We start from the raw sequence: 144179 nt of genomic DNA, 5'->3' as shown, positions 1-144179 counted from the left end.
TTATTGAATGGCAGGGCAGGCTCGATGGGCCAGATGGCCGACTCTTGCTCCTATTTCTTACATTATGTATAGATAGGGTATTCCATAAGAAGATTGTTCCCATATCAGAGGCAGATAAAACTGGAGGACATAGATTTACAGTAAGGGGGCTGCGAGGGAAGACATAAAGGGGACCTTCTTCACCAGAGTGATGAGTGCCTGGAACACACTGCCTGGAAGAGCCTTCCCAGTATCAAAGAAGATACTAAAAGCTTTTTAAAGTATATAAAGGGTAAAAGAGAGTCAAGGGTAGATATAGGACCAATACAAAATGATGTTGGAGATATTGTAATGAGAGATGGAGAGATGGCAGAGGAACTGAATGCTTATTTTACATCAGTCTTCACAGTGGAAGACGTCTGCAGTATACCGGACATTCAAGAGTGTCAGGGAAGTGAAGTATGTGTAGTGAAAATTATGACTGAGAAGGTGCTCAGGAAGCTTAATGGTCTGAAGGTAGATAAGTCTCCTGGACCTGATGGAATGCACCCTTGGGTTCTGAAGGAAGTAGCTGGAGAGATTGTGGAGGCATTATCGATGATCTTTCAAGAATCGATAGATTCTGGCATTGTACCGGATGACTGGAAAATTGCAAACGCTACTCCACTATTTAAGAAGGGTGGGAGGCAGCAGAAAGGAAGCCATAGACTTGTTAGCCTGACATCAGTGGTTGGGAAGTTGTTGGAATCGATTGTTAGGGATGAGATTACGGAGTACCTGGAGGCACATGACAAGAGAGGCCAAAGCCAGCATGGTTTCCTGAAAGGAAAATCCTGCCTGAGTAACCTACTGCAAATTTTTGAGGAAATTACAAGCAGGGTAGACAAAGGAGATGTAGTGGATGTGGTGTACTTGGATTTTCAGAAAGCCTTTGATAAGGTGCCTCACATGAAGCTGCTTAGCAAGATAAGAGCCCATGGAATTACAGGGGAGTTACTAGCATGGGTGGAGCTTAGGCTGATTGGCAGAAAGCAGGGAGAGGGAATAAAGGGATCCTATTCTGGCTGGCTGCCGGTTACCAGTGGAGTTCCACATGGGTCGGTGTTGGGACTGCTGCTTTTTACAATGGATGTCAATGATTTGGACATACGGTATTAATGGATTTGTGGCTAAATTTGCCGTTGATACAAAGATAGGTTGAGGAGCGGGTAGTGTTGAGGAAACAGAGAGCCTGCAGAGACTTAGATAGTTTAGGGTAATGGGCAAAGAAGTGACAAATGAAATACAATGTTCAAAAGTGTATGGTCATGCACTTTGGTGGAAGAAATGAACAGGCAGATGGTTATTTAGATGAGGAGAGAATTCAAATTGCAGAGATGCAAAGGGACTTGGGAGTCCTTGTGCAGGATACCCTAAAGATTAACCTGCAGGTTGAGTCAGTTTTGAAGAAAGTGAATGCAATGTTGGCATTCGTTGCTAGAGGTATAAAATATAAGAGCAGGGATGTGATGTTGAGGCTCTATAAGGCACTCGTGAGACCACACTTGGAGTATTGTGTGCAGTTTTGGGCTCCTTATTTTAGAAAGGATATACAGACATTGGAGAGGGTTCAGAGAAGATTCACGAGAATGATTCTAAGAATGAAAGAATTGCCGTGTGAGGAACGTCTGGCAGCTCTCGGGCTGTATTCCCTGGAGTTCAGGAGAATGAGGGGGGAAACATTCATAGAAACATTCTGAATGTTAAAAGGCCTGAACCAATTAGATAAGGCAAAGTTATTTCCCATAGTAGGGGATTCTAGGACAAGAGGGCACAACTTCATGATTGGAGGATGTCCTTTTAGAACTGAGATGCGAAGAAATTACTTTAGTCGGAGGGTGATAAATCTGTGGAATTTGTTGTCACGTGCAGCTGTGGAGGCCAAGTCATTGGGTGTATTTAAGGCCGAGATCGATAGGTTCTTGATTAGCCAGGGCATCAAAGGGTATGGGGTGAAACCAGGGGAGTGAGGATGACAGGAAGAATTGGATCATCCCATGATTGAATGGTGGAGCAGACTTGATGGGCCAAATGGCCTACTTCTGCTCCTATATCTTATGGTCTTATGGTCTAAGCCAGGTCATAAGATGCATTATACCATGGACACCTACCATTAACCAAGGGGTCCGTGGACCCCAATCTGGGAACCCCTGATCTATGTGAATACTTGAACTCTTGATCAACATCTTGAAGGACCTATTCTAGACCCAACATAATAATGCAATTGGTGCCCTGGAAAAAGCACTAGCTACCCACTCGATCTATGCTTCTCATAATCTTATAAACTCTCTCAGGTTATTTCTCATCCTTCGTTGTGCCAAAGAGAAAAGCCCCAGCTCACCTAACCTTTGCTCATGCTCTCATGCTCTCCAATCCAGGCAGCATCCTAGTAAATCTCCTCTGAACCCTCTCTAAAGCTTCCACATCGTTCCTATAATGTGGTGATCAGAACTGAACACAATCCTCAATACTGTTCTTTTTTTCTCCTCCAAAACTATTCTATATCTTGAACAAAAACAAAATGCTGAGTCAAGCAGCATCTCTGGAGGCAAGAGGCAAGTTGAGCTGAGATGTTACCCTCCACTTTTGCTCTAGAAATCCTTTCTGTCTTCTGCATCTGGTCTAGATTCTGGCATTCGTAGTCGCTTTTGACTCAATGTACATCCTCATCACCTGAAAAATCTCTCGATTGTAATGATTTTCCAATACAGGCCAGTATTCCTAATTACATCCCACACTTACTTGGTGAGAACCTTTGTTCCATGTCTAACTTCTCTCTAGAAGCAGAACAGCTTGGTCTAACAATCACTCTGTACATGATTGAAAGAAACTGTAGAACTGTAGAACAAACCAGCCTCCGCTCCATGGCCTCTGTCTGTACTTCTCACCGCCTCAGCAAGACAGCCAGCATAACCAAAGACTCCACCCACCATGATCATTCTCTCTTCTCCCCTCTCCCATCGGGCAGAAGATACAAAAGCCCGTTAATACACACAACCAGGCACATTCATGGCTCCTCTGTGAAGAGACAGTTAGAGCACCATGCTCTTGTGAGAGCACATAGATGATCAGATGATTTCACCTGATCCCTCAGCAGCACCTCTTTGGTCAAGAAAGCAGAGAAGTGGTTCTTTGCAGAAATGGGGCCCGCCTTCGGGGTCTCATGATCGGCCGCTTTTTGATATGCCAAGGACGCGGCCGGAAGACTTGTGTGCCTTCAGGGTGCCGGATGTTTGTGCTCTGGAGGCAGCAGACTCGAGGCCAGTGGGGCATTGAGGGAGACGGAAGATTGTTCGCAGCTAGCTGGCTGAGGCTGTGTGCCCAGAGACCAGAATTCTTTGGCACAGAGCTTGGAAAAAACACAACAGACTTTTAATGCCATAAATCGGCAAGTTGTTTTGTTTTGTGTCCCCTCTCTCTGTGAAATGGGGAAACCCCTTTTTCCCTTATTAGGGAGAGAGAGAGCCTGTGGTATGTTGAACTACCGGGTGAACAAATGGTCTTTGAGGTACTGCAAGTCTGTGTCTTTATTGATGCTTTGCTGCACACTTGGGTGCTCGGTGGGGGGTGCCGATGCTTTTTGCTGGTGGGGGAGGGGGGATCATTGCTTTGCTGCTGCGTATGTGTGGGTAGGGGGAGCTGGGGGGGGAGCTTTAGGGTTTGAACATTTAACCGTCATTAATTTTTTGGGGAGCTCCTCTGTTTTTGTGGATGTCTGTGAAGAAAAAGAATTTCAGGATGTATATTGTGTACATTTCTCTGACATTAAATGTATCTTTGAAACTTCTTGAGGAGAATGAGACAAGGGGGTCTCCCCCACCCCATTCTAATCATTTATACAGTAGTACCATGGTCCTGAGCAGCTCCATCACCGTCTGGTATGGGAATTGCAAAGATTCTGACTGCACGTCCCTAGATAGGGTTATGGGGACTACTAGGAGGATCACTGGGGTCTCTCTTCAGATATACTTACCAGTAGCACTGTGTATGCAAGGCCCTGCCATTGTCAATGCTCCTTCACATCCATCCAACAATCTCTTTGACCTGCTACCATCAGGCAGGAGGTACTGTAGCATTAGGACAAGGACCGTTAGGATGGGAAACAGCTTCTTCCCCAAGACTGTGAGACTACTGAACTCCCTGGCACCACCCAGACCTCATCACATATGAAGCACAAGCAGTGTAATGCTGTTTACTTTTTAACTTGTATCACAAATGCACCCTAAAGCATTCTACAAGTATGTGAAGAGCAAGAGGATAAGATGTGAGAGAACAGGACCAATCAAGTGTGACAGTGGAAAAGTGTGTATGGAACCGGAGGAGATGGCAGAGGTACTTAATGAATACTTTGCTTCAGTATTCATGACAGAAAAGGATCTTGGCAATTGTAGGGATGACTTGCAGCGGACTGAAAAGCTTGAGCAAATAGAAAGAGGATGTGCTGGAGCTTTTGGAAAGCATCAAGTTGGATAAGTCACTGGGACCGGACAAGATGTACCCCAGGCCACTGTGGGAGGCGAGGTAGGAGATTGCTGAGCCTCTGGTGATGATCTCTGAATCATCAGTGAGGACGGGAGAGGTTCTGGAGGATTGGAGGTTGTGGATGTTGTTCCCTTATTCAAGAAAGGAAGTAGAGATAGCCCAGGAAATTATAGACCAGTGAGTCTCACTGCAGTGGTTGGTAAATTGATGGAGAAGATCCTGAGAGGCAGGATTTATGAGCATTTGGAGAAGCATAATATGATTAGGAATAGTCAGCATGGCTTTGTCAAAGGCAGGTCGTGCCTTACGAGCCTGAGTGAATTTCTTGAGATGTGACTAAACACATTGATGAAGGTAGAGCTGTATATGTAGTGTATATGGATTTTAGAAAAGCATTTGATAAGGTACCCCATGCAAGGCTTATTGAGAAAGTAAGGAGGCATGGGATCCAAGAGGACATTGCATTGTGGATCCAGAACTGGCTTGCCCACAGAAGGCAAAGACTGGTTGTCGACGGGTCATATTCTGCATGGAGGTCAGTCACCAGTGGTGTGCCTCAGGGATCTGTTCTGGGATCCCTACATTTCATGATTTTTATAAATGACCTGGATGAGAAAGTGGAGGGATGGGTTAGTAAATTTGCTGATGACACAAAAGTTGGGGGTGTTGTGGATGGTTGGAGGGCTGTCAGAGGTTACAGCGGGACATTGATAGGATGCAAAACTGGGCTGAGAAGTGGCAGATGGAGTTCAACCCAGATTACTGTGAGGTGGTTCATTTTGGTAGGTCAAATATGATGGCAGAATATAGTATTAATGGTAAGAATCTTGGCAGTGTGGAGGATCAGAGGGATTTTGGAGTCCGAGTCCATAGGACACTCAAAGCTGCTGCGCAGGTTGACTGTGTGGTTAAGAAGGCATACGGTGCATTGGCCTTACATGGGATTGAGTTTAAGAGCTGAGAGAGGTAATGCTACAGTTATATAGCACCCTGGTCAGACCCCAGATGAAGTACTGTGCTCAGTTCTGGTCACCTCACTACAGGAAGGACGTGGAAATCATAGAAAGGGTGCAGAGGAGATTTACAAGGATGTTGCCTGGATTGGGGAGCATGCCTTATGAGAATAGGTTGAGTGAATTCAGCCTTTTCTCCTTGGAGTGACAGAGGATGAGAGGTGACCTGGTAGAGGTGTATAAGATGATGAGAGGTATTGATCGTGTGGATAGTCAGAGGCTTTTTCCTAGGGCTGAAATGGCTAGCACGAGAAGGTACAGTTTTAAGGTGCTTGGAAGTAGGTACAGAGGAGATGTCAGGGGTAAATTTTTTATGCAGAGAGTGGTGAGTGCGTGGAATGGGCTGCCGGCAACTGTGGTGGAGGCAGATATGATAGGGTCTTTTCAGAGACTCCTGGATAGGTACATGGAGCTATGGGTAAGCCTAGGTAGTTCTAAGGTAAGGGCATGTTTGGCACAGGTTTGTGGGCTTAAGGGCCTGTATTGTGCTGTAATTTTTCTATATTTCTCTGTTTCTATTATTGGTTAACTTATTTGTGGTAATATTACTTTATGTGTTGTGTTTGTAAGTCCAGAGGAACATGGTTTAATTTGGCGATATATATCTGTATGGTTGAATAATAATAATTGAACTTGAAGTTAATTTTTCTGAGAAGGATTAGCTTACAATTCATTACATTATTCTCTATGTAAATTGTTTCATTGGTTTATAATTGTCACAGGTTACAAAGTACAGTGAAATGCCTGTCTTGCATTCCATTCATACAGATCAATTCGTTACACCAGTGAGTGCTTTGAGGTAGTACAACATAAAACAATTAACAGAATGCCGAGTAAATTGTTAGTTACTGAGAAGGTTCCGTGCAGGTTGACAGTAAGGTGCAAGGTTACAACAAGATAGACTGTGAGGTCAAGAGTGCAACTTACTGTCCTAAGGTACCATTTAATATTCTCACAATAGTGAGGTAGAAGCTTGGTGGGACGTGCTTTCAGGCACTTGTGTCTTCTGCCCGATGGGAAAGGGGAGAAGGGAGAATGTCTGGGGCGAATGAGATCTTTGATTATGTTGGTGGCTTTACTGACGCAGTGAGAAGTGTAGACAGAATCGATAGAGGGGAGGTTGATTAGTTTTTCCCACTTACAAACTCTTTATATCCTTTCGTAGACTTTTTTATATCCTTCAGAAGTTGCTCAGCCACTTACATTGGTATTATGCTGCAGTACTCAGCCACTTCGTCGGAGAAGGTAATGCAGATTACAAGGCCATAGCACTGATCCCCATGGCATTCTCTCTTACAGACTGCCAACTTAAAAATGACCTATTTTTCCATTCAGGACAGGGAAAAACAGGCTGGCAAATCTTCAGAATTCTCTGAATAGCAGGACTGTTACGATCAGTCCCTGAGTGTATTCAACTGAGAAATGTAGATTTTCAGCAAGCTCAAGATGCCAAGTTTGCGGATGATGCAAATATAGGTGGAGGGCAGGTAGTGTTGAGGAAGCAGGAGGTCTCAGAAGGACTGAGACAGATTGGGGGGATGGGCAAAGAAGCAACAAACAGAATACAGTGCAGGGAAACGTATGGTCATGCAAACAGGCAGCAAGTATAAAGGCAGAGACTATTTTCTAAAGGGCACCTCATTCAAAAATCAGAAATGCAAAGGGACTTGGGAGTCCTCGTGCAGGATTTCCTAAAGGTTAACTCGCAGGTTGAGTTGGTAGTAAAGAAGGCAAATATTTACATACATTTTGAGACAATTCAAACATAAAAGCAAGGATGTAACGCTAAGGCTTTATAAGGCATTGGTTGTACCAGATTTGGAATATTTTGAGCAGTTTGGAGCCCCATATCAAGAATGATCCCAGGAATGAAAGGGTTAACATTTGATGGGTGTTTGATGGCTCTGGGCCTGAACTCTCTGGAGTTTAGAAGAATGGTGGGGGAGATCATTAAAACCTATCGAATATTAAAAGCCCTGTATAGAGTGGAGTTGGAGAGATTGTTTCCAATGGTGGAAGAATCTAGGATGAGAGAGCAGACCTCAGAGTAGGACAAGCCTTTAGAACAGATATAAGGAGAAATTTCTTTAGTCAGAGGGTGGTGAATATGTGGACTTCTTTGTCACAGGCAGAGGTTGATAGCTTCATGATTAGCCAGGGCAACAAAAGTTATGGGGACAAGGCAGGAAAATGGGGTTGAGAGGGAAAATAAATCAGCCATGTCTTGAGAAGACGATGAACTGAATGGCCTAATTTAGCTCATATATCTCATGGTTTTATATGATGAGGATTATGGAGCATGCTCCCGAGGAAACCATGTGTGGGAACAGAACATACAAAGGTCTTCAATATTTAAAAAGCATCAGGAAAAAGGAAAAGGGGTATTGCTGGTTAAAGAGATCAATCTAATCGTGAGGTGGAATGATGTGGAATCTGCCAAGTTGGATCCATGGAATCTATTAGAGCAGCTTGTGGTTGAACCCGTTGGGGGAAAGCAATTTAGGATTGGGTGTTGTGTTATGAAACAGATTTGATTAGGGGGCTTAAGGTAAAGGAACCCTTAGGAGACAATCTTCACAATATGTATCCAAGTCACCTCAAAGAGCGGTGCCTCAGGAGGGTGGCCTCCACCACCCAGAGCTGCTCTCTTCTCACCGTTACTATCAGGAAGGGTGCACACACTCAATGATTCAGGAACAGCTCGTCCCCTCTGCCTTTTGATTTCTAAATGGTCATTTTCCCGGGAACACCAGATCAATACTTTATTTTTAATTTCTGTTTTTGCACTACTTATTTTAACTTAACCGTTTAAGACACACACACAATCAGTGTAATTCAGTTCTTTCCCTATATTTATCATGTTTCACATTGTCTGGTGGTTGTGTCTCGGGGTGCGACGAAGACGAAACATTGTGCAGTTATCTGTGGATACGCGTGTCTTTGGAGCCTGAAGGCTGAAGCACACATGCAGTTGCAGGTTGGACATGGAATGGCGGTTGTTAGAACAGATGCATACACAGCTTGGTGGCGTTGGTCTCGTGCTGCTGCAAGGCGCTGATTTCGGTCATCCTCAAAGTCAGACGCAGCTTTTCTGGTCAGGGCACACCACGCAGCCCTGTTGGCTGTGGACTCCTCAAGCTGTTGAGGCTGGAGGTCTGCCCATTTGATGTACGATTTCAGATTTTCTTTGAATCTTTTTCTGGGGCGGCCCTGATTGTGACTGCCATGCTCAAGCTCACCATAGAGCAGCTGCCTGGGGATTCTTGTTTCACCCATGCGGATTACATGGCCAGTCCAGCATAGCTGGGCCTGGAGGGTCCTTGCCTCAGTGCTTGTGTTGTTGGCTCTGTCAGGACTTCCTGGTTGGTGATTCGGTCCTGCCATCGAATCCTCATGATCGACCGCAGAGAGCACATGTGAAACTGCTCCAGCTGTTTGATGTGCTGCGGTACAGGGTCCAGGTTTCGCAGCCGTACAGGAGAGAGGTGAGGACCACAGCCTTGTACACCTTGAGCTTGGTTCAAAGCTGAATGTCCTTGTGCTCCAGAACTTTGACACGGAGTTTCCCGAGTGCCTGGCTGGCTTTCTGGATCCTTGCTATGATCTCTTTGTCAAGGGATCCGTCACTGGAGATGGTGCTTCCGAGATACCTGAAGCTCTCCACATTCTTCAGGACAGTGCCATCGATGGTGATGCATGGCTGAGGAGGGTGACTGTTTGGTGCAGGTTGTAGGAGAACTTCTGTTTAACCAAGGCTGATTGTCAGGCCGACAGCTTTGAGGCTGCTGAGAACTTGTCGACAATCGTCTGCAGGTGGTTCTCCTGGTGGGCCATGAGGGCACAGTCATCAGCAAGCAGGGCTTCAGTGATGAACCTCCTGAACAGTTTGGTCTTTGCAGCAAGGCGTCTCAGGTCAAACATCGATCCGTCTAGGCGATATCTTACGTAAATACCCAGGTCTAGGTCCTTAACAGCATGCTTCAGCGTTTGGGTGAAGAAGAGGTTGAAGAGCACTGTGCTAGAACGCACCCTTGCTTCACGCCATTTGAGATGTTGAAAGTCTCAGATGGGGAACCATCTGAGAACACTTCTCCTGTCATGACATCGTGGAGCAGGTGGATGTGTGTAGGGAATTTCTGCGGCCAGCCAAGCTTTCTAAGGATGATCCTCAGTGCGTTTCTGTTGACTGGGTCAAATGCCTTTGTCAGATCAATGAAGTCAGAGTATAATGTCATGTCCTGTTCCAGGCACTTCTCCTGTATCTGTCTCACTGTGAAGATCATGCCGACAGTGCTGCGTTCGGGATGAAAGCCGCATTGCAACTCGGGAAGGTTCTCTCTGACACTGTTGGAATCAATCTGTTGAGGATGATGTGGGGGAGGATTTTTCCAGCAATGGAGAGCAGTGAGATGCCTCTGTAGTTCCCGCAGTCGGTTCTTGAATCTTTATTTTTGTAGAGGGCGATTATTGTTGCATCTCTGAGGTCAGGGGGCATCTCTTCTTCTTCCCACATGTTTGTCAGGGTGCTGTGGAAAGCCTCAAGTGACTCCTTGCTGAGTGCCTTGTACAGTTCAGCAGGCATTCCATCCTTGCCGGGTGCCTTGCCACTGCTCATCTGCATGATAGCCTTCTTGACTTCGTCTATCGAGGCAGGATCATCTAGTTCCTCGTGAATAGGCTGTTGGGGGATTTGGTCTAGAGCAGTCTGGTCGATCGGTGAAGGGCGGTTCAGGAGCTGGCTGAAATGCTCTTTCCATCTGTGTTGGCTGCTCTCCTTGTCCTTTAGCAGTGTGGATCCATCAGTGGACAACAGTGGAGATGAGACAGATCTTGAGGGGCCACAGATCATCTTGATGGAGCTGAACAGTAGCTTCGAGTTGTTGATGTCGGCGAAGCGTTGCACCTCTTCAGCTTTCCTATCCCACCACAGGTCGTGCATCTTGTGAATTTCCCATTGGCCATGGTTCTGAAGAGACTTGAATTACTCTTTTTTGGGAATGGAGCTTGGGTCGTTTTGCCACTCCATGAATGCTTTGTTCTTCCTGGCCAGGAGATCTTTGATGGCACTGTCATTCTCGTCGAACCAATCTTGGTGGTTCCAGTCCTTGGGGCCGAGGACTGATTTTGCTGTCTCCGTCACCATCTCTCTAATCTGATTCCACTTCTGGGTTGGCCCACCCACCAGTTAGTGGTCCGTTGGCAGACCGCTTCTCATCAAGGGTGGTCTGGAACTTGCGAAGATACAGCAGCTCTTGGAGTCTGGTGGTGTTAAAAGCTGTTCTGATGAACTTAGGGCACTTGGGATGGTGGGGAGCAATATGAAGCTTCAATGTGGTGCGGACAAGCCTGTGGTCAGTCCAGCACTCCGCTCCTCGCATGGCTCTGGTGATGAGGACATCCTGGTTGTCTCGGCAACGTACCATAACATAGTTGATCATGTGCCAATGTTTGGATCTTGGGTGCATCCATGTTGTCTTGTACTTGTTCGCCAGCCTGAACACTGTGTTTGTGATGAGGAGGTCGTATTCTGCACACTTGCTAAGGAGAAAGAGGCCGTTGCTGTTCATATTGCCAATACCATGTTTGCCTAGAATCCCTTCCTAGCGACTGTGATCGCAGCCTGCTCGGTCATTGAAGTCACCGAGCAGGATTAGTTTGTCGTTGGCAGGGACTGAGCACTGAACAGAGCTAAGGTCGGCGTAGAACTGTTCAATAGTCTCGTATTTGCTGGTCACGTTGGGGGCAGAAGCGCTGATGACTGTTGCGTGATGTTTGTGGCTGAAGGGCAGAAGTAGCCACATAAGCCTTTCGTTGATTCCCACAGGCAGGTTGGAGAGTTGTTTCAGGAAGCTGGACTTGACTGCAAATCCAACTCCATGAATCCTCTCTTCATTGTGCGCCTTTCCTTTCCAAAAGAAAGTGTAGCCGCTGGAGGTTTCAGTCAGGGATCCTTCCTCCGCAAGCCGGTTTCACTTAGGGCTGCGATGTCGATGTAGCATGGAAGTTCCTTGGCAACAAGGGCTGTTCTTCTTTGGGGTCTCTCTGTCCATGAGTGTGTGGACATTCCATGATCCTAACAGAAGTTTCTTTCTTCTCCTTTGAGTGTAACCGCATTGGCGGATGAACTGCCAGCCGCGGCAAGCTGGCCAGTTATCTGTCTGTAGGGCAGGCAATGTTTAGGCCACCTTCTCTAGGCCCCTCCCTATCAAAGGGTGAGCAGTGCTGTCCTGAAAAGGGCTGCTCAGTCGCCGTTGGTGCTGCCGGACTCCTCTGCTGCCCTGGGTACAGAGAAGAACGACCACTTGTCCAAAGACCGCCTACATGTGGGTTTGTGACTACAACTCCCAGTGGTCACCACCACCTGTTGCTTCACCACTCCCCCATCGCCATAGGACTTGTAGAAGACTAGTAGGAATTGAAAGTTGGGAGATGAATGTTGCACAATGTAACCAGTGTGTGAAAGATATTAAAGCGGAAAAGCCTTGCACAGAGACAATCCCACTCTCGGCCTCAGAAATCAGGATCCAATGGCACGAAGAACTGTTACGTCTGACAACTTCCTTGGCTGCATTGGATGGCCGCGTCTTCCTAAGTGCTCTGCCGCGCCCTACGCACTCCACAATGCGCTGCTGCAATGCCTTCTGAGCCATTGGACCCCCGGGGTTTCCTCCCCCTGATCCACCGAAGCAGCCATCGCATGCTGGGATGAGCAAATTCCTATCTCACTCAGGGTTTCAGACCCGCTGGCTACCGTCACCTGGTTTAGCCGGCCTGTCAAAGCCGTTGCCTGGGGTGTGGCTGCTGTCGCATGCAAACAGCTACGAGGAGCCACAGGTGAGAGCTAGGTGTTGGTGGGGACCAATAGATGATGAGCCACTCCAAGGAGTGCGACAAGACCCCATCTAGAGGTGCTACCCCTCCCATGCACCCTATGCACCCCTTTTGCATTGTACTGCTACAGCCAAGTTAACAAATTTCATGACATATCATCATCATCATTGTCAGGTGCCATGCCCAGTTTGAGCGTTGACTGCCATGGCCCACACACTCCTGTTTTGGGTCAAGTGGATCAATTCATTGGTATTCATTTCCAGTTCTCTGGCTGCTGTCTCCATCATCATTTGTCTTTGTCTTCCTCTTGCTTTCTTCCCTTCAATCTTTCCCATAATTACCATGCATTCTAACTCCTCTTTCCTAAACACATGTCCAATGAAGTTACGTTGCCTTTTCATGATCTCATACATTATTTCTCTTTTTGTGTTTGCTCTGTTCATGACATTTTCATTAGATATTCATTTCATCCATGATATTCTTTGCATCCTCCTCAAAAACCACACCTCTGCTGCTACAATTCGTTTCCTCATGTTACTAGATATTGTCCAACATTCTGAGCCATATAACATAACTGGATAAACGTAACATTTCAGTACTTTGAGGCGGGTTGTCATGCCTAGTTTAGTATTGGTCAGTATACTCTTCATTCTCGTAAAGGTGTCTTTTGCCATCCCTATTCTTCTTTTGATGTCCATGTCGCATCTGCCATCTGATGTCACCCAGCTTCCTAAGTAGCAAAAGTTCTGTACTTGTTTTATGTCTTCCCCGTCTATTCTCAGTCTGCAGATAGGATTCTCCTTCTTTTTGGATATCACCATGGATTCTGTCTTTTTGCAATTGATAGATAGACCCATTTTTGCACTTTCTTCAACAATTATATCAATTAAGTTTTGTAGTTCTTCCTCCATACTTGCAATTAACCCAGTGTCATCTGCATATCTGAAATTATTGACGTTTTCACCGCCAACTTTGATTCCCAAGATATCTCTTATTTTTTGTAATATTGTTTCACTGTACACATTAAATAAACCAGGGGAGAAAACACACTCTTGTCTAACGCCTCTCTTGATTTTCGTAAACTGACTCACTTCTCCATCTATTCTTACAGCGGCAGTTTGTTCCCAGTACAGATTTCTGATTAGGCAGAGGTCTTTCGAATCTAGATCTAGAGTTTCCTGTAATATTTCAAATAACTTATTGTGCTTCACTTTATCAAATGCTTTTGTGTAGTTGATGAAACAAACAAACAAATCTTTTTGCATTTGAATAGCTCGTTCTGATAGTATCCTTAACATCAATATTGCCTTTCTTGTACCTTTGTCTTTCACAAAACCACATTGTTCTTTGCCTATTTCAGCTTGTATCTTACTTTTAGCTCTTGTCATCAAAATTCTTAGAAGTATCTTGGTGATATGACTCATTAAACTTATGGTCCTATGTAATTCATATTCTATTGCTCCAGCTTTCTTAGGAAGAGTGATAAATACTGATTTTTTCATCTCTTCTGGTATTATTCCAGTCTCATAAATGTCATTGATTAAATCAGTAAGTTTTTCAATTCCATAATCTTCAAGGGCAATAATTTGTTCTATTACTAATTCATCAGGACCTGCTGCCTTTCCTTCCTTCATCTTATTTATTGCATTACAAACTTCAGATTTTAAAATACTTGGACCTTCAATGTTTTTCTTAATTTCTGTGTTTTTGCCTCGATCATCTTCAAACAATTCCTGAATATACTCAGTCCATCTGTTCATAATCTCATCTTTTTCCATGATAATGGTACTGTCCTTTGCTTTCAAACATCCACCTGAAGAACAGAGGAGCTTTTTACCAGTGATATTCTTGATTTGTTGATGTAACCTTTTTGGATCAGTAATAGGGATTCTTTCTATTTGCTCACATTCCTGGTTTATACTTTATACTTCATTGTCGCCAAACAATTGGTACTAGAACATACAATCATCACAGCGATATTTGATTCTGCGCATCCCACTCCCTGGAATACAAATATTAAATATTAAAAATATTAAAAATTTAAATTATAAATCATAAATAGAAAATAGAAAAATGGGAAGTAAGGTAGTGCAAAAAAACCGAGAGGCAGGTCCGGATATTTGAAGGGTACGGCCCAGATCCGGGTCAGGATCCGTTCAGCAGTCTTATCACAGTTGGAAAGAAGCTGTTCCCAAATCTGGCCGTACTTCTTAAGCATTCTTCTTTGGCTTTTTGACATAAGCTTTAAACTTTTTTATCTAAGGACTTATATTCTATAGGATTCACTTTCTTCCATCCCCTTTCTTCCATTAGATTTTTGATTTCATCTGTCATCCATTTATTCCTTGTGCTTGTTTCTTTTTTAGGAATCACTTTGCTGATTCTACCAAGGCATCCTTTAGAGAGTTAAATTTCATTTCTACATGATTGCTATCATCTTCAACAGATTCTATTTCTAGACTTTAAAATCTATTCCTTACTTCAATTGTAAATTTTTGTCTTAAGTTTTCTTCTTTAATTAATTGTAAGTAGTCAAGGGATTGTTCAGGTTTTTGCTTCTTTAGTCTTTTAAGTTTTACTTTTACATGACATACTACTGGGTTATGGTCACTATTACAGTCTGCACCTGGATATGTTTTACATTGAGTCACTGAGTTTCTAAATCTTTGGTTTATAGTAATAAAGTCAATTTGATTTCTAGTGTTATCAGCTGGACTTTTCCAGGTCCACAAGCATCTTGGGTGGTTTTTAAAGTTGGTATTCATAATGACCTGATTATTCATCTTGTAACATTCTACCCATTTCTCACCCCTTTCATTTCTTTCCCCAGTCCAAATTTTCCTATGGTATTTCCATCAGCGCCTTGTCCTACTTTAGCATTTAGATCTCCCATGACAATAACAATATCTTGAGATTTGCATCCATTCTTTGCTTGTTCAAACTCCTCATAGAATTTATCTATATCCTCATTTGTTCCATATGTTGTTGGTGCATATACCTGTATAATTACTAAATCAAATGGTTGTCCTCTGAATCTAACAAGGAGCAATCTTTCTGATATTGCCCAATGTCCTAAAACACTTTTTGTCATGTTTTCATCCATAAGAATTCCTACTTCATTAGTATGGGATGTTCCACAAGAATAAACTAGTGTTTTATTTCTAATCTGACATGTTCCAGCACCTATCCAATGAACTTCACTAATTCCCATGATGTTAATCTTTAGTCTTTTCATTTCATTTATCACATTGTCCAATCTTCCTGCTTGATATAGGGCTCTTATATTCCAAGTGGCAATAATTTTCTTTTGTGTTACTTGAATTTTATGAGCAGTAGCTTGATGACGGTCGGGGATCCCCTGCTGCCCAGAATCAACCCTACCGAGCGAAGCATCTTCAGAGTTGTCGTGAAGATCCTCTCGATGCTGTTGTTGTGTGATACATTTTGTGAGTTTGACCACGGTTTTCTTAGCAAATTGCAACGGTGGCTTGCTATTGCCTTCTGTTGGGTGAACTAAAGAAATTGCTTTTTCTCTTCCCAAATGTTTATCCACCTGTACTCTGGCCGTCGACATTTGAGGTCCTAGCTCATCCGCTTTCTCCGTCATAAGTTCAGTTACTGAACCTGCCGGATCTGCCATTGGCCTTCGCTCGTATCCTGAGCAGGAACCCTTGCAGGTGCTACCGTTCCGGGTCAGAGCGGCCCTGGGAGTAATGAATGACTAAGGGGTAATTCCACTTTCCCCAAAGCTCTGAAAGTCCCCAGTCAGAGCCTCATCACCAGTTGCAGTTTATAGTCATACCCAGGACTGTCATGAGATATGCCAGTGATATTAATCTTGATTCTGATAGAATTCACCCTGTAATTTGAGAGGAGAAGCTAAAATCAGATGTATTGGTATTACAGTGGAGTCAAGGGAATTAAAAAGTTATGAGAGAGGAGAGAGCCAAAGCTGTTTGTAAGGCAACACCAGCAGGGATGATGGCAGAATACCAGTTGCTGGGTTTTCTGGGATAATTTGGAAGGCACAGGTAGGTACATCCCAAAGATTAAGAAGTATTCTAAAGGGAGGATATTGGAACCATGGCTGACAAGGGAAGTCAAATACAGTATAAAAGCAACAAAGAGGGCATGTGATTTAGCAAAAATGAGTGGGCAGCTAGAGGATTGGGAAGCTTTTAAAAACCAATAGAAGGCAACTAAAAAAGCCATAGGGAGAAAATAGATGAAATATAAAGGTAACCATCAACTATCCGGCTCCTGAACCAGTTGGGATAACTTCACTCGCCCCGTCATTGAACTGATCCTGCAAATTATGGTCTGACTATCAAGGACTCTTCATCTCATGTTCAATATTTATTGCTTATTTATTTATTATTATTTTTCCTTTTGTATTTACATAGTCTGTTGTCTTTTGTACATTGGTTGTTTGTCCATCCTGTTGGGTGTGGTCTTTCATTGGTTTTATTATGTTTCGTAGACTTACTGAGTATGACTGCAGGAAGACAAACCTCAGGGTTGTATATGGTGACATATATGTACTTAATAACACATTTTATTTGAACTGAGCTAGTCAATAATATAAAATAGGATACCAGAAGTTTTTCAGATATATAAAGATTAATAGAGAAGCAAGAATGGATATTGGACTCGCGCAAATGACGCTGGAGAGGTGGTGGTAATGGGGATAAAGAAATGGCGGATTGCATCAGTCTTCACTCTAGAAGTAACTAGCAGTATGCAAAAATTCGGGTGTCAGGGGCACAAGTAAGCGTAGTTGCTATCACTAAGTAAGATACTTGAGAAGTTGAAAAAGTTTTGAAGGCCGATAAGTCAGCTGCATCAAAAGGACTACACTCCAGGGTAGTGGTAGCTGAAGAGATTGAGGGACATGAGTAATGACCTTTCCATAATCACGAGACCCTGCAACGGTTCTGGAGACTGGAAAATAGCAAATGTCACTCCACTCTTTAAGAAGGGAGGGAGGCAGAGAACTGAATTGACTTTATTTCTTACATCCTTCATATACATTAGGAGTAAAAATCTTTATGTTATGTCAACACTCACCACACGCTGGAGGAACTCAGCAGGTCGGGCAGCATCCGTGGAAATGATCAGTCAACGTTTCGGGCCAGAACCCTTTGTCAGGCCCGAAACGTTGACTGATCATTTCCATGGATGCTGCCCAACCTGCTGAGTTCCTCCAGCATGTGGTGAGTGTTCCTTTGACCCCAGCATCTGCAGAGTATTTTGTGTTTATGTTATGTCTCTGTCTAAATGTGCAATTTACAGTAATTTATAATAAATAGTACGTACAACAGGACAGTCAATATAACATAGAGATACAGCTGTGTCAGCATCAATTAATCAGTCTGATGGCCTGGTGGGAGAAGCTGTCTTGGAGCCTGTTGGTCCTGGTTTTTATGCTGTGGTATCATTTCCCAGATGGTAGCAGCTGGAACAGTTTGCAGTTGGGTGACTTGGGTCCCCAATGATCCTTCGGGCCCTTTTTACACACCTGTCACTGTAAATGTCCTGAATAGCTGGAAGTTCACATCTGCAGAATGCGCTGGGCTGTCCGCACCACTCTCTGCAGAGTCCTGTGATTGAGGGAAGTACAGTTCCCATGCCAGGCAGTGATGCAGCCAGTCAGGATGCTCTCAGTTGTGCCCCTGTAGAAAGTTCTTAGGATTTGGGGGCCCATACCAAACTTCTTCAACTGTCTGAGGTGAAAGAGGCGAAGTTGTGCCTTTTTCACCACCAAACGTGTATGTACAGACCACGTGAGGTCCTTGGTGATGTTTATGCTGAGGAACTTAAGGCTGTTCACCCTCTCAACCCCAGATCCATTTTGATGTCAACAGAGTTTAGTCTGTCTCCATTTCTACTGTAGTCTTTGTTTTTGCGACATTGAGGGAGAGGTTGTTTCATGTCAGGGTGATGACTTCTTCTCTGTAGGCTGGCTCATTATTATTTGAGATTAGGCCAATCAATGTAGTATCGTCAGCAAATTTAATTAGCAGATTGGAGCTGTGGGTGGTGGGTGGTGACACAGTCATGGGTATACAGAGAGTAAAGGAGGGGACTCAGTACACAGCCCTGAGGGGCTCCTGCATTGAGAGTCAGAGGGGTGGGGGTGAGGAAGTCCACACTTACCACCTGCCGGCGATCTGACAGGAGGTCCAGGATCCAGCTGCACAAAGCAGGGTGAGGGCTGAGGTCTCTGAGCTTCTTGTCAAGCCTGGAGGGAATTATGATGTTGAATGCTGAACTGTAGACCAAGAACAGCATTTTCATATAAGCATCCCTCTTCTCCAGTTGTGTAAGGATGGTGTGTAGAGCTGTGGCTATTGCATCATCTGTGATCGGTTGTGTCAGTAGGTGAATTGTAAGGGGTCCAGTGTGGTTGGTAGCAAATGTAGTCCTTGACCAGCCTCTCAAAGCATTTGCTTATTATTGAGGTGAGTGTGACAGGATGCCAGTTGTTCAGACATGTTACTTTGGTCTTTTTACGAACAGGGACAATGGTGGGTGTTTTGAAGCAGGAGGGTACTCTACACTGGGAGAGGAGGAGATTAAAAATGTCTGTAAACACACCTGCCAGGTGTGCCGCGCACACTCTGAGTACTCGCCCTGAGATGCCGTTCGGTCCCGCAGCCTTGCGACTGTCCACTCATTGGAAACACCTGCGTACTTCGGCCTCGGAGATGACCAAGCTGCCGGTCGCATCAGCACCTCTTCTCAGGGTCTCAGTGGTGTTGGCGACATCGAATCAAGTGTAAAAAAGATTTAGCTCCTCTGTTAGAGAGGCAGCAATGTTGGTAACTCCATTGTGCTTAGCTTTGAAGTCTGCGATGGTACACAGACCCTGCCTTAAGCTGTGTGTGTTGTTGGTGGAGAGTTGAGTGTGGAAATTATAGGCCAGTTGGCCTAGCAGTGGTTGGAGTCTGTTATTAAAGGATGAGGTTTCAGGGCACTTGGATGGAAATGATAAAATAGGCCAAAGTCAGCAAGGGGAAATCTTGCCTGACAAATCTGTTGAAATTCCCTGAGGAAATAACAAGCAGCATTGACAAAGGTGAGTCAGTGAATGTAGTTTTTAGATTATGAAGACACGCAGTCCTCTTTCATTGTCATTTAGTAATGCATGCATTAAGAAATGATACAATATTTCCTCCGGTGTGATATCACAAAACACAGGACAGACCAAGACTGAAAAAACTAACAAAACCACATAATTATAACATATAGTTACAACAGTGCAACAATACCATAACTTGATGAAGAAGTCCATGAGCACAGTAAAAAGTTCAAAGTCTCTCAAATGTCCCACATCTCAGGCAGACGGGAGAGGGAAGAAAAACTCTCCCTGCCATACCTGACCACAGTCTGACTCTGAGTCATCCGAAAACTTCGAGCTCTGATCAGCTCTCCGACACCCAGTACTGAGCGCCACCTCTGTCCGAATGATTCGACCTCAATCTCGGTCGCCAACAGCAGGCAAAGCCGGGGATTTTGAGGCCTTCCCTCTGGAAGATACCCGACCACGCAGTAACAACAGTAGCGAACTGGCGTTTCAGAAATTTCTCCAGATGTTCCTCTGTGCTTTCACGTCCATTCTCCATCAAATCAGAATTGTCCACGGCCCCTATTTAACAGATACGATATCATTTTTCACCGGATGCGCACATGCGGCGCACTGCTCTCTCTCCTTTCACTTGGATTACTTGGATTTTCAGAAGGCCTTTGACAAGGTGCCATACATGCGAATGCTTAACAAGATACGAATCAGAATCAGAATCAGGTTTAATATCACCAGCACACACAACACTGGAGAATTTAGCCCAGGTCGGGCAGCATCTGTGGAAAAGAGTCGACATTTCTGGCTGAGACCCTTCCTCAGGACTGGAGCAAAAAAAGATGATGAGTCAGAGTAAGAGGTACAGGGAGGGGAGGAAGAAACTCAGGGAGATAGGTGAAACCAGGAAGGGAGGAGGGGTGAAGTGAAGAGCTGGGGAGTCAATTGGTGAAAGAGATAAAGGGCTGGAAAGGGGGGAATCTGATATGAGAGGACAGAAGGCCATGGAAGAAAGAAAGGGGGGGAGGAGCACCAGAGGGAGGTGATGAGCAGGCGAGGAGATAAGGCGAGAGAGGGAAATGGCAATGGGGAATGGTGAAGGAGGGGAGCATTACTGTAAGTTCAAGAAATTGATGTTCATGCTATCAGGTTGAAGGCTACCCAACTGGAATATGAGGTTCCTCCAACCTGAATGTGGCCTCATCATGACAGTAGAGGAGGCCATGGACTGACATGTTGGAATAGAAACGGGAAGTGGAATTAAAATGGGTGACCACTGGGAGATCCCGCTCTTTCTGGTGGACGGAGTGTAGGTGCTTGGTGAAGTAGTCTCTGAATCTATGTCAGGTCTCACTGATATACAGGAGGCCATACCAGGAGCACAATAGATGACCCCAACAGACTCACTGCTGAAGTGTCACCTCACTTGGAAGGACTGAATGGTAGTGAGGGAGGAGGTGTAGCACTTGTTCTGCTTGCAAGTATAGGTGTCAGGAGGGAGATCAGTGGGGAGGGATGAACGGATAAGGGATTTGCCTAGGGAGTGATCTCTGGGGAAAGGAGAAAGTGTGGGGGAGGGAAAGATGTGCTTGGTGGTGGGATCCCATTGGACATGGCAAAATTTATGGAGAATTATATGCTGGACATGGAGGCTGGTGGGGTGGTAGGTAAGGACGAGGGGAACCCTACCCCTAGTGGGGTGGCAGGATGATGAAGTGAGGGAAGATGCGCAAAATGGAAGAGATGCGGTTGAGGGTAGTGCTGATGGTGGAGGCAGGGAAGCCCCTTTCTTTGAAGAAGGAGGACAGCTCCTTCGTCCTGGAATGGAAAACCTCATCCTGAGAGTAGATGCGGCGGAGATGGAGGAATTGAGAGAAGGGGTTGGCATTTTTCAAGTCACAGGGTAGGAAGAGATATAGTCCAGTTAGCTGTGAGAGTCAGTGGGCTTATAATAGATATCAGTATATAAGCTCTCTCCAGATATAGAGGCAGAGAGATCAAGAAAGGGGAGGAAGAAGTTGGAAATGGACACGATAAATTTGAGGACAGGGTGGAAATTGGAGGCAAAGATAATGGTTAACGAGCTCTGCATGGGTGCAGAAAGCAGCACCAATGCAGTCAATGTAGTGTAGGAAAAGTTTGCAAGCAGAACAAGTGCTACACCTGCCTCTACACCACCTCACTCACTACTATTCAAGGCCCCAAACAGTCCTTCCGGGTGAGGTGACATTTCACCTGTGCATATGTTGGGGTCAACTACTATATCCAGTGCTCCCGGTGTGGCCTCCTGTACACCAGTGAGACCCAATGTAGATTGGGAGACCACTTTGCTGAGCACCTGTGCTCTGTCCACCTGAAAAAGTGGGATCTCCCAGTGGCTACCCATTTTAATTCCATTTCCCATTCCTATTTCGACATGTCAGTCCATGATCTCCTCTTGTCACAATGAGACAACATTCAGGTTGGAGGAGCCACACCTTATATTCCAGCTGGGTAGCCTCCAACCTAAACATCGATTTCTTGAATTTCCAGTAATGTCCCCCCACCTCTCCTTTATCATTGCCCACTCCCATTTCCCTCTCTCACCTTATCTCCTTACTGGCCTGTCACTTCTCTCTGGTGCAACTCCCCCTTTTCTTTCTTCCATGGACTTCTGTCCTCTCCTATCAGATTGCCCCTTCTCCAGCCCTGTATCGCTTTCATCAATTGAGGAGTAGGAATTGGAGATCTAAGCACAGGAAACTGACGGACACCACGGTTGGCATGGACTGGTTGGGGTGAAGGGCCTGTTTTCATGCTGTAATGATCTCTGAACCCAGAAGCCCAAATAAACCACTCCTTTGTGCACAAAGGCACTACTATAGATCACGATACACAGAAATTTGGTTGAGGGAAGGGCAGGACTGGCAGCTGAATGTTCCAGGGTACAGAAAGTTCGGGCTTGACAGAGGTAGGCAGAAAAGAGGAGTGAGTGCAGCTCTTCTGATCAGGGAGAGCACGATGACAACACTCAGGGAGGGTGTCCTGGAGGAATTGGTTCATGAGGATGTACGGATAGAACTTAAGGAATGACAAAGGGCTAACATACACAAAATACCGGAGGAACTCAGCAGGTCAGGCAGCATCTATGGAGGAAAATCAACAGTTGACATTTTGGGCTGAGACCCTTCATCAGGACTAGAAAGGAAGGGGGCAGAAACCAAGATAAGAATGTGTAGGGAGCAAGGGGAGGAGAAGAAGAAGCTGTACAAGCTGGCAGGTGAACCTCCATCATCAAACCTGCAGACGAGGGTGGAGCTGTTGTTGTCTATTTTGCTGACACCAGACGGCATCTTCAAGAAACCTCCTCTCACTTACCCTGCAAACATAACTCCCCCCCATAAGAAACATCAGGCCATTGTCTCCTGCACCATCACCAATCAGATTGACTTTGGAGATCTCCCATCCACTACCACCAAAACCTCATACTGCCCTTACCCCACACTGCTTGAATCTACCTCTTACCCAAGATCCACAACCTAAATGTCTGAATAGGCCCATTGTCTTTGCCTGCTCCTGCCCCATTGAACTTGTATCCACATACCATAAGACCAAAAGACCATAAGATAAAGGAGCAGAATTAGTCCATTTGACCTTTTGAGTGTGCTTCACCATTTCATCACGGCTGATCCAATTTTCCTCACAGCCCCAGTATCCTGCCTTCTCCCTGTACCCCTTCATGCCCTAACCAATAAAAATCTATCAACCTCTGCCTTAAATATACATAAAGACTTGGTCTCCACAGCTGCCTGTGGCAAAGAATTCCACAGATTCACCACTCTCTGGCTAAAGAAATTCCTCCTCATCTCCATTCTAAAAGGATACCTCTCTATTCTGAGGCTCTCCCACCATAGGAAACATCCTGTTCACATCCACTCTATCAAGGCCTTTCACCATTCAATAGGTCTCAATGAGATCACCCTTCATTCTTCTGAATTCTAGTGAATACAGGCCCAGCGCCATCAAAAGCTCTTCATACAGTGCCTATAAAAAGTATTCTCCCCCCCCCCCCGGAAGTTTTCATGTTTTATGTTTTATTGTTTTACAAAATTGAATCACAGTGGATTTAATTTGGCTTTTTGACACTGATCAACAGAAAAAGTCTCTTTCATGTCAAAGTGAAAACAGATCTCTATAAAGTGATTTAAATTAATTACATATATAAAACACAAAATGATTAATTGCATAAGTATTCACCCCCTTCAAGTCAGTATTTAGTAGATGCACCTTTGGCAGCAATTAAAGCCTTCAGTCTGTGTGGATAGGTCTCCATCAGCTTTGCACATCTGGACACTGCAATTTTTCCCCATTCTTCTTCACAAAACTGCTCAAGCTTGGTCAGATTGCATGGGGATTGTGAATGAACAGCCCTTTTCAAGCAACACACACAAAATGTTGGAGGATCTCGGCAGGCCAGGCAGCATCCATGGAGTCCAGCCACAAATTCTTAATTGGATTGAGGTCTGCACTGACTTGGCCACTCCAGGACATTAACTTTGTTGTTTTTAAGCCATTCCTGTATAGCTTTGGCTTTATGCTTGGGGTCATTGTCTTGCTGGAAAACAAATCTTCTGCCAAATCGCAGTTCTCTTGCAGACTGCATCAGAGTTTCCTCTAGATTCCCCTGTAGTTTGCTGCATTCATTTTACCCCCTACCTTCACAAGCCTTCCAGGGCCTACTGCTATGAAGCATCCCCACAACATGATGAAGCCACCACCATGCTTCAGGGTAGGGACGGCATGTTTTTGATGATGAGCAGTGTTTGGCTTATGCCAAACATTGCGTTCAGTCTGATGGCTGAACAGCTCAAGTTTGGTTTCATCAGACTATAGAACCTTCTTCAGCAGACTTCAGAGTCTCCCACATGCCATCTAGCAAACTCTAGCTGAGATTTCATGTGAATTTTTTTCAACAGTGGCTTTCTCTTTGCCACTCTCCAGTAAAGTTATGATTATTGAAGCACCTAGGCAACAGTTGTTGTCTTTACAGTCTCTCCTATCTCAGCTACTGAAGCTTGTAACTCTTCCAGAGTTGTCATAGGTCTCTTGGTGGCCTCCCTCACTAGTACAGTCACTCAGTTTTTGAGGATGGCCTGCTCTAGGCAGATTTACAGCTGTGCCATATTCTTTTCATTTCTTGATGATTGAATTAACTGTACTCCAAGGGATATTCAGTGACATGGAAATTTTCTTGTATCCATCTCCTGACTTGTACTTTTCAATAACCTTTTCACAGAGTTGCTTGGAGTGTTTTTTGTCTTCATGGTGTAGTTTTTGCCAGGATACTGACTCACCAGCAGTTGGACCTTCTAGATTCAGGTGTATTTTTACTACAATCAGTTGAAACACTTTAACTGCACACAGGTCTCCAAAAACAGATCTCCATTTAATTAATTATGTAACTTCTAAAACCAATTGGCTGCACAAGTGATGATTTGGTGTGTCATATTAAAGGAGGTGAATATTTATGCGATCAATTATTTTGTGTGTTATATTTGTAATTAATTTTGATCACTTTGTGGAGATCTGTTTTCACTTTGACACAAAGGAGATTTTTTCTGTTGGTCAGTGTCAAAAAGCCAATTTAAATGCACCATGATTCAATGTTGTCAAACAATAAAACATGAAACATGAAAACTTCAAAAGGGCGGGGGTGGTGAATACTTTTTATAGACACTGTATGACAAGCCATTCAATCCTGGAATTGTTTTCCTTTGAACTCCTTTGAATCCTCTCCAGTTTCAGCACATTCTTTGAAAGATAAGGGTCCCAAAGCTGCTCACAATACTCTGTGAGGCCTTGCCAGAGCTTTATAAAGTCTCAATATTACATCTTTGCTTTTATATTCTGTCCTCTTGAAATGAATGCTAACATCACAATTGCCTTCCCACAACCCGCACATTAACCTTTAGGGAATTCTACACAAGGGCTCTCAAGTCCCTTTACACTTCAGTTTTTAAAATTTTTCTCTCCATTTAATAAATAGTCAACTCTTTCATCTCTTCTACCGTATGACCATATACTTCCCAACATTGTACAGTATTCCATTTGTCACTTCTTTGCCCTTTCTCTTAATCTGTCTAAGTCCTTTCATAGCCTCTCTGCTTCCTGAAAACTCCCTGCCATCCATCAATCTTCAATTCATCTGCAAGCTTTACAACAAAGCCATCAATTCCATTATCCAAATCATTGACATGTAATGTAAAAAGAATCAATCCCAATAGAGTCCCCTGTGGAACACCACTAGTCTCCAGCAGCCAACTAGAAAAAGGCTCCCTTTATTCCCTCTCTTTGCTTTCTGCCAATCAGTAATACTGACTCCATTTTGACCCCTTGGTTCAATGTCTTCTCACCTACATCTGTGACACTTCGCATGCTCGCCATCACTTTAAGCTCCCTGGCCCTGATCACCTTATTTTCACTGTGCACATCCATTCCTCTATTATGGCTCTCTTTTTCTTTACGGACAACAGACCTAACCAGTTCCTCTCCATCACCACCCTCCTGCAGCTGGTGGAACTGGTTCTCACCCTAAACAATTTCGCTTTCAGCTCTTTCTCCCAATCCAAGGTGTATCCATGGGTACTCACCCGGCCTCAAGCTATGCTGACTCTTCATCAACTTCATGGATGTTCCAAGCCTACACTGGCAACTGTCCCCAACTCTTTCTGCGCTACATTGATGACTGCATTGGTGCTGCTTGTCAATTTCATCAACTTTGCCTCCAACTTCCAGTCTGCCCTCAAAGTCACTTGGTCCACATCTGACACCTCTCTCCTATTTCTTGATCTCTCCATTTCTATCCTGGAGACAGACTATCCACTGTCATCTTTTACAAGCCTACTGACTCTCACTGCTATCTTAACTAGATCTCTTTCCACTGGAAAAATTGTATTCCCTCCTCTCATTTCCTCCATCTCTGCCACATCTGTTCTCAGGATTAGGATTTCCATTCCAGAACATCTGAGAATGTGTGTTATGTGTAATACTGTACTTTATACTCTAGTTTGGAGAAACATTGTCTTGTTTCTATATACATTTTATGTTTATAATATAAATATATTTAGTTAAATTACAATAAATTTTACTTGACTTGACTTGATATCCTTTTTTAAAAAAACTGTTTTTTCCTTTCACCACCATTTATGCTATCCTTATCAGTATCTCCCCCATTTCCCCCACATCTGTCTTCACCCCATCCCCCCACCATCGCAACAAGGATAGAGTTCCCCTTGCCTTCACTTGAAGCCTCCATATCCAGCATACCATTCTTGATAACTTCCACCATTTCCAACAGGACTCTACATCTTTCACTCCCCACTCCACCTCACTGCTTTCCGCACGGGTTGTTCTCTAAGTGACTCCCTTGTTTGTTTATCCCTTACCAATGATCTCCCTCCTGGCTCCTATCCCTGCAAGTGTGACAAACACTACACCTGACCATATGCCTCCTCCCTCACCACCATTCAGGGTCTCAAATAGATCTCCCAGCTGAGAAAACCCTTCACCTGAGTGAGTGTCAGGGTCATCTACTCTACCTGGTGCTCCCAGTGCAGCCTTCTCTACATTTGAGAGATCCTATGTAGACTGGGGAACCATCTTGTCGAGCACCTTCACTCTGTTTGCCACAAAAGACATGATCTCCCATCTCAAATCAACTTCCCATTCCAACAACAACATGTCTGTCCTTAGTCTCTACTACTGCCATGATGAGGCCAAATTCAGGTTGGAGGAGCAACACCTCATATTCCATCTGGGTAGCTTCCAACCTGGTGACATAAATATCGATTTCTCCAAGTTCTGGTAATCACACCCCTCTATTTCCATTCTCCCTTCTTTCAACTCTTTTCTCAATTTTCATTCCCCATTTTGGATACCCTTTCACCCCAAATGGAATTTAATCCTAATGTGAGGAAATGCAATTTGGAACAGCAAATACTAACAGTATGAATAGTGGAACCTCAGTGGTATTGATATGCAGAGGGATCTTGGGGTGCAAATTCACAGTTCCCATTAATGGCGACGTAGGTGGATAGGGTACAGAGGAAGTTAATCAGGCTGCTTATTTCCAGAAGCATCATGTATAAGGGTTGGGATGTCATGTTGTAGTTGTACAAAACATCTTTCAAGCTACATTTGGAGTATTGTGTCTAGTTCTGGTCACTGTGCCATATAAAGAGGGTAGAAGAAATTCACCAGAATGTTGCCTGGAATAGAGATTATAAACAGAGATTGGATAGGATTGGTTTATTCTCAATTTAAGAGGCTGAGGAGTGACCTTATAGAGATTTCCAAAACTATGAGATGCATAGATAGAATAGTCTTTGTCTTAGTGTCAGGAATTTCAAAACTGGAGGGCACATGTTTAAGTGTGAAGAATTTTAGAAGATCTGAGAAGAAAGTTTTTGCACACAGAGGATGGTGGGTATATGGAATGGGTGACCAGAGGAAGTGGTGGAGGAGGGGATAATTTCAATGTTTAAAAGGTATTTGGAAAGGACAAGAATACAGGAGAGAAATACCAGCTTAAATGCAGACAAACAAGAAGAGAATTGAGAAGTATCGAGGTCAGTATGGAAAAGTTGGGCTGAAAGATCCCATTTCCCTGCTGTACAATTCCATGATTCTGTGAACTTACCAACCTTCAAATGATTTGGTCATTCTGATAAATGAAAAGTCACTAGAACATAAAACAGAACAACCCTTGTGTCAGACAAATAAAACCAGGAATTATTCACCCAACTAATGTAATCCCTTCAGCCTGCACAATGTCCATATCTCTCCATTCTCTGCACATCCATGTGTCTATGTAAAAACCTCCTCAAAATGCCCCCCCACCATCTTGGCAGCGCATTCCAGGCACCTACACCACAACACCTGAAAAACTTGCCACACATATCTCCACAAGACCATCAGACATAGGAGCAGAATGAGACCATTTGGCCCATTGAGTCTGTTCCACCATTCCACTATTCTCCTGCCTGCTCCCTGTAACCTTTGATAGTCTCACTAATCAGCCTCTGCTTTAAATATACCAAATGACTTGACCTCCACAGTTGTCTGTGGCAATGAATTCTACTGATTCACCATTCCCTGGCTGAAGAAATTCCTCTTCATCTCTGTTCCACTCTGATTTGGAAAAGCAGGGTAGCACTGTGAGGATCATGCTTTTTGATTTCTCAAGTGCCTTCAATACCATACAGCCCCCATTGCTGGGGGTAAAGCTCTGTTCAATGCAGATTGGCACTTCCATTGTATCCAGGATAATGGACAACCTGACTGGAAGACTACAGTATGAGCAATTTCAGTGCTGTGTGTCAGACATGGCTATAAGGAGCACTGAGGTCCCACAGGGGACTGTATTGGCTCCTTCACTGTTTACCCTGTATACCTCAGACCTTAGATACAACACTGAGCCATGTCATCTGCAGAAATTCTCTGATAACTCAGCAATAGTTGGGTGTCTAAAGGGAGAATGGGAGGGTGAATACGGGGACCTGGTTGATGACTTTGTCAAACGGTGCAAGCTGAATCATCTGTACTTGAGCAAGACCAAGTCTGCACTGCTCCCTGTTACTATTGATGATGAGGACATGGATGTGGTGAGGACTTTCAAGTACTTCGGGGTGCATCTGGGTGACAGACTCGAGTGGAGCACCAACACAGAGGCTGTGTACAAGAACAGCCAGAGTTGCCTCTACTTCCGGAGGAGACTGAGGTCCTTTGGAATGTGCAGGCCTCTCCTTCACATGTTCTGCCAGTCTGTTGTTGCCAGTACAATCTCCTATGTGGTGGTGTGCTGGGGCAATGGCATCAACATGGGTGATACCAACAGGCTCAATAAACTGATTAGAAAAGCTGGCTCTGTTATAGGAGTTAAACTGGACACACTGGAGGCTGTGGCAGCGCAAAGGACCCTACGGAAAATCCTGGCAATTCTGGACAATGTTTCTCACCCTCTGCATGTCATCTTGGCTGAACAGAGGAGCACTTTCAGTAACAGACTGAGACAGCTGCACTGCTCCCAGTAGCGCAATATGAGGTCATTCTTACCCTCGGCTATCAGACTCTATAATGAGTCAACCTGTAGCTGGGGAAATGACGACACCATCCTGTTAGACTGTTTGAGGTAACTTATTTTGTATTCTTTCTTACTTCTCTTCTAATACTAATATCTGTGCATGTGTAATATGACAGTGACACTGTCATTTCCTTTGGGTCAATAGAGTATCGAGCTATCTAAAGGGATATCCTTCCATTCTGGGGCTGTGCCCTCTAGTTCCAGACTCCCCCACTATAGGAAACATCCTTTCCAGAATCACTCCATCTTGACCTTTCAATATTTGAAAGATTTGAAAGAGATCCCCCCCCCATTATTCGAAACTCCAGTGAGTATAGGCCAGAGCCATCAAACCTCCTCATACATTAACCCTTTGATTCCCAGGATCATTCTCGTGAAACTCCTCTGGATATCCTCTCCAATGCAAGCACTAATTTTCTTAGAAAGGGGCCCAAAGTTGCACACAATACTCCTAGTGCGGACTGATCAATGCCTTATAAATCCTCAGCATCACATGCTTGCTCTTATATTCTAGTCTTCTTGAAATGAATGCTAACATCGCAAATGCCTTCCTTACCACAGTCTCAACGTGCAAGTTAACCGTTAGGGAATCCTGCACGAGAACTCCCAAGTCCCTTTGCATCTCTGATTTCCGAAATTCCTTCCCACTTAGAAAACAGTCTGTGACTTTATTCATTCTACCAAAACTGTACTGCATCTGTCACTTTTTTGCCTATTCTCTCAATCTGTCTCAGTCCTCCAGCAGATTCCCTGCTTCCTCAACACTACCTACCCCTCCATTTACCTTTGTATCATTCACAAACTTGGCTACAAAGCCATCAATTCTATCATCCAAATTAGTGACATATAACCACCCACATTTTCATCCAAGTCATTACGTATCATCAGAAACAGCAGCAGTCCTGAAGAGCACAACTGGTCATAGACTTCCAGCGGGAATAAGTCCCTTCAGCCAATACCTTCTGTCTATTCTGGGCAAGTCAATTCTGAATCCAAACGACAAAGTCACTGTGGATTCCATGTATTTTAATCTTTTGGATGAGCCTCCCATGAAGGAGTTTGTCAAATGCCTCACTAAAGTCCACAATCATTGACCTGAAACATTACCGCTCTCAGAGATTCTTCCATCACTTCTATTTATACTTTACACACATTTGCCCAATAACTATTACTCAGCCAGATGCAAGGCAGCAGTTCAGACCTGGTTTGGCTATATTGGCAGCCTTGGCATTTCTGATAAATTGCATGAGTCTTAGTTCTTGGGTAGAACAGATGGAGGTTTCCTTCAGGGCAACTAATAACTTTGAAGTTGAGGTCAAAAATCTGCCCTCTCAAAACAAGAGCATATACTTTATACTTTATACTTTATTGTTGCCAAACAATTGATACTAGAATGGACAATCTAGCGAATATTTGATTCTGCGCTTCCCGCTCCCTGGATTACAAATTGATAGTAAATATTAAAATATGAAAAATTTAAATTATAAATCATAAATAGAAAATAGAAAAATGGAAAGTAAGGTAGTGCAAAAAAACCGAGAGGCAGGTCTGGATATTTGGAGGGTACGGCCCAGATCCGGGTCAGGATCTGTTCAGCAGTCTTATCACAGTTGGAAAGAAGCTGTTCCCAAATCTTGCCGTACCAGTCTTCAAGCTCCTGAGCCTTCTCCCACAGGGAAGAGGGACAAAAAGTGTGTTGGCTGGGTGTGTCGTGTCCTTTGATTATCCTGGCAGCACTGCTCCGACAGCGTGCGGTGTAAAGTGAGTCCACGAACGGAAGATTGGTTTGTGTGATGTGCTGCGCCGTGTTCACGATCTTCTGCAGCTTCTTTCGGTCTTGGACAGGACAACTTCCATACCAGGTTGTGATGCACCCTAGAAGAATGCTTTCTACGGTGCATCTATAAAAATTAATGAGGGTTTTAGGGGACAGGCCAAATTTCTTCAGTTTTCTCAGGAAGTAAAGGCACTGGTGGGCCTTCTTGGCAGTGGACTCTGCTTGGTTGGACCAAGCCAGGTCATTTGTGATATTGACCCCAAGGAACTTAAAGCTTTTGACCTGTTCCACTTGCGCACCACCGATGTAAATTGGGTCATTCGGTCCGCTACTCCTTCTGAAGTCAACAACCGATTCCTTCGTCTTGCTGACATTGAGGGGTAGGTTATTGTCTTCGCACCATGCCACCAGGTTCTTAATTTCCTCTCTGTACTCAAACTCATCATTACCTGAGATAAGGCCTACAATTGTTGTGTCATCAGCAAACTTGTATATTGAGTTTGCTGGAAACTTGGCTACACAATCATGGGTGTACAGTGAGTACAGCAGGGGGCTGAGTACACAGCCTTGTGGGGCACCGGTGCTCAGAGTGATTGTAGAGGAGAGCTTGTCCCCTATTTTTACAGCCTGGGTCCTGTCTGTGAGGAAGTTGAAGATCCAGCTGCAGATCTGAGTGCTAAGGCCCAGGTTCCGGAGCTTAGGAATCAGTTTATTTGGAATGATGGTATTAAAGACAGAGCTGTAGTCAATGAAAAGGAGCCTTACGTATGCATCTTTATTCTCCAGGTGTTCTAAGGAGGAATGTAGGGCCAGAGAGATGGCATCTGCCGTTGACCTGTTGCTCCGGTAGGTGAATTGCAAAGCGTCGAGGTTGACCGGTAGGCTGTGGTTGATGTGTGCCGTAACCAATCTCTCAAAGCACTTCATAGCAATTGACGTCAGAGCCACAGGTTGATAGTCATTCAGGCAGGCCACCTTGCTCTTCTTCGTCACTGGGATAATCGTTGCCTTCTTAAAACACGAGGGGATCTTAGACTGAAGCAAGGAGCAGTTGAAGATGTCAGCGAACACTCCAGCTAGCTCGCTTGCACAGGCCTGGAGAACCCGTCCTGGGACGCCACCTGGGCCCGTCGCCTTCCTTGGATTTATCTTCAGGAAGGCCCTTCTAATGTCCTCCTCGGTGACGATGAATCTCGATGCCACCAGGTCCCGTTCATCCGGAGGGAGCGGGACGCTCCTCTTCTGTTCGAATCTTGCATAGAATACGTTAAGTTCGTCAGGAAGAGAAGCACCACAGTTTATTGATATTCCCAGCCTTTTCTTTGCGCTCAGTGATCTCATTTAGACCCTGGCATAGTCTACTGGCAGCCCTCTGGTTAGCCTGGGCTTCCAACTTGGCTTGATATTGCCTCTTGGTGCCCTTAATGGCTTTCCGGAGCTCATGCCTTGATTCTGTGTAGCGACTGGTATCCCTGGACCTAAAAGCCGCAGCTCTAGCCTTCAAAAGGGACTTGACCTTATAATTCATCCAAGGTTTCCAGTTAGGGAATACCCGGATCGTCTTGCGAGACACACAGTCCTCCATGCATTTCCAAATAAAGTCCATGACAGCTGAGGCATACTCATCGAGGTTAGCTGCCGAGTCCTTGAATACTAACTAGTCCACCAATTAAAGCAGTCACGGAGGACCTCATCCGTTTCCTCCGTCCAACGCAACACTACTTTATATATACAAATAAATAAGAATAATCTTATTTAAAGAGACGGGTCTGGATTACACTTGGCACTTTGGGAGATTTTATAACAAGAAAAGAATGAATAGGTTAGGACTTTATTCCTTGGAGTGTAGAAGATTGAGAGGAGATTTGACAGAGGTATACAAAAGCAGAAAGGATAGCAAATACGATGCTCAAGGTGTTGTATCTGAATGTGCGTAGTATAAGAAATAAGGTGGATGATCCTGTTGCACTATTACAGATTGCCAGGTATGATGTTGTGGCCATCACTGAATCGTGCCTGAGGGATGGTTGTAGTTGGGAGTTGAATGTCCAAGGTTACACGTTGTATCGGAGGGATAGGAAGGTAGGCAGAGGGGGTGGTGTGGCTCTACTGGTAAAGAATGGCATCAAATCAGTAGAAAGATGTGACACAGTATCAGAAGATGTTGAATCCTTGTGGGTTGAGTTAAGAAACTGCCAGGGTAAAAGGTCATTGATGACAGTTATATATAGGCCTCCCAACAGTGGCTGGGAAGTGGACCATAGATTACAACAGGAAATAGAGAAGGCGAGTCAAAAGGGCAATGTTGTGGTAGTCATGAGAGATTTTAAAATGCAGGTCGATTGGGAAAATCATGTTGGTAATGGATCTCAAGAGAGTGAGTTTGTTGAATGCCTAAGAGATGGCTTTTTAGAGCAGTTTGTCGTTGAGCCTATGAGGAGATCAACTATACAGGATTGGGTGTTATGTAATGAACCAGAGGCGATTAGGGAGCTTAAGGTAAAAGAACCCTTAATATGATTGAGTTCAACTTGAAATTTGGTAGGGAGAAAGCAAAGTCTGATGTAGCAGTATTTCAGTGGAGTAAAGGAAATTACATTGGTATGAGAGAGGAGTTGGCCAAAGTAAATTGGAAGGAGCTGCTGGCAGGGATGACAGCAGAGCAGCAATGGCGCGCGTTTCTGGGAAAAATGAGGAAGGTACAGGACCAAAGAATTGATCCACTTGACCCGAAACAGGAGTGTGTGGGCCATGGCAGTCAAAGCTCAAACTGGGCACGGCACCTGATGATGATGATGATGATGACAGGACATATGAAAACCAAAAATGAAGAAATACTCAGATGGTAAAATAGTACAACCATGACTGACAAGGGGAGTAAACGTTATTGTAAAAGCAAAAGAAAGGGCATACAACAAAGCAAAAATTAGTGGGCAGATAGATTGGGAAACTTTTAAAAAACTACAGAGAGCAATTAAAAAATCATTAGAAGGGAAAAGATAAAATAAGAAAGCAAACTAGCAAATAATATCAAAGCAGATAATAAAAGTTTTTTCAAGTATTTTAAAAATAAAAGAGAAATGAGAATGGACATAGGACCGCTAGAAAATGGGACAGGAGAAATAATGACGGGGGACAAGGAGGTGGCTGATGAGCTAAATAAGCACTTTGCATCAGTCTTCACTGTAGAAGACACTAGCATTATCCCTGATGTTATAGTGTGTGAAGGAAGAGAAATGGGCACAGTTACTATCACAAAAGAGAAGGTGCTCAAAAAGCTAAAGGATCTAAAGGTACATAAGTCACACGGACCAGATGAACTGCGCCCTAGGGTTCTGAAAGAGGTAGCGTTAGAGATTGTGGAGGCATTAGAAATGATCTTTCAAAAATCATTGGACTCTGGCATGGTGCCAGAGGACTGAAAAAATGCAAATGTCACTCCATGCTTTAAGAAAGGGAGAAGGCAGCAGAAAGGAAATTATAGACCAGTTAGCCTGACCTCAGTGGTTGGGAAGATGTTGGAGTCAATTGTTAAGGATGAGGTGATGGAGTACTTGGTGACACAGGACAAGATAATACAAAGTCAGCATGGTTTCCTTTAGGATAGATAAAGGGGATGCAGTGGATGTTGTATATTTGGACTTTCAGAAGGCCTTTGACATGTGCCACACATGAAGCTGCTTAGCAAGTTAAGAGCTCATGGTATTACAGGAAAGTTACTAACATGGCCTTTTCTCCTTGGAGCAACGTAGAATGAGAGGTGTACAAGAGAGGCATTGAGCGTGTGGATAGTCAGAGGCTTTTTCCCAGGGCTGAAGTGGCTAACACGAGAGGGCACAGATTTAAGGTGCTTGGAAGTAGGCACAGAGGAGATGTCAGGGGTAAGTTTTTTACGCAGAGAGTGGTGGGTGTGTGGAATGGGCTGCCGGCGACGGTGGTGGAGGCAGATATAATAGAGTCTTTTAAGCGGCTCCTGGATAGGTACATGGAACTTAGAAAAATAGAGGGCTATGGGAAACCCTAGGTAATTTCTAAAGTAAGTACATTTGGCACAGTATTGTGGGCTGAAGGGCCTGTATTGTGCTGTAGTTTTTCTATGTTTCTATTTCTATCATTCGCTAATTGGTAGGAGGCAGTGAGTGGGTATAAAAGAACATAAGACCATAAGAAATAGGAGCAGAAGTAGACCATTCCTCTGGGGAAGTTGGAGAATAAATGTGGAAAGGATGTTTCCCATGGTGGGAGAGTCTAGGACAAGAGGGCACAGCCTCAGGATAGAGGGGCACCCTTTCAAAACAGAGATGCAGAGAAATTTCTTTAGCCAAAGGGTAGTGAATCTGTGGAATTTGTTGCCACGTGCAGCTGTGGAGGCCAGATCATTGGGTGTATTTAAGGCGAGATTGATCGATTCTTGATTAGACATGGCATCAAAGGTTATAGGGAGAAGGCTGGGAACTGGGGTTGAGGAGGAGAACAAAAAGGTATCAACCATGATTGAATGACGGAGCAGACTCCATGGGCCAGATGGCCTAATTGGGCTCCTATGTCTTATGGTCTAAAATTATAAGGGGTATAGATAGGGTAAATGCAAGCAGGCTTTTTCCACCAAGGTTGGGTGGGACTAGAGGTCATGGCTTAAGGTGAAAGGTGAAACGTTTAAGGGGAAGATGAGGGGAAACTTCTTCACTTAGAGGGTTGTGAGTGTGTGGAACGAGCTCCCAGCACAAGTGGTGCATGAAAGCTTGACTTCAATATTTAAGAGAAGCTTGGATAGGTACATGGATGGTAGGGGTATGGAGGGCTGTGGTCCCAGTGCAGGTCAATGGGAGCAGGCAGTTTAAATGGCTCAGCATAGATAGTTGGGGCAAAAGGCCTGTTTTTGTGCTGTACTCTTCTATGGCTCCATAATGTACAGTCGAGCACAGGAAGAAGCCCTTCGAACTATGATGCTGTGGAAAGTGGTCCCAATGGAAGGTAGAAAGCAGTGGGAGGGGAGATAATGGGAAGATTTTGCAGCTGGCAGAAAAGGTGAAAAGCAGCACTGGGGTAAAGGGTGAAAGTCAGGGAACTATCTGTCTGTTCTGCCTGGGAAAGGGACGGTGACTGCAGACATATGGGAAATGATGTTTGGGTTAAAACCTTGCACTATTCCCGATGCAGTTTCGATCCAAAATGTCAAATATCCCTCCACTTCACTATTCCTAGCACCTCCAGTCTCTTGCATCTCCTCTGGCTGTGGTATCGAGACTTGTGTAAGGGCATGTGGGGGGAAAGAAACCAAGTTAATAATTCAGATGGATAAACTTACACTAGAACTAGCTGGTAAAAAATAAATGTAGAGAGTGAGCTTGTCGAAGGCTGCAAAAATACAAAGAAAATAAGCAGATTTGAGTTAAAAGGAAAAATGTTTAATTTTTTTGATATTTGGGCATCACTGGTAAACTCAGCCTTTACCATTTGTCCCTACAGGTGACACAGGCGGACAAGAAGGTGCAGTAGGCATTTGGTACATTTGCCTTCATTGGCCAGGATACTGAGAGCAGGATTTGGGACATTATGATGTACATTTAGAGTACTGCATTCAGTTCTGAGTGTCCTGCTGCAGTAAGGACGTCATTAACCTAAAAAGGATGCAAGAAAGATTCACAAGGATGTTACTGGGACTGGAGCTTTGAATATAAGGGGAGTGTGGACAGAGAGTGGGACTACTTTTCCTAGGAATATAGAAAGCTAAGGGGAGATCTAATGAACATTTATAAAAACACAAATGGTGTTGTTAAGGCGAATGTCAAAGATGCCTTTGACAAAGTACCGCATGAAAGCTTGTCCAGGAGGGTCAAGTGCTGGCATTCAGGATGAAGTAGAGCATTGGATTCAATGCTAGCTTAGCGTGAGGAATCAAAGAGTGAAAGTAGGTGGTTGCCTCTCTGACTGTAGTGGTGTACTGCAGGCATTGGTGTTGGGTCTGTTATTGTTTGTTATCTATACTAGTAATTGAGGTGATAATGTGGTAAACTGGATCAACAAAATTGTGGATGACACCAAGACTGGGGGAGTAGTGGACAGTGAGGAAGGCTATTAAAGCTTGCAAAACCATCCGCACCAGCTGGAAAAGTGGGCTGAAAAATAATAGATGGAATTTAATGCAGAGAAGTGTGAGGTGTTATACTGGGAGAACAAACCAGGGCAGGACTTACATGGTAGGGTGTAGGACATGGGGAGTGTGTTTTTCTCCCTGTTTAGATGATAATCTGCCTTTGTTCCGGTTACCAAAATGCATTATAAGACCATAAGATATAGGAGCAGAAGCAGGCTATTCGGCCCATTGGGTCCTCTCCACCATTCAATCATGGGCTGATTCAATTCTTCCAGTCATCCCCACTCCCCTGCCTTCACCCCATACCTTTGATGCTCTGACTAATCAAGAACCTATCTATCTCTGTCTTAAATACACCCAATAACTTGGCCTCCACAGCCGCCCATGGCAACAAATTCCACAGAGCTACCACCCTCTGACTAAAGTCACTTCTCTGCATCTCTGTTCTAAATGGTCGTCCTGCATTCCAGAAGTTGTGCGCTCTTGTCCTAGACTCCCATACCAGGTCCCTTTGTCCAACCACACTCTCCAGTGCCCTAACCCTCATCACGTAAGCCCGACCCTGGTTTGTTCCCCCAAACTATAACACCTCAACTTCTCTGCATGATAAATGCATTATCATACATTTCCCAACACTCTATTCCAACTAATTTGCAAGGGGGATGGGACCCGGAGCGATAGGGCAGTGAAAGAAGTGCATGGAGTAAAGCCAGATCTAACATACAGAGAGGCTTTGAGGAAAGAGAAGCAGAATAAACGGTGTAAAGACAGTAAGGTAGAAGGGCTGAAATGTGTGTACCTCAATGCAAGAAGCATCAGGAACAAAGGTGATGAACTGAGAGCTTGGATACATACATGGAATTATGATGTAGTGGCCATTACAGAGACTTGGCTGGCACCAGGGCAGGAATGGATTCTCGATATTCCTGGATTTCAGTGCTTTAAAAGGGATAGAGCGGGGAAAAGGGAGGAGGGGTGGCATTACTGGTCAGGGATACTATTACAGCTACAGAAAGGGTGGGTAATGTAGCAGGATCCTCTTTTGAGTCAGTATGGGTGGAAGTCAGGAACAGGAAGGGAGCAGTTACTCTATTGGGAGTATTCTATAGGCCCCTGGGTAGCAGCAGAGATACAGAGGAGCAGATTGGGAGGCAGATTTTGGAAAGGTGCAAAAATAACAGGGTTGTTATCATGGGTGACTTTAACTTCCCTAATATTGATTGGCACCTGATTAGTTCCAAGGGCTTAGATGGGGCAGAGTTTGTTAAGTGTGTCCAGGACGGATTCCTGTCACAGTATGTGGACAGGCCGACTAGGGGGAATGCCGTACTAGATCTAGTACTAGGTAATGAACTGCTACTCTGCCCTCATATTTCATCTTTTCCCTTCTTATAGCTTTTTTAGTTGCCTTTTATTGGATTTCAAAAGCTTCCCAATCATCCAACTTCTCAATCATTTTTGCTACCTTATATGCCCTTTCAATAGCTTTTATGCAGTCCTTAACTTCCCCCTTGTCAGCCACGGTTGCCATTTGAGAACTTCTTCCTCTGGGAGACATTCCTATCCTATCCTTTGTGAACTATTCCTAGAAACTCCAGCTGTCTCAGCTCTGCCATCATTCCCACCAGTATCTTCCTGCAATTCACCTGGGGAAGCTCCTCTCTCATGCCTCTGTAATTCCCTTTAGTTCATTGTGATGCTGATACATGTGATATGCTGCTCCCTATCAAACTGCAGTCTGAATACAATCATATCATGATCACTGCCTCATAAGGATTCCTTTACATTAAGCTCCCTAATAAGATCTGGGTTATTACACAACACCCAATCCAAGGTGGCCTTTCCCCAAGTAGGATTAAGCACAACATTCTCTGACCCTGCATCACCTCTTTCTGGAGATGTAATTCCGTCTCTTACCAATAGAGCCACACCACTGCCTATGCCTTCCTGCCTGTCCTTTCAATACAAAGCATATCCTTTCATATTAAGCCCCCAACTATGGCCTCCTTTCAGCCATGACTCAGTGATGCCCACAATGTCATACCAACCAATCTCTAATTGCGCCACGAGATTGTCCACGTTATTCCGAATGCTGTGCTCATTTAAATACAGCACCTTCAGTCTTGCATTCTTTGCCCTTTCGAGTTTTGTCTCTGTGGTACAATTTAACTCTTTGCTCTGTCTGCATTTGTACCCAATCATTGGCTTGTCCTTCCTAACGTTCATGTTACACCCATCATCTACTTGTAAACCTGCTGCCTCATCCTCTGCCCTATCATACTAGTTTCCATTCCCTGTCATATTAGCTCCAGTAAACCTGCCTGCAAGGATATTTGACCCCTTGGACTCAAGTGCAACCCGTCCCTTTTGTACAGGTCAAACCAGCCCCAGAAGAGTTCCAGAAATCTGAATCCCTGCTCCCTGCTGCAATTGTTCAGCCTCACAATTATCTGCCCCCTCATTCTATTTTTATCCTCACTGTCACATGGCACAGCAGCAATTACTACCCTTGAGCTCCTTCTTCTCAGCTTCCTTCCTAACTCCCTGTATTCTTTTTCAGGACCTCCTCCCTTTCTATACCCACGTCATTGGTACCAATATGTACCATGACTTCTGGCTGCTCACCCTCCCTTTACAAGAGATGATGGACACATTCAGAAACATCATGGACCCTGGTACTCGGGAGGCAAACTACCATCCATGTTTCTTTATGTAGATGTTACGTAGAAGGTTGTATAAGACAGTGGTGAGGCCCATTGTATTCAGTTCTGGTCACCTATCAACAGGAAAGATATTTTCAACTTTGAATAAGTTTGAAAGATTGCTGAGAAAATTTACAAGGATATTGCTGGGACTTGAGGACTTCAGTAATAGGGAATGGTTGAATAGGTTAGGACCTTATTTCCTGGAATACAAGAGAATGAGAGGAGATTTGATAGAGGTATACAAAATATGGGTGGCAGAGTGGAGGTAAGGCGGTCCTTCCCTGCACTAGCCTTCAGGTCACTCTGGGGCAAGGTGTAGCACCTGCTTGGCCATCCAGTCAGGGTCATGTGAAGCCATGGGGGCAGGTGGTGGATGGTCGTCTCAGCAGCTGGTGCATATCACAAGTCCTGGTTATGTGACCACTGACGCCAGGCAGCCACTCTCTGAAGAGTATTGATAATGGCTTGTACCACCTATCTCGTAAAGATGGTGCCCAGAAGAAACTAATGGCAAATCACTTCTGTCGCAGAATTTGCCAAGAACAGTTATGGTCATGGAAAGATTTCACTCAGAGGATGACGTTAGAGTGGAACTAGCTACTAGCGGAGGTGACAGATGCAGGTTCATTGTAACACTGAGGAGAATCCTGGATAAGTACATGCATGTGCGGGGTGTGGAGGGCTATGGTATAGGTGCGGACAGATAGCAGTAGGCAGAAGGTCAGGCTCGCACAAACTAGGTGGGGCTAAGGTCCTGTTTCTGTGCTATAGTGCTCTACATTTCTATGAATGGTCACTGTGGTAAAGGAGTCTCAAGCTAAAGGGCATAGATTTAAGATGAAAGAGGAAAGATTTTACAGGGACTGGAGGTTGGTATGTGTGTGCAATGCCAGAGGCAAGTACTATATAATTACAACATTTAAAAGGCAGGAGGACAGTGTCGTGGTTAGGAAAGGCTTAGAGGGATTAGAGCCAAATGAGACCATCTGCTATCAGCATTAACAGTTTGGGCTGAGGGCTGTATAACTCTATGTGTTCCACGGTAGTGAGCTTTGACCACATGGATTAACTATTCAGGTAATTGCAATGGCAACACTCATCTTTAGTAGATCACAAGTCTGAAGCTCTCAACCTGACTGTTTCGAGGGAAAAAGATGGATCCTGTTTGTGCCTCTAAATCTATTTTACTTTACTTTATTTTATTTTATTTTATTTAGCAATACAGCTGGACTAGGCCCTTCTGGCCCTTTGAGCCATGCTGAGCAACTTCCAACAAACTTGATTAACTCTAATCTAATTACTGAATTACAATGACCAATTAACCTGCCCAGTAAATCTTTGGATTGTGGGAGGAAACCTGAGCACCTGGGAAAACCCATGCATTCCACAGGGAGGATGAACAGACTCCTTACAGAACTCCAAACTCCAAAATGCCCTGAGCTGTAATAGCGTCACATTGACCACTACGTTGCTGTGGTGCCTATATGCGAAAACTGACCCCAATATTTCTAAAAATAGGGTGATAGCTTGAACAAGGTCAGTCTGAGATGAAGAATGATTTCTCTTTTTACTAAACGAGAATGTTCTGACATTCATAATGTTTTTTACTGCCGTTTAGCTTGCTCATTCTGACAGTTCTGTGTCCTTCTCCTCTGCCTCCTTCTCTGGGACGGCCCACACTCTGGAGAGCAAACCTACATTCTGAAAAAGAGCAGCCATTTGTCAGCTCAGTCTTGACAGAACAGGAACACTTCCTGTACACAAATACTCTACAGTGCTCACAACCAATAACCTTTGCAAAACTTCATGGTTTCTTTGCTTTGTTTAGACTTTACACAAAATAATGTTTATCTTCCCACTTAACTTTCCTTGTCCCAGTGATTTTCCTTGATGGTTTGAAAGAGTCTCACAGCATAGAAACAGGCCCTTCAGCCCAACAGGTCCATGATAACCAAGACTCCCATCTATTTGCCTGCGTTTGGCTCATATTCCTCAAAGCCTTTCTTATCCATGTACCTGCCCCAACCACTTCCTCTAGCAGCTCATTCCACCTACTGGCCACACTCTGGTTGAAAACAATTGCCCTTCTGGTTTCAATTAAATCTCTCACCTCCCAACCTTAAACCTGTGCCCTCTAGTTCTTGAATCAACAACACCAGGAAAAAGGATTGCATATTCACTCTATCTCAGCCCCTCATGATTTTATACACCCTTGTTCGATCACACCTCATTCTCCTATGTTCTAATGAACAAAGTCACCTGCTCAACCTTTCTCCGTAACTTAGTCCTCAATTCCTAGCAACAACCTAATAAATATCAACTGCACTCTTCCCAGTTTAATGGTGTCTTTCCTATAACAGGACCAAAACTCAACACAATATTCCAAATTATGCCTCACCAACATCTTGTATGAATGCAGAATAACATCCCAACTTCCATACTCAACGCCTTGACTGATGAAGGCCAGCATTCCAAAACTCTCTTCACCATCTTGTGTACTGGTGATGCCATTTTCAGGGAACATTATACAGTACTTGTACTCCTAGGTTCTACAACATTCCGCAGAGGCCTACCGTTCACTGTGAAACTCCTATCCTCTGTTTGACAACACTCCCCAGAGCCCTGCCATTCAGTGTGAAACTCCTACCCTCTGTTTGACAACACTCCCCAGAGCCCTGCCATTCAACTGTGAAACTCCTATCCTCTGTTTGACAACACTCCCCAGAGCCCTGCCATTCAACTGTGAAACTCCTATCCTCTGTTTGACAACACTCCCCAGAGCCCTGCCATTCAGTGTGAAACTCCTATCCTCTGTTTGACAACACTCCCCAGAGCCCTGCCATTGATTGTGAAACTCCTACCCTCTGTTTGACAACACTCCCCAGAGCCCTGCCATTCAGTGTGAAACTCCTACCCTCTGTTTGACAACACTCCCCAGAGCCCTGCCATTGATTGTGAAACTCCTATCCTCTGTTTGACAACACTCCCCAGAGCCTTACCATTCAGTGTGAAACTCCTATCCTCTGTTTGACAACACTCCCCAGAGCCCTGCCATTCAACTGTGAAACTCCTATCCTCTGTTTGACAACACTCCCCAGAGCCCTGCCATTCACTGTGAAACTCCTATCCTCTGTTTGACAACACTCCCCAGAGCCCTGCCATTCACTGTGAAACTCCTACCCTCATTTCTTTTTCCAAAGTGCAACACCTCATGCTTATCTGAATTAAACTCCATTTGCCATTCCTTAGCACAGTAAACCAGTTGATCAAAATCCTTCTGTAAATCCTAATAACCATTTTCAATGTCTTGGCTACCACCTATTTTAGTGTCATCTGCAAACTTACCTACAATGCCCTGTACATGAGGAATTCTGCAGATGCTGGAAATTCAAGCAACACACATCAAAGTTGTTGGTGAACGCAGCAGGCCAGGCAGCATCTCTAGGAAGAGGTACTGTTGACGTTTCAGGCCGAGACCCTTTGTCAGGTCCAAAGCCATATTTAAGTTTTCTGATGACACCACTGGTGTTGGTTGAAGTAAAGGTGGTGATGAATCAGTATACAGGAGGGAGATTGAAAATCTAGTTGAATGGTGCCACAACAACAGCTTCTAACTCAACATCAGTAAAACCAAAGAGCTGATTACTGACTACAGGAGGAAGAAGCTGGAGGTCCAGGAGCCAGTCCCTGTTAGGGGATCAGAAGTGGGGAGGGTCAGTAACTTTAAATTCCTTGGAGTAAGATAACAGAGGATCTGTCCTGGTATCAATCAATCTACTTTCTAAGAAGTTTTTGTATATTTGGCATGTCATCAAAAACTTTGCAAACTTTTTATAGGTGCACAATGGTGAGTATCTAACTGGTCGCATCACGGCCTGGTATGCAAATATCAGCGCTCATATCAGTGCTCATATCAGTGCTCAGGAATAGAAAAGACGACAGAAAATGGTGGACACAGCCCAACCCATCACAGCCAAATTCCTCACAAAGAAGAGAAAATCTGCAAATGCTGGAAAAACGTGCAACACACACGAAATAGTGGGACTGTACTCTTTTTCTAGATGCTGCCTGGCCTGCTGAGTTCCTCCAGCATTTTGTGTGTGTTGCACAGCATGATCTTGGGGTCCATGTCCATAGGATACTTGAAGCTACTGTGCAGGTTGACAGTGTTGTTAAGAAGGCATATGGTGTGTTGGCCTTCATCAACCGTGGGATTGAGTTACAGCTATATAAGACCTTAGTTAGACCCCACTTGGAGTACTGTGTTCAGTTATGAGAGGCATTAATTGTGTGAATAGCCAGGGGCGTTTTCTCAGGGCTGAAATGGCTAACAAGATGCTTGGAAGTAGGTACAAGGGGGATGTCAGAGATAAGTTATTCACACAGAGAGTGGTGGGTATGTGGAATGCACTGCCAATGAAGGTGGTTCAGGTGGATACAATAGGGTATTTTAAGAGACTCTTAGATAGATACATGGAGCTTAGAAGAATAGAGGGCTATGCGGTAGGGAGATTCCAGGCAGCTTCTTTTTTTTTGGCGTGTGCCTGCGTGCGTGCGTATCTGTGCGTGTGTGTCTGCGTGTCCGTGCGTGCAAGTCTGTGCGTGTGCGTCTGCGTGTCCGTGCGTGTGTCCGTGATGATGTCTTTTTCATGGATTTTACAAGGTGCAGAGCGAGAGAGAGACTGTGTGGTGCGCCACTCCTCACACAGACATTTTCGCAGTATTTTCCCTTTCTATTTTACGAGGTCGAGTTGTGATGTCGACACTCAACCTGGCACGGATGGAAAGCGTACTCGGGAGTGGACCTGACTAGTTTTGAACCCGGGAACCTCTGCTCCCGGGTCCGGCGCCAATGTCGTTGCGTCACCAGCCGGCCCGATTCCAGGCAGCTTCTAGAGTAGGTTACATGGTCAGTACAACATTGTGGACCAAAGTGCCTGTAATGTGCTGTAAATTTTTCTATGTTGCTATGTTTCTTTCTATGATAGGACAAGATTGCAGTCAGTGCATGAGTGACATTCATGCACATTCAGATTGGAGGATTGTGACTAGTGGTGTCCCACAAGGATCTGTTCTGGGACCTCTACTTTTCGTGATTTTTATTAACAACCTGGATGTGGGGGTAGAAGGGTGGGTTGGCAAATTTGCAGACGACACAAAGGTTGGTGGTGTTGTAGATAGTGTAGAGGATTTTCAAAGATTGCAGAGAGACATTGATAGGATGCAGAAGTGGGCTGAGAAGTGGCAGATGGAGTTCAACCCGGAGAAGTGTGAGGTGGTACACTTTGGAAGGACAAACTCCTTTACTTTGTACTCTGCCTTGAAGTAAATGGCAGGATACTTGGTAGTGTGGAGGAGCAGAGGGATCTCGGGGTACATGTCCACAGATCCCTGAAAGTTGCCTCACAGGTGGATAGGGTAGTTAAGAAAGCTTATGGAGTGTTAGCTTTCATAAGTCGAGGGATAGAGTTTAAGAGTCGCGATGTAATGATGCAGCTCTAAAAAACTCTGGTTAGACCACACTTGGAGTATTGTGTCCATTTCTGGTCACCTCACTACAGGAAGGATGTGGAAGCATTGGAAAGGGTACAGAGGAGATTTACCAGGATGCTGCCTGGTTTAGAAAGTATGCATTATGATCAGAGATTAAGGGAGCTAGGGCTTTACTCTTTGGAGAGAAGGAGGATGAGAGGAGACATGATAGAGGTGTACAAGATAATAAGAGGAATAGATAGAGTGGATAGCCAGCGCCTCTTCCCCAGGGCACCACTGCTCAATACAAGAGGACATGGCTTTAAGGTAAGGGATGGGAAGTTCAAGGGGGATATTAGAGGAAGGTTTTTTACTCAGAGAGTGGTTGGTGCGTGGAATGCACTGCCTGAGTCAGTGGTGGAGGCAGATACACTAGCGAAGTTTAAGAGACTACTAGACAGGTATATGGAGGAATCTAAGGTGGGGGCTTATATGGGAGGCAGGGTTTGAGGGTCGGCACAACATTGTAGGCCGAAGGGCCTGTACTGTGCTGTACTATTCTATGTTCTATGTTCTATGATTAAGCAGTCATTACGAATTTGGTACCAGTTTCGTAATTTTTTTAATCTCAAAAAATTTAACCTTCTTAGATTAATTTATCAAAATTATTTATTTAAACCTTCATTAAGTAATCCTACCTTTTTTCTTTGGAGGAATAAAAGAGTCTATTCCTTCATGAATCTGTTCCAAGAAGGCCGATTGATGTCTTTTGAGAAATTAGTAACTAAATACTCTCTCTCATACTCACATTTCTTGCAATATCTTCAGGTCAGACATTTCTTACAAGAATATTTAAGTAATTTTCCATAAATACAAGGTTCTGACCTGTTAGACATTATTTTAAAAATGAATCCTTTAGTGAAAGGTTTTATTGGGAAAATTTATAATTTACTGTTACAACAGTACAATTACCCTTCACTTAAGATTAAGCAAGATTGAGAAAGAGAGCTTAACATGACCTTGATAACAGAGGATTGGTTGCGAATTCTGAAGTTGGTTAACTCTTCTCCGATTTGTGCCAGTCACTCTTTAATTCAATTTAAAATTGTACATCGTTACTATTTGACAAAGGAGAGACTGTCTAAAATGTTTCCTAATGTTGACAGTCATTGTGATAGATGTAAAACGGAGACAGCTACATTGACACATATGTTTTGGTCGTGTTCTGTATTGAAACAGTTTTCGAAATCTACTTTCTCTACAATTTCTAAAGCTATAAAAATTAATTTACAACCTAATAAATTGACAGTATTGTTCGGTATAATCCCTCAATATATTCATGGTATTTCTATATCAGACCAACATGTAATTGCATTTGTTACCTTATTGGCCAGAAGGGCTATTTTATTGAAATGGAAAGATGCCTCTACTCCCACTTTGATACAACGATTCTCTCAGGTGATGTTATGTTTTAGTTTGGAGAAAATCAGAAGTCGAACCTTTGATCCTCGATTTGACTTTGAGAAAAGGTGGGGTTCTTTTGCCCGCTACTATCATCTGATTTGAGTTCATTAAGATGGTCCCCTTCTGATTCTTGTTTAAATGGATTTGAGTTGGCAGATTGATGTTTTTCTTTTATGGAAGCTTGTATGGTGTATAGCTCTGGGATTGTGCTCCCAATGGTTTTTTTTTTTCTCTTTTCGTTTTTTTTTGTTAGCAGGGATTTTTTTTTGTTTTAGTTAGTAGGAGTTCTTTTTTTCTTTCTTTCTTTTTTGCAAAAAGATATCCTTAACACTTTATTTTTTCTTATTATTATTGATATATTGTTTAGCTTTGTTAATCAGTTATTTGGTAATTTAATTCCTCATTGTACATATTGACATGTTGACTTGATTACTTTAATGTATTTTTGTTGATCTCAACAGTAATTAATAAAAAGGATTTAAAAATGAAAAATGAAAAAATAAAAAAGATATGAGAGTGGATATAGGATGCTAGAAAATGAGGCCAGAGAAATAATAATAGGGAACAAGGACATGCCAGATGAACTAAATGAGTATTTTGCATCAGACTTCACTGTGAAAGGCACTAGCAGTGTGCGAGGTGTTGAGAGGTGTAATGAAAGACAAATGAGTGCAATTACTATTACAAGGGAGAAGGTGCTCAAAAAGCTGAAAGACCAAAGGGCACAAAAGTCACCTGAACCAGATGGACTGCACCCTTGAGTTCTGAAAGAGGTAGTGGTAGAGATTGTGGAGGCATTAGTAATAATCTTTCAAAAATCATTGGTCTCTGTCATGGTGCCAGAGGTCTGGAAAATTGCAAATGTCACTCCCCTCTTTAAGAAAGGAGGGAGACAGCAGAAAGAAAATTATGGACCAGTTAGCCTGGCCTCAGTGATTGGGATGATGTTGGAGTCAATTGTTAAGGATGAGGTTATGGAGTATTTAGTGGGACAGGACAAGATAGGACAAAGTCAGCATAGTTTCCTTAAGAGAAAATCTTGCCTGATGAACTTTTTGGAATTCTTTGAAGAGATTACAGGTAGGATAGATAAAAGGGATGCAGTGGATGTTGTATATTTGGATTTTCAGAAGGCCTTTGACAAGGTGCCACACATGAAGCTGCTCACCAAGTTAAGAGCCCGTGATATTACAGTAAAGTTACTGGCATGATTAGCGTATTGGATGATTGGTAGGAGTCAGCGAGTGGGAATAAAAGGATCCTTTTCTAGTCACTAGTGGTTCCACAGGTTTTGATGTTGGGACCACTTCTTTTTATGCTGTATATCAATGATTCAGATGATGGAATAGATGGCTTTGTTGCCAAGTTTGCAGATGATACGAAGATTGGTGGAGGGGCAGGTAGTGTTGAGAAAACAGGTAGGATGCAAGAAGGACTTAGACAGATTAGGAGAATGGGCAAGAAAGTGGCAAATATTGGAAAATGCATGGTATGCACTTCGGTAGTAGAAATAAATGTGTAGACTATTGTCTAAACAGGGAGACAATCCAGGAATCTGAGATTCAAAGGGACTTGGGAGTCCTTGTGTAGAACACCCTAAAGGTTAACTTGCAGGTTGAGTCAATGGTGAGGAAGGCAAATGCAATGTTAGCATTCATTTCAAGAGGTCTTGAATACAAGAGCAAGGATGTGCTGCTGAGGCTTTATAAGGCACTGGTGAGGCCTCAACTTGAGCATTGTGAACAATTTTGGGCTCCTTATCTTAGAGAAGATGTGCTGGCATTGGAGAGGGTTCAGAGGAGGTTCACTAGGATGATTCCAGAAAGGAAAGGGTTATCAAATGAGGAACATTTGATAGCTCTGGGTCTATACTCATGGAATTTAGAAGGATGAGGGGGCTCTCATTGAAACCTTTTGAATGTTGAAAGCTCCAGACAGAGTAGATGTTAAAAGGATGTTTCCCATGATGGGAGAGCCTAACACAAGAGGCCACAGTCTCAGGATAGAGGGGTGTCCTCTTAAAACAGGTGCAGAGGAATTTCTTTAGGCAAAGGGTGGTGAATTTGTGGAATTTATTACCACAGGCAGCTGTGGAGGCTATGTCACGGGGACTATTTAAAGTAGAGCTTGATAGCTTTTTGATTGGACAGTGTATCAAAGGTTAGGTGGAGAAGGCCGGTGAGTGGGGCTAAGGAGAGAGAAACAAGGATCAGCCATGATTGAATGGCAGAACAGAATCGATGGGCCAAATGACCTAATTCTGCTCCTACGTTTTATGGTCTTAAGGATATCTTAAGGCGGACATGTCGTTTATTGATTGGTATACATACTGTGAGATTTTCTGAGTTGAGGAGCGGTCAATTAGCAAGAGGCAGCGCGCAAAAAGAACTACCTTTCAGTCAGGTCCGTGTTCAAGATTTAAAAGCAAAGCTTTGCACCAGTTTTCTCTGAGTTGGACAATCCATGACAGGGCTGAGGTGCACATTTCGGACAGGGAGGGCTGGTGTTTTGAAAGGGAGGCTAAAGAAGCCATCCTTGTCAAACTGGAAAACCCATCCCTGAACAGAAGGGGTGGGAAACTACTTACAATGCAGTCCTATCATCTCTACCCCAGTGTCTCCACAACAGTTCACATCTCCATTCATGCAAAGATAAGACTATTGACCCTCTCATTACTTCTATGACTCTTAACAATGCTCATGTGATTGCTATATCTTTAAACAACTCAGAGTTTATAAACTGGAAAACTGCCCACCATGGATCAGAAATGAAGAAGCCTCTAATGAGTGGTGAAATATCTTCCAGACAACACAGCAAGTCCAGTTGCCTCGATTTACTACTGCTTGATATACAATGACCTGGATGACTGAGAACCTTCAGAGACGTAAAGTCCAGTTAGCCTGACCGCAGTGGTTGGGAAGCTGTTGGAGTTGATTGTTAAGGATGTTGTTTCAGGGTACTTGGGGGCATATGATAAAATAAGCTGTAGTCTGCTTAGTTTCCTTAAGAGAAAATCTTCCCTGCCAAATCTGTTGGAATTCTTTGAAGAAATAACAAGCAGAATAGACAAAGGAGAATCAGTTGATGCCGTGTATTTGGATTTTCAGAAGGCCTTTGACAAGGTGCCACACATGAGGCTGCTTAACAAGCTGTGAGCTCATGGTATTACAGGGAGGATACTAGTATAGAAACTGTGAACACATTACAGGCCCTTCAGCCCACAATGTTGAGCTGACTATGTAACCTACTGTAGAAACTTCCTTGAATTTCTCTACTGCATAGTCCTCTATTTTTCTAAGCTCCATGTATCTATCTAAGAGAGTCTTAAAAGACCCTATTGTATCTGCCTCTACCACCGTCACTGGCAAGGCATTCTACGCACCCACTCTCTGTGGTAAAAGCTTACCTCAGACATCCCCCTTATACCTACTTCCAAGCACCTTAAAACTATGCCCCCTTGTGTTTGCCAATTCAGCCATGGGAAAAAGTCTCTGGCTATCCACAAGATCAGTGCCTTTTATCATCTTTTACACCTCTTTCAGGTCACCTCTTGTCCTCTGTCACTCCAAGGAGAAAAGGCCAAGTTCACTCAACCTATTCTCTCAAGACATGCTCTCCAATCCAGGTAACATCCTTGTAAACCTCCTCTGCACTTTCTCTTTAGCAACCACGTCCTTCCTGCAGTGAGGTGACCAGAACTGAACGCACTACTCCAAATGGGGTCTAACTAAGGTCTTATATAGCTGTAACATTACCTCACAGCTCTTGAACTCAATCCCACAGTTGGTAAAGGCAATCACACCATACACCTTCTTTTGCTTTGAGTGTCCTATGGACGCAGACCCCAAGGTCTCACTGATCCTCCACATTGCCAGGAGCCTTACCACTAATATTATATTCTACCTTCAAATTTGACCTACCAAACTGAACCACTTCACACTTATCTGGGTTGAACTCCATCTGCCACTTCGCAGCCCAGTTCTGCATCCTATCAATGTTATGCTGTAACCGCTAACAACCCTCCAGGCTATCCACAACACCTCCAAATTTTTTGTGTCATCAGCAAACTTACTAACCCACCTTTCTACTTCCTCATCCAGGTCATTTATAAAAATAACAAAGAGGAAGGGTCCCAGAACAGATCCCTGTGGAACACTATTGGTCACCATCGTCCATGCAGAATACAAACTATCCATAACCACCCTTTGCCTTCTGTGGGTAAGCCAATTCTGGATCCACAGGCAAGGTCTCCTTGGATCCCATACCTCATTGTTCTCTGAATGCGCCTCGCATGGGGAACCTTATCAAATGCCTTACTGAAATCCATATACACTACTGCCGCTGCTCTACCTCCATCAATGTGTTTTGTTTCATCCTCAAAGAATTCAATCAGGTTTTTAAAGCATGACCTGCCCATGACAAAGCTATGCTGACTATCCCTAATCAGATTATTTTTCTCCAAATGCTCATAAATCCTGCCCCTCAGGATCTTCTTCAACAACTTGCCCTCCACTGAAATAAGACTCACTGGTCTATAATTCCCTGGGTTGTCTCTACTCCTTTTCTTGAACGAGGGAACAATGTTTGAAACCCTCCAATCCTCTGGTACTTCTCCTGTCCCCATTGATGATGCAAAGATCATCACCAGAGGCTCAGCAATCTCCTCCCTCGCGTCGCACAGTAGCCTGGGGTACATCTCGTCCGGTCCCAGTGACTTAACTAACTTAATACCTTTCTAAAGCTTCAGCACATCCTCTTCCTTAATATCTACACACTCAGGTGTTTCAGTCTGCTGTAAGTCATCCCTACAATGGCCAAGGTCTTTTGCACTCATGAATACTGAAACAAAGTATTCATTAAGTACCTCCACTACCTCCTCCGGCTCCATGCACACGTTTCCACTCTCACTCCTGATTGGTCCTATTCTCACATGGCTCATCCTCTTGCTCTTCACATACTTGTAGAATGCCTTCCTAGCATGGATAAAGAGGAGGCTCACTGGCAGGAGGAAAAGAGTAGGAATAAAGGGAGCCTTTTGTGGTTGGCTGCCAGTGACTAGTGGTGTTCCACAGGGGTCTGTGTTGGGACCATTTTACATTATATGTCAATGGTTCGGATTATGGAATTGACGGCTTTGTTGCAAAGTCTGCAGACAATACAAAGATAGGTGGAGGGGCAGGTAGTTTTGAAGAAATAGTGAGGCTACAGAAGGACTTAGATTAGGAGAATGGGTGAAGAAGTGGCAGATGGAATACAGTTTTTGGGAAGAGTATGGTCATGCAATAAATAGAAGGGTTGGCTATTTTCTAAATGGGGAGAAAATACAAAAAAACTGAGCTGCAAAGGGACTTCGGAGTGCTTGTGCAGGTTTCCCTAAAGGTGAATTTGCAGATTCAGTCTGGTGAGGAAAGCAATTGTGATTTTAGCATTCAAGAGGGCTAGAATATAAAAGCAAGGATGTAATGTTGAGACTTTATAAAGCACTGGTGAGGCCTCAGTTGGAGTATTGTGAGCAGTTTTGGGGCCCATTATCTGAGAAAGGATGTGATGCAACTGGAGAAGGTTCAAAGGAGGTTCCTGAAAATGATTCCAGGTTTGAACGGCTTGTCATATGAAGAGCGTTTGATGGCTCTGGGCCTCTGTTCACTGGAATTCTGAAGAATGAGGGGTGACCTCATTGAAACCTATCGAATGGTGAAAGGCCTTGATAAAGTGGATGTGGAGAGGATGTTTCCTATGGTGGGAGATTCTAAAACCAGAGGACACAGCCTCAGAGTATAGAGGTATCCTTTTAGAACTGAGATGAGGAGGAATTTCTTTAGCCAGAGAGTGGTGAATCTGTGGGATTCTTTGCCACAGACAGGTGTGGACTCAGAGGTTGACAGATTCTTGATTGGTCAGGGCATGAAGGGATACAGGGAAAAATCAGGAGATTGGGGCTGAGAGGAAAATTGGATCAGCTATGATGAAATGGCCTCATTCTGTTCCTATGTCTTATGATCAACTACTATCAAGTCTTCAGATTTGTGCCACACAGGTTCAGAAATTCTGCATAAAAGGGAGAAATAAATTACTGAAATTTGTAGAAATATTTTTTGCATTGCTGTGTACATTCTGTGCTGCTCCCAGGTTTTTAAATAACTAAGCATGTGTTTGCCACGGTAACCATCTGTTGGACCTGCCTACTATCTTTTTCTGACTGGTGCACTAGAACTTCATTAGTTTGGAGTCTCTCCATTTAGACAATAATCCACCTTTTGATTCCCCTTACTGACTTGCATGACCTTGCACTTCACATTTAACAGCACTTGTCAAGTTTTCACCCATCCAATCAAACTATGTCCCATTACAGAATCACAATGTCCTTGCCACATCATGTCCCTCCACCCAGTTTTGTACCATCAGAAAATGTTGCTAGAAACAGTTAAGAGTACAGCAGATTACCAGTTTTAAATCTTCAGATTACCAGTTTTAAGTCTTCCCTCCTCCAGATCATATGTGTAATTAGTAAACAACTGATGTCCAAGAGTTGACCACTGGGTTCCTCCACTAGTTCCTCCTCTCTAGACTGAATGTACCATTGATCCCAATAATAAGACAGCCAGCAGTCATCCATGCTAACACGCTCCCTCCAATATCTTGAGTTTTTACATAATCGATCAATGTTTTATGTGGCACCTTGTCAACGTCTCCGGGGAATCTCAATGAACTACATCTACAGGTTCTTTCCCATCGTCCCTTCCAGCCCTGCACCACCACCACCACCACTTCCTGTCACACTCTCAAAGAATTTGAGAACATTTGTGAGATATAATCTACCCTTTATAAAAACCATGTGACTACATTTGATTATATTCGATTTACCTAAATGATTAGCTAGTTCCTCTTTGATTATCAGCTCTGGAATCTTGCCAACAATAGACTAACTGTTAAACTAACTGGCTTATATTCCCCGTTTTCCACCTTCCTCCTTTTTGCAACAAGGGAGTCATGTTGGCCATTTTCCAATCTTTTGGTGCCATTCCAGAATTGACTGAATTGTGATGTCTGAGTCAATGGTTCACACTCTCAATAGCCAATTCATTTAACCCTTGGGTGCAGTAGGCTGATTTGCAATGGGCAGTGAGGTGGAAGATGACACTTAGAACTGAGAGATATGAAGTGCTACTTTCTCACAGGAAGAATAAGGCAAGAAGAAGAGCATGTTTTAAACAAAATGGAGTTATCTATGTGTATGTACATAGCTCATTGAAAGGCAGGTTGAGAAAGTGATTAAAAAGTACCTGGGATCCAGAGCTTTATAAACAGAGGTGTAGAATAGAAGAGAATGGAAGTCATGGTGATTTTTTTAAAAAACTCTGGTTTACGCTCAACTGGAGTATTGGGTAGCATACTGAAGGAAAGATGTGAAGGTTTTGGAAAGGATGCACCAAAAGGTTTACTGAAATTATCCCAGGAATGAGGGACTTTGGTTCAGTGGAGAGAATAAAGAAGCTGACAAGAAAAGAAGTCAAGGCCTAAGCAGTCAGCCATGATCTGACTGAATAGTCAGGCTTCAGGATCCAGTTCTTGTTCTTTTTTTGGTGCTTTTTTGGAATGGTGGAGATTGTGAGGGGATGATTGGAATCGGAGTAGATCACTTGGCCTCTCAGGCCTGCCCTGAAACACAATATGATCACAGCTGCTCTTCCCCAGGCCTCATCTCTTCTTACGTGCAAATTCCCCATTGTCCTCAACTTCCTGACCTTTCCAAAATTGATCTAGATTCTCCTTAAGTACTTTCAATGTATCACATTCAAAAACAACACAGATGATACCAGAGATTCTGTATCCTCTGTAAGAAGATTATGTGTGCCTCAGTATTACCAAACCCTGACCTTGTAATTACATCTCCTTGTCTGAACTTCTCCTACTTGTAGAAACATCTCAACAACTTCCCTTTCATACTCCCTTCAGATATGTTTCAATGAGATCTCCCCATTCTTTATACACACTCTATGATCTCTTTCTTTATATTAATTCACCGATCTCCCACTTTTTTTACGCACATCGAATGACTTCCACACTTTATAATCCCTCAATGATATACTGCTTTTCAAAGTTCTAAGTAAAATTTATTATCAGAGCACATACATGTCACCACATACAACCGTAAGGTTCTTTTTCTGCGGGCATACTTAGCAAATCTATAGAACAGTAGCTGTAAACTGTAAATATCAGGAACTGTCAACTGTGAACAAACTGCAAATGCAGATATAAATAAATGGCAATAAATAACCAGCATGAAATAACAATATAACAGAGTCCTTAAATGAGAGTAGCTATCCCCTTTTGTTTAAGAGCTTGATGATTGAGGAGTAGTAACTGTTCTTGAACCTGGTGGTGTGAGTCCTGAGGCAACCGTACTTTCTACCTGATGGTAGCAGTGAGAAAAGAGCATGGCCTGGGTTGTGAGGATCTTTGATGATGGATGCTGCTTTTCTGCAGCAACATTTCACGTAGATGTGCTCAATAGTTGAAAGGGTTTTACCCGTGATGTACTGGGCTGAATCCATCACCTTTTGTAGGATTTTCCACTCAAAGGCATTGGCGTTCCCATACCAGGCCATAATGCAGCAAGTCAGCACACTTTCCACTACATATCTTTAGAAGTTTGACAAGGTTTTTGATGACATTCCGAAACCCCGTAGACTCCTAAGGAAGTAGAGATGCTGCTGTGCTTTCTTCACAATAACATTTATATGATGGGTGCAGGACAGGTCTTCCAAGATAGTGACATCCAAGAATTTAAAGTTACTGACCCTCTACACCGCTGATCCTCCAATGATTACTGGCTCACGGACCTCTGGTTTCCCTCTCCTGAAGTCTACAATATTTCCTTGTTCTGACATTGAGTGAGAGGTTGTTGTTATTACGCCACTCAGTCAAGTTTTCAATCTCCCTACTGTATGCTGATTCATCACCACTAGATACAGCCCACAACAGTGGAGTCATCAGCAAAATTGTATATGGTGTTGGAGCTATACTTAGCCACACAGTCATAGTTGTAAAGCAAGTAGAGCAGGTGTCTAAGTACACATTCCTGCGGTGGTCCTGTGTTGATGGAGATTGTGGAGGGGATGCTTTTGTCACTTTGAACTGACTGGGATCTACAAGTGAGGAAATCCAGGATCCAATTGTACAATGGAGTATTGAGGCCCAGGTCTCGGAGCTTACTGACGATGGTATTAAATACCAAGCTGTAATCACTGAAGAGCATCCTGATGTCCAGATGACTAGGGTTGTGTGAAGAGCCAATGAGATAGCATCTGCTGAAGACCTGATGCTTCAGTAGGCAAATTGCAGTGGATCCAAGTAACTATTCAGACACTATATTTTATACACAATCTGTGACTTCCTGCCCTTTGCAAGACATCTCTCTTATTCTAGCAACTAGCCAACTGAATCTGAGGGAATGAGAGAATTAAATGGAAACAGTTGCTTTTGGCATGGGGAGGGTGTTTAAAGATCATAAGACATGGGAGCTGTATTAGGTCATTCAGCACATTGAGTCTGCATCGTCATTCCATTATGGCTGATCCTAGATCCCACTCAACCCTTTCTCCCCATATCCTTTGATGCTGTGACTGATCAGGAAATGAATATCTTCTGCCTTAAGTATATCCACGGACTTGGCCTCCACCACAGTCTCAGGCAGAACATTCCACAGATTCACTACTCTCTGGCTAAAAAAATTCTGCCTTGCCTCTGTTCTAAAAGGTCTCCCCTCAATTTTGAAGTTGTGCCTTCTAGTTCTGGATACCCCCACCACAGGAAACATCCTCTCCACAGCCACCCTATAGAACCATAGAAACTACAGCACAGAAACAGGCCCTTTGGCCCTTCTTGGCTGTGCCGAACCATTTTCTGCCTAGTCCCACTGACCTGCACACGGACCATATCCCTCCATACACCTCCCATCCATGTATCTGTCCAATTTATTTTTAAATGTTAAAAAAGAACCTGCATTTACCACCTCGTCTGGCAGCTCAGTCCATACTCCCACCACTCTCTGTGTGAAGAAGCCCCCCCTAATGTTCCCTTTAAACTTTTCCCCCCTCACCCTTAACCCATGTCCTCTGGTTTTTTTCTCCCCTTGCCTCAGTGGAAAAAGCCTGCTTGCATTCACTCTATCTATAGATACCGCTCTCAGTGCACTTCCGGTCAGCCCAAACGGTCTGGAAGCCATCCATGGAGAAGTTTTGATCGGGTATGTCCTCATGCAGCCCCGTTCCAGTGAAACACATAACACTGCACTCCCAAAATGTTCTCTGACTCCTGGCTAGCGCCATCAACATGTCCATTTTATTACCCACCGAATTCCTCTTCTCCATACGTCTCTATTGTCTCGACCCGGTCCTCTTTCCTCACCTTTGTGATCCCCCTCTGCATCCTCTGTGTGTTTTCCTCCAGATTTCAGCAAGGGTATCTGCCACTCTGCTCGCTAAACCGGCCGGTATAAGCTCAATCAGCTGGTCCCTGGAATACACAATGCGACCATGCTTCTGCCCCACTAATGAGACGTGTTGGAATGTAACTATTTCCAGTGCTAAAAATCCAAATAAAACTCTCCCTACCAGCATGTTAGAGAAGGTGCAGCTTCAACGTGTTACTGTGAAAAAAAAACAAAAAAAAGTAACGTAAGTTAAAAAAGTAAGAAGAAAAAAGTAAGAATACTCGTCGGAACGGCTGTAACAAGCTGCATGCATGACTGGCGCATGCGCACTCAGCCTCATCTCCCTTGCTGATGCATCCAACTATGGCAGAGTCATCAGAAAACTTCTGAAGATGACAAGACTCTGTGCAGTAGTTGAAGTCCGAGGTGTAAATGGTGAAGAGAAAGGGAGACAAGACAGTCCCCTGTGGAGCCCCAGTGCTGCTGATCACTGTCGGACACACAGTGTTGCAAGCACACGTACTGTGGTCTGCCAGTCAGGTAATCGAGAATCCATGATACCAGGGAAGCATCTACCTGCATCGCTGTCAGCTTCTCCCCCAGCAGAGCAGGGCGGATGGTGTTGAACGCACTGGAGAAGTCAAAAAACATGACCCTCACAGTGCTTGCTGGCTTGTCCAGGTGGGTGTAGACACAGTTCAGCAGGTAGACGATGCTCTGTTTTCTTATTATTTCAATAAGAAAACAAAGCAAGGGAAACATGGGTTGCAGGATTGTAGAAGAGGTAGTGAATTTAGTCAAGAAAAGGAAAGGGATGTGATTTTGAGGCTCTATAAGGCACTCGTGAGACCACACTTGGAGTATTGTGTGCAGTTTTGGGCTCCTTATTTTAGAAAGGACATACTGACATTGGAGAGGGTTCAGAAAAGATTCACAAGAATGATTCTAGGAATGAAGGGGTAAGGAACATCTGGCAGCTCTTGGGCTGTATTCCCTGGAGTCAGGAGAATGAGGGGAGATCTCATAGAATCATTCAGAATGTTAAAAGGCCTGAACAGGTTAGATATGGCAAAGTTATTTTCCATGGTAGGGGATTCTAAGACAAGAGGGTACAACTTCAAGATTGAAGGACGTCCTTTTAGAACTGAGGTGCGGAGAAATTACTTTAGTCAGGGGGTGGTAAATCTGTGGAATTTGTTGCCACGAGTGGCTGTGGAGGCCAAATCACTGGGTGCATTTAAGGCAGAGACAGATAGGTTCTTGATTAGCCAGGGCATCAAAGGGTATGGGGAGAAGGCAGGGGAGTGGGGATGACTGGAGGAATTGGATCAGCCCATGATTGAATGGCCTACTGTTCCTATATCTTAAGTTTTGCATTGAATTCAAACAGAGCCCTTGAGGATTATAAAGAAACCGAAAAAGAACCAGACTTAGAAGAGGCAACAGTCCTTGGCATTTTTTACATATATCAAGAGTAAGATGATAACTTGGGAGAGGGCAAGACTACTCAAGGAAGAAGGAGGGAACATGATCTTGGAGGCAGAAGATGTGGTCCTAAATGAGTACTTTGCAACAGCGTTTACCGAGAAGGATGTGGAAGATAGTGAGAACAGCACTGAGCATGCTAATATGCTAGAGTATTTTGAGATAAAGCGGTGGCGTCACGCCCTTTGAAAAACATTACTGTGGATAAGTTCCCAGTGCTTGATGGAGTATACCACAGGTTATTGAGCGAGGTAGGAGATAAGATTGCAGGGGCCTTGACCAAGTTCTTTGTGTCTTTCAGGAACGAGGATCTTGGAGGCCTGGGAAGTAACTAATGAAGTTTCTTCATTTAAGAAGAAAAATAGGAATAATCTTGGACACTATAGACTGGTGAGTCTCACAACACTGGTAGGGAAACTAATGGAGAGTATTTTTATGAGTATTTGGGAAACCAGGGCCTAATTAGGCTCAGTCAGCATGGCTTTGTGCAGGGCTGGTCATGTCTTACTAACTTTATTAGTTGATGAAGGTGATCATGAAGGTAAAGCTATGGATGTTGTCTACACGGACTTTAATAAGGTATTTGACAAGGTCCCTCATGATAGAAGATTAGGTGCATAAGATCCAGGGTGAATTGGCTGTTTGGATTCAAAATTGGCTTGCCAATGGAAGACAGAGGCCAATGAGTTTTATTCTGGCTGGAAGTCTGTGACTAGTGGTGTTTCACAGGGATCCGTATTGGAACCTCTGCTATTTGAGATATACACAAATGACTAAGCCAAAAACATGGCTAGGTTAGCAAGTCTGCAGAAGACGCAAAGATTTGTGGAGTTGTGGTCAGTGTAGAAAATTACCAAAGGATACAGCAGTATATAGAGTAGTTCAGTTGTAATAATAACAGGGTTGTTGTGGTGGGAGATTTTAATTTCCCAAATATCCATTAGCATATCCCTGGAGCGAGGGGTTTAGATGGGGTGGAGTTTGTTAGGTGTGTTCAGGAAGGTTTCCTGACACAATATGAGATAAGCCTACAAGAGGGGAGGCTGTACTTGATCTAGTATTGGGAAATGAACCTGGTCAGGAGTCGCATCTCTCAGTGGGAGAGCATTTTGGAGATAGTGATCACAATTCTATCTCCTTTACCATGGCATTGGAGATGGATAGGAATTGGAGTAAGGGGAAATATGAAGCTATCAGGCGGGAACTTGGAAGCATAAATTGGGAACAGATGTTCTCAGGGAAATGTACGGCAGAAATGTGGCAAATGTTCACGGCATATTTGCATAGTGTGCTGCATAGGTATGGTCCAATGAGACAGGGAAAGGATGGTAGGGTACACGAACCGTGGTGTACAAAGGCTGTTATAAATCTAGTCAAGAAGAAGAGTTTATGAAAGGTTCAAAAAACTAGGTAATGATAGAGATCTAGAAGATTATAAGGCTAGCAGGAAGGAGCTTAAGAAAGAAATTACGAGAGCCAGAAGGGGCCATGAGAAGGCCTTGGCGGACAGGATTAAGGAAAACCCCAAGGCATTCTACAAGTATGTGAAGAGCAAGAGGATAAGGCATGAGAGAATAGGACCAATCAAGTGTGACAGTGGAAAAGTGTGTATGGAACTGGAGGAGATGGCAGAGGTATTTAATGAATTCTTTGCTTCAGTATTCAGTATGGAAAAGGATCTTGGTGATTGTAGGGATGACTTACAGTGGACTGAAAAGCTTGAGCATGTAGATATTAAGGAAGAGGATGTGCTGGAGCTTTTGGAAAGCATCAAGTTGGATAAGTCTCCAGGACCGGAAGAAATGTACCCCAGGCTACTGTGGGAGGCGAGGGAGGAGATTGCTGAGCATCTGGCGATGATCTTTACATCATCAATGGGGATGAGAGTGGTTCCGGAGGATTGGAGGGTTGCAGATGTTGTTCCCTTTATCAAGAAAGGGAGTAGAGATAGCCCAGGAAATTATAGACCAGTGAGTCTTACTTCAGTGGTTGGTAAATTGATGGAGAAGATCCTGAGAGGCAGGATTTATGAACATTTGGAGAGGCACAATATGATGAGGAATAGTCAGCATGGCTTCGTCAAAAACAGGTCATGCCTTACATGCCTGATGGAAGTTTTTGAGGATGTGACTAAAGGCATTGATGAAGGTAGAGCCGTTGACGTAGTGTACATGGATTTCAGCAAGGCATTTGATAAGGTACCCCGTGCTAGGCTTATTGAGAAAGTAAGGAGGCATGGGATCCAAGGGGACATTGCATTGTGGATCCAGAACTGGCTTGCCCACAGAAGACAAAGAGTGGTTGTAGATGGGTCATATTCTGCATGGAGGTCAGTCACCAGTGGTGTGCCTCAGGAATCTGTTCTGGGACCCCTACTCTTCATTATTTTTACAACTGACCTGGATGAGGAAGTGGAGGGATGGTTTAGTAAATCTGCTTTTGACACAAAGGTTGGGGGCGTTGTGGACAGTGTGAAGGGCTATCAGAGGTTACAGCGGGACATTGATAGGATGCAAAACTGGGCTGAAGAGTGGCAGATAGAGTTCAACCTAGATAAGTGTGAGGTGATTCATTTTTGTAGGTCAAATATGATGGCAGAATATAGTATTAATGGTAAGGCTCTTGGCAGTGTAGAGGATCAGAGGGATCTTGGGGTCGAGTCTATAGGACACTCAAAGCTGATACGCAGGTTGACTCTGTGGTTAAGAAGGCATATGGTACCTTGGCCTTCATTGATCGTGGGATTAAGTTTAGGAGTCGAGAGGTAATGTAGAGCTATATAGGACTCTGGTCAGACCCTACTTGGAGTACTGTGCTCAGTTCTGGTCACTGCACTACAGGAAGGATGTGGAAACCATAGAAAGAGTGCAGAGGAGATTTACAAAGATGTTGCCTGGATTGGGGAGCATGCCTTATGAGAACAGGTTGAGTGAAATCGGCCTTTTCTCCTCGGAGCGACGGAGGATGAGAGGTGACCTGATAGCGGTGTATAAGATGATGAGAGGCATTGATCGTGTGGATAGTCAGAGGCTTTTTCCCAGGGCTGAAATGGCTAGCACGAGAGGGCACAGTTTTAAGGTGCTTGGAAGCAGGTACAGTGGAGATGTCAGGGGCAAATTTTTTTACGCAAAGAGTGGTAAGAGCGTGGAATGGGCTGCCAGCGATGGTGGTGGAGTTGGAAATGATAGGGTCTTTTAAGAGACTCCTGGATAGGTACATGGAGCTTAGAAAAATAGAGGGCTATGCGTAACCCTAGGTAATTTCTAAGGTAGGGACATGTTCAGCACAGCATTGTGGGCCAAAGGCCCTGTATTGTGCTGCAGGTTTTCTAGGTTTTCTCTAGGTTTCTAGATATGGACAGAGAAATGAATGATGGAGTTTAACCTGGATAAGTGTGAGGTGTTGCAGTTGGGGAGATCAAATGTAAAGTATCCTCTGGAAACCTTTTTGTTTGTAATGTGCAAAAGAAAAATATGCCTTGAGGTTTTCTTCAGGCTTTTTGTAGATGCCACTCTATAGTCACTGTGGCCTGTGGTGGGAAGATGACTGTTAAGATGGTGGTGGATAAGGTGACAACTAAGCGGGTTGCTTTGACCTGGATGTTGTCATCTTTCTGAGAATATTTGGAACTGTCTTCATCCAGACAAGGGCAAAACATTCAAGTAGTCTCCTCATTTGTATCTTGTAAATGGTGCAAAGTTTTTGGAGTGTCAGAAGGAGAGTTGTTCATCACAGGTAACGGAGCCACTCAACTACTTTTTTAATCATAATTATTTCTGTTCCTGACCCAGTTGTGCTTCTGATCAAAACGTTCACTTCCAAACTGTGGATGTGGGAGCTTATATGCACACAATGTCATTAGTGAATGGTTAGATTCTGTCTTGTTCGAGGTGTGCATTCCTTCGCTTTCGTCTAATGGGCCTGTTACTGCAACCTCTTGGTATTTGCTTCAATGTTGTTTGGATCTCACTGCAAGACATGGATTGATTCATTTACTGAAGAATTTTGAATGGAATATACACTGTATGAATACGAGACTAAGCAATTGTTCTTCTCTCTTCCCATGACCTGTATTAATCCCAATTTCCAGGTTTACTAAAAACCTAAGACTGCTGCAGCATAATTTTTTTAGCAACATGAAGCCTTCCTCAGACTGCACACTACAAGTCCTTTAAATTTAGGACATGTCATTGTATTTAACTAGGACAGGTTTGACAATGCTGACTCTGCCTATGTGAAAATGTGTTCCACTGACATTGCTCTCTCTGACCTGCCAAGTATTAATAACACAAGTACTTGAGTGTCCAACACCGCCCAAGTCTTATGCACCACTGCTTCCCGTCCCTGTAAAGGACATCAATGTGGTTCAGTATGACTTTTCCCAAAGATCCATTTTCAAACTCTGTGCAAGTATGATCAAAACTTGTCAGTGTCTGGTGAAATGGAACAGTAACTGGACTTGGCCCAGCAACACCACTAGGTGAAATTGTCCTGCTTCTGTCAGCAATTAATCAAAATTCTTCCCTTAAACCCAGCTTAAAGGTCTTTCTGAAAACTCAGATTATGATCTATTGCTAGTTTGTCACATCCATATAAATCCAATAATAAGACCATAAGACATTGAAGGAGAATTAGGCTATTTGGCCCATCAATTCTACTCTGCCATTTCATCATGGCTGATCCATTTTTCTCTCAGCCCCAATCTCCTACCTTCTTCCATGTATTCCTTCATTCCCTGACCAATCAAGAATCTATCAACTGCTGCCTTAAATATTCTGTACATAAAGACTTGGCCTCCACAGCTGCCTTGGCAATGAATTCCACAGATTCACCGTTCTTTGGCTAAAGAAATTGCTCCTCATCTCTGTTCTAAAAGGATACCTCTCTACTCTGAGGCTGTGTCCTCTAGTCCTAGACTCTCCCACCATAGAAAACATGCTCCCCACATCCACTTTAAAGCTTGGCTTTTCACCCTTCAATTGGTTTCAATAGAGGCTCCTGAATTCCAGTGAATACAGGCCGAAAGCCATCAAACGCTCTTCATATGACAAGCCATTCATAGAACATAGAATAGTACAGCACAGTACAGGCCCTTCGGCCCACAATGTTGTGCCGACCCTCAAACCCTGCCTCCCATATAAGCCCCCACCTTAGATTCCTCCATGTACCTGTCTAGTAGTCTCTTAAACTTCACTAGTGTATCTGCCTCCACCACTGACTCAGGCAGTGCATTCCATGCACCAACCACTCTCTGAGCAAAAAAGTGTACCACCTCACACTTCTCCGGGTTGAACTCCATCTGCCACTTCTCAGCCCACTTCTGCATCCTATCAATGTCTCTCTGCAATCTTTGACAATCCTCTACACTATCTACAACACCACCAACCTTTGTGTTGTCTGCAAACTTGCCAACCCACCCTTCTACCCCAACATCCAGGTCGTTAATAAAAATCACGAAAAGTAGAGGTCCCAGAACAGATCCTTGTGGGACACCACTAGTCACAATCCTCCAATCTGAATGTACTCCCTCCACCACCACCCTCTGCCTTCTGCAGGCAAGCCAATTCTGAATCCACCTGGCCAAACTTCCCTGGATCCCATGCCTTCTAACTTTCTGAATAAGCCTACCGTGTGGAACCTTGACAATTGCCTTACTTAAATCCATATAGATCACATCCACTGCACTACCTTCATCTATATGCCTGGTCACCTCCTCAAAGAACTCTATCAGACTTGTTAGACACGATCTGCCCTTCACAAAGCCATGCTGACTGTCCCTGATCAGACCATGATTCTCTAAATGCCTATAGATCCTATCTCTAAGAATCTTTTCCAACAGCTTTCCCACCACGGACGTAAGGCTTACTGGTCAACAATTACCCGGACTATCTCTACTACCTTTTTTGAACAAGGGAACAACATTCACCCTCCTCCAATCCTCCGGTACCATTCCCGTGGACAACAAGGACATAAAGATCCTAGCCAGAGGCTCAGCAATCTCTTCTCTCGCCTTGTGGAGCAGCCTGGGGAATATTCCGTCAGGCCCCGGGGACTTATCTGTCCTAATGTATTTTAACAACTCCAACACCTCCTCTCCCTTAATATCAACTTGCTCCAGAACATCAAACTCACTCATATTGTCCTCACCATCATCAAATTCCCTCTCATTGGTGAATACCGAAGAGAAGTATTCATTGAGGACCTCGCTCACTTCCACAGCCTCCAGGCACATCTTCCCACCTTTATCTCTAATCGGTCCTACCTTCACTGCTGTCATCCTTTTTTTCTTCACATAATTGAAGAATGCCTTGGGATTTTCCTTTACCCTACTCGCCAAGGCCTTCTCATGCCCCCTTCTTGCTCTTCTCAGCCCCTTCTTAAGCTCCTTTCTTGCTTCCCTATATTCCTCAATAGACCCATCTGATCCTTGCTTCCTAAACCTCATGTAAGCTGCCTTCTTCCACCTGACTAGATCTTCCACCTCACTTGTCACCCATGGTTCCTTCACCCTACCATTCTTCATCTTCCTCACCGGGACAAATTTATCCCTCACATCCCGCAAGAGATCTCTAAACATCGACCACATGTCCATAGTACATTTCGCTGCAAAAACATCATCCCAATTCACACCCGCAAGTTCTAGCCTTATAGCCTCATATTTTGCCTTTCCCCAATCCTGGAATCATTTCTGTGAACTCCTTTGAACCCTCACCAGTTTCATCACATCCTCTCATAGATAAGGGGCCCAAGCTGCCCACGATACTACCGGTGGTCAAAATGTTCACTTCCAAACTATGGTCTCAACGTTACATCCTTGCTTTTATATTCTATTCCTCTTGAAATGAATGTTAACATTGCATTTGACTTCCTCACTACACACGCCACCTGCAAATTAACCTTTAGGGAAACCTGCACAAGGATTTCCAAGTCCCTTCGCACCTCAGTTTATTGTACTTTCTCCACATTTAGAAAATAGTCAACTCTTCCATATCTTCTATCAAAGTGCACGACCATACACTTCGCAGCACTGTATTTCACCTGCCACTTCTTTGCCCAATCTCCTAATCTGTCTGTCCAGATTCAAGTTTGCTCAAGACACCATTGAGGTTGGTCAAATAAAATGTGGTGATCAATCAGCAAACAGGAGGGAGAGTGAAAATCTGGTTGAAAGGTACTACAACAATAACCTCTCACTCAATGTCAGCAAAACCAAAGAGCTGATTATTGGTTACAGGAGGAAGAAAATGGGATCCATGAGCCAGTCCTCATTTGGGGATCATAGGTTGAGAAGGTTAGTAGCTTTGCACTTAATTTCAGTTTGTCTTTCTTTCTGCCTTTTGCACAATGCTTGTTTGTCCATCTTTGATAGCTTGTATTTTTTCATTGATTCTGCTGTGTTTCTTTGTACCTGCAATGAATGTCTGCAGCACAATTAATCCCAGGGTAGTATATGGTGATAAAATTACTTTGAAACCTTGCCTCCTATACCAGATGGGCCTGTGAATGGCCATGACCCAGGGGCTGTGGACCAAGTGGTGGGAAATGGGGATAATACGGAAGGTGCCTGTTGGTCAGAATAGGCTAGAAATGTCATAGAAGTGGGGACAAATATTGCTGTATAAGCGTGAGCCGTTGCTCTCGTGTGTGCACACCTACCTCCTCTCCCCTTCGCTCTCTCACGTGCACGCGCATCCACCTCCTCTCCCCTTCTCCCACGTGCACGCGCATCCACCTCTTCTCTTCTCTCGCGTGCACGCGCACCTACCTACTCGCCCCTTCTCTCACACAGGCGCGCGCGCCCACCTACGCCCCCTCCACACACGGGCGCGCCCACATACGCTCCCCCTCGCACACTCGCGCGCGCCTACCTTCACTCCCTCTCACGCGCGCACACGACACTGAGAGCGAGCTCGCGCCCCCGCCCATCTCTCTCCCACCGTCGGAATTAAAGGCGCCTTCCCCACAACGTCATCCGCGAAGCGGCGGCGGTATCTTTGTAAAGCCGGAGCGGGCGCTGTCGGGCCCGGAGCCCAGCTCCAGACTCAGGCCGGGGCCTGTGGTGCAGTGGCCGCCACATCAGCATGGCGGCGCAGATGAAGGCTCGGGAGGCACTGACGAGCGCGGCCACACTCGCCTCGCACAGTGCGGGGCTGCAGGTGAGCGGAGAGCGCGGGGCCCATGCACAGCAAGATCCCACTCCAGCAAACTTTCTGACAGTCCCCCATCGGCTCCCTAACCCTTTCGCCGAATGTCCCCCTATCCAACCCATCTCCCCCCCTTACTCCCCCCGTCTCCCCAAATCTCTCCCCTTACTCCCCCCTCGTCCCCCCAAATCCCTCCCCTTACTCCTCCCGTCCCCCCAAATCCCTCCCCTTACTCCTCCAGTCCCCCCAAATCCCTCCCCTTACTCCTCCCGTCCCCCCAAATCCCTCCCCTTACTCCCCCCGTCTCCCCAAATCCCTCCCCTTACTCCCCCCTCGTCCCCCCAAATCCCTCCCCTTACTCCTCCCGTCCCCCCAAATCCCCCCTTACTCCTCCCGTCCCCCCAAATACCCCCCCTTACTCCTCCCGTCCCCCCAAATACCCCCCCTTACTCCTCCCGTCCCCCCAAATCCCTCCCCTTACTCCCCCCTCGTCCCCCCAAATCCCTCCCCTTACTCCTCCCGTCCCCCCAAATCCCTCCCCTTACTCCTCCCGTCCCCCCAAATCCCTCCCCTTACTCCTCCCGTCCCCCCAAATCCCTCCCCTTACTCCTCCCGTCCCCCCAAATCCCTCCCCTTACTCCTCCCGTCCCCCCAAATCCCTCCCCTTACTCCTCCCGTCCCCCCAAATCCCCCCTTACTCCTCCCGTCCCCCCAAATACCCCCCCTTACTCCTCCCGTCCCCCCAAATCCCTCCCCTTACTCCCCCCTCGTCCCCCCAAATCCCTCCCCTTACTCCCCCCTCGTCCCCCCAAATCCCTCCCCTTACTCCTCCCGTCCCCCCAAATCCCTCCCCTTACTCCTCCCGTCCCCCCAAATCCCTCCCCTTACTCCTCCCGTCCCCCCAAATCCCTCCCCTTACTCCTCCCGTCCCCCCAAATCCCTCCCCTTACTCCTCCCGTCCCCCCAAATCCCTCCCCTTACTCCTCCCGTCCCCCCAAATCCCTCCCCTTACTCCTCCCGCCCCCCCAAATCCCTCCCCTTACTCCTCCCGTCCCCCCAAATCCCTCCCCTTACTCCTCCCGTCCCCCCAAATCCCTCCCCTTACTCCTCCCGTCCCCCCAAATCCCTCCCCTTACTCCTCCCGTCCCCCCAAATCCCTCCCCTTACTCCTCCCGTCCCCCCAAATCCCTCCCCTTACTCCCCCTCGTCCCCCCAAATCCCTCCCCTTACTCCCCCTATCCAACCCATCTCCCCCCTTACTCCCCCCAATTCCCTCCCCTTACTCCCCCCGTCCCCCCAATACCTCCCCTTACTCCCCCACCCCCAAATCCCTGTCCTTCCTTCCTCCCCCAAATCCCTCCCCTCCCTTCCTCCCCCAAATCCCTCCTCTCCCTTCCTCCCCCGTCCCACCAAATCCCTCCCCTTAATCCCCCGTCCCCCCAAATCCCTCCCCTTACTCCCCCTTGTCCCCCCAAATCCCTCCCCTTACTCCCCCCTTGTCCCCCCAAATCCCTCCCCTTACTCCCTCCCCCCCAAACAATCCCTCTTCTCTGGATCCCATCTCCCCTACCTCCACCGTCTACTATTCCCCCCACCTCCACTGGACTCTATTTCCTCTTTCCCCGGCATGTCATGTCATTGGAACGGTGCAGCACACAAACAGCTCTTCGGCCCATAATAGTGTGCGTCAAACAGTTTAAACCGCCTGCTCCCATCGACCTGCACCAGGATCAGAGACTTCCATACCCCTGCCATTCATGTCCCTAACCAAACCTCTCTTAAACGTTGAAATTTTAAATCATGTTTGCATGCACTACTTGTGCTGGCAGCTCGTTCCACACTCTCATGACCAGAAGTTTCCCTTCATGTCCACTTAAACTTTTCACTTTTCACCATTCACCCTTAACCCATGACATATAGTTGTAGTCCCACCCAACCTCAGTGGAAGAAGCCTGCTTGCATTTACCCTATCTATACCCCTCATCTCCTCTCTGTCTTCTACATTCCAAGAAATAAAGTCTTAACCTAATCAGACTTTTCTTATAACTCCAGTACTTCAGTCGCAACAGCATCCTTTAAATTTTTTTGTACTCTTTCAGCCTTATTTACATCTATCTTTCCTGTAGATAGGTGATCAAAACTGCACACAATACTCCAAATAAGCCCTCACCAATGTATATATAATTTCAACATAACATCCCATATCCTGTACTCAGTACAGTACATTGATTTATGAAAGCCAATGTGCCAAAAGCTTTCTTTATGGTCCAATCGCTTGTGCCGCCACTTTCAATGAATTATGGATCTATGTTCCCAGAACCCTTTGTTCTACCACACTACCGTTCACTAGGTAAGATCTACCCTAGTTGGTCTTACTGAAGTGCAATACTTCGCACTTGTCTGCATTAAATTCCACCTGCTATTTTTCAGCCCATTTTCCCAGCTGATCCAGATCTCTCTGCAAGCCATGATAGTGTCCTCCCTGTCCAGTACACTCCGTCTTGCTGTCATGTACTGTTTACCACATTATCATCCAGATTATTGATATAGGTGACAAACAACAAAGTACCCAGCACTGATCCCTGCAGCACTTCACTAGTCACAGGCCTCCAGTTAGAGAGACAACCATCTATTACCACTCTCTGGCTTCTCCCAATGTCTAGTCCAATTTACTACCTCATCTTCAATACCAAATAACTGAACTTTCTTGACAAACCTCCCGTGCAGGACCTTGTCAAATGCCTCGCTAAAGTTCATGAAGATAACATCCACTGGTTTGCCTTCATCAAATTTCCTGGTAACATCTGCAAAACACTGTAAAATTGGTTAGACACGACCTACCGCACACAAAGCCATGCTGACTATCCGGAGTCAGTTTATGTCCATCCAAATACTTATATATCCATTCCCGTAGAATACATTCCAATAACTTTTCCACTACTGATATCAGGTTCACTGGCCTACAGTTTCCTGGGTTACTAACAGTGGATCAGCATTAGCTATTTTACAATCATTAAGGATGACCTATCATTAAGGATGATTTTAAGTTTTTCTGTTCAAGCCCCTGCAATTTCTGCACTTTCTTCCCACAGGGTGCAAGGGAGCAAGGAAACACCTTGTCAGGCACTGGGGATTTATACCCCCTGTTTTCCTCAAGAGAACAAACACCTCCTCTGTAATTTGTAAAGGGTCTGTGATGTTGCTGCTACTATAGACCCTATGTCTGTCTCCTGAGTACGTACAGATGCAAAAAATCCATGCAGGATCTCCCCAATCACTTTTACCTCAAGGCACGAAACCTCCTTTCTGTTCCCCTGTCTAACGAATCCCCTATCACCACAGCACGCCTCTTCTACCCTCCCCTCCACTTCCCTTCTGAGTCACGGAGCCAGACCCAGTGCCAGAGACCTGACCGCTACGACTTTCCTCTGCTAGGTCATCCCTGTTGTTGAGGGAGATGGCACAGGGGTATTCTGCACTGGCAGTTTAACCCCTTTCCCCTTCCTGACTGTCACCCATTCTCCTATGTCTAGCATCTTGAGTGTAACCACCTCTCTATATGTCCTATCTATCACCCCTTAACCCTCTGAATGATCTGGAATTCATCCAGTTCCAGCTCCCAACTCCTTAATACAGAGTGTTAGAAGCTGTAGCTGGTTGCACTTCTCGCACGTGTGTAGTCATCAGGGACACTGGAGGTCTCCCTGCCCTCCCACATCCCACAAAAGGAGCATTCAAGTATTCTGCCTGGCTTCCCAACTGTAGTAACTATGCAAATATAAAGAAGGAAAACAATAAATAAACTGAGAGGAAAATGGGCTGAAATGTGGTAGACTGAATTTAATGCAGGTTTTGCACTTTGGTAGGACTAACCAGGGTAGAGCTTGCACAGTGAACGGTAGGGCACTGAGGAGAGTGGTAGAACAAAGGATCTGGGAATCAGAGGTAGACAGGGTTGTAAAGAAAGCTTTGGCATATTGGCCTTCAGAAATCAAACTTTTAAGAACAGGCGATGGGATGTTCTGTTGAAGTTGTATAAGATGTTGGTGAGGCCTAATTTAGAGTATTGTTTGTAATTTTGGTCACCTACCTGCAGGAAAGATGTAAACAAGGTTGAAAGAGTACAGAGAAAATTTACAAGGATGTTGCTGGGTCTGGAGAACCTGAGTCAAAGGAAAGATTGAATGGGTTAGGACTTTATTCTTTGGAACGTAGAAGATCGGGAAGAGATTTGATAGAGGTATACAAAATTAATTGGATAGACTTTATTACTTGCATGCTTCATATACATGAGGAGTAAAAATCTTTACGTTACATCTCCGTCTAAATGTGCAATGTGCAATTTATAGGAATTTATAATAAATAGTATGTACAACTAGATGGTCAATATAACAGAAATACAATTGTATCAGCATGAATTAGTCAGTCTGATGGCCTGGTGTGTGAGATATTATTGACGCTGTGAGGGATCGTTCGATGTGGAGAACCATGATCGCCCAAGCTTGTAACGTGCAAGGCACATGAAGAAGAAGAATGGCCTGGTGGAAGAAGCTGTCCGGAGCCTGTTGGTCCTGGCTTTTATGCTGTGGTATCGTTTCCCAGGTGGTAGCTAGAACAGTTTGTGGTTGGGGTGACTCGGGTCCCCAGTGATCCTTTGGGCCTTTTTACACACCTGTCTTGGTAAATGTCCTGAACAGTGGGAAGTTCATATCTACAGTTGTGCTGGGCTGTCCGCACCACTCTCTGCAGAGTCCTGTGATTGAGGGAAGTACAGTTCCCATACCAGGCAGTGATGCAGCCAGTCAGGATGCTCTCGATTTTGCCCCTGTAGAAAGTTCTTAGGATTTGGGGGCCCATACCAAACCTTCAACCATCTGAGGTGAAAGAGGCGCCATTGTGCCTTATTCATCACATAGCCGGTATATGCAGACCAAGTGAGATCCTCGGTGATGTTTATGCCGAGGAACTTAAAGCTGTTCACCCTCTCAACCCCAGATCCATTGATGTTAATAGGGGTTAGCCTGTCTCCATTCCTCCTGTAGTCCACAACCAGCTCCTTTGTTTTTGTGACATTGAGGGAGAGGTTATTTTCTTGACACCACTGTGTCAGGATGATGACTTCTTCTCTGTAGGCTGTTTCATTATTATTTGAGATTAGGTCAATCAGTGTAGTGTCGTCAGCAAATTTAATTAGCAGATTGGAGCTGTGGGTGGTGACACAGTCATGGGTATACAGAGAGTAAAGGAGGGGGCTCAGGACACAGCCCTGAGGGACAGTGGAGCAGAGATGAGGGAGCCCACTCTGACCACCTGCCAGCGATCTGACAGGAAGTCCGGGATCCAGTTACACGGGCAGGGTGAAGGCCGAGGTCTCTGAGCTTCTTGTCGAGCCTGGAGGGAGTTATGGTGTTAAGTACTGAACTGTAGTCCAAGAACAGCATTCTCGGGGGTGGCGTCATGTGATGACGTGGGATTAAGACGTGTAAATCCAGCTCTTCCGTAAAAAAAAATTAGCAAAGTACCGTTTAAACAAAACAAAGTTAATAAATACTTTCTGAAAACTATTTATAAACTTTGTAAAGTATTTATATACTTTACGATATGCCTCCTAAACCGCAACAGAAGAAGTCTGTTGTTGCGAAGCCGCCGCGAGATGGGAAGAAAAAAGGGCCTACTGCAGCGATGGAGCCTCGGACTCAGGTTGGATCTCCTTTGGAGGAGATGCATTCTACCCCCGCCGTAGAACAGGGAGCAATGGCAGCGGTAGCGGTCTCTCGGAAGAAGACGCCGGAAATGCGCATGCGCAAAGAAAAACGCATGTGCAAATCAACACAACTCAAACTACAAGAACCGACAGCCACTGCAACTGAAAGTGACTCAGAGTCAGAATCGGATACCGCAGAGAATACAGATGAAGAAGAGGAGGAAGAACTGGAAGAGATTGGAAGTAAAGGAGATGATGGAGACATAAGAGAAGCTTTATTGCACTTAATGGCTGTACTAAGAAAAGTAAGAGCAGAGCTTAGAGACATGAAGGTGTGCTATAATAAAGCTATGGAAAGACAGGGTAAAATGGATAAGAGGCTTCAGAAGATGGAAAGAAAAATGGAGCATATTAATGATAGAGTGGAAAAAACAGAAAATGATCTGCTTTTCTGGAACACGGAAAGAAATCGACTCTTGGAGAACGTGGACATGTTGGAAAATTTTAGTAGACGTAATAATATTAAAATTGTTGGTCTTAAACGAGGTATGGAGGGAGAAAATCCAATAAATTTTTTTCAAAGATGGATCCCGGAAGTTTTGCAAATGAAAGAGGAGGACCGATCAATTGAAATTGAGCGGGCACATAGAGCTCTAAGACCAAAACCACAAGATGACCAATATCCACGAACAATTTTAATAAAATTCTTAAGATTTCAAGACAAGGAAAGGATTCTACAGGCAGCTGCCCAAGCTGCCAAGGATAGAAAAGGGCCATTGATAATTCAAGGGAACAAAATTTTTTTCTACCCTGACATAAGTTATGAACTTTTGAAGAGAAGGAAGAAATTTAATCCAGTGAAAAAAATCCTATGGGATCACGGTTATCAATTTATATTGCGTTATCCTGCAACCTTGAAGATTTTTTTGGCTGGTGGAGAAAAAAGATTTTTTGATGATTACCGGGAAGCGGAGCAGTTTGTGCAAGACTCTCTGAATATTCACCAGATACAAGAACAAAACCAGGGGAGCGAGATGGATTGAAGAAGAAGACTGGGTCAAAGAATGGACTTGTTGGATTTTTGAAGGTGGATGAATATATAAATATATTACTAATTATATGAGGGAGGGGAAGTAAGGTTAAAATTTGAGGAATACTAGTTGGGAATAGTAACATTAATTTTTTTTTATATATATATATATAATTTTTTTGTTACGGGGGAGCTGGAAGAAGCACTGATCAATTGCTACGCTAATCATGTGTGCAAGCGTGGCTTTAGCCAGGACCTGCAAAATGGAGGGGGGTAGTGTTACGTATCCTTTCATTCACAACATTAGTGGGGGGGGGGGTATTTTGTTTTTTCTTTTTTTTTATATCTCATCTATCTTTTTTTTCTTTTTGCCTGGATGATTGGGAGGGAAACACCTAGCAACATGGTGAAGTTCAAAGAGATTCCCCAAGGAACTATGAGAGTTGAGAAGCTAAGTAATGTTTTAGATTGGAGTAACTTTGTTAAAAATAATGACTAATTTATTGAATTTTTTGAGTTTCTCCTATATTAATACATTTGATTGATCTATGGAATAAGATAAATGTTGATAATGAAATACAGAAATCTTTATTAGCAAGGAGACCTTTGTTTCAAAACAGACTTATTCCTTTTACAATGGACAATCAACTTTTATATAATTGGTACCAAAAAGGGATTAGATTTATAGGAGACTGTTATGAACGAGGTATATTGATGTCATTTGAACAGCTGAAAGATAAATATAAAATATCAAATAACACTTTCTTTTGTTACCTTCAATTAAGGGCTTATTTAAAAGGTAAGCTGGGTCAAACAATGTTTTTGCCAAAACCTAATGAAATTGAAATTTTAATTCAAAAAGGGAAAATTAAAAAATTTATTTCTTGTATGTATAATTTGATTCAAAAACAGACAATTAAACAAGGAATCCATAAGTCAAAACAAAAATGGGAAACAGATCTGAATATTAATATTGATAAAACAAATTGGTCAAGACTGTGCCTTCACAGTATGACAAATACAATAAATGTTCGACTTAGATTAGTACAATATAACTTTTTACACCAATTATATATTACACCACAAAAAATAAATAGATTAAATTCAAATCTATCCGATAAATGCTTTCGGTGTAATCAAGAAATTGGTACTTTTTTACATTCTACTTGGTCTTGTTTTAAAATTCAACCCTTTTGGATAAATTTAAGAGCCTTATTGGAACAAATTACTGGAACTCAACTTCCACATAACCTTGTATTATTTCTACTAGGTGATATTGAAGGGATAAAGCCAAAACTTAAATTGAATAAGTATCAGAAAGAATTTATAAAAATTGCATTGGCAGTAGCTAAGAAGACTATAGCTGTTACTTGGAAATCTGATTCGTATTTAAGTATGAATCATTGGAACAATGAAATGGCTAGTTCTATTCCACTCGAAAAAATTGCTTATAATTTAAGAGATAAATATGAAACATTTTTGAATATCTGGCGCCCTTATTTACAAAAGATAGGATGGCATATTTAATTGCTCCGATAAAGACCTTGGTCCCTTGGGGAAACTAACGAATAAGTATACTAAATTTATTTTGAATCCCATGGAGCATGTGGAAACCTTCCAACACCCAGGCGGTTCTTCTTTTTCTTTTCTTTCTTTTCTTTTTAGGTAGGACTACATGGGGGGGGGGAGGGTTAAGGGGAGGGGGGAGGGGTAGATATTATCTTCCATGTATTCATTTTGAAAATTTAATAAAAATTATATTTAAAAAAAATCAGCATTCTCGCATAAGCATCCTTCTTCTCCAAATGTGTAAGGATGGTGTATGGAGCTGTGGCTATTGCGTCACCTGTCAATTGGTTGTGTTGGTAGCCGAATTGTAGGGGGTCCATTGTGGGCGGTAGCATGCTGCAAATGTAGTCCTTGACCAGCCTCTCAAAGCATTTGCTTATTATTGAGGTGAGTGCGACAGGATGTCAGTCAGACATGTTACCTTGGTCTTTTTCGACAACGGTAACTTGTCCCCTTTGTGACTCACTTGTCCACTGATCCGCCCCATTGATTTCCCTCCTGGCACATCTCCGTAACCATGCCAAGTGTTACACTTGCTATACCATTGAGGGCCGTAAATAGTCATTCCAGTGAGGCAACAGTTTACACATGAGTCAATTGGAGTCATTTATTGTATAACGTAAACATGAGGAATTCTGCAGATGCTGGAAATTCAAGCAATACACATTAAAGTTGCTGGTGAATGCAGCAGGCCAGGCAGCATCTCTAGGAAGAGGTATTTATTGTATCCAGTTTTCCCAGTAATGATTCCTTTATGTTGGTGGATCATTTCATCGAGCATCTTCGTCTCAACAGCCAGGATGTTCACCTATTTCAATTTGACTTCCCATTCCCATGATGGGTGACTGTCCATGGCTGTCTGTTCTATCATGATAAGATCAAATGCAGGTTGGAAGAGCAACATTTCATATTCTGTCAGGGTAGTTTCCAACCTGATAGTATGGACTTTGATTTTTTTTTCCCCCAACTTATGATAACCACCCCTCACTTGTGTTACCAACCTCTTTTTTGTTCTCCGTTCTGGTTAGTTCTCACCCCTTCTTCTCCTCCCCCAGCCTGTGTATCTCCACCTTCTGGTTCCCTATAATCTTTCCTTTATTCCATGGTCTGCTGTCCTCTCCTAGCTGATCCCTTCTTTGGCAGCTCTTTACCTCTTGTACCTATCACTTCCCAACTTCTTTCAACTGTCCTCCCCCCTAAGCAACCAACCACCTTCCCTCTCACCTGGTCTCACCCATCCCCTGCCAACTTGTAATACTACCCTACCCTCCAACTTGTAATTCTGGCCTCTGCTCCCTTCCTTTCCAGTCCAGACGAACGATTAGGACCAAATATAAGTTGTTTATTTCCCTCCATCGATGATACGTGATCAACTGAGTTCCTCCAGCATTTTGTGTATGTTGCTCCTGATGTGCAGCATCTTCAAAGTACTTTGTGTTTCTGGACAGCACTAGGTTGAGATGGAAACGTGAAAAGAAATTGAAGTGACATGAGAGAGAGATTTATTTGTCACATGTACATTGAAACATCAAAATGTACAGTGAAATGTGTTCGCATGAGAAAATCTGCAGATGCTGGAAATTCAAGCAGCACACAAAATGCTGGCAGAACACAGCAGGCCAGGCAGCATCTATAGGAAGAGGTACAGTCGACGTTTTGGGCTGAGACCCTTCGTCAGGAGTCTGTTCTGCCAGCATTTTGTGTGTGTTGCAGTGAAATGTGTTGTTTGCAATAGTCATCACAGTCTGAGGACATGCTGTGAGCAGCCTATGAGTGTTGCCATATTTCCAGCCCTAACCTGTACTTTTTTTGGAATGTGGGAAGAAACAGGAACACCTGGAGGAAACCCATGTGGACATGGAGAGAATGTACAAATTCCTTACAGACAGCAGCAGGAATTGAACCTCCATTGCTGATCACTGGTGCTTTAAATCATTGCGCTAACCACTACACTACCATGCCGGCCAGAAATGTAACCAGAAACTCGTAATTGCCATTGTGGACAGTGCAGGTGCTCTGCAAAATGGTCATCCAGTCAATGGTTAATCTCATGGATACAGAGGAGGCCACATGAACATTGAATGCAACAGGCCAGGTTGGAAGATGAACACATGAATCTCTCCCTTATCTAGAAGAGCTGTTTAAGTCCCTTGATGGTGGTGAGAGCGGAGGTGTAGGGGCAGATTTTACACCTTCATATGGTTGCAGAGTTGAGGAGGGGTGGATAAATGGGCCAGGTAGACTCAGAGAGAGTGGTCACCACAGAAGGCAGAAAGTGAGGGGAGAGGGGAAGATAGGATTGGTGGTGAGATCCCATTGCAGCTGGCAGAAATGGTGAAGGATGATATGCAGGGTGCAGAAGCTGGTTGTGAGCAGGGAATGCTGTTTGAGATCCGATGTGGGAAATGGAGGAAAGGATTTTTTTTCTAACTGGCAGACATAATTGGTGTTGAGATGATCAAACTGTGACTGTAATTCTGAAACTTTTTTTTCCCTGGGTATTAGGTACTGTTTCGGGTGCTCACCTTCGTCATGAATGGCTATACATTGCGCTATGTATCCAAGGAGACCGTTGGTATTGTCAATGTCAGGTATGAAATTGACTTCCTGTTCTCTTCCAACCTGAACATCTCCCTAGCTTCATTTTGTGGTCCACTGTGTGTTTGCATCAGGTTCACAATGCCAATTGCGTGTTTTATACAAGTACATGGAAGGTTGTCAATAGATACAAAGCATAAAGCTACTTCTTTAGGAGTTGCAAAGATTTGCCATGATATCTAAAACTTTGACAATCTTCTATAGATGTGAACTTTTATAGATTTGACGAACTTCTATAGATTGACTTAACTTCTCTTGCCCCATCATTGAAATGTTACCGCAACCTATGGACTCACTTGCGAGGACTCTTCATCAAATGTTCTTAATATTTGTTGTTATTATTTCTTTTTGTTTTTGCAGTTTGTTGTCTTTGCACACTGGTTGAATGCCCAAGTGATTCTATTATAGTTGTTATTCTATTTTGGATTTACTGAGTAAGCCCGCAAGAAAATGAATCTCGGGGTTGTATATGGGGACATACAGCTGCAAGAAAAAGTTTGTGAACCCTTTGCAATTACCTGCTTTTCTGCAATAGTTACTCATAAGATGTGGTCTGATCTTCATCTGAGTCACAAAAATAGACAACCACAATCTGCCTAAACTAATAACACACACAAACAATTGTATTTTTCATATCGTTATTGAACACATTGTTTAATCATTCACAGTCCAGGCTGGGAAAAGTACGTGAACCCTTTTATTTAATAACTGGTAGAACCTTATTCAGTATCAATAACCTCCACCAACCGTTTCTTTTAGCTGTTGATCAGACTTGTACAATGGCGAGAAGGAATTTCAGACCATTCCGCCATACAAAATTGTTTCAGTTCATCAATATTTCTAGGTTACCATCCATAAACAGCCCTCATCAGGTCATGCCAAAGCATCTCAATTGGGTTAAGGTCTGGGCTCTGACTTTGCCATTCCAAAACATGAATTTTCTTCTTTTTAAACTATTCTGTTATTGATTTACTCTTGTGTTTCAGATCATTGTCTTGTTGCATCATCCAACTTCTATTAAGCTTCAGGTGACGGACCGCTACCCTGACATTCTCCTGTAAAATGCCTTGATACAATTTTAAATTCATTGTTCCCTCAATGATTGCAAGCTGTCCATGCCGTAAGGTGCAAACCAGCCCCAAACCATGATGTTCCTTCCACCATGCTTCACAGTTGGGTTGGGGTTTTGGTGTTAGTGTGCAGTGCCCTTTTCCCTCCAAACACAGTGGTCTGCATTTCTGCCAGAAAGTTCAACTCTTGGCTCATCTGTCCACAGAAGATTGTCCCAGAAGTGGTCTTTTGCAAACTTGTGACATGCCCCAACAATTTTGTTTTTGGGGAGCAGTGGTTTCCCCTGTGGTGTCCTTCCATGAGCACCATTCTTGTTCAGTGTTTTTCTTATAGTGGACACATGAACAGAGACCTTAGCAAGTTGTAGAGATTTCTGGAGGTCTTTCGCTATTACCCTTGGGTTCTTTTTCACCTCCTGCATTTATTGATTGGAACACTTGACACCTAATAGCTTTTGTAGAAGGCATTACCCCAGAGGTTCACATACTTTTTTGAATCTAGACTGATTGTTCAAGTAGTGTACTCAGTATTGATGAGAAGTGCAATTGTTTATGTGTTATTAGATTAGGCCTATTATTGTGACTTAGATGAAGACCAGACCACATTTTAAGAGTAATTAATGCAGAAAAGCAGATAATTGCAAAGAGTACACAAACTTTTTCTTGGAATTGTATATGTACTTTGATAATTTTAATTTGAACCTTTTTGAACTTTAAACAAATCCATATGGACAACATAGATACAATATAGATGTGCCTGAGATGTGCTTGACCCTGCTCTGGCATTCAATAAATTCATCTAATTTTGGCTTCAACATTACTTCTCACTGTTTCTCCATATCCTTACATTATAGCTGCCACTCACAAAGCGCTGCTGACTATCCCTAATTAGACCTTGCTTATTCATCTTCTGTGGCTCCACACATAGACAGCCACGCTGATCTTTAGAAGTCTTCCTGTTCTCCCCCGAACCACCCTTTTAATATATCTATTGAATTTTCTGGAATTTTCTGTAACTTTGCCTGCCAGATCCACTTCATCCTCTCTTTGTTGACCGGACATACCTCTTAAATGTACTACTATACTCCTGGTCATTGTAGGAGATGTTTGTATCCACAAATGATGCAGACATTTATATTAAGACCCTAGGATGTAGGTTATTGTCTAGCCGATTTGTTGGCCTTTAACATAATTTGCTTGTCTAATACATTTCTTCTCCTTTGATAGAGATGAAGAAGTGTTTTTAACCCATTTAAGGAGCTTAGAAGCTCCTTAATAATCTATAATCTATTAATATTGGGATTTATTTTAATACCATCTTCCATGAAGACTACCTGAATACTCTTCATACAGCTGCCGAAACTGTCACTGTCTTTTTATATTATATGCTGGAATTGGAGGGCAGAGATACTTGGTTGTAGTAAGCTGGTGGAAAGGGGGGAGGGATGAGACTTTGGTGGGATTTGAAAAACAAGGATGAGAAATGTGAGGAACTAGAGACAATGCTGCAAATTTTCCAAGTTTGGATAGGGGCTCTGGAGATATTAGGGTGCCCCTACACAAATCCTTGAATGTTGCTAGACAGGTTGAAAACGATTTCTTCATTTTATAAATGGAGTACAAAAACAGGGAACTTAGACTTCAACTCAAGAACCGTTGAATTTAGGTTGCCACTCTTCAGAAGTATGCAGTGGAATTTCTTTGGATAGTCACAGGATTAAGGACAAATTACTTTTTTTCAAAAGTGAATGAGGAGAGACTTACTAGTGACCAAAGGCTCAGTAACCAGAGGACATAGGTAATTGGTAAAAGTATTGGAAATAATATAGAAAATACATGAGCATCACAGTAAGAGTTGGAGGAACTCTGAGGGTCTGGGAGATGAACAGTCAACATTTTTGGTTGAAGCCCTTCATCTAGATTCCAGGAAAGACATGAGCTCTGATCTGAAGTGTGCTGCTTGAAAAGACAAACTGATTCAATTTGAACAATCAAAAAGGAATTGAATAAACAGTTAAGATAAAGTAGAAATGACAAGAATGTGGGGGAAGAGCAGAAGAATGAAGAATTCTTTCAACCAGCAAACGTGTATTGTCTGATTTCTATCATCTCAAGGACAATCCTCCCAATCTGTGTTCAGAGTTTGCTTTGTGTGTACATCTGCTTTAAGACTTCTGTTCTGGTAACCTGCTGCTGACTTTGCTTCCCAGACTCATGCTCCTGTATTCTACAGTTGTGTTCCTTGCACGAGAAGCCTTTCGGAAAGCTTGCTTAAATGTCGGTGTGGAGCGGAAGTGGTCCCAGATCATAAACCTGCTCTGGCTAACGTGAGTGACGAGTAATTTTTCAGAGATGCCAGTACGTAGCCTGATCAAACAACTATAATGAGTAGCTTGTCTTCACCAAGAGCAATATAATACCAAGCTATTCATGGTTACTTGTTGTGAGGGATCCATCCTGGGTTTTGTTGGGTAAGCATGTGCATAGTGGGTATGAAGTTATCAAGTTATACAGCACAGAAATAGGCCCTACATCGAACTCCACCTTGCCAACCAAGATATATTTCTGAGCTGAGATTTTTGCCTGTTGACCTATATCCCTCTAGTTATTTCCCATCTATGTACCTGTTTCAATTTTATTGTAATTGTACCCATATCTACCAGTTTGTACCTATCCATTGGGTGAAAAATGTTGCCTCTTTGGTCCCTTGTAGATCCTTCGTCTCTCACCATATACCCATACTCTGTAGTTTTAGACTGTCCTATCATGGGGGGAAAAAGACAGTAATCCTGTCTACACCCCTCATAATTTTAGATTCCTCTGTAAGGTCATTCATCAACCTTCTACACACCATGGAATAAAGTTCCAGCCTGTCCAATCCCGGGAACATCCTCGTGAACCTTTGTGGTATAATGATGCTTTTCCTATAACTAAGCAATCCAAACTGCACACAAATGAGTAAAAGCATCCAGACTAGAGCATGTTGCAGCCATGTGTGTGGAACAAGGGACTATGTGTGTGCATGATTCAAACAAATGAAAATGCAAATCATGAACAGAAGTAGGTCATTTGACCTCTCAAGCCTGCTCTGCCATACTGTGATAATTCTACATATTAAAGATTTAGATCAGAATATACAAAGCATGGTTAATAAATTTGCCAATGACACCTAAAATAGGTTGTGTCTTTGACAATGAATTTACAGAGGGATCTTGATCACCTAAGTAAGTGGACAAGGAATGGAAAATAGAGTTTAGAACCTAGAACATAGGACAGTAGAGCACAGTACAGGCCCTTTGGCCCATGATGTTGTGCTGACCCTTTAAACTAGTCTAAGGTTAATCTAATTTTTCCCTCCCACATAGCCCTTTATTTTCTATCATCCATGTGCCTGTCTTAAATGTCCCTAATGCATCTGCCTCTGCCATCACTTTTGGCAGTGCATTCCATGCACCTTACCTCTGACATTCCCCCATACTCACAGGTAGACAGGGTGGTGAAGAAGGCTTTAGGTCAGGTAATTAAGTATAGAAGATCAGATGCAAAGTTGCAGTTGTACAAGATGTTGATGAAGCTGCATTTAGGATATTGTGTTCAGTTTTGGTAATTCTATTCTGCAAAGACACCACTAAGTGGGAAAGAGTGTAGAGGAGATTTACAAAGATGTTTCCAGAACTCAAGGGACCTAATTATGAAGAGAGTTTGAGCAGGTGGGATTTTATTTGTTGGAGTGTAGTAGCATGAGGGGTTATATTGCAGATTTGTATAAAAATATGAGGGGCACAAATAGAGTGAATATACTCAGTCTCTTTCTCAGAATTAGGGAAATCGAAGTAGAGGGCTCAGATTTAACGTGAGGGTGGAAAGATTTAATGGGAACCTGAATGAGAACTTTTTCAAACAGAGAATGGTCAGTGTATGGAATCAACTGCCAAAGGTAGTGATTGGGGCAGGTAGGTTAACAACATTTAAAAGGTATTTGGAAAGGGACGTGGATAAGAAAGGTTTAGAGGAATATGGGCAGAACGTAGAACAGTACAGCACAGTAGAGGCCCCTTGGCCCATGATGTTGTGCCAACATTTTAACCTACTCTAAGATTCTAAGATCTTCCCTTCTATATAGCCCTCCATTTTTCTATCATCCATCCATGTGCCTATCCAAGAGTGTCCCTACCCCTAATGTATCTGCCTCTATCATCACTCCTGGCAGGGTGTTTTCTGCCCCCCCCCCCCCCCCCCCCACCACTGCACTATATTTTTCTCAAATCCCCTTAAAACTATGCCCTGTGTTAGCCATTACCATAATGGGAAAAAAGTCTCTGGCTCTCCATTCAACCTATGTCTCTTATTATCTTGTACACCTCTGTCAAGTCATCTCCCCTCCTCCTCCGCTCCAAAGAGAAAAGCCCAAGCTCACTCAACCTATCCTCAGAGACACCAATATGGGGAAATGGGATGAGCTTAGAAGTGAATCTTGGTTGGCATCATCAGTTGGGTACAGGGACTGTTTCCAGGCTGTGTGACCAATAAGCTTAAAAACAGACTGTAGGAAGAGCTCAGCGGACTAAGTAACATCTATGGAGGCAGAAGGTGTAAGATGATGTTTTAGGTGCAGATCCCGCATTATGACTGAGGCAATGGGAAAGGTTGCCATGATATAGTGGTACATGTTGAGGGGTATGATAGACATACTGGTAGGTGACAAGTGAACTGGTGTGGAACCAGAGAATGGGAAGGGTGAACAAATGGAGAAGCAAACTAGGTGGACAAGTGAATAAAGCACACAAAATGCTGGAGGAACTCAGCAGATCAGGCAGCATCTATGGAAATTAAGAGACAGTTGACATTTCAGGCTGGGGCCCTTCATCAGGATTGAAAAGGAAGCAGGAAGATGCCAGAGTAACAAGATGAGGTGGGAAAGGAGGACAAGCTAAAAGATGGTAGGTGAAGACACGTTAGTGGGGGGGGTGGTGTGAAGTAAGAAGTTGGGAGGTGATAGGTGGAATCTGATAGGAGAGGAGAATGGACTATGGGAGAAAGGGAAAGAAGAGGGGCATTGGGGGAAGTAATAACTAGGTGAGGAGAAGAGGTAAGTGGGAGGCCAGGTTTGGGAAATGAAGAAGAGGAAAGGGAGAGGGGGTAATTACCAGAAGTTGAAGAAATTGATGTTCATGTTACCAGGTTGGAGGCTAACCAGATGGAATTTGAGGTGTTGCTCCCCCAACCTGAGAGTGTCCTCATTGTGGCAGTAGAGGAGACCATGGACTGACATGTTGGAATGGGAATGGAGATTGGAATGAAAATGGTTGCCCAACGGGAAATCCTGCTTTTTGTGGATGGAGCAGAGGTACTGAGCAAAGCAGTCCCTCAGTCTACATTGGGTCTTGCCAGTGTCGAAGAACACCAAAGGTGTGGGTTACCTGAAATTGGAAAAGTCAGTATTCATACCAAAAAAACTTGTCTCCTTCCCAGTTTGGGTGGTGTCTTCAACCTGAAACCATGACTATGTTTCTCTTCCCACAGATGCGTCCTGATCTGCTAAATATTTGCAGCATTTTCTGTTTTCATTTTAGATTTCCTGCACCTGCAATTTTTTTTTTGATTTCCAATTATGCTTACTGTCTTATTTTCTTTTAACCACCCCAACATATGAATGGGACCTGGAGAGATGGGATGCATTGAGGGAGGATGAAGTGTATTAATCTTAGGAGCGATGAAGGTGAAGATTTTGAGTAGTGGGATATCAGAAATAACATGGGCTATGCTAACGTAGACGAGTGTGTTGAATATGAACCCTAAGTCTCACTAATTTATTGTGTTTTATTCTATTATATGTATGTGTGCATCTGCATAAGTGCGTGTTTTGCATCGATAATTGTCAGGACACTCTTATTTCAGGGTTCCCTTGGGGATATTTTGGGCCCTACTCTTGGCCTGGGTGTGGCTGAATTTGGTGGAAATTCCAGACCCAGCAGTTGTACCTCACTATGAGGTTGGAGTGATAGCATTTGGAATTTCTGCTGTGGTGGAACTTCTCTCTGAGCCTATGTGGGTGCTGGCTCAGGTACATATGTTGGTGAGGTTAAAGGTGAGTTGTGTGCAAATACAGATTTTTTAAAATTTTAAACCTTTCATTCTATCCAACACTAGGTTTGAAATGCTTCATTGTAGTCATTCACACTGCTCTACTCATGTGCCTGCTATTTTTAAGTGATGTTAGATGGTGAAGTGGTGGGTACGATTTTCAACATTTAAAGGGCATTTCGATAGGTACATTGGTAGAAAAGGTTTAGGGGATCTGAGCCAAATGCAAGCAAATAATACTAGCTCAGGTGGACAGAGGTGGGCTGAAGAGCCTTTTCCTATGCTGTATGAGTACAACTCTATGGTTTTATGGAAGTAAGCCATTAGTCCCAACTTGTCCATGCCAACCAATGGCACCATTCCATATTAACCCTGTCTCCTATCACTTGGTCCATAGTCCTGTATGCCTGAACAAGTGCTCATCTGGACACTTAGATGCTGTCAGTGATCTAGCTTCAGCCACTCTGTCTCAGATAGAGCATTCCAGGCACTTGTCACTCTGAGTGTTGGATCCACTCTGAATTTACTTCTCCTTGCTCTAAAATTATGTTCTTGTGTTTCAAATGTGTTCTCTTTGCCTCTGATATGGAGGAAAATGTTTCCTGCAGTTTATCCTATCTATACACTTCATAAATTTGTTTACCCCACCCAATACCTTCTCTACTCTGTGGAGAACAAGCTCAGCTTCCCCATTCTCTCCTCATAACTGAACTTCTCCATCCTATGCACCATCCTGATGAACTTCCTTGTGTCCTTTCCAGTCTATCATATTCTTCCTCTACCTCAATGACTGGAACTGCAAGCAGTTCTCTGGCTGAGATCTGACTATATTTTTTATAAACCTGTAGCATAAACTCCCTGCTTCTGTACTCAATGCCCAAATAATGAACACTAGTGTTCCATATACCTTCATTGCATCATTATGCACTTGTCTTACCATAGTCAAGGATCTGAGGATTTGCATACTGAGGTCCATCTGTTTCTCAACACTACGACCCAACCATGCCATGATCCATCACCTAATATTTACCATATAACCATATAACAATTACAGCACGGAAACAGGCCATCTTGGCCCTTCTAGTCCGTGCCGAACTCTTACTCTCACCTAGTCCCACTGACCTGCACTCGGTCCATAACCCTCCATTCCCTTCCTGTCCATCTATCTATCCAATTTAACTTTAAACGACAACATCGAACCTGCCTCAACCACTTCTGCTGGAAGCTCATTCCACACAGCTACCACTGTCTGAGTAAAGAAATTCCCCCTCATGTTACCCCTAAACTTTTGCCCTTTAACTCTCAACTCATGTCCTCTTGTTTGAATCTCCCCCATTCTCAATGGAAAAAGCCTATCCACGTCAACTCTATCAATCCCCCTCATAATTTTAAACACCTCTTATCAAGTCCCCCCTCAACCTTCTACGCTCCAAAGAATAAAGACCCAACTTGTTCAACTTTTCTCTGTAACTTAGGAGATGAAACCCAGGCAACATTTTAGTAAATCTCCACTGTACTCTCTCAATTTTATTGACATCTTTCCTATGATTCGGTGACCAGAATTGTACACAATACTCCAAATTTGGCCTTACCAATGCCTTATACAATTTCAACATTACATCCCAACTCCTATACTCAATGCTCTGATTAATAAAGGCCAGCATACCAAAAGCTTTCTTCACCACCCTATCCATGCGAGATTCCACCTGCAGGGAACTATGCACCATTATTCCTAGATCCCTTTGTTCTACAGCATTCTTCAGTGCCCTACCATTTACCATGTATGTCCTATTTTGATTAGTCCTACCAAAATGTAGCACCTCACATTTTTCAGCGTTAAACTCCATCTGCCATCTTTCAGCCCACTCTTCTAACTGGCCTAAATCCCTCTGCAAGTTTTGAAAACCTACTTCATTATCCACAACGCCACCTATCTTAGTATCATCTGCATACTTACTAATCCAATTTACCACCCCATCATCCAGATCATTAATATATATGACAAACAACATTGGACCCAGTACAGATCCCTGAGGCACACCGCTACACACCGTCCTCCAATCTAACACACAGTTATCCACCACTACTCTCTGGTATCTCCCATCCAGCCACTGCTGAATCCATTTTACTACTTCAATATTAATACCTAATGATTGAACCTTCCTATCTAACCTTCCATGTGGAACCTTGTCAAAGGCCTTACTGAAATCCATATAGACAACATCCACCGCTTTACCCTCGTCAACTTTCCTAGTAACCTCATCAAAAAATTCAATAAGTTTTGTCAAACATGACCTTCCACGCACAAATCCACGTTGACTGTTCCTAATCAGACCCTGTCTATCCAGATCATTATATATACCATCTCTAAGAATACTTTCCATCAATTTACCCACCACTGACGTCAAACTCACAGGCCGATAATTGCTAGGTTTACTCTTAGAACCCTTTTTAAACAATGGAACCACATGAGCAATATGCCAATCCTCCGGCACCATCCCTGTTTCTAACGACATTTGAAACATTTCTGTCGGAGCCCCTGCTATTTCCACACTAACTTCCCTCAAGGTCCAAGGGAATATCTTGTTCGGACCCGGAGACTTATCCACTTTTATATTCCTTAAAAGCGCCACTACTTCCTCTTCTTTAATCATCATACTTTCCATAACTACTCTACTTGTTTCCCTTACCTTACACAATTCAATATCCTTCTCCTTAGTGAATACCGAAGAAAAGAAATTATTCAAAATCTCACCCATCTCTTTTGGCTCTGCAAATAGCCGTCCACTCTGATTCTCTAAGGGACCAGTTTTATCCCTTACTATCTTTTTGCTATTTATATAACTGTAGAAACCCTTTGGATTTATTTTCACCTTACTTGCTAAAGCTGCCTCATATCATCTTTTAGCTTTTCTAATTTCTTTCTTAAGATTCTTTTTACATTCTTTATATTCCTCGAGTACCTCATTTACTCCATGCTGCCTATATTTATTGTAAATCCCTCTCTTTTTCTGAACCAAATTTCCTATATCCCTTGAAAACCATGGCTCTCTCAAACTTTTAACCTTTCCTTTCAACCTAACAGGAACATAAAGATTCTGTACCCTCAAAATTTCACCCTTAAATGACCTCCATTTCTCTATTACACCCTTCCCATAAAACAAATTGTCCCAATCCACTCCTTCTAATCCTTTCGCATTTCTTCAAAGTTAGCCTTTCTCCAATCAAAAATCTCAACCCTGGGTCCAGACCTATCCTTCTCCATAATTATATTGAAACTAATGGTATTGTGATCTCTGGACCCAAAGTGCTCCCCAACACATACCTCCGTCACCTGCCCTATCTCATTCCCTAGCAGGAGATCCAACACTGCCCCTTCTCTAGTTGGTACCTCTATATATTGCTGCAAAAAACTATCTTGCACACATTTGACAAACTGACGAAGGGTCTTGGCCCGAAATGTCGACTGTACCTCCTCCTAGAGATGCTGCCTGGCCTGCTGCGTTCACCAGCAACTTTGATGTGTGTTGCTTGAATTTCCAGCATCTGCAGAATTCCTCGTGTTTACGTTTTTAAATTCCAACCATCCAGCCCTTTTACAGAATGGGCTTCCCAGTCAATGTGTGGAAAATTAAAATCTCCCAATCACAACCTTGTGCTTACTACAAATATCTGCTATCTCCTTACAAATTTGCTCCTCCAGTTCTCGACCCCTATTAGGTGGTTTATAATACACCCCTATAAGCGTCACTACACCGTTCCTATTCCTCAATTCCACCCAAATAGCCTCCCAGGACGAGTCCACTAATCTACCCTGCCAGAGGACCGCTGTTATATTTTCTCTGACAAGTAATGCAACACCTTCCCCTCTTGCCCCTCCTATTCTATCACACCTGAAGCAACGAAATCCTGGAATATTTCGTTGCCAATCACACCCCTCCTGCAACCACGTTTCACTAATAGCTACAACATCATATTTCCAGGTATCAATCCATGCTCTAAGCTCATCCACCTTTCTTACAATGCTCCTAGCAATAAAATAGATACATTTAAGAAACTCTCCACCTCTTACTCTCTCTTTATCCTTAATGGAGCAAACAAATTTGTTATCTTTTTTTTTTCTTGTCCCCTACATCTTTGGACTGAGTGCTCCCGTTCTCTGTCCCCTGCCTATCCTCCCTCGCACACTGTCTACTAGCTTTCTTAATTTGTGAACTAACCTCCTCTCTCTTAGTCTATTTAATTTGGTTCCCATCCCCCAACCATTCTAGTTTAAAATCACCTCAGTAGTCCTCGCAAATCTCTCCGCCAGGATTTTGGTCCCCCTAGGATTCAAGTTTAACCCGTTCTTTTTGTACAGGTCACACCTACGCCAAAAGAGGTCCCAATGATCCAAAAACTTGAATCCCTGCCCCCTGCTCCAATCCCTCAGCCACGCATTTATCCTCCACCTCATTGCATTCCTACTCTCACTGTCGTGTAGCACAGGCAGTAATCCCGAGATTACTACCTTTGTGGTCCTTTTTCTCAACTCCCTTCCTAACTCCCTATGTTCTCCTTTCAGGACCTCTCCCCTTTTCCTACCTATGTCATTGGTACCTATATGTACCACGACCTCTGGCACCTCTCCCTCCCACTTCAGGATATCTTGGACGTGATCAGAAATATCCCGGACCCTGGCACCAAGGAGGCAAACTACCATCCGGGTCTTTGGACTGAGTCCACAGAATCGCCTATCTGACCCCCTTACTATCGAGTCCCCTATTACAACTGCCCTTCTCTTCCTTTCCCTACTCTTCTGAGCTACAGGGCCGGACTCTGTGCCGAAGGCACGGCCACTGTTGCTTCCCCCAGGTAAGCTGTCCCCCTCAACAGTAGTCAAACAGGAGTACCTATTGTCAAGGGGCACAGGCACTGGGGTACTCTCTATTACCTGACTCTTCCTCTTCCCTCTCCTAACCGTAACCCACTGGTCTGCCTCCCATGGCCCCTGTGTATCCACCTGCCAGTAACTCCTCTCTGTCAACTCCTCACTCTCCCTGACCAGATGAAGGTCATCAAGCTGCAGTTGCAGTTCCAGTTCCCTGACGCGGTCTCTTAAGAGTTGCATCTCGGCGCACCTGGCGCAGATGTCCGGGAGGCTTGGAGACTCTAGGGTCTCCCACATCCGGCACCGAGAACAACAAGCTGCCCTCACACTCATGCTTCCCCTCTCCTCAAATGACGACAAAAAATGAATACCAAACCCTCTTCGCCTCACCCATTTTCGCTTAAGCCCATTGAGCCGAAGCCCTTAAGCCTTCACTCTGCTCCCGGCTCACTCCGCAGCCCGCAAACTACGCTGCCCGCTGTATAAGGATCTGTTCCTTTTAAATCTTCCGCGCTTTACTGCCCGACGTCACACGCCTGCGCAGTCCCGCCTTTCTGAACGCCGATGGGGAAAAAAACCCAAAAATTTCAAAAATGGCTTCCTCCGCACTCCCGTTCTGATTCTCAGACTTCCTTCTCCGAATTAAACCCAAATCAGGATTTCTGTCCTTTTAAATTTTCCGCGCTTCTGGATTAAACTCAATTTGCTATTTTTCAGCCCAGGAGGGGTGATTGATAAGTTCGTGGCCTACGGTAGAAGGAATCAATTTTAGAAAACCTAGCACATTTATTTTTCAACATAGTCCCTTCCTACATTTACACATTTAGTCCAGCGGTCGCGGAGCATATGGATCTTGGACCTCCAGAAAGTGTCCACAGCAGGGGTGATTGATAAGTCTGTGGCCTAAGGTAGGGGGAGATGAGTTATACAGCTGTCGTAACATGCACATGCAGTTCAACTCTTTGAGTGATTATGCAGAAAGTTTGAAGTTAATAACTCATCAGGGGTGATTGATAAGTTCGTGGCCTGAGGTAGAAGGAGATGAGTTATTAACTTTTTGTTACCTCTGCAAAGAATTCAATCATACTGGTCAAATAATCTGCCCCTGACAAAGCCATATTGATTGTCTGTGATTGGACCCTGCCTTCTAATGATATTTAGTCCTCCCTCTATGATATTTTTTCCAGTATTAATTTTTTTTTCGTGTGGAAATGTTAAATACTAGGGTTTCATTGAATTGACTTTATTACCTACATCCTTAATATACATGAGGAGTAAAAATCTTTACGTTATGCCTCCATATAAATGTGCAATTTATAGTAATTTATAATAAATAGCATGTATAACACGATAGTCAATATAACATAGAATTACAGTTGTGTCAGTGAGTTAATCACTCTGATGGCCTGGTGGAAGAAACTGTCCTGGAGCCTGTTGGCCCTGACTTTTATGCTGCGGTACCGTCTCCCAGATGGTAGCAGCTGGAACAGTTTGTGGTTGGGGTGACTCAGGTCCCTAATGATTCTTCGGGCCTTTTTACGCACCTGTCTTTGTAAATGTCTGGAATCATGAGAGGTTCACAACCACAGATGCGCTGGGCTGTTTGCACCACTCTCTGCAGAGTCCTGCGATTGATGGAAGTACAGTTCCCATACTAGGCAGTGATGCAGCCAGTCAGGATGCTCTCAGTTGTGCTCCTGTAGCAAGTTCATAGCATTTGAGGTCCACACCAAAGTTCTTCAACCATCTGAGGTGAAAGAGGTGCTGTTGTGCCTTTTTCACCACACGGCCAGTATGTGAGATCCTTGGTGATGTTTATGCCAAGGAACTTAAAGCTGTTCACCCTCTCAACCCCAGATCCATTGATGTCTCCATTCTTCCTGTAGTCCACAACCAGCTCCTTTGTTTTTGCGACATTGAGGGAGAGGTTGTTTTCTTGACACAACCATGTCAGGGTATTGACTTCTCCGTAGACTGCCTTGTTATTATCTGAGATTAGGCCAATCAGTGTAATGTCGTCAGCAAATTTAATTAGCAGATTGGAGCTGTGAGTGATGACACAGTCATGGGTATACAGGGACTAAAGGAGGGGCTTAGGGCACAGCCCTGAGGGGCACTTGTGTTAAACGTCAGAGGGGCAGAGGTGAGGGAGCCCACCCTTACCACTAGCTTTAAGGTGAGAGGAAGAAAGTTTGGAGGAGATTTTTGAAGCAATTTTTTTTTTAAAAATGCAGAGAATGGTGAATGCCTGGAACCAGCTGCCACAGGAGGCGTTGGAAGCAGATAAGGTTTTAGAGGCATTTGGGCACATGAACAGGCAGAAAATGGAGGAATGTAGACCATTTGCAGGCAGGTAGGATTAGTTTAATTTGGTATTTAGGTTGACACAGGCATTGTGTGTGGAATTCCTGTCTGTGCTGTATTGTTCTCTATGTTCCTTGCCACTGATTCTCAGAGATCTGTAGTTATTAGCTTTTCCCTGCTGCTATTCTCAAAAAGAAGGACCATGTTTTCTATCGTCTGGTAATCTGGTACCTCACTTATGTACAGAAAAGATTTAAAAATCTCAGGGATACCCAGCGATCTCCTCTCTTGTTTTCTGGATTTGTTTACCTTTTAAGCTTACCAAAGCATTGAATATGTCTCTCTGTTTATGGAGATTGGATTTTCAGCTTCCCCTTTATTGAATTCTCCAACCACAAGGGAATGCTGATGAAAATAAATCATTCAGGATCTCATCATTACCTATGGCTCCGCACACAGATTACTGCTAGAAGCCCCCACTTTTCAGCTGGTTATTCCTGTTCCCTTAATATGCTGACAGAATAACTTTAGAATTGCGTCAATCTTGTCTCTCGTGACAGCCCTGTTTTCTCATGAATCATCTTTTCCTTCTTTACTTCCTTTTAAAGCACCTCCCTATACTTTCAAAAGTCTTGATATGCCTCCCCTGTCATTAGTTCCCTATAGCTGTCCTGTGTCGCTTTTTGTCCAGCCCTCATTATTCCTTGACACTTGGTTTCTCTACATTTGCTACTCTTGGCGTTTTCAGGAACACACTGCCCTTTTAGCTCTTACTGTTTCTCCTTTGAATGCTTCCAACTGTGCAGATGTAGGCTTTCCTGCATCTGGTGCAGGAAATACAATTTTTCTCTATCTGTAATGTTATTTTCTGCAGTCTTTTACTGCTTTTTCACTTGTACTACATCAAAGTACTGATGTTTCTGAAATTATCTGTATAGAGGCTTGCAAAATTACATTTTTCATTGTATCTTGCTACTTGTGACAATAATAAACATTCTAATACTGATCATAAAACATGGGTTAAGGTCATTGGTCTGAAAAATGACTACCCATTGACACTCTCTCCGCTTGACCAGCTACATTCCCCAAGATGAGGTCAAGTAATACACCTTTGCTCATTGACCTATCAGCATATTGTGTCAAAAGGCTCTCCTAGACACATCTCAAAATTTCTGCACCCCTTGAGCCTTTAGTGCTAAGTCAATGTGAGTGAATGTTTGAGAAATTGTTCTTCTAATTTTGGAAGTGTGTGCTGTAATAGCCAGAGCATGAAACTGCATTGGAATTTGAATGGTGCACAGAGCAAGTAGTGGAAGGCATAAATGTTTAGTCTCAAAATTGGGGGCCAATCAAGTGGGTTGTTGCACTCAAGCAAGCAAAGTCCATTAGTCCTGGCATGCGTTGTAGGAAGGGCTTGGAATGTTGGAATGCCAATTACACTTTGCAAGCCACTTGATCTTGTACTTCAAACACGAGGAAATCTGCAGGTGCTGGAATTTCAAGCAACACACATCAAAGTTGCTGGTGAATGCAGCAGGCCAGGCAACGTCTCTAGGAAGAGGTACAGTCGACGTTTCGGGCCGAGACCCTTCGTCAGGACTAACTGAAAGAAGAGCTAATAAGAGATTTGAGAGGGGGAGGGGGGAGGGTTGGGGTGAGAGGAAGATGGAGACTCTGAGGATCCAGGAGTTGACGGTGGGATCTGAGGGAGATGAGGTTGCAGAGTGGTGGTGGGGGAAGGGGAGATGGGAGTCACAATAGCAGCACATAAAGACCCGGCCTGGAGTTCAAGGCTGGAGTCGCAGTTGGTGATGGTTTCTGTCTGGGTAGCCTCTAACCTGATGGCATGAACATTGACTTCTCAAACTTCCGCTAATGCCCCACCTCCCCCTCGTACCCCGTCCGTTATTTATTTATTTATATGCACACATTATTTTTCTCTCTCTCCTTTTTCTCCCTCTGTCCCCCTCACTATACCCCTTGCCCATCTTCTGGGTTTCCCCCCTCCCCCTTTTCTTTCTCCCTGGGCCTCCTGTCCCATGATCCTCTCATATCCCCTTTGCCAATCACCTGTCCAGCTCTTGGCTCCATCCCTCCCCTTCCTGTCTTCTCCTATCATTTTGGATCTCCCCCTCCCCCTCCCACTTTCAAATCTCTTACTAGCTCTTCTTTTGGTTAGTCCTGACAAAGGGTCTCGGCCTGAAATGTCGACTGTACCTCTTCCTAGAGATGCTGCCTGGCCTGCTGCGTTCACCAGCAACTTTGATGTGTGATCTTGTACTTCCCAGGTCAGTTCCATCTAACATTTGGTTCCCAGCATGTTGACAGTGGGGACTCAATAGTGGTAAATGCTGTTGAATGGCAACTGTAGCTGATTAGACTTTCTTTGCTACAGATAGTAATAACTTGCATGTCAGGAATGTTACATGTCACACCAGACCAAATCCAAAACAAAAACCTGAATGTTGCAGTGTGCACATGTTATCTGAAAGGTTACAAACAGAATTCAATGTTATGCTGACCTTGGGTGCAGGAAAGGGCGAAGATTTGGTACCCAACTCTTAACAGCCGGAGTCACGTTATATGGAACAGGAACAGGCTCTTTGACCCACCTAGTCTATGCTGACCAGTAAGCACCAATTGATATTATTTTCACTTTGTTATGCTCTCCAAAATCACCACTAGATTCCACCATCATCTAGGCTAGTGGTCACCAACCTTTTTAAGCCCAAGGTCCCTACCTCGACCTCAGTGAAAGGCAAGATCTACCTACTAAATTGTTTAGAGAAAAAACAGCTCAGATTGTACTTCCAATTTGAGGCCTTTTATTTGGGCGAATTGTATTTGAATTACACAAAATACTTTTGTCAAACTTTCAAATTAATTCAAACAAGAAAACACTATAACTAGCATATCAAACAGGCCATAGCTGTCTTTCTTTAAGAATATTACAATACTTCACACCTTTAATTCTAAGTTTCATTATTTAATTTTATTTCAACACGAAAAATAAATGAATAAAAATTGACTGTTGCACTCAGTGTGATGACTGGGGCTGGATACTTTCTGCTAGTTCCCTGAAATTTGGCTCATAACTACAGACAGCCAGTCTGAGACAGTCTGTGATGTGTAGGGTTGCCAACTGTCCTGTATTCCCCCTGCTAAGGTAGAGTGTGCCTATGAAACTGTTCGTGCGAAAATGCTTTACGCCAAAGAAGCAATTACCATTAATTTATATGGAAAAAAATTTTGAGCGTTCCCAGACCCAAAAAAATAACCTACCAAATCATACCAAATAACACATAAAACCTAAAATAACACTAACATATAGTAAAAGCAGGAATGAGATGATAAATACACAGCCTATATAAAGTAGAAATAATGAAAATTAAGCCAAAACCGATTTGTGGGGTTAAAAAAAAAATTGGCAGGTACGCACATGCGCACACAGGTGCCCGCGCAAGGCTTCATGGTCATGGTAGTCTTTCTCGGGGTAAACACAAGTGTCCCGGGATTTGACTCCCTTATTTGGGAGTGAGAAAGTTGGCAACCCTAGTGAGGTGTCTGTCAGTAAGTCAGCTTCTGTACTTAGATTTAATAATTTTCATCTGTGAAAATGCAATTTCACATAGGTAAGTTGACCCGAAGTAGGCACTGACTTTTAGTGCTATAAAACCAACGTGTACACCGCGCATTGCTCGGCCCCATCAGTAGTAATTGCCACCAGTTTATGAATGGGGATGTTATTTTCACGGACATATTTTTTAAGCTCATTGTAAATATCCTCACCTCTTGTTCTTTCCTTTAATTGCAAAAGAGTGAGGAAGTCCTTCTTTGTTGTAAAATCGTGGAAAGCCATTCTGACAAATACAACAAGCTGAGCTGTTTGCATTACATCCAGGGATTCATCGAACTGCAGTGAAAAATTTTCACGTCTTCTGACGGTGACTCTACCCTCCTTGTCACTGTTGCAGGGCCAAGCGGTATATTATGTATTGTGGTTGTGATGCCGTTTTTGTTTTTAAAGTCATTAAAAACAGTCTCTGCGGTAATGGCCATTACTTCCTTGAATAAATCACCATCTGTAAAAGGCTTCTTGTGTTTAGCCAAAAAGTGACTTACACAAAATGATGCTTCAATAGCAGCCTTATTTTGAGCAGCATGTTTTGTGGAAAACGATTGCTGGGCCTTCGACCCCAATTTCAGTTCCTCAACTTTCCAGGCACGTATTGCGCTCTCTGGGGGGTAGGTGTCTTTAAATTCCTGGTGGTTGGTGTTGTGGTGCCGCTCCAGATTCCCTCTTTTGGTCAGTGAGTGCTTGTGTTTGGTGGCACAACATACATACACACTTGTCTTTCACCAAGGTAAATAGAAATTCCTCTTCCCATTCTGAATGGAAGTTGTATGTTTTCGCCTTCTTTCCTGGAGACTCCGCCATGCTATCAGGGTATCACGAGTGAGTGCCGATTGCGTCGCCTCTGATCTGAGCCGACATTCACCTAATTAATTAGCTTGTTTATTTCGGCTTTTTTTCTTAAAGATGTGCTGTGTGCATCCCGACTACCGCTGCACCCCTGCATTCTTCGTGGGCCGGTGGTTGGGGACCACTGCTGTATATTGATGTTTGCGACAGTCTGTTCTCTTACCTAATCTGATTGGTCACTTTGATGCAGCACAGGCTACACTGAAAATGCGGTGCATGGCGGGGGAACTACACACATGCGCACTGGGCAGAAAGAACGGAACTAAAACCCCGCAATCTGGAAACAATCTCTCTTTACAAACAGCTTTTTAGCGAAAATATCGCTATATTACCATTATCCTAATTAGTATTACTTTTATAATGCTCACATTACAAAAGTATTTGTGTATTTATTTTTGATTTTTCTTCGGGATCTACTGGAGAAGTCTCAAAGATGGACGGGTTGGCAACCCCTAATCTTAGGCACTAGAGGGCAGTTAACCTACAAATATGCATACCTTTCATATGTTGGTGTTGCGGGGGGGGGCGGGGGGCGGGGAGTGGCTAGATCCTACATGGCCTCAGGGCAAATGTGCAAACTCCACACAGACTGTCCCTGTTTCTCTGTTCTCTGTGCTGTGTCAACTGTGCTCTGTTTTTCAGGTGATTGCGGAAAGTCTGGCCATGGCAGTGAAGTGTATACTGACGGTGGTGTGCATCACCCTTGTACCACACTGGGGTCTCTATGTATTTTCTCTGGCCCAGGTGATTGACAGCATTCTTATTTGTTTTGACAGGCTAGAATTGCAGCACAGGGCCTGTTCCTGTTCACACTCTGAGCCCCTAATTTATTTAAGGGATACCGACTATACGAAATAAGTTTGTTGATCACAATTCAGCGGGCCAGGCAGCATCGGCAGGACTGCTGAAAAAAGCTGAGGAGCAGAGGCGGGGAGGGGAGAGAGAAACACAAGGTGATAGGTGAAACCTGGAGGGGGAACGATGAAGTAAAGATTGGTGAAAGAGACAGAAGGCTGTGGAAGAAAGAAAAGGAGGGAAGGAGCACCAGAGGGAGGCAATGGGTGGGCAAGGAGATCAGGTGAGAGGGAAAAGAGGAGTGGGAAACGGTGGGGGGCCATTACCAGAAGTTTGAGAAATTGATGTTTATGCCATCAGGTTGGAGGATACCCAAACGGAATATAAGATCTTGTTCCTCCAACCTAAGTGTGGCCTCATCTCGACAGTGGGGAGGCCATGGATGGACATATCGGAATGGGAAGCAGAATTAAAATGGGTGGCCACTGGGAGATCCTGCTTTTTCTGGCAGATGGAGCGTAGGTGCTTGGCGAAGCGGTATCCCAATAGATTGGGAGATCTATTCGGAGACTGCTTTGCCAAGCACCTATGCTCTGTCCGTCGGAATAAGACCATAAGACATAGGAGCAGAATTAGGCTCTTTGGCCCATCGAGTCTGCTCTGCTATTTAATCACGGCTGCTCTTTTTTTTCTCCTCCTCAACTCCATTTCTTGGCCTTCTCCCCATAACCTTTGATGCCATGTTCAATCAAGAACCTATTACCCTCTGCCTTAAATACACCTAATGATCTGGCCTCCACAGCAGTACATGGCAACAAATTCCACAAATTCACCACCATCTGGCTAAAGAAATTTATCCGCATCCCTGTTTTATTCCTGGAATCGTCCTTGTGAACCTCTCTGGACCCTCTCCAATCCCAGCACATCTCTTCTAAGATGAGGAGCCCAAACTTTTCACAGTACTCAAGGTGAGGCGTCACCAGTGCCTTATAAAGCCTCAGCATCACATCCCTGCTCTTGTATTCTAGACCTCTTGAAACGAATGCTAACATTGAATTTGCCTTCCTCACCATTGACTCAACCTACAAGTTGACCTTTAGGGTGTTCTGCACAAGGACTCCCAAGTCCCTTTGCACCTCAGATTTTTGGATTTTCTCCCCATTTAGAAAATAGTCTGCACATTAATTTCTACTACCAGAGTGCATGACCGTACATTTTCCAACATTGTATTTCATTTGCCACTTTCTTGCCCATTCTCCTAATCTGTCTAAGTCCTTCTGCATCCTACCTGTTTCCTTAGTACTACGTGCTCCTCCAACACAATCTTTGTGTCTTCTGCAAATTTGGTAACAAAACCATCTATTTCATCATCTAAATTATTGATATATAGCATAAAAGGAAGTGGTCCCAACACCGAAGCCTGTGCACTAGTCACTGGCAGCCAACCAGACAAGGATCCTTTTATTCCCACTCACTTGCTTCTTCCAATCAGCCAATGCTCTAACCGTCTTATTAAATTTTCCTGTAATACCACGGGCTGTGAACTTGGTGAGCAGCCTCATGCGTGGCACCTTGTCAAAGGCCTTCTGAAAGTCCAAATATACAGCATCCACTGCATCCCCTTTATCTATCCTATTTGTAATCTCCTCAAAGAATTCCAACAGGTACGTCAGGCAGGATTTTCCCTGAACAAAACTATGCTGACTTTGTCCTATCTTGTCCTGTGTCACCAAGTACTCCATCACCTCATCCTTAACAATTGACTCTAACATTTTCCTAACCACTGAGGTCAGGCTAACTCTTCTATAATTTCCTTTCTGCAGCCTCCCTCCTTTCTTAAAGAGTCGAGTGATATTTGCAATTTTCCAGTCCTCTGGCACCATGCCAGAGACCATTGATTTTTTGAAAGATCATTTCTAATGCCTCCACAACCTCTAACGCTACCTCTTTCAGAACCCTAGGGCGCAGTTCATCTGATCTGGGTGACTTACGTACTTTTAGGTCTTCCAGCTGTTTGAGCACCTTTTCCCTTGTAATAGTAACTGCACCCACTTCTTTTCCCTCACACCCTTCAACATCTGGCACATTGCTAGTGTCTTCTACATTGAAGACTAATGCAAAATACTCTATTTAGTTCAGCAGCCATCTCCTTGTCCCCTGTTATTATTTCTCCCGCTTCATTATGCATTTTCATAATAAGTTTACTTCAAACTTTAATCTTTCCCTTTTTATAAGGGCTTCTATAACTGGCAGTATATTTTTAAATTAAGGAAGCACCCATTTAAAAGGGAGTTGAGGAAAGGCTGCTCTTTCCTTGGCAGGACTTGAATCTTTGTAGCCCAGTGTCCCAGAGAACTCTGGAGGTTTTTGTGGAATATATAGGTTGAGTGAACTCGGCCTTTTCTCCTTGGAGCGACGGAGGATGAGAGGTGACCTGATAGAGGTGTACAAGATAATGAGAAGCATTGATCGTGTGGATAGTGAGAGGCCTTTTCCCAGGGCTGAAATGGCTAGCACGAGAGGGCATAGTTTTAAGGTGCTTGGAAGCAGGTACAGAGGAGATGTCAGGGTTAAGTTTTTTATGCAGAGAGTGGTGAGTGCATGGAATGGGCTGCTGGCAGTGGTGGTGGTGGCGGCAGAAATGATATGATCTTTTAAGAGACTGCTGGATGGATACATGGAGCTTAGAAAAATGGAGGGCTATGGGTAAGCCCAGGTAGTTCTAAGGTAAGGACATGTTCGGCACAGCTTTGTGGGCTGAAGGGCCTATATTGTGCTGTAGGTTTTCTGTGATTCTATATGAATATTATTGAATGCAGAAAAGTGTACTTGACGCCAAGATCAGTTCAGGTTGATCAGGCTCAAGGAGCCAAGGGATAGATAGGTAGAGACCAAATTTTTCCATACACAGAGAGTGTTGGGTGCCTGGAATGTGCTGCTGTGTTTGGGGCGGGGGTGTGGGAGAAGATGATGATGTAGATACGATTGTTCCATTTATGAGGTGCCTGGGCACCTGAGCATGCAGGTAATAGAAGGATATAGTGTATGTGCAGGCAGGTAAGATTAGTTTAATTTATTGTCGTGGTTAACGTCAGATACGAGATAATTCTTTTCCTTTTCTCTTTCCAGCTCCTGTACTCAAGCACACTCCTCATGTGCTACCTGCTGTATTTCATGAAATTCATTGGCTCACAGGAAGCACAGAAGAAATCTTTTCCTCTCTCTACATTGACTGACTTGCTGCCCAAACTTTTGCCTTACCAAGTAAGTAATATGGTTCTCTCCACCAGTGCATTGTGTCATTGTTTGATTACAAATATCTTTCAACGTGATTTAAACCATGCCAGCACTGCTGCCCTCTCCTAATGACTCTGACCCTTGCCATTCTCATATCATTGTACCACTTAAGAAAATTTCCTCTTTGGAATTGGTTGAGATCAGACTTTAATATTAGTACTTTAATTTATCCAGGACACTTGTGATGTGCATGAGTCCAGACTGATGAATCCTACATTTGATTCCAATAGGCACCACACAACATATAGAAAAGGAAAGAGTAGACTTTTGGGCACATGTCTGTTCCACCATTGGATAAGGTTGTAAACAATCTTTCATCTTAGTACTTTTTTCTTGCACTATACCTATATTCCTTGATTCCATTAATAATTATAGTATCTCCTCTTTCTCTTAAACACAAGAGATTCTGCAGATGCTGGAAGTCCAGATTAATGCATATAAAATGCTAGAGAAACTCAGCAGATCAGGCAGCATCTACAGAAAGGAATAAACAGTTGACATTTTGGGCTGAGACCCTTCATCAGGATTCTTCATCTTGAATGTACCCTGTAATTGACCTCCACAGCCTTTTTATTTAAAAATCCCAAAAATTTCTTCTCTTCTCTGTCCTGAGTGATCCTTGTTCTAAGACAGGCAAACAGCTGGGGGAAGCAACCTCACTGTAATTTTGTTGTTCAGTTGTTACGTCGAGTCCAACTCTTAATGACCTCGTGGGCTCCTGCACACCAAGTCACCTTGTTGGAAACTGCCTCTCTAAGATCCCCAAAGGTCATGCGCATTGTCTGAGTAATATTAAGACCATAAGATGTAGGAGCGGAAGTAGGCCATTCGGCCCATCAAGTCTGCTCCGCCATTCAATCATGGGCTAATCCACTTCATCCAGTCATCCCCACTCCCCTGCTTTCACCCCATAGCCTTTGATGCCCTGGCTAATCAAGAATGTATAATCTATCAATCATAGCCTCTGTCGTCCTCTCCTTCTTTTACCTTCTGTTTTACCTAACGTGAGAGTCTTCTCCAAGGAGCTCTGTCTTCTCATGATATGGCCAAAATATTTGAGCTTTTGTCTCATAATCAAGCCTCCTAATGAGCAGTCTGGCTGTATTTTTTCAAGTATTGACTTGTTGGATCTTCTTGCTGTCCAATGAATTCTTAACACTTTCCTCCAGCATCCAAGTGCAAAGGCGTTGATTCTTTTGTATTCAGCCCTACTAATAGTCCAGCTCTCACAGCCACACACCAGAACTGGAAATGCCGTAGACTTGACTGTACGGATGTTATGTTATGTCTCTGCTCTTCAGTATTTTATCTAAATTTGTCATTGCTGCCCTCCCCAGGAGTAAGCGATGTTTAATTTTGTGGCTGCAGTTACCAGCTATAGAAATCTTTGAACTGAGGAAGACAAAATCCGTCACTGCTTCCACTTCCTTTCCATTTATTACTACAGTTAATACTGGTTGACATAATCTTGGTTTTCTTAATATTGAGCAACAAGCCAGCTGTTGCACTTTCTTCTTTCACTTTGATGAGAAGCTTCCTCATATTACTATTTACATATTACTATTTAATTATTTATGGTTTTATTACTATTTAATTATTTATGGTGCAACTGTAACGAAAAACAATTTCCCTCGGGATCAGTAAAGTATGACTATATCTTCCATAAGAGTATTATCACCTGCATACCTGAGGTTGTTAATATTTCATCTTCCAACATTTTGATTCCAACATTTGAGTCATCTAGACCAACGTTCCTCATGATGTGTTCAGCATATAGATTAAATAAGTAGGGTTTGTAAACTTGTCGTACTCCTTTCCCAATCTTGAACCAGTTTGTTGTTCCGTGTTGAGTTCTAAATCTTGCTTCTTGTCTCAATGTAATTACTGCGGCTCGTTGAGGAGGAGGGGAGGGCTTGCCAGGAGCAGCACCAGGTGTACCTACAAATAGTGAGGAACCAGCCAAGCAAGCTGTAATACAGGACTGCTTGTATGTTGCTCATGTTGAATAACAAAACCAACATGAAATGGACAGAGCTAAATGGTCATACAACTAATGGGTCAGATCAAAGTTCTGCAGTCCTATCACATCTCATCATTGGTGGTGAACAATTAATCAGCAAGTGGCAGGAGAGCACCCAAATATCCATATTCTCAGTAATGTTGTAGCCCAGCATGCGAGTACTGAGATCTTATAGCTGTTTATAAGATGCCATGTAAGATGTTGGTGAGTTTTCTTTTGGAGTATTGTGTGCAGTTCTGGGCACCAAGCTATAGAAAGATTGTTGTTAAACTGGAAAGAATGTAGAAAAGACTCAGAAGGATATTATCAGGAATGGATAACTTGAGTTATAAACAGAAACTGTATCGGCTGGACCTTTTTTCCCTAGACTGTAAGACGTTGAGGGCTGACATTATAGATGTGTATAGAGTCATACAAGATGGCAACAGACCCTTCATCCTAACTGCTGGGCAAGGTAATCCATCCAGACTAGTTCCATTTGGCAGTAACCTTCTAAACCTTTCCAATCAAAGTACCTGTCCAACTGTTTTTTTTAAAGTTGCTAATCTCAGACACTGAGTCTGGCTTTATGTCTTGGAAGAGAAAGGGAAAGAAGAGAGTTGTAGTAATAGGGGATTCATTGGTTACATGAACAGTCAGGATATTCTGTGGATGTGAGACTCCCAGATGGTATCACACACAAAATTCTGAAGGAACTCAGCCTGATGAAAGGTCTTGTTCTGAAATGTCAGCTCTTTATTCCTCTCCATAGACGCTGCCTGACCTGCTGAGTTCCTCCAGCATTTTGTGTGTGATACCATCCGGGATTTCCAGCATCTACAGAGTCTCTTATGCCTTGGATGGTATGTTGCCTGCCAGGTGCCAGGGTCAGGAATATCTTGGATCCAGTCCACAGCATTCTTGATAAGAACAATGAGCAGTCAGAAGTCCTGGTGCACATTGGTACAAACAACACGGGTAGGAAAAGCGAAGAGGCCCCGAAGAGCAAATATAGGAAGTTGGGAAAGCAACTAAAAGCAAGACCTCAAGGGTAATAGTCTCTGGATTGCTGTCTGTGCCATCACCAGTGAGGGCAAGAATAGGATGACTTGGCAGATGAATGTGTGGCTGAAGAATAGTGCAGGGGGTAGGGTTTTAGATTTATGGATCATTGGCATTCCTTCTGGGGAAAGTATGATATGTACAAAAAGTAATCTTGCTTAAAATGTGTCATCTTTAACTTTGTGCCTTTTGGAAATCAGGTCATCTTTTACTCGCTTAGCTATTCATAGTAGTGTAGATAGGAATAGAATGAGGTGGTAGATAACTGTGTGGCTGAAGAACTGGAGCAGCGGGCAGGGATTCGGATTTCTGGATATTTGGGACCTCTTCTGGGGCAGATGTGACTTGTACGAAAGGGATGGGTTGCACTTGAATCTGAGTGGGATCCAATATTCGTGCAGGTAGGTTTGTTGGAGCTGTTGGGACTGTTTCAAGCTAATATGGCAGGGGGATGGGAACCACTAAGATAGAGCTGAGGATGAACCAGCAGGTTTCCAAGTAGGTGAAGGGTGTAAGATGATTGTAAGGAAGGACAAGCCAGTGCTATTGGGTACAATTACAAATGGAGCAAAATTCAAAAGGGTGAAGAATGCAGGACTGAAGGTGAAGTATTTCAATGCACGTAGCTTTCGGTGGATGAACTTGTGACACAATTAGAGACTGGTCAGTATGACACGGGCATCACTGAGTCGTGGCTAAAAGAAAGCCATAGTTGGGAGCTTAACATCAAAGGATAACTTTATATTGAAAGGATAGGCAGAAAGGTACAGGCATTGGTATAGCTCTGTTGGTAAGAAATGGAATTACATCTTTCGAAAGAGGTGACAGAGGGTCGGAGAATGTTGAATCTTTCTGGATGGTAGGGTAAACAAAAAGCATGGGAATCATAAATAGGCCTCCAAATAGTAGCCAAGATGTGGGTTTGAGATTACAAAGGGAACTGGAAAAGGCATGAAATAAGGGTAATGTCACAGGGTAAGGTAATGGGGGAACTTCAATATGCAAGGGAATGCAAGTCAGGTTGGTGTCAGATTGGAAGAGAAGGAATTTGTTGAATGCCTATGAGAGGGCTTTTTAGAGCAGCTTGTGTTTGAGCTTACTTGGGGGATAGGCTATCTTGGATTGGGCATTGTGTAATAAACTCAGACCTTATTAGGGAGCTTAACTTAAAGGAACCCTTAGGGGATAGTGATCATAATATGATTCAATTCATACTGTAATTTGAGAGGATGAAGCACAAGTTAGATGTATTGGTACCACAATGGAATAAAGGGATTACTGCGGCATGAGAGAGGAGCTTGCCCAGGTGGATTGGAGGACGAAACTGGTGGGTATTACAGCAGAGTAGGGGTGGCTGAAGTTTCTGGGAATAGTTCATAATGTGCAGGATAGCTATATCCCACAGAAAAAGCAGGATACTAAATGATTTTTCACATATAAGAAGTAAAAGGGAGCTGAGAGTTGATATTGGACCACTGGAAAATGATGCTGGTGAGGTAGCAATGGGGGACAAAGAAATAGTAGATGAACTTAATGAGTACTTTGCATCTGTCTTCCCTGTGGATGACACTTGCAGTGTGCCAGATGACCGTAAGTGTCAGGGAGAAGGAGTGAGTGCCATTGCAATTACAAAGGCAACAATGTGAGGCAAACTGAAAGGTCTTAAGGTGGATAAGTCACATGGATCGGGTGGACTACATCCCAGAGTCCTGAGAGAGGTTGCTGAAAAGGTAACAGATGCATTGGTGATGATCTTTCAAGAATCACTTGATTCTGGCATGGTCCCAGAGGACTGGAAGATTGCAAATGTTACTCCATTATTTAAGAAAAGAAGAAGGCAAAAGAAAGGAAATTATAGGCCAGTTAGCCTAACCTCAGTGGTTGGGAAAGTGTTGGAGTTTATTATTAAAGATGAGGTTTTGGGGTCCTTGGAGACTAGTGATAAAGTAAGTCAAAGTCAGCATGGTTTCAGTAAAGGAAAATCTTGCCTGACAAATCTGTTGGAGTTCTTCGAGGAAGTAACAAGCAGGGTGGACAAAGGAGAGGTAGTGGATGTCAGTTACTTGGATTTTCAGAAGGCATTTGATAAGGTGCCTCGCATGAGGCTGTTTGACAAGATAAAATCCTATGGCGTTACAGGAAGGAAACTGGCATGGATTGAGGAATGGCTGACAGGCAGTAATGGGAGTGAGTGGGAATAAAGGGGACTTTTTTTGGTTGGCTGCCAGTGATTAGTGATGTTCCTCGGGTCAGTATTGGGACCGCTACTTTTCACATTGTCTGTGATTTAACTAATGGAATTGATGACCTTGTGGCAAAGTTTGTGGATGATACACGGATAGGTGGGCAGGTACATAGTGCTGAGGAAGCAATGCGATTGTATCAGAAATTTGACATATTGCAAAAATGGACAAAAAAAAGTGGCTGATGGAATGCAATGTTGGGAAGTGTATGATAATGCATTTTGGTAAAAAGGAGCAATAATGCAGCCTATCAAACATCAGAGGTGCAGAGGGACTTGGGATTTCTCGTGCAAGACTCCCAAGGCTTTGGCAGCTTTGAGTCTGTACTCACTTGAATTGGGAAGAATGTGGGGGGGATCTCATTGAAACCTACCAAATGTTGAAATGTAGGCAAGGTGGATCTGGAGAGGATGTTTCCCATGGTGGAGGTGTCCAGATCTAGACAACATAGCCTCAAAATTGAGGGGTGACCTTTTAGAATAGCAGTAAGGAGGAATTTTTTTTAGCCAGAGGGTGGTGAATCTGTGGTATGCTCCGCCACAGACTGTGGTGGAGGCCAAGTCTGCGGGTATATTTAAGGTGGAAGTTGATAGTTTCCATTATTGGTCAGGGCATCAAAGGATATGGCAGGAAGGCAGGTGTATGGAGTGGAGTGGGATCCAGGATCAGCCATGATGGAATGGCAGAGTAGACTCAATGGGCTGAATGGCCTAAGTCTGCTCCTATGTTTTATGGTCTAAAGTGGACAACCAGTGCCTTTGTCCCAGTGTGCCAATTGCCAATACCACAGAACATCTTTTTAAAGTGAATGGATGAATGTTTCAAAAAGTACATTTAATGTCGGAGAAATGTATACAATATACATCCTGAAATTCTTTTTCTTCGCAAGCATTAATGAAACAGAGTGCCCCAAAAAATGAATGACAGTTAAGTGTTAGAAACACAAACCCTGCTTCCACCCACAAGCAGCAGCAATGCAATGACCCCCCACCAGCAAAAAAGCATTGGCACCACCCCACCAAACACTGACGTGTGCAACAAAGCATCAATAAAGGCACAAACTTGCAGTACCCCAAAGATTACTTGTTCACATAATTGGACATGATAAGGGAAAAGAGGTGTCCCCGTTTCATAGCTAGAGGGGAGACATTACAAATCAACTCGCGGATTCATGGTGTTAAAAGCCTGTTGCATTGCTCTTTTCGAGCTCTGTGCCTCTGGGCACTGGGCACACAGCCAGCAGTAAGCTCGTTGCTTCCGATTTTCTTTGTTCTCCCGAGACGCATCAGTCGGCGGTGCCAGCCTTGAATCAGCCCGCCTCCAGAGCCATGAGAATCCGGCACCCTGAAGGCGCGCTGGTCTTCTAGGCCATGTCCTTGGGATACCGAAAAACGGCTGGTTGTGAGGCCCTGAGAGTGGGTCACTTTCCCACAAAGAACTGAAGTCAGAGTGTCAATCCAGCTCAGCTTCTTCAAAAGGACCCTGGAAGGGGAAAAAAAAGAAATATCAAAGATAGAAATAAAGCTGTTTCCGAAGATGCAAGCAAAGAAGCCGCTGTTTAGTGCCATCATCAAAGATAGGTGCCTGAAATGCACTACCGGGGACAGTGTTGGAGGGTGATATAATAGGGACATCCAAGATATTCTTGGATAGACACATGGTCACAAGGCAAATGGAAGGTTATGTGCTATGTAAGAGGGCAGGGTTAGATTGATGACAGAGTAAGTTACACAGGTCACCACATCATGAGTTGAAGGGCCCATACCGTGCTCTGTTGTTCTGTTTGATGTACACCAAGATTCCTCAGTTCTATTTACTCCTCAGCATTCTGCTTTTCACTGTATTCTTGGTCACAGCTTCAAATATCTTAATTAAGTTCATGGGCTATGATCTCCCTTGTGGAAAGCAATGCTGACTTCCCAAAATGAGCTTTACTTTCTAGGTGTGCTTCTCTGGTAAATGTTAGACTTACTGGTTGAAAGTTCCAGATTTGTCTTTGCAACCATCTTAAAGGGGTATTTATTGGGTAAATGGGCAGTTTTTTTCTCACGGTACAGTCTAAATCTAGGGGGCATACTTTATAGGTGAGGGGGAGGAAAGCTTTGAAGGGACAATGATCTCACTGAGAATGGTGGGTCTGTGGAACAAGCTACCAGAAGAAGTGGTGCAGATGGGTACAATTGTATAGGACCCTGGTCAGACCTCACATGGTGTACTGCGCTTAGTTCTGGTCACCTCACTACAGGAAGGATGTGGAAACTATAGAAAGGGTGCAGAGGAGATTTACAAGGATGTTGCCTGGATTGGGGAGCATGCCTTATGAAAATAGGTTGAGTGAACTCGGCCTTTTCTCCTTGGAGCGGCAGAGGATGAGAGGTGAACTGATAGAGGTGTATAAGGTGATGAGAGGCATTGATCGTGTGGATTGTCAGAGGCTTTTTCCCAGGGCTGAAATGGCTAATACGAGAGGGCACATTTTTAAGGTGCTTGGACGTAGGTACAGAGGAGATATCGGGGTAAGTTTTTTATGCAGAGAGTGGTGAGTGCATGGACTGGCTGCCTGCAACTGTAGTGGAGGCAGATACGATAGGATCTTTTAAGAGACTGCTGGATAGGTACATGGAGCTTAGAAAAATAGAGGGCTATGGGTAACCCTAGGTAATTTCTAAAGTAAGTTCATGTTCGGCACAGCATTGTGGGCCAAAGGGCTTGTATTGTGCTGTATGTTTTCTATGTTTCTGTGTCTATCTACATGGATAGGAAATGTTTAGAGGGATATGGGTTAAAAGCAGGCAAATTGAATTGTCCAGGTAGGCACTTGGTTGGCATGGATAGGTTGGACCAAGGCTCTGTTTCTGTAGTGTTTAACTGTATGCTTCAGTGATTTCTGAGAGAAATGTTCTGTGTGCAGTAGATCTAATCTTGTGTGCAATTTTGATGTTTTTATATAGATCGATTCCAGCCATTGACAGCTTTCCTTTTATTTTCAGCATGTTGTTGATCTACGACTGGCCAAACTGACTTGGACCTTTTACAAACAGTGTTGTCTCAAGCAGATCCTGACGGAAGGTACAAATATTTGGGCAGGATCTGAAATGGCTTTAAACTCCCCTCTGAAACTGAAACTAGTTAAGTACTTATGGGAAGAAGGAATGTTCCATTAGTTATGGAAAGCAACAGAATAATTTAACATATTTTGCATCAGTCTTTAGATTAAAATACTATGAACATCCCTTTTTAGTGTTTAAAAGTACCTGTGGGGAATTGAATACTTTCACCATCATTGGAGAATTAGTACTAGGTAAGCTAATAGAGCTCGTAAGTCCCCAGAATCTTAAAATTTGCATCTTAGAAGTAAAAAGTAGCAGCTTCTGAGAGTGAATGCACTGTAATAAAATGAATTTCTCCTGGGGATAAAAGGCCCTCATCGTCTTTTCTCTGCTGACAAATTTTATCTACAGGTGAAGATTTTTATCATGTTATTGTTTGTTTTCCCCAAAAGACCACTGTTGATTAACAAATAAGAGAAAATCTGCAGCTGCTGGAAATGCAAGCAACACACAAAATGCTGGAGGAACTTTCAGCAGGCCAGGCAGCATCAATGGAAAAAAAGTACAGTTGTTGTTTCTGGCCGAAACCCTTCGGCAGGAAGGTAGTCTCTTGTTAGGAATTTCTGTAGCCAAAGAGTGGTGAACTGGCGGAATTTGTTGCCACAAGTGGCTGTGGTGGCCAAGTCTTTATGTATGTTTAAGGCAGAGGTTGATAGAATCTTGATAAGTCAGGACATGAAGGGATACAGGGAGAAGGCAGGAGATGGGGCTGAGAGGGAAAATGAATCAGCCATGATGAAATGGCTGAGTTGACTTGATGGGCCAACTGGCCTAATTTTACTCCTGTATCTTATTGTCATATGGTCTGAGGAAAAGTGTGTTATCATTGAAGATAGTATAAAGAAGTTCACTAGGATGAACCCAAATGAGGAGAGATTTTCTTAAGAGGGAATTTAAGAGGGTGATTGTTAAGGGACTGACAGGGTCGATGTTTATCTGTGAGGATCTAGGACCAGAGGATATACTTGTAGAATACGGGAGCTTCCACTTAAGACTGAGAAAAGGAAGTATTTTTTTCTGAGCTTTGAATTTCCTTGTCCCAAAGAGATAAGGAGGCTGTATGTTTGAATATTTAAACTAAGCTGGATCACTTTAATTAATGGAAACATAGAAAACCTATAGCACAATACAGACGGCGAAGCCGACTCACAGGTGAAGTGTTGCATCACCTGGAAGGACTGTTTGGGGCCCTGAATGGTGGTAAGGGAGGAAGTGTAAACCAGAGAAAGCAGGATCTCCCAGCGGCCACACATTTTAATTCCACATCCCATTCCCATTCTGACATGTCTATCCACGGCCTCCTCTACTGTAAAGATGAAGCCACACTCAGGTTGGAGGAACAACACCTTATATTCCATCTGGGTAGCCTCCAACCTGATGGCATGAACATTGACTTCTCTAACTTCCGCTAATGCCCCACCTCCCCCTCGTGCCCCATCTGTTACTTATTTTTATACACACATTCTTTCTCTCACTCTCCTTTTTCTCCCTCTGTCCCTCTGAATATACCCCTTGCCCATCCTCTGGGTCCCCCCCCCCCTTGTCTTTCTTCCCGGACCTCCTGTCCCATGATCCTCTCGTATCCCTTTTGTCTATCACCTGTCCAGCTCTTGGCTCCATCCCTCCCCCTTCTGTCTTTTCCTATCATTTTGGATCTCCCCCTCCCCCTCCAACTTTCAAATCCCTTACTCACTCTTCCTTCAGTTAGTCCTGACGAAGGGTCTCGGCCTGAAACGTCGACTGCACCTCTTCCTAGAGATGCTGCCTGGCCTGCGGCGTTCACCAGCAACTTTTATGTGTGTAGCACAATACAGGCCCTTCGGCCCACAATGCTGTGCCAAATATGTACTTACTTTAGAAGTTACCTAGGGTTACCCATAGCCCTCTATTTTTCTAAGCACCATGTATCTATCCAGGAGTCTCTTAAAAGACCCTATTGTATCAGCCTCCACCGCCGCCACCAGCAGCCCATTCCATGCACTCACCACTCTCTGCATTTAAAAAAAGCAACTTACCCCTGACATCCCCTCTGTACTGACTTCCAAGCACCTTAAAACTGTGCCCTCTCGTGTAAGCCATTTCAGCCCTGGGAAAAAGCCTCTGACTATCCACATGATCAATGCCTGTCATCATCTTGTACAGCTCTATCAGGTCACTTCTCATCCTCCGTTGCTCCAAGGAGAAAAGACCAAGTTCATTCAACCTATTCTCATAAGGCATGCTCCCCAATCCGGGCAACATCCTTGTAATCTGCTCTGCACCCTTTCTATAGTTTCCACATCTTTCTGTAGTGAGGTGACCAGAACTGAGCACAGTACTCCATGTGCGGTCTGACCAGGGTTCTATACAGCTGTAACATTACCTCTCGGCTCTTGAACTCAATCCCACGGTTGATGAAGGCCAATGCACCGTATGCCTTCTTAACCATACAGTCAACCTGCATGGCAGCTTTGTCCTATGGACATGATCCCAAGATCCCTTTGATCCTCCACACTGCCAAGAGTCTTACCATTAATACTATATTCTGCCATCATATTTGACCTACCAAAATGAACCACCTCACACTTATCTAGGTTGAGCTCCATCTGCCACTTCTCAGCCCAGTTTTGCATCCTATCAATGTCCTGCTGTAACCTCTGACAGCCCTCCATACTATCCACAACACCTCCAACCTTTGTGTCATCAGCAAATTTACTAACCAGTTCCTCCACTTCCTCATCCAGGTCGTTTATAAAAATTATGAAGAGACGAGGTCCCAGAACAGATCCCTGAGGCACACTACTGGTCACCGACCTCCATGCAGAATATGACCCATCTACAACCACTCTTTGCCTTCTGTTGGCAAGCCAATTCTGGATCCACAAAGCAAGGTCCCCTTGGATCCCATGCCTCCTTACTTTCTCAATAAGCCTTGCTTGGGGTACCTTATCAAATGCCTTGCTGAAATCCATATTCACTACACCTACTCAGAGTACCTACTGCTCTACCTTCATCAATGTGTTTAGTCACATCCTCAAAAAATCCAATCAGGCTAGTACGGCACGACCTGCCTTTGAAAAAGCAATGCTGACTATTCCTAATCATAATATGCCTCTCCAAATGTTCATAAATCTTTCCTCTCAGCATCTTCTCCATCAGCTTACCAACCACTGTAGACTCCCTGATTTATAATTTCCTGGGCTACCTCTACTCCCTTTCTTGAATAAAGGAACAACATCTGTAACCCACCAATCCTTCGAAACCTCTCCCGTCCTCATTGATGATGCAAAGATCATTTCCAGAGGCTCAGCAATCTCCTCCCTCGCCTCCCACAGTAGCCTGGGGTACATCTCGTCCGGTCCCAGTGACTTATTCAACTTGATGCTTTCCAAAAACTGCAGCACATCCTCTTCCTTAATGTCTATATGCTCAAGCTTTTCAGTCTGTTGTAAGTCATCCCTGCAATCGCGAAGGTCCCTTTTCGTACTGAATACTGAAGCAAAGTATTCATTAAGAACCTCTGCTATCTCCTCCGGTTCCATACGCACTTTTCCACTGTCACACTTGATTGGTCCTATTCTCTCATGTCTTATCCTGTTGATCTTCACATACTTGTAGAATGCCTTTGAGTTTCCCTTAATAAGGGAATCAAAGGTGATGAGGAGAGGACAGGAAAATTGAATTAGTCATGGCTTCATTAAATTGCAGAGCGAGCTCGACTGAAAAGCTTATTCATTTTTCTGGTGGTTTTATCTATGATGCTCTTGTGGATCTTCACACTGATGACACTTATCGTTGTGTGGAGTGCAGTCAAAATACTGAAAGGGACAGACTTTGAACAGTTCCTGGGTGTCAGGATCTCTGAGGATCTAACCTGGTCCCAACATATCGACGTAGTCATAAAGAAGGCAAGACAGTGGCTATATTTTATTAGGAGTTTGAAGTGATTTGGCATGTCAACAAATACGCTCAAAAGCTTTTATAGTTGCACACTGGAGAGCATTCTGACGGGCTGCATCACTGTCTGGTATGGAGGGGCTACTGCACAGGACTGAAAGAAGCTGCAGAAAGTCGTAAATCTAGTCAGCTCCATCTTGGGTACTAGCCTGCAAGGTATCCAGGACATCTTCAGGGAGTGGTGTCTCAGGAAGGCAGTGTCCATTATTGAAGACCTCCAGCACCCAGGGCATGCCTTTTTCTCACTGTTACCATCAGGCAGGAGATTCAGAAGCCTGAAGACACACACTCAGCGATTCAGAAACAGCTTCTTCCCCTCTGCCATCCGTTTCCTAAATGGACTTTGAAGCTTTTGACACTACTTCACTTTTTTTAATATACAGTATTTCTGTTTTTGCACATTTTTTTAATAATTCTATTCAATATATGTAATTGATTTACTTGTTTATTTATTATGTTTTGTTTTTTTTTCTCTCTTTCTGCTAGATTATGTATTGCATTGAACTGCTGCTGCTAAGTTAACGAATTTCATGTCATATGCGGGTGATAATAAACCTGATTCTGATTCTGATCAGGCAAATCACAACTGGGTATCTGTGGGCTGTCAGTAGCAGAGGAAACCTCCATAGAGTTATACAGCATGGAAATAGGCCCTTCGATCTAACTGGTCTGTGCTGACTGAGTTGCCCCTCAAGCCTGCATTTTGATCATATTCCTTTTCAACCCTTCCTATCAATGCACCTGTCCAAATGTCTTTGAATGATCACATCTGTAAGGTCATGGTCCAGCATTACCATTACTGTCAATTCTGGTTCAATGAGTTGTGCAAAAGGCCATGTTGGCAATATGCATATCTAATAACGATGACGTGTCAGCCTGGTGAACTGTAATGCAGAACATCTTGAACAGCCTGTAAAGGCAGGCAAGTTCACAAGTAACAGATTAAAATCAGTTACTGCAACACACACAAAACATGCTGGTGAACGCAGCAGGCCAGGCAGCATCCATAGGAAGAGGTACAGCCGACGTTTCGGACCGGGTCCCTTTGTCAGGACTAATGAAGGGTCCTGGCCGGAACTGTCGACTGTACCTCTTCCTATAGATGCTGCCTGGCCTGCTGCGTTCACCAGCATTTTTTGTGTGTGTTGCTTGAATTTCCAGCATCTGCAGATTTCCACGTGTCTGAGAGATTAAAATCAGGCTGTGTAGACCAGTCACAACTTGTCAATTGTGGTGGATAATTAAATACCCAATGGGATGAGGTACAGGCTCACAAAAAAAATCCCTTTGTGAAACCCAGCATGTCAGATATGAGATTGACGCATTTGCAACCGTGGTCATTCTCCACTTCCATGGAGATCAGTACAATCACAGAAAAGTATCCATCCATTTTGATTGACTCCATATGATATCAAAAACAGCAGAGAACTCCTTCCCTTTCTTCCACTTTCCTCTCTTATCAGATTCCTTTCTTAGCCCTTTCACTTCTTCCACCTTTTCATTCCCAGCTTCTTACTTCATCCTACCTTACCCCTCACTTGATCTCACCTATCACCTGCCAGCTGGTACTCCTTCCCCTCTCCTCACTTCTTATCCCGGCTTTTGCCTCCTTCATTTCCAGTTCCAATGAAGGGTCTCAGCCTGAAATACAGTGTCATTATTCACCTCCATTAATGATGCCTGACTTGCTGAGCTCCTCCAGCATTTTGTACCCGTTGCTCAAGATTTCTAGCATCTACAAAATGGCTGTGTTTGTGGTAATGGAGTTAGTGTTTTGTGGCAGCAGTACAGTGCAAACCAACTACTTGCATGGACTACTACAACTTCAACATGTCATTGATATATTGACAGTATAGATGGCAGCACGGGTAGATAAAGTGGTGAAGGTTACGTATAGAATGATTGGCCTCGTTAGCCAAGACATAAAATGTAAAAGCATGGAGGTCATTGATGCAACTTTATAAAATTTCAGTCCATAGCTGAAATGTTCTTGCATTCACACTCAGGAAGATTGTGAGTATCTGGAGACAGAGAATCACTAGGATGTTGCATTGGATAGAATATTTCTGTTATGGGGAGAAACTGAATAAGAAGGGTTTGTTTTCCTTGAAACATGCACAAAATCATAAACATCGTAAAATTTTGTTTTATGGAGTTGTTTATGTCTCCTCTCTTGTTGTGAAACGGAGATGTCTCTTTCTCCCTTATCAGGGAGTGAGAGTGCCTGTGGTATGTCGAATACCAGGTAAACGAGTAATCTTTGGGGTAATTGCAAGTCTATGTCTTTGCTGATGCTTTGCTGCACGCTTGAGTGCTCGGTGGAGGGTGCCAATGCTGTTTTTTTGCTGGTGGGGGAGGGGGGATTGTTGCTTTGCTGCTGCTTACACATGGGAGGGGGGAGCTGGGGGGGCTGTGGGTTTCTAACATTTAACTGTCATTCATTCTTTGAGGGCACTCCTCTGTTTTCGTGGATGGTTGTGAAGAAAAAGCATTTCAGGATGTATATTGTATACATTTCTCTGACATTGTACCTTTGAAACCTTTGAAATGCTGGAGGAACTCAGCAGGCCAGGCAGCATCTATGGAAAAGAATAAACAGCGTTTCGGGCTGAGACCCTTTGTCAAGACTCATCACCAGTCCTGATGAAGGGTCTCCGCCCTAAATATTGATTATTTACTCTTTTCCATAGATGCTACTTGGCCAGTTGAATTCCTCCGGCATTTTGTGTGTGCGCTTAGATTTCCAGCATCTGCAGATTTTTCTCTTGTTTGTTTTCCTTGAAATGTTGTAAGCTGAGAGAAGCGCTGATTAAAGTGTACAAAGTTGTGATAGGGTGGAATGTGGGCAAATTTTCCCTGTAATGACAATGTCTAAAGCCAGGTGGCATACAGTGGTGCTAGAAAGTTTGTGAACTCTGTAGGATTTTCTCAATTTCTGCAGAAGTATGACCTAAAATGTGATTGGATCTTCACATGTCCTGAAACTAGATAAAGAGAACCCAATTAAATAAATAACACAAAAACATTATACTTGTTCATTTATTTTTTGAGAAAAATGATCTAATACTACATGCATTTGTTGGAAAAAGTATGTGAATCTTTGCTATCAGTAACTTGTGTGATCCCCTTGTATAGCAATAACTTCAACTGAACGTTTCCAGGAGATCAGTCCTGCACATCGGCTTGGAGGAATTTTAGGCCATTCCTCCTTACAAAACTGCTTCAACTCGGGGATGTTGGTCGGCTGCCTTGCATGAACTGCTTGCTTCAGGCCCTTCCACAATATTTCTATAAGATTAAGGTCAGGACTTTGATTCGACCATTCCAAAACACAAAATTTATTTTTAAACCATTTTGTGTTGATTTAATCTTGTCTTTTGGATTATTGTCTTATTGCATTATCCAATTTGTATTAAGTTTCAGGTGACGGACTGCTCCAATGACATTCTCCTGTAAAATATCTTGATACAATTTTGAATTCATTCTTCCCTTAATGATTGCAAGCTGTCCGGGCCCTGAGTCAGCAAAGCATGATGCTCCTTCCACCATGATTCGCAATTGGGATGAGGTTTTGGTGTTTGTGTGCAGTGGCCTTTTTGTTCCAAACACAGCAATATGTATTTTTGTCCTAGAGGTGTTGTAGAACATCCAGATGGTCTTTTCCAAACTTGGGACATGCAGCAATTTTTTTTATTTTGGCGATCAGTGGTTTCCTCTGTGGTGTCCTTCCATGAATACCATTCTTGATCAGTGTTTTTCTTATAGTGGACACATGAACAGAGACTTTAGCAAGTTCTAGGTATTTCTGCAGGTCTTTTGCTGTTACCCTTGGGTTCTTTTTCACCTCCTTCAGCATTGCAGGTTGTGCTCTTGGTGTGATCTTTGCAGGATGCCCACTCCTAGGGAGAGTAGCAACAGTACTGAGCTTACTCCATTTGTAGGCAATTTCTCTTACTGGGAACTGATGACCACTCAGGTCTTTAAAAATACTTTTGTAGCCTTTTCCAATTTCATGCATTTCTACAAGCCTTCTTTAAGGTACCCTGAAAGTTGTTTTGATCAAGGCTTGGTGCACCTAAACAGATCTTTATTGAGAAGACCAGGCTCTGCTAGCAGCCTGACTTTGATTATCTTTTTTATAGGGCAGGACACTTACAGCCCACACCTCCAATCTCATCTCAAAATAGCTTTTGTAGAAGACATTATCCCAGAGATTCACATACTTCTTCCAACAAATATACTGTATATAATACTGGATCATTTTTCTCAAGTATATTTTTTGTGTTATGTATTTAATTGGGTTCTCTTTATCTAGTTTTATGACCTGTGTGAAGATCTGATCACATTTTAGGTTATATTTATGCAGAAATGGAGAAAATTTCTACCGAGTTCACAAACTTTCTAGCACCACTGTAGGTTTAAGACAGAGGGACCTGAGCATGCACTTTTTCACCAAGAGTCTTGATGCATTCTGAGGAGTGTTGACTGAGGATTTGATGGAGACAGAGACTCTCATATTTTAAAATGTATCTGATCGCATGTTTGAATCAACAAGGTATAGATGGATATTTATGGATGGTAGTTGAAAGAAGGCATGATGAACCAAAGGGCTTGTTGCAGCTCTCAAGAAGCTCTTCACCCTCAAGGATGGTTAATGAAATGCCAGCCAATTTGACTGGCATTTCATCAACAATCCCAAGCATTCTTTCCTCTGCCACTGCAGTTGCTGTCACAAGCTAAGCTGACACAATTAGAGTCAGGTTTACTAGGGTTATTAGATGCTGCTTAACCTGCCAAGTTCCTCCAGCATTTTGTGTGTGTTGCTCAGGTTAAGTATTAATGGCATGTCCCATGAAATATGTTGTTATATGGCAGCAGTACAGTGCAATACCTAATTTAAAAACCTATAAATTATATTAAGAAACATGTGATATATACACACACTCAAACACATATTACAAAAAGAGAGGGAAAAAGAATAAAAATAGTGAGGTAGTGTATATGGGTTTGTTGTTCATTCAGAAATTTGATGACGGAAGGGAAGAAGCTACTCCTAAAATGTGGAGTGTGGATCTTCAGGCTCCTGTTTCTCCTTCTCGATGGTAGTAATGAGAAGTCCTTAATGTGGTTGCCGCCTTTTTGAGATACTGCCTTTTGGAGGTGTCATCGATGCTGAGGTGACTATTGCCCATAATAGAGCTGGCTGAGTTTGCAACTTCAAGCAGCTTTTCTGATCCTGTACAGTGGCTCCTCCATACCAGATGGTGATGCTATCAGTTAGAATGCTCTGCACGGTACATCTGCAGAAATTTGAGATAGTCTTTGGTGACATACATACCAAGTCTCCTCAAACTTCTGTTGAAATAGGAGCATCTCAACAGCGAGTGCCTCCACCACCAAGGTCAAGAACAGCAAGTAGGTGGGAACATCACCACCTATTGGTTTCCCTTCCAATTGCACATCATTCTGATTTAGAAACATCTCACTGGACATTCATTGTGATTGGGACTAAGCCCTGGAACACCCTCCCCAACATTTCTGGAAGCATATTCACAAAACAGTTCAGCGTCCCTCTTTAGACATGGGCAATTAAATGTTAACCTAGTCAAAGCTTTCCAGGTCCTGAAAGTGAATATATAAAAACAAATCGTGTGCAACTGTCTATATTTCACCCCTAATAATGCAGAGATAATGCCTTGAATTAGAGAGGGATCCTGTAGATTCCCTGCTAACTTGTCTGTAGTCCATAATATTTATAAATGCCTAGAGCACCTCGCTGATACATGAATTCAGAACTAGCCTGTCCACTGAAAACAGAGGTTGTAGATATAGGACATTCTTCCTGGAGATCAATGACTAGAGGTGTTGTGCAGAGATCTGTTGTGAGACCCCTGCTCTATAAATGACTTGGATGAAGAAGCAGAGGGGTGGGTTAGTAAATTTGTAGATGACATGAAAGTTGGTGAGATTGTGGATAGTGTACTGTATAATGTCGAAGGTTACAATGGGATATTGACAGAATGAAGAATTGGGCAGAGAAATGACAAATAGAGTTTAATCCAGAAATGTGTGAAATAAAAGACGAAACTTGAAGGGAGAGTACAAGGTTAATGCCAGAATTCTTAGCAGTGTGGAAGAAATGAGGGATTGTGGGTTCTAGATTCATAGATCTCTCAAGGTTGCTATGCTAGTTTATAGAGTTGTTAAGAAGGTGTGAGGTGTATTGGCCTTCATTAGTTGGGGGACTGAGTTCAAGAGTTGCAAGGTAATGTTGCAACTCAGTGAAACTCTGGTTAGACCACACTGGGAGTATTGTGTTCAATCCTGGTTGCCTCATTATAGGAAGGATGTGGAAGCTTTAGAGAGCGTGCAGAGGAGATTTACCAGGATGCTGCCTGGGTTAGAGAGCATGTTGATGTCGTGGACGTGAAAGCTCACCAACGTTTCTGTTTCCTCAGGAAGCTAAAGAAATATAGCAGGTTCCTATGGACCTGTAGCAATTGTTATTGATGCATCATAGAGAGCATTCTATCTGGACGATTAATAACTTTGCCAAGCAACTGCTCTGCCCCTGGTTACAAGAAACTGTGGAGACTTGTGGACACAGCTCAGCCATCATGGAAGCCAGCCTCCTCTGCATGGACTCTTGTCTATACTTCTCACTACCTCAGTAGAAAAGCAGAAAGCATAGTCAAAGATCCCACCCATCCTAAACATTCTCCCGTTTCCCCTCACCATTGGGCAGAAGGTACAAAAGCATGGAAAATTGTACCACCAGGCTCTGTCCTGCGGTTATCATACTCCCAAACAGACCTCTTGTATGGTAGTCTGAACTCTTGACCTCACAATTTACCTCATTACGATCTTTCATTTTATTATTTACCTGCATTGAACTTACAGCTTTTACGCTTTATTCTGCATGGTTATTGTTTTACCTTGTTCCCCCTCAATGCACTGTGTAATGATTTGATCTGTATGAACAGTATGCAAGACAAGCTTTTCACTCTATCTCCATGCATGTGACAATAATAAACCAATACAAATATATGTTATATGAGGATAGATTGAGTGACCTAGAACTTGGTGACAGAAGTTGAGAGGTGACTTGATAGAGGTGTATGTGAAAGGCATAGATAGAATTGACAGCCAACACACTTTTCCCAGGTTAGCAATGGCCAATACTTAATGCTTTTATTGTGAGTGAAGGAAAGTTTAGGGTGATGTCAGAGGTAGGCTTTCTTACTCAGAGTGGAGGTGGCATGAAGTCACTGCCAGGGGTGGTGATAGAGGCAAATACATCGAGGACATTTAAAAGACTCTGAAATAAGTGCATGGATGTAAGAAAAACGGAGGGTTATGGGCTGTGTAGAATGGAGGGTTTAGATTAAATGTGAAGTAAGTTTATATAGGTCGACACAATGTCATGGGATGAAAGGTCTGTACTGTGCTGTACTGTTTTATGTTCTATGATGGTCGACGATGTAAGCTGAACTAGGAAGAAGTTACAGGAAGACTAGCAACAATTGGGTTAAGCTGTTCTTACTCTAACTGATGCTGTGGTTTTATTGCAGGTGAACGATACCTCATGACATTTCTCAACATACTAAATTTTGGCGAACAAGGTGTGTCTGTTGTTTTCTTGGCATGTTTTATTTATTCAGTTTAATTTGACATATTTTGTTATGAAAGTACCTGGGGCATTGTTGACAGTATATCTCTGTTTTACCGAGGCAGTGATCAGCACTGGTCTGGCAGGGTGTTAATGCTGCAGTTACTCAGCCCTGGATTTCAGGGATTTGCATCTAATCTGAGCCACCACCCTCTGTAGGCATTATGCGGGGGGGGGGGGGGGGGAGCTCCTGGCTTTGTTTGTAAGTTGGGGGAGACAGAGGCAGAGGGGTTACAGAGAGACCTATGGTGAGATACGGAGTGTGGAGGAAGGCTTGTTGGTCATAGGGTCATCCCAGCCTGAAAAGAGGTCATTCGGCCCAATTTGTTTCTACCAATCAAGATGACTATATCTATGCTGATACCAAGTGCCTGCCTTAGGCCTGAATACCCCTACTCCATTCCTATCTGAGTGTCTATTAAATGTTGAAATTGTATCTATCTCTGGCACTTCCCTTTGTAACTCTTTCCATATACCCACCATCTTTGGTGTGGAAAATCTTTCAACTCAAATTGCTTTCAAAAGTCTCCTCACTCATCTTAAACCCATGCCCTCTAGCATTACAACACCCACACCCCATCCTAAGAAAAAGACTAATTATCTTCCATATGTATGCTCCTCATAATTTCATGAGCCTCTGTAAGGCCATTCCTAAAATTCCTATATTCGATGAAAATAAACTTAGCCCTCCATTCCAAGTGGAATCCTGGTGAATCTCTTCTATACTCTTTTTAATGGTACTACATACTTCCTGTAGTGTGGAGGCTAGATAAGTAGACAATATTCCACATGTGGTCTAACCAATGTTTTGTGCAGCTGCAGTGTGACATGCCAACACTCTACACAGTGTCTGAGCCTAAGAAGGCAAGAATGCCTTCTTCTTTGCCAAAACATCTGTGTTTCCATTTTCAGAGAGGTATCAGTTTGTACTCCCGGGTCCCTCTGTACACTCCCAAGGTTGCTGCCATTCACTGTGCATGTCTTGTTATTATTTGATGTCTCAGATTGCATTTCCTCACACTTGTTTGGCTTAAATTTCATCTGTTACTACTTCACCCTTCTTTCCAACTGATCTGCAGTACATCCCTCTGTATCCTATCATAATTTTTGCTGTTTACTACTACAACAATTTTTGCATCATCAGCAAACTTATTAATCAGTCCACAAACATATGAGATTCTTCAGCTGTTGGAAATCCAGGCAAATCAATGTTTTAGGCCAAGACCTTTTATCAGGACCTTCACCAGTTTTGTCCGATACATCAACTGTTTATTCCTTTCTATGGATGCTGCCTGACCTGCTGAGTTCCTCCAGCATTTTGTATGTGTTATCCTGTATTTCCAGCATCTGCAGAATTTTTGTGTTTATACTATCTTGACTTCTCCTAATCAATCCCTGGCTTTCCAAATTAACAGAAATTCTGTCCCTTAAAATGTTTTCCAATGATTTCCACATTATTGTTATGAGGCTCTCCGCCCTGTATTTTCCTGTTGTATCCCTGCTGGACTTTTTGAATAAAGGGACAGCATTAGCTCCTTCCTTGCTCCCCATCAGGCCCTGGGTATTTGTTCACCTGAATATGTGTCAATATCTTTAACCCTCTCCCACCTGATAGAAACATGTTTCAGAATATCAGCATACCCCTCCCTAACTCCCCATCTTTCACATCCTCCTCCCTGTGGAATACTGATGAGAAGTATTAATATAGCACTCGTTTCTAACCCTTGACTCCACACATTTCTTCCTGAACTTACCTACTCCTTCCCTAGCTATACTCTTCCTTCTAATATATTTATAAAAGGTTTTCAAATTCTCTTTAAACAAAGGTCTTTTCTCCAAGGAAAATTGGCTTAGCCTCTTCATGCTCTATGCTCCATCCCAGGCAACATCTTGGTGAATCTCCTCTGCACCGTCTCTAGGGCTATCACATATTTCCATTAATATGGTGACCAGGACTGCACATAATACTCCACATGAGGTGTATGTTCTATAAAGTTAGTGCATTCCCTCCAATTTCAGTGCCCCAGTTAGTGAAGCCTAGTGCTCCATATGTCTTTTTAACATATTGTCTACTGCACTGCAACCTTCAAGGATATTTGGATGTGTACTTCGAAGTCCTTCTGTTCCTCTACACTACTATGTATCTTACCATTCATGGTGTATGTTCTTGCCTCAGTAATACTCACAAAATGCGTCACCTCACATTTATCTAGGTTAAACTCCATATGCCATTTCTCAGCGCATTTCACCAACACATTAATAGCACCCTGTAGCTTAAGACTACAATCACACTGTGAACAACTCTGCCAGTCCTAGTGTCATCTGCAAGCTTGCTGATATACCTCCTACATCCACATCCAAATCTAATCATTCACTGGTCCCCATGGAACATCAATTCCCCCAATTGCAGTCACCCAAGCACCAGATTAATCCTCTTATTGCCGAAGCTAAGGTAGGGGAAGGATAGTTGGTTTGGACAGAGCAAGTCTGTATGTGGAAGTGGGACAGGGGGTTACTGTGATTGGGATGAGCAGAAGGGAATCATTGTGGTTAGAAAATGAGGAATTGAGTGTCATTTTTGGGGTTGGTTGGTCATGGTGAAGGAGGCTGGGTACAGTGCATCCAGTGAGGGGATGCAGGGTCATTACGATGGAGGGAACACAATCCTAAAAAGCATGTGAATAAGATAAGTATCCTACAGATAATTAATGCATGCCCTGGTGGAACCCATTGATTGGCTGAACTATAATTTTGGAGCTGGTATGTGAAGACTGCTGCCTCTTTACTCACAGTGCAGAGTTTAGATGGGTCCAGCTTTTTAGGATAGTAGTGATGGACAGTAATTTACATCAAAAAATTGGACTATAGTCGGCAGACAAAAACTACTCTGACCAATCAGGATAAGTACCAATTTGTTGTTGGTGGTGGCCCTCTGTTGGTCAAAATTGACCATGGATGCTGCGTCCTAGCTGTCTATGTCAAAGTTGATGTACAAGCCAGGGCAGTATGATATGGAGAGCAATCTGTTGCCCATGCAGGAGGCTTCCTCTCTCTACACAGTTGATGAATCCAAAGGAACAGCAGAGAATGATACATTTTGACACCAGCGGCATCTCAGGAGTTTCCAGTCAGCATTGAACTCAATGTAGGACTGCTTTACGGACTCTAGCTCCGCTCTTTCCTCTGGGTTTACTCCCAAAGCCTTCCCCATGAGTGGGTCCAGCCGCAAGGCGGCGGAGGTTTGAGATCAGAATTTTCGTTCTCTTAGATGAACTGCCAACCACAGCTAATGAGCCCCATCTGCCCGAAGGGATTGGTTTTCAGGCAGCATTAACCCGCCTTCGCCCCTTCTCCTATCAGTAGAAACGGTTCTGCTGGACTTAGTAGCTAAGCCACACATGAAAGCCAGGAGCTGGACACCTGGTTATGAGAGGGTATTTGAGACACGCCATTGGGAGCATTTAATAGGTAGTTTAAGCTTATCCCCACTACTCCCCCCACCCCCGGCTATGCCACTTCAAAGAACCAATTTCTTGCAGAATCCTCACATTATTCCCAAGCTTTCTGGAGTAATTTGCTGCTTTCCCCATGCCTCTTTCTCCCCACATTTCGTTGGATGCATTGTGACTCTCTCATCTACCACAAGACTCCCAGTGAACTTCCTTGTCCATGGCCATCTCAACCCATCAACACCCTCTTTCTCTACATCTAGACCCCCTCATCTTCAAGATGCCCCTTCCTGCAGATTGCTCTTATAGTTGAAGTTGTACCCAGGAAAGTTATAGACAAATGCAAATCCAGTCTGGCTAGTGACTGATCGAGCGTTTCTTGTGCAGGTGTCTATGACATTGTGAATAATTTGGGCTCACTGGTGGCAAGGTTCCTCTTTCTTCCCATTGAAGAAAGTTTCTACATTTTCTTCGCTAGCGTTCTTGAACGAGGGAAGGAAACAAGGCACCAGAGAGAGGTATTGTAATTATAAAATATATTTGGCTATACCACTCCTGAGGATAAGACAGGAGTGTTGGTGATGACTTTTTTAAAAAATTTACCAATTGTCACAAAATGGGCATTTCATGGAACCTTAGCGTTGATATGCCACAGAAATAGGCCTCTCAGCCCAACTTGTCTATACATACAATGGTTCCTAACTACAGTGATCCCATTTGCCTGAATTAGATCCATATACTTCTACTCCTTTCCTAGCCAAGCACACATCCCAATGCTTTTTAAATGTAGTTGTATCTGCCTCTACCACTACCTTTGGCAGCCCATTCCAAATGTACACCTTCCTCTATGTGAAAAGCTTACCTTTCAGATATCCTTTAATGCACTCTGGAGGAACAGAGGAATCTTGGGGTCCAGGTTCCTAGATTCTAACCCTGCAGCAGTTTAACTCAATCTGTTTACTTACAAGGGCACAATCAAGTGGCAAACATCATTTATCAAGGTCTTACTCTAAAATACAAACTCATAAAGGACACCATACTTCACTATAAATACAAGCACCAGCACAGTGGTGCAGAGGCAACAACCTCTCCCTCAGTGTCCAAAAATCAAAAGGGCTGATTGTAGACTACATGAGGAATGGAGACAGGCTCAGCCTGATCAACAGCAATGGGTCTGCCATTGAGAGGGTGAGTAGTTTCAAGTTCCTTGGTATACACGTCACCGATTATCTCACCTGCACTGTACACACCGGCTTTGTGGCAAAAGAGGCACAGCAGCGCCTATCAGGCGACTGAAGACGTTCAGCATAGGCCCCCAAATCCTCAAGACCTTCTACAGGGGCATCATTGAGAGCATACTAACCGCCTGGTTCGGGAACTGCACCAACCTTGATCGCTGGCCACTGCAGAGAGTGGTACAGACAGCCCAGAGCATCTGTGGATGTGAACTTCCCTGAGGACATTTATAGCAGCAGGTGCAGAAAGGAGGCCTGGAGGATCATCGGGGACACCAGTCACCCAACCATAAGTTGTTTCGGCTGCTTCCGTCTGGCAAATGCTACTGCAGTGTTAAAGCCAGGGCCAACAGGCTATGGGACAGTTTCTTTCTACAAGCCATCAGACTTTTAAATTACCATGTCTGTACATTGCAATGGAGTCATAATGCAAAGATTTTCACTCCCTCACATTGTGGGATGGATGTAATATTTAAATAAATTTTAAATTCTAAATTTAAAAGAGATTTGCAAGGTAAGTTTCTTTTACACAGAGTGGTAGGATGCCAGGAAGATTGGTGGAAGCAGATATGTCAGCAAAAACTAAGAACCATTTAAAGAGGTGCATGAACAGACAGGGAGTGGCAGATGGGATTAATTTGGTTTAGCATCATGGTCAACACAAACACCGTGGGCCAAAGGCCTATTTCTGTGCTATACTATTGTATGTTCTATGATATTTCTTATCAGTCTCTGCCTTTCCAATAAGGCAGAGATGGTGCAAAAGAGATTCCTTGAGATGTAGAGAGAAGAGAAATTTGGGTTAATCTCAAAACCAATTTGTTCTGAATTTATTATGGTTGATAGGAAGAAGTTCATCTCGCAGCAATTGTTCTGAAGATGCTTCTAAAGCTCGTTCTACTAATTGGAGTGACTATCTCTGTTTTTGGCTATTCCTATTCTGAATTGGCACTGGATATCTACGGTGGATCAATGCTCAGCTCTGGACCAGGTATATTAACCAGGACATATTAACCTTTGAGGTTCAATTTGTGCTGCTTCACCAGAAGAGTTCCTATGATCTTTAATTTGCTATAAATTGACATTTTATAACACCCCTTGCTCAGAAATTCGTCCTCATCTCTGAAATAGATGGCCCTCTATTCTGAGACATCCCTCTGGTTCTAAACTCTCCTATGACAGGAAACACCCACTCCACGTCCATTTTATCTATATATTCACTATTTGGCAAGTTTGAATGAGATCCCCCCCACCCCATTCTTCTAAACTCCAGCAAGTACAGGCCCTGAGCAATTGAACACTTATATAAGCATTTCATGAAACTCCTTTGAATCTTTTGATAGCACATCCTTTCTTGGATAAGGTGCCAAAATGCTCACAATACTCCAGTGTGGTTTAACTAATGCCTCATAAGGCCTCAGCATTACATCCTTGCTCTTATATTCTAGTCCTGTCGAAATGATGACTAACATTGCATTTCCCTTCCTTACCACCAACTCCACCTGCAAATTAACCTTAAGGGAATGCTGCACAAGGACTCCCAAGTCCCTTTGCAGCTCTGATTTTTAATTTTCTTCCCATTTGGAAAATAGTCTCTATCTTTATTCCTTCTACCAACATGCATTTCCCTACACTGTATTCCATCTGCCACTTCTTTGCCCGTTCTCCTAATCTGTTTTAAGTTCTTCTGCAGTTTACCTGCTTCCTCATCACTACCTGTCCCTCCACCTATGATATGAGGTATTGCCTGCAAGCTTGATTACAAAGTCATCAATTCAATCATCCAAATCATTGACATATAACATGAAAAGAAGTCGTCTCAACACTGGCCCCTGGGGAACGTCACCAATCATCGGCAGCCAACCAGAAATGGCCCCCCTTTCTCCAATTCTTTGCCTCCTGCCAATCAGCCATTATCATCCTATTATTTTTCCTGTAATACCATTGTCTCTTACCTTGTTAAGCAGCCTTATGTCTGGCACCCTGTCAAAAGCCTTCTGAAAATCCAACTGAACCACACCTACTGACAAACGAGGGAAAATGTGCAGATGTTGGAAATGCAAGCAAGACACACAAAATGCTGGAGGAACTTAGCAGGCCAGGCAGTATCTATGAAAAAGAATACAGTCGACGTTTCCGGCTGTGACCCTTCAGCAGGACCCTTCTTTGTCTATCCTGCCTGTTATTTCCTGAAAGAATTCCAACAGATTTGTCAGGCAAGATATTCCCTTAAGGAAACCATACTGACTTTGGTCTTTTTTTAAAATCATGTGCACCCAAATACCCTGAAACCTCATCCTTAATAATGTACTCCAACATCTTCCCAACACTGAAGTCAGGCTAACTGGCGTTTGGTTTCCTTTCTTTTGCCTACCTCTCTTCTTAAAGAGCAGAATGACAGTGTCAATTTTCCAGGAACCATTCCGCAATCTAGTGATTCTTGAAAGATCATTACTAATGTCTCCACAGTCTCTTTAGTTACCTCTTTTAGGATGCTGGGATGTAGTCCATCTGGTCCAGGTAACTTATCTACCTTGAGATCTTTGATCTTCCCAAGCGTTTTCTACCTGATAATAGCAACAACACTCACTTCTGCCCTGACACTCTCGAATTTCTGGCACACTGCTTGTGTTTTTCACAGTGAAAAATGATGCAAAATGCTTAATAAGCTCATCCACCATTTCTTTTTCCCCCCCATTACTCTCCAGTGTCATTTTCCAGTGGTCCTATATCCACTCTCACATGTCTTTTCCTCATTATATATCTGATAAAACTTTTTGGATCCTCTTTTATATGATTGGCTAGCTTACCATCGTATTTCAAGTTTTCTCTCCTTGTGGCTTTTTTCCAGATACTTTCTGTTAGACTATAAGACATGGGAGCAGAATTAGGGCACTGGAGTCTACTCTGCCATTCCATCATGGCTGATCCCAGATCCTACTCAACCCCATACACCTGCCTTCTTGCCAAATCCTTTGATGTCCTGACCAATCAGGAAACTATCAACTTCCACTTTAAATATACTCACGGACATGGACTCCACCACAGTCTGTGGCAGAGCATTCCACATATCCACTACTCTTTGGCTAAAAAAATTCCTCTTTGCCTCTGTTCTAAAAGGTCGGCCCTCAATTTTGAGGCTGTGCCTTCTAGTTCTGGGTACCCCCACCATAGAAAATATCCACATCCTTTCAACATTCAGTAGGTTTCAATGAAATTCCCGTTCATTCTTCTATATTCCAGTGAGTACAGACCCAAAACTGCCAGACATTCCTCATATGTTAACCCCTTCATTCCCAGATTCATCCTCATGAACCTCCTCTGGACTATCTCCAATGACAACACATCCTTTTTGAGATATGGGGCCCAAAACGGTTGACGATATTCAAAGTGCGGTCTCCCTAGTGTCTTATAAAGCCGCAGCATTATTTGTTTGCTTTTATATTCTATTCCCCTTGATATAACTGCCAACATTACATTTGCCGCCTTTACCACAGACTTAACCTGTAAACTAACCTGGGAGTCTTGCACGAGGACTCCCAAGTCCCTCTACACGTCTAATGCTTGAACTTTTTCCCCATTTAGGTAATAGTCTGCACTGTTGTTCCTTTTAACAAAATGCATTATCATGCCATTTCACCTGCCATTTTTTTACCCATCATTCCAATTTGTCTAAGTCCTGCTGCAATTGCATTGCTTCCTCAGTAATACTTTTATCAGACTTTGCCACAAAGCCATCAACTCCATGATCTAAGTCATTGACAAACAATGTGAAAAGTAGCAGTCCCAATACTGACCCCCTAAGGAACAACACTAATCACTGGCAGCTAACCAGAAAAGGCCCCCTTCATTCCCACTCACTGCTTCCTGCCTGTCAGCTATTTTATCTTGTTAAGCAGCCTCATGTGAGGCACCTTATCAAATGCCTTCTGAAAATCCAAGTAAATGACATCCTCTGCCTCTCCTTTGTCCATCCTGCTTGTTACTTCCTCAAAGAACTCTAACAGATTTGTCAGGCAAGATTTCCCTTTACTGAAACCATGCTGACTTTGACTTATTTTATCATTAGTCTCCAAGTATCCTGAAACCTCATCCTTAATAATAGACTCCAACACTTTCCCAACCATTGATGTTTGGCTAACTGGCCTATAATTACCTTTCTTTTGCCTTCCTTCAGTGACATCTGCAATTTTCCAGCCCTCTGGGACCATGCCAGAATCAAGTGATTCTGTAAGATCATGACCAATGCATCAGTTATCTCTTCAGCCTTCTCTTAGGACTCTGGGATGTAGTCCATCTGGTCCAGGTGACTTATCCACCTTAAGACCTTTCAGTTTGCCTTGCACTTTTTCCTTTGTAATAGCAATGGCACTCACTCCTGCTCCCTGACACTCACAAGCCTCTAGCACACTGTTAGTGTCTTCCACAGTGAAGACTGATGTAATACCCATGAAGTTCATCAGCTATTTCTTTGTCCCCCATTACTACTTCACCAGCATCATTTTACAGTGGTCCAATATCAACTCTCAGCTCCCTTTTACTCTTTACTCTTTATAAAACCGAAAAACAGTCAGTATCCTGCTTTAAATATAAATATTGGCTAGTTTGCTCTCATATTTCATCTTTTCCCTTCTTATAGCTTTTTTAGTTGCCTTTTGTTGGATTTTAAACACTTCCCAATCATCCAACTTCCCATTCACTTTTGCTACCTTATATGCCCTTTCCTTGGCCTTCTTCCCTGTTGGTTTTTAAAAGTTTCCGAATCCTCTCACTTCCCACTACTTTTTGTTATATGCCCTCTTTTGCTTTTATGCTGTCTTTAACTTCCCTTGTCAGCCACGGTTGAGTTATCGTCCCTTTAGAATATTTCATCTTTGGGATATATCACATATCACAGCACATCACACAAACCAATCTTCCGTCCGTGGACTCACTTTACACCGCATGCTGTCGGAGCAATGCTGCCAGGATAATCAAGGACACGACCCACCCAGCCAACACACTTTTCATCCCTCTTCCTTCCGGGAGAATGTTCAGGAGCTTGAAGACTCATACGGCCAGATTTTGGAACAGCTTCTTTCCAACTGTGATAAGACTGCTGAACGGATCCTGACCCGGATCTGGGCTGTACCCTCCAAATATCGGACCTGCCTCTTGGTTTTTTTTTTTTTGCACTACCTTACTTCCCATTTTTCTATTTTCTATTTATGATTTATAATTTAAATTTTTAATATTTACTAATTTTAACTTTTTAATATTTAATATTTGTAATCCTGGAAGTGTGAAATGCAGAATCAAATATCACTGTGATGATTGTACATTCCAGTACCCATTGTTTGGTGACAAAGTATAAAGTATATCTATTTTGTGCCTTCTGAATTTCTCCCAGAAACTCTGGCAGTTGCTTTTCTGCTGTCATCCCTAGTAGTGTGCCCTTCCAATCAACTTTGGCTGGCTCTTCTCTTATGCTCCTTCAACTCCTTTACTCCACTCTAATGTTCATACATCTGACTTTAGATAACCCAGTCAAGCAGCAGGATGCATTATGATCACTGCCTCTTAACGTTTCCTTTACCTTAAGCTCCCTAATGAAATCTGGATCATTGCATAGTACCCAATCCAGAAATGCTTTTCCCCAAGTGGGCTCAATTGCAAGCTGTTCTAAAAAGCTATCTCATAGGCATTTGACAGATTCCCTTTCCCAATCCAGCACCAACCAGATTTTCCCAGTTTACCTGGGTTTTGGAAACCCCCTCGACTATCGTAACATTGCCCTTTTTACATGCCTTTTCTATCTCCTGTTGTAATTTACAACCTATATCCTTGCTGCTGTTTGGAGGCCTGTATATAACTCCCACCAGGGTCTTTTTTTACCTTTGCAGTTTCTTAACTCCTCCCACAAGGTTCCTACATCTTCCAGTTCTGTGTCACCTCATTCTAAGGATTTGTTTTCATTTTTTATCAACAGAGGCACCCTACCCTCTGCCTACCTCTTGACCTTTCGATACAATGTGCATCCTTGAATGTTAAGCTTCCAACTATGATCTTTTTTCAGTCACGACTCAGTGATGCCTACAACATCATTCTTGCCTATCTCTAATTGTGCTACAAGATCAACTACCTTAATATGTAGTGTGTGCATTCATATATAACACCTTCAGTCCTGTATTCATCACCCTTCTTGATTTTGCATCCGTGTTACACTTCAGCTCATCCTACTGACTGTAACTTATGCCTTTTTTTCTGCCTATCCTTGCTCACAGTCTCACTACAACTTCACCATCCTCAGCCTTGTCACTCTGATCCCATGCCCCTGCCAAATTAGTTTAAACCCTCCCCAACAGCTCTAGCTTGAGTTGAATTGTTTCACCTAGATTACCATGATTTCAATGCCCTCTCGCAAAGTTCACATAGCATCATAGAGAAGAACAGCATGGAAACAGGCCCTTTGGCCCATCTAGTCCATGCCAAAACTATTTAAACTGTCTATTCTCATCAACCTGCACGAGGACCGTAACCCTCCATATCCCTGCTATCCATGTACCAATCCAAAATTCTCTTAAACTTCGAAATTGAGGTCGCATGGACCACTTGACCTGGCAGCTGATTCCACATTCTCACAATCCTCAGAGTGAAGATGTTTCCCCTCATGTTCCCCTTAAACTTCTCACCTTTCACTCTTAACCCATGCCCTTTGCTTGTAATCCCACCCAACCTCAGTGGAAAAAGCCTACCTGGATTTACCCTATCTATACCCCTCATAATTTTGTATACCGCTATCAAATCTCCTCTCAGTTTTCGATGTTCTAAAGAATACAGGCCTAACCTATTCAATTTTTCCTTATAACTCAGGTTCTCCAGTCCCAGCAACATCTTTCTAGAAACGTAGAAAGCCTACAACACAATACAGGCCCTTCGACCCACAATGCTGTGCCGAACATGTACTTACATTAGAAATTACCTTGGGTTACTCATAGCCCTCTATTTTTCTAAGCTCCATGTACCTATAAGGGAGTCTCTTAAAAGACCCTATCGTATCTGCCTCCACCACCTTCGCAGGCAGCCCATTCCACACACTCACCACTCTGCATAAAACAACTTACTCCTGACATCTCTCTCTACCTACTTCCAAGCACCTTAAAACTGTGCCCTCTTGTGTTAGTAATTCTGCACTCTTTCAACCTTTTTTAACATCTTTCCTATAGTAGGTGACCAAAACTGCACACAATACTCCAAATTAGGCCTCACCAACATCTTGTACTGTATAACTTTAATACAACATTCTGTCTTCTGTACTCAATAGCAAACAAGAGAAAATCTGCAGATGCTGGTCTGTACTCAATACATTGATTTATGAAGGCCAATGTGCCAAAAAGCCATCACCCTCTGACGCTACTTTCAACGAATTATATACCTGTACTCCAAGATCCCTTTGTTCTACCATACTCGACAGTGCCCTACCATTCACTGTTATACTACCCTGGTTGGTCCTACCGAAGTACAAAACCTTGGACTTGTCTGCATTAAATTCCATCTGCCATTTTTCTGTTGCAGATCCTTATGTCGTAGTCGTTGTCATAGTCATAGTCATACTTTATTAATCCCGGGGGAAACTGGTATCTATACCCATCATAATTTTATATACCTCTATCAAATCTCCCCTCATTCTTCTACGCTCCGGGGAATAAAGTCCTAACCTATTCAACCTTTCTCTGTAACTGAGTTTCTCAAGTCCCGGCAACATCCTTGTAAACCTTCTCTGCACTCTTTCAACCTTATTTATATCCTTCCTGTAATTTGGTGACCAAAACTGAACACAATACTCCAGATTCGGCCTCACCAATGCCTTATACAACCTCATCATAACATTCCAGCTCTTATACTCAGTACTTCGATTAATAAAGGCTAATGTACCATAAGCTCTCTTTACGACCCTATCTACCTGTGACGACACTTTTAGGGAATTTTGTATCTGTATTCCCAGATCCCTCTGTTCCACTGCACTCCTCAGTGCCTTACCATTAACCCTGTATGTTCTACGTTGGTTTGTCCTTCCAACGTGCAATACCTCACACTTGTCAGTATTAAACTCCATCTGCCATTTTTCAGCCCATTTTTCCAGCTGGTCCAAGTCCCTCTGCAGGCTCTGAAAACCTTCCTCACTGTCTACTACACCTCCAATCTTTGTATCATCAGCAAACTTGCTGATCCAATTTACCACATTATCATCCAGATCATTGATATAGATGACAAATAACAATGGACCCAGCACTGATCCCTGTGGCACACCACTAGTCACAGGCCTCCACTCAGAGAAGCAATTCTCTACCACCACTCTCTGGCTTCTTCCATTGAGCCAATGTCTAATCCAATTTACCACCTCTCCATGTATACCTAGCGACTGAATTTTCCTAACCAACCTCCCATGTGGGACCCTGTCAAAGGCCTTACTGAAGTCCATGTAGACAATATCCACTGCCTTCTCTCCATCCACTTTCCTTGTAACCTCCTCGAAAAACTCCAACAGATTGGTCAAACATGACCTACCACGCACAAAGCCATGTTGACTCTCCCTAATAAGCCCCTGTCTATCCAAATGCTTGTAGATTCTGTCTCTTAGTACTCCCTCCAATAACTTACCTACTACTGACGTTAAACTCACCGGCCTATAATTTCCTGGATTACTTTTCGATCCTTTTTTAAACAACGGAACAACATGAGCCACTCTCCAATCCTCCGGCACTTCACCTGTAGACAGCGACATTTTAAATATTTCTGCCAGGGCCCCCGCAATTTCAACACTAGTCTCCTTCAAGGTCCGAGGGAACACTCTGTCAGGTCCCGGGGATTTATCCACTTTAATTTTCCTCAAGACAGCAAGCACCTCCTCCTTTTCAATCTGTACAGTTTCCATGGTCTCACTACTTGATTCCCTCAATTCCATAGATTTCATGCCAGCTTCCTTAGTAAATACAGACGCAAAAAACCTATTTAAGATCTCCCCCATTTCCTTTGGTTCCGCACAAAGCCGACCACTCTGATCTTCAAGAGGACCAATTTTATCCCTTACAATCCTTTTGCTCTTAATATACTTGTAAAAGCTCTTTGGATTATCCTTCACTTTGACTGCCAAGGCAACCTCATGTCTTCTTTTTGCCCTCCTGATTTCTTTCTTATGTATTTTCTTGCACTTCTTATACTCCTCAAGCACCTGATTTACCCCCTGTTTCCTATACATTTCATACAACTCCCTCTTCTTCTTTATCAGAGTTGCAATATCCCTTGAGAACCAAGGTTCCTTATTCCTATTCAATTTGCCTTTAATCCTGACAGGAACATACAAACTCTGCACTCTCAAAATTTCCCCTTTGAAGGCTTCCCACCTACCAATCACATCTTTGCCAGAGAACAACCTGTCCCAATCCACGCTTTTTAGATCCTTTCTCATTTCTTCAAATTTGGCCTTCTTCCAGTTCAGAACCTCAACCCTAGGACCAGATCTATCCTTGTCCATGATCAAATTGAAACTAATGGTGTTATGATCACTGGAACCAAAGTGCTCCCCTACACAGACTTCTGTCACTTGCCCTAATCCGCTTCCTAACAGGAGATCCAATATTGCATCCCCTCTAGTTGGTCCCTCTATATACTGATTTAGAAAACTTTCCTAAACACATTTTACAAACTCTAAACCATCTAGACCCCTAACAGTATGGGAGTCCCAATCAATGTATGGAAAATTAAAATCCCCTACCACCACAACTTTGTTTCCTGCAGTTGCCTGCTATCTCTCTGCAGATTTGCTGTTCCAAGTCTCGTTGACTATTGGGTGGTCTGTAATACAATCCCACTAATGTGGCCATACCTTTCCTGTTTCTCAGCTCCACCCATAAGGACTCAGTAGACAAGCCCTCTAATCTGTCCTGCCTGAGCACTGCTGTAATATTTTCCCTAACAAGCAATGCTACTCCCCCACCTTTCATTCCTCTGCCTCGATCACATCTGAAACATCGGAACCCTGGAATATTAAGCTGCCAGTCCTGCCCCTCCTGTAGCCAAGTTTCACTAATTGCTACAACATCATAATTCCACGTGTCAATCCACGCCCTCAACTCATCCGCCTTCCCCGCAATACTCCTAGCATTGAAATATATACACCTCAGAAGATTTTTACCACCACTCACAACCTTTCTATCAGTGGATTTGCTTAAACTTTCAATATCATTTATTTTCACCCCAGCCACACTGTCAGCTCTGGCACTCTGGTTCCCATCCCCCTGCAAATCTAGTGTAAAGCCTCCCCAGTAGCACTAACAAACCTCCCTGAAAGGATATTGGTCCCCCTGTGGTTCAAGTGTAACCTGTCTCTCTTGTACAGGTCCCACCTGCCCCAGAAGAGGTCCCAATGATCCTGAAATCTGAAACCCTGCCCCCTACACCAGTTCCTCAGCCACTTGTTCCTCCTCCAGAGCATCCTATTCCTACCCTCACTGGCACCTAGCACAGGTAGCAATCCTGAGATTACCACCCTTGAGGTCCTGCTTTTCAACTTCCTACCAAGCTCTCTATACTCACTCTCCAGGACCTCTTCACTCTTCCTTGCTATGTCATTGGTACCGATGTGCACCACGACATCTGGCTGGTCACCCTCCCACTTCAGAATGTCATGCAATCGATCAGAGGCATCCTTGACCCTGGCACCGGGGAGGCAACAAACCATCCTGGATTCTCTGTCACGACCACAGAACCTTCTATCTGCACCTCTAACTATCGAGTCCCCTATCACTACCGCTCTCCTCTTTTCCCCCCTCCCTTCTGCACTGCAGAGCCAGACTCAGTGCCAGAGATCCAGCTGCTGCAGCTTGTCCCAGGTAAGTCATCCCCCCCAACAGTATCCAATGCGGTATACTTGTTGTTGAGGGAAATGGCCACAGGGGAACCCTGCTTTGCCTGCCCTTTCCTCTTCCCTCGCCTGACAGTGACCCAATTTCCTGTCCTCTGCTCCTTTGGCGTAACTACCTCCCTGTAGCTACGATCTATAATCTCCTCATTCTCCCGAATGATCCGCAGGTCATCCGCCAATCCCTGCGGCACCCCACTAGACACAGGCCTGCAGTCAGAGAGGCAACCATCTACTACCACTCACTGGCTTCTCCCACAAAACCAATGTGTAATCTAATTTACTACCTCATCCTGAATGTCAAGCAACTAAACCTTCTGGACCAGCCTCCTATGCGGGACTTTGTCAAATGCCTTACTAAAGTCCATGTAGAGAAATCCACTGCCTTGCCTTCCTGAACTTCTCTGCCTCTACACTGGCGGCCTTTCTTTTTCTCCTGAAATCACCTGTGACCAATCCTGTCCCTGTAGCTTCCTTTTGCGACTTGTCAAATGTTGACAATCTTTTAATCCAAGTGGTTTATTGTGAAAGGAGCATTTTAAATGGAAGGCAGTTGTTAATGACGATTGAGTTGCCTTTTGATTTCCTTAATAAGGGTAATATTGTCCACCATTAGTGAGATGAGAGCTGGAGCTACTCAAAGCCTGGGCTGAGGGCTGGATCACTTGCAGCTCTGTTGTCGATCCTTGCATTGACGTTGCATCAGAAGGCATTGTGCACCCCTTGTGCTTGTAGCAAACGGTGATATTTTAGGAGAACCATAGGCTGTAACTATTCTGTGTTTCTCACCAGGCCCAGGTCTCTTGCGTTGTTATTGTGTCTATGTGTTGCTGATAGCTGTTAATGGAGTGACAGAATGTTTCACATTTGCTGTAATGAGTAATGAGGAGGTTGGCAGGTGAGTGATACAAGTTTTACCAATGCTACATTCATTCTCAATTTAAATAAACCTCTAGGTACACTGATGCAAAATAAGCAAGAATGCTTAAAGCATAGGCCTTTCAGGCATTTCTGATGATCAGTGGCACAAAAGTGTTGTATTCTGGGTGGCTGAATCTTCCCAATCCAGCTCCTCCTCGTATCCATCCAACACTCCGGGAGAAGATAAGCCTGCCTTTTTTCCTAATTCTTCATCCATGTGCCTACCTAAGAATCTCGTAAATTTCCCTAATGTATTTGCCTCTACCACCACCCCTGCACATACCCTGTTATAAAACAAATCTCTGACATTGCCCCCCACCCCCAGTACTTTCCTCCAGTCATCCTAAAATTATGCGCGTATGTATTAGTCATTTCCACCGTAGGAAAATCTCTCTAGCTGCCAATAAACATATGCCTCTTATCTTGTACAGTGTACACCTTTATCAGTCATCCCTCATTCTCCTTCACTCCAAAGAGAAAAGCCTGAGCTCACTCAGTCTATCCTCATAAGGCATGTTTTGCAATCTGGGCATAGAACATAGAAATCTGAGCACATTACAGGCCCTTCGGCCCACAATGTTTGCCAAATATGTAACCTATTCTAGAAAGAAACTGCATAGAATTACCCTACCACACAGCCCTCTTTTTTTTAAGCTCCTTGTACCTATGAGAGTCTCTTAAAAGACCCTATTGTATCCACATCATCCTGGTAAATCTCTTCTGCAATGTTTAAAATTATGAGAGGCATTGATCAGGTGGACAATAAAGGTTTATTATTGTCACATGTACTAAGGTGCAGTGAAAACTTGTCTTGCAAACCATTCATATAGATCAATTCATTACAACATTACAATGAGGTACAAAATAAAATAATAACAGAATTAAGTTTTACTATTACATAGAAAGTGTAGTGCCGGTAGACAAGATCATAATAACTAGATTGTAAGGTCAAGAGTCTATCTTACTGTACTAGGGAAATGTTCAATAGTCTTTTAACATCAGGATAGGACCTGACTTTGAACCTGGTGATGCGTGCTTTCAGGCTTTTGTACAGTATTCCAAATGTGGCCTAACAAGCATTTGTACAGCTGTATCACGAAGTCCCAATTATTAAACGGTGAAAGCAAGAATGTTTCTATAGTAAACACAAGTGTGTCTATGAAATTTACTAATATTTATTTGTTTGATTGAAGGTATAACTTTGTGATGCTGGGCTTGTCACTTTCATTCCTTGGACTTTCATATTGCTTAACTCTGTGGCAAGGAGCTGTTGGGTTTATTTTAGCAAACTGTTTGAACATGGCATTGCGAATTATGCACAGTCTGCGGTACATCAGCTGTTATTTCCGACCCACTGAACATCGGCCCCTCAGAGGCCTCCAACTCTCGGCACCTTTATGCTTGGCCTACCTTGCTAGTGGAATAGTGACAGTTCTCTCACAGGTAGGTACTGGTGGACGGGCTCAAACATATCAGGACTGTTTAATGTACCAATGCTCTGTGTCACATGGTGTGAGTTGTGACAGAAACCAATGGGCGATTGATATGTTCAAAATGCAGTAAGGAAGGTGTTTGGTTCTTTGGTAGCGGTTTGGAGAGATGGGGCCACTATGAACAGTCAGATTGTTGTCACATTGAGGTCTGGAGTGACATTGGGAGGTGGGGGTGGAGCAGGGGGAGGTTAAGTTAGTTTTTAAGTGGCATGAGACCCCTGCTCTTGTTTCAGAATGAAGAGAGACAAAAGAATGGGACTAGGAAATAGGGGTGACCAGAGAGACCTTGGGATTTAAATCTATAGTTCTCTGAAAGTGGCATTCAGGTGGACAGAGCAGCAAGTTTTCCTTTGTAGCTCTGGCATTTGCATAGGCAAGGCAGAGAAACCTGGAATAAAGACAGAAAACACTGGAAACACTCAGCAGGTCAGGTGCACCTTTGGAAAGAGAAACAGAGCTGATGATGTAAGTTGGAGACCCACTGTCAGATATTAATGAAGGTAATTGGAGAGCGAACACGCGCAGGACTTTATAAAAGCTGAAACACAGGTTTGTTCTGGTGGATCAGATGGTGTCATCAAAGAGGAAAACCAAGCAAGTTCTGGCCAGCTTTGACAGGAGCAGAGAAAGCGAAGGACACAGTGCCACACTTAGTCTGGCACATAGTTTGTGAACCAACAGCAGGGACAAACCTGCTGGTTCTCTCCTCACCATTCTGCCATGGTATTTGTATCTTTTTACATTGGCTTTGGTAGAAGTGACCAGAGATGAGGCAGGCAGCAGCATTTGGTGAGCTGGTGCACTATGTGCCCCCGACATGAGAACCAGATACTCTGTAGGGTCCTGAATATGACACACAAAGTGCTGGAGGAACTCAGCAGGTCAGGCAGCGTCTATGGAGAGAAATCAACAGTTGACATTTTGAGCGAGACCCTTCATTAGGGTTGCCATGAATATTCCAAATTCACTTTAAGCAGCGTTGTCAGAAATTCCAGGGATCAGCAGGGATGTTACATTCCTTCAAGTGGTGTCATGTTGGATAGGTTGGAGTAATATTGATTAATTTTCAGGCCTCCTCCAGCTGTAAAGTTCTATGGTTCTGTTTGCACTGTGACATACTGGTTAAGCTGACACTATGTCTCCTGCTTTCTTGTGAGTTGTCCTCTTTTTTTTTCCCTCTTAGGTGACGTTATGCTGTGGGCAAGGGTTGATGTTCCGCTCGCTTCACATTCTGTTTGGGGCACTCTGTTTAATCACGGTCCTTGTCACAATCTTCTTCTCGGAGCCCAAGCTTGTTCAGTTTATCAGAGGTCACTTCCTCTCTCAGGACAAAGCCAAAATGTTTAAATGGGACTGACAGCAATGGTGTAAAGGCTGATGCTGACAGTCCAACTTACTGGACAACTCCACTCTGGGACCAAGCACTGGATTCTTATGCACCATTCCCCGTGTGTCAACTGTATAAAATCCACGAGAATAAAAGACTGACCACTTGGAAATTTTCAGCCTGTGTGTGTGTGTGTGTGTGTGTGTGTGTGTATGTATGTATGTCTGTGTGTGCAAATACGTGTGTCTTTGTGCATGTATTTATGCATGTGACTATTTGTGTGCGTGTGTGTGTGCATGCATGCACACTCATGCTGCATGTACAGGTATTTGTCTGTTTTGTGTGTGTGTGTATTTTGTTGAGGTTGAAGACCGACGTATTGTTTGAGGCAGTCTCTGAACTCTGAGCCAAGGCCATTTATTTAGCAGAATTTATAATGTGGCATGCTGAAGTGGGCTTTATTGGACAGAGCCTGATGCCTGTTGACATCCAGCTTGCTACAACGTGTCTATTCTCTTGCTTGTGCAGTTAGTGGAAAGATGTTGGCAGTTCCATTGTCACTGTTGAAAAACTGTTAGCTTGCAAGTCTGGGTGATGGTGATTCAATTGTCACTGGTACAGGAGGTGCTCATGAACATTTCTTTTTTAGAGGTTGTCTTGTAAATACTGCCAATGAATTAATCTGCTAGGCTTTGCATTTCCCACACCAAACTTTGGGAAAGCATCTGATAAAAGAATGGATTTGTTCTACAGAGACACTGCACCAATACTAGTCAGAGTCTTACTGCATGGAAACGAGCCTCTTGGCTAAAGTGATCCATGCCAGCCATAGTCCCTTCTAAATGACGCACAGAGCACAGGACAAACAGCATGGAGAATCCACATTTTAGCTTGGGACCTTCCATTTGGACAGGTTTGTGTTGTTGCAGCTTCAGCATCTTCAGTCTTCTGTGTCTGCCATCTAGATAATCCAATTTGTCTCTGTTTTGCACATATCTCTCTAAATCTCTGACCTGTCTTTTAAATATTATTAATGTACCTACCTCAGCCATTTCCTCTGGTGGCTCGTTCTATATACAACGACCCTTTTGTATTTAAAGAGTTGTCATTTTGGGTCCTGTTAAGTCTCTGCCGTCTCACCTTAAACCCATGCCCTTTAGTTCTTGATTCCCCAACTCTGGAGAAGACCACCCACTAAGTATTGAAAGACCTGGAGAGTGTTGAAGTGGGGAAGTTGTTTGCAGTAGTGACAGAGCCTAGGACCTGAGCCCACAGGGTCAGACTAGAAGGATGTCCTTTTAGAAATTTCTTTAGCCAGAGGATGGTGAATCTGTGGAATTCATAGTCATGAATGGGTGCGGATGCTAGGTCATTGGATATATTTAAAACAGACGTTGATAGGTTCTTTACTAACAAGGGTTAGAGATTGGCAGGTATGATGTGGGCGTCACTGAGTCTTGCCTGAAAGAAGATCATAGCTGGGAGCTTAAATCTAAGAATGCACATTGTTTTGAAATGACAGGCAAGTAGACAGAGAGGGTGGACTGGTTCTGCTGGTAAAAAATGAAATTAAATCTTTGCAAAGAGCAGATGGGATCAGAAGATTCAGAATCCTTGTGGGTAACGTTAAGAAACTGCAAGGGGGAAAAAGACCCTAATGGCAGAAATATACAGGGCATTGAACAATAGCCAGTATGTGGGGCCCAAATAACAATAGGAGATAGAAAAGGCACGTAAAAAGGGGAATGTTACGATAGTCATGGGGGACTTCAATAGGATTCTGTAAAGGTAGATTTGGAAAATCAGGTTGGTGCTGGATCCCAAGAGAGAGAAGTTGTAGAATGCCTATGGAATGGCTTTTTAGAGTGGCTTGTGATTGAGCCACTTGGGGGAAGACAATTCTGGATTGGATGTTGTGCAATGTACAAGATTTGATTAGAGAGCTTAAGGTAAAGGAACCCTTAGGAGACAGTGATCATAAAATGATAGAATTCACCCGGCAGTTTGAGAGGGAGAAGGTAAAAGTCAGATGTTTCTGTATTAGAGTGGAGTAAAGGGAATTACAGAGACATGAGAGAGAAGTTGGCCAGAATAGATTGGAAAAGAATACTGGCAGGGATGAGCAGCGATGGCTAGTATTTCTGGAAGTAATTTGGAAAGCACAGGATACATACATCCCAAATGGAAAGAAGTTATCTAGTGGCAAGATGACACAACCATGGCCAAAAGAGAAGTCAAAGCCAAAGAGAGGGCATATAATAGAGCAAAAATTAGTGGGAAGTTAGAGGATTGGGAAGCTTTTAAAAACCAACAGAAGGCAACTAAGAAAGTCATTAAGAAGGTAATAAATGGCGAGAAAATACAAAAAAACTGAGACGCGAAGGGACTTGAGTGCTTGTGCAGGATTCCTTATAGTTTAACTTACAGGTTGAGTCTGTGGTGAGGAAGGCAAATGCAACATTAACATCCCTTTGAAGAGGACTAGAATTAAACAGGATGATAAATGGATGTCTTTTCTCAGTGTGGAGCGTTTCTGTGCCACATAACTTTATCACTAAGATTTCACCAGTCTTGGCTTTTTCTCCTTGGAGGGATGGAGGAGGAGAGGTGACCTGACAGAGGTGTATAAGATGATGAGAGGCATTGATCATGTGGATAGCCAAAAGCTTTTTCCCAGGGCTAAAATGGCTAACATGAGGGGACATAATTTTAAGGTGCTTGGAAGTAGGTACAGAGGAGATGTCAGGGGTAAGTTTTTCACACAAAGAGTGGTGGGTGCGTGGAATGCACTGCCAGCAGCGGTGCTGGAAGCGGATACGATAGGGTCTTTTAAGAGCCTCTTAGATAGGTACATGGAGCTTAGTAAAGTAGACGTCTATGCGCTAGCAAAATTCTAGGCAGTGTCTAGAGTAGGTTACATGGTGGGCACAACATTGTGGGCCGAAGGACCTGTAATGTGCTGAAAATTTCTATGTTCTATAATATCTTCCAAACACTGGCTTACTCGGAAAATGCTGTATTTTGCTTAACTAATTTCAAAGCATTCTGCATTCTGAGGAACTGATTTTAACATAAGATGATTATACCATGGGAGGAGTAGGGAGGGCTATAGTCCAGGTGCAGGTTAATGGAACTAGGCAGAATAACAGTTTGGCATGGATTAGATGGGCCAAAGCTCCCTGTTTCTGTGTTGTAGAGTTCTGTGATGCGATGTTAGCATTCATTTCAAGAAGACTAGAATATAAAAGCTAGGATGTAATGTTGAGACTTAAGGGTTAGGGTTAGCTTGGGAAGGTCTCACCTGGAGTATTGTGTGCAGTTTTGGGTTGCTTTTCTTAGAAAGGGTGTGCTGAAACTGTAGAGAGTTCAAAGGAGGTTCAAGAAAATGATTCCAGTATTGAATGGCTTGTCATATGAAGACAGTTTGTTGGCTCTGGGCCTGTATTCACTGGAATTCAGAAGAATGAGGGGTGACCTCATTGAAACTTATTGAATGATGAAAGGCCTTGGAGAGGATGTTGTCTGTGATGGGAGAGTCTACGACCAGAAGACAGTCTCAAAATAGAGGAGTGTCCTTTTTAGAATGGAGGTGAGGAGGAATTTCTCCATGCAGAGAGTGGTGAATCTGTGGAATTTGTTGCCACGTGCAGCTGTGGGAGACAAGTCTTAACCACAGGTTGACTCTGGTTAAGAAAGCATACAGTGCATTGGCCTTCATCCATCGTGGGATTGAGTTTAGGAGCTGAGAGGACCCTGGTCAGACCCAACTTGGAGTACTGTGCTCAGTTCTGGCGCCTCACTACAGGAAGGATGTAGAAACCATAGAAAAGGTGCAGAGGAGATTTACAAGGATGTTGCCTGGATTGGGGAGCATGCCTTATGAGAATAGGTTGAGTGAATTCTGCCTTTT

General features: G+C 43.5%; 1 protein-coding gene across 2 annotated transcripts; it reads left to right on the top strand.

Moving 5' to 3' along the window:
* Positions 1-66810: 66810 nt before the first annotated feature.
* rft1 (RFT1 homolog) lies at positions 66811-140447 on the top strand. Of its 2 annotated transcripts, none has more exons than XM_072280189.1 (13): positions 66811-67133; positions 77930-78015; positions 81303-81419; positions 84991-85180; positions 97476-97577; positions 100758-100892; positions 109220-109298; positions 120847-120897; positions 124781-124911; positions 126475-126619; positions 137321-137426; positions 138643-138892; positions 140126-140447. In XM_072280189.1, the coding sequence occupies exons 1-13, from the start codon at positions 67059-67061 to the stop codon at positions 140297-140299; spliced, it is 1641 nt and encodes a 546-aa protein (XP_072136290.1). In that variant the 5' UTR covers positions 66811-67058; the 3' UTR covers positions 140300-140447. The 2 variants fall into 2 exon arrangements, with proteins under 2 accessions (XP_072136290.1, XP_072136291.1); XM_072280190.1 differs by lacking the exon at positions 66811-67133 and adding an exon at positions 73832-73912.
* The last annotated feature ends 3732 nt before the right edge of the window (positions 140448-144179 follow it).

This window comes from Mobula birostris, chromosome 16 (assembly GCF_030028105.1).
Source record: "Mobula birostris isolate sMobBir1 chromosome 16, sMobBir1.hap1, whole genome shotgun sequence".
NCBI lineage: Eukaryota > Metazoa > Chordata > Chondrichthyes > Myliobatiformes > Myliobatidae > Mobula > Mobula birostris.
This window is presented reverse-complemented; position numbering and strand designations above follow the sequence as displayed.

Bases quoted from the DNA above. Each gene is read 5' to 3' on its own strand.
- rft1 (XM_072280189.1), top strand. From the start codon at position 67,059: ATGGCGGCGCAGATGAAGGCTCGGGAGGCACTGACGAGCGCGGCCACA. The intron at 124,912-126,474 runs GTATTGTAATTA...TATGGTTGATAG, and splicing joins AAACAAGGCACCAGAGAGAG to GAAGAAGTTCATCTCGCAGC. The intron at 138,893-140,125 runs GTAGGTACTGGT...TTTCCCTCTTAG, and splicing joins TAGTGACAGTTCTCTCACAG to GTGACGTTATGCTGTGGGCA.